The sequence below is a fragment of the Cydia fagiglandana genome, chromosome 17 (genome assembly GCF_963556715.1).
Source record: "Cydia fagiglandana chromosome 17, ilCydFagi1.1, whole genome shotgun sequence".
In the NCBI taxonomy this organism is placed as follows: domain Eukaryota; kingdom Metazoa; phylum Arthropoda; class Insecta; order Lepidoptera; family Tortricidae; genus Cydia; species Cydia fagiglandana.
Window position 1 is genome coordinate 15,772,248 of NC_085948.1, and position 130,565 is coordinate 15,902,812.

A 130,565-nucleotide genomic window follows, 5' to 3' on the forward strand; every position below is an offset into this window, starting at 1 on the left:
GATATTCGAAGAATCACTTTATCATCTTTCCATTCATACAGATGTCCAATAACGAAGTTGTTAATATTTTATGCAAATACATTATAGTTTTTTTTGATACTACGTTGTTTGATCCTAAAAATAAAAAATCATTTACATACACGTAGGTACACTCAAACCTATAATAGATATCAGTATTAACACTTTATATAAAACTTTACTAACCTAAGTACCTACCCAAGTAAGTTCATTTGGCCGATGGCCGAAAGGAGGGGGGGAAGAGGCATTTAGTTGTTATCTAAGCCCCCCCCCCCCCCTTAGATAACAAAATTTCTACCCCCGTATAGAAATTATGGAAGAATGACAAAGAGTAGGTAACAAGAATTGAACCAAAAATCCAAAAAATAAATGTGAAAAAATTGTTACAGTTAAAATAAAACAAAATGGGGACAAAGAAGGACAAAGCAGCCGAGAAGAATAAGGTGTACGACATCTCAGAGGTGACGGAGTTCTTCGGGAGGTTCCAGAAGATGCAGTTCCTGTACTGCTGTCTCCCCGCCATATTCGTCACCATGATTAATATTAACTATGTGTTCGCTGTCGGGGATGTCAACTACAGGCAAGTACTAATCTATTTTTCGGTGTCCCATTGCTGGGCAAACTTCCTTGGGTCTCCTCAACTCCCGATGTTGAACTTTTTCCGGCCAACTGATGAAGGCGTCTAAGTCGTCCCGCCATCTCCGTCTGGGCCTGCCACGTCAGCGCTTCTCTTGCGGCATCCACTTGGTGGCTATACTAGCCTTCCTATCCGCTGCTGGGCAAAGGTCTCTGCCTTTGATCTCCACAACTCCCGCTTTTCTTTTCCGGCCAACTGATGAAGGCGCCTAAGTCGTCCCGCCATCTCCTTCTGGGCTTGCCACGTCCGCTCTCCTTTTGCGGCATCCACTTGGTGGCTATTACTACCCCACCTATCCGGGTGCATGCGGCAGCAGCGGCGGCTTTAAGATTGTATTTAAATGATTTGATCTGATTTCTCCTCTAGTCAAGGGGTCAAATGATTTTATATCATATTGTTAATAATCTTTTTCCAGATGTCGCATCCCAGAATGCGACGGCAACCAGCCAGAATACTCTCAACCCTGGTGGCCTGGCTCCGTAGATAGATGCTCACGACCTGTCCTGGAAGATCATTGGAATGGAACCTGTTCCAACACCAGCTTCACTGGCGCTGTGGAGAAATGCAGTTCTTGGGTGTATGAGAGCAACAACACAGTGGTGGCTGAGGTGGGTGTCTATCTGTCCAAAATTTCCCCAATCTTAGATACATGGCACACTAACAAGCCGTCATCTTGCTTGTTTCTCCCTAGAACACGTAAAATGTGAAGCCATCATATACCTACCTCCTGATTCCCTCGAGGACTTTTAACGTTGCTTTGTCTATGGACGATGACCGCTTCTCATCAGGCAGCTCGTTTGCAACAACACAGTATTCGATGTGGGTAATTAGATGTCCTCGACGCCTAAAAATGCGATGGCTACAAGTAACTTTACTGAAAAATGCGTATGTGTGTCAATGGCAATCATCATCATGATTTATACCTTGCCCTTAATTCTAATAATGTAGTAATAATTAGAAGTATTAATTAATAAATGTTTCCAATTATGTAATTTCTAATGGAAAATTTCCTTCTATGGAGGCTATTTTATCAATTATTTTAAGAACCGAACAATTTTTTTCTGTTATTCCAATACCCATTTTGTTTAGCATTCACGATGACATATTCTAGAATTTGAAATATTCCACTACCTACATTCCCAAAATCTAATCATTTCACACAAGTTACGAATATTTATTGATTGTACTTATAATACGCCACTGTTTACGAATATAAATGACAATCATAAAATAAATGAGATCATACACATCACAACTACACGTTAATTCATCTCCGTTCACCTCGCGTGATAACTGATAAGTGATAACAAGATCTATATGGAATGGGACACATAATCTGTGACCAAACATTGCTAACTCGTATTAGAATTTAGAATACCTATCCTACTATCAAATATTTACACTAGCGGGCGCAGCACGGTTCCATTTTTATCGACTATCACTATGCGCGTCCCTTCCGCACTTACATACTTGTTAGAACGTGACAGATATGGTGACAAGGGATAAAAACGCGACCGTGCTACGCCGCTAGGAGTAGGTATGTCGGTAAAAATAATCATATACATATTTGTAAGATTATTTCGATGACAGGGAAATACCCCGGAGGCAATCTGTTTGTGACGTTACTAGATGTGATATATTTGCGGAAGTACCTTAAATTTAATTGCTTATGACCCCTTTGGTGTGAAGGCGGTAAATAAACTGTTTTAGGTAATTGGGCAAGTACCATAAAACCACCCTACTATAGTCTAGTACTACAACTATGGGCCAGTTCGACTCTTAGTTAAGTACCAATAGGTACCAATGTTATTTTTAGTATTTTACGGACGTTTTCCGTTATTTATGAAACTATGTTAATACATATATAGTTACATCTAAAGCAAGAACATCGAGTTCGTTTTGGACCGTAGTTGGCAGATTTTGGACTATAGTCGGCCAACACAAGACCAACCCTATGGAACTGTGTGAGGTTACCTCACTGAGGATACCGATATTGCATTCCCTTTTTTTCTAAACCAACTCAAGATGCAGTCTACGTAGGTTCTAAAGTTTTCTAATCTGCGTGTTATGTTACCACATGTTAATACTAGCGACCCGCCCCGGCTTCGCGCGGGTTACACAAAACCTTATCAAATTATACACCGAAACCTTCATCAAGAATCACTCTATTGATAGGTGAAAACCGCATGAAAATTCGTTCGTTATTTGTGACGTCCCACGGATAAAGGTACCTTATGGCGGTTGGCGCTTACGCTATTATTAACGCCGCTCCAATATTATTGCGGCACTAACGGCTGCAACGTAAGCGCCGGCCGGCATAAGGTACCTTTTCCGTGGAACGTCACATTTTTTGAGTTTATCGCGAACATACAAACACACAAACAGTTAGACGCAGCGGGGTACTTTATCTTATAAGGTGTAGTGATGCTAGTTCGAAATACTCAAGGTCTTTACATGGTGTTTTAGCTAGACCTGGCATGCCAGCCGTGGAAGTCCAACCTCGTCGGAACGGTGCACAGCGCGGGCATGGTGTTATCCATGACTATCTCTGGATGGTTGTCTGACAAGTAAGAAAATGAATTTAATTGTTACACAATCAATTTTACAATAATTTTCACATAACTTGAGTACGGTGACAGCAAAGCTAAATTATAACACAGTCATTATAATGAGATGACAGCAAAGTAACCACATTTTACGGTACGGAGACATACTATACATACGTACCCAAGTTATTAGAAAATGAAAATATTATAGTAGAGTTCAATTAAGTAGGTACCTACTGAACATAATATCAGCACACATTTTTGTGCAATAAATTTTGGTTTATCCGTTTTTTGACAAATTATATCTAATATAATCTATAAATTGTACTATTGTGGTACGCCCAACAATAAAAAAGGGTAAATACATTAACATTTAATTCTATCTAATAAGCAAACATCGTAACTTTTACAGCATTTTTGGTGCAGTGGAGTGGTGTTAACGGAATCGGTATAAACAATTTCAACTCTAATGATTAATTAGCATTAGTTACGTTAATATTAACCTTAATTTACCATTTCAGTTGGAATTATCTACACCAATTCCGTTAACAACACTCCGCTGCACCAAAAATGCTGTAAAAGTTACGATGTCTGCTAATAACTTACCACTGCAAACAATCCATTCTGGCTTCAGGTTCGGCCGCAAGCCAACGCTGGTGATCTGCTCCATCGGCGGCATCCTCGGCCACCTGAAGACCTTCGTGACCGCCTACTACCAATACATCATCATCGAGTTCCTCGAAGCTGCCATCACGGGCGGGACGTATTCTGCCGCCATGGTTATCAGTACGTTTCTTATTTTCATACTTATGCCAGTAGTTTATTTAGGACTTCATCAAGAATTGGAAGACTGCATGCTCAAAAGTGGCGGTCCTTCGAGCCATATACAGTAGAAACATCATGTATGCTCGTTCCTTTTTAAGCAATAGGTACTCATATTTTTCATTGTTTTAATGTTTCTTAGCGGAAGTGTGGAATTCATTTTTAGCAGAAGTTAGAACTAATTTTCTAATACGAGTAGCTACTTATAGGGATTAGCTGATATTACTAGTTAGATGTTATGTGTGGTGGGGTAAAATGTGAAAGGCCATTGTAGTGAAAAATAGGTTTTCGAGCCAGATAAGTAACTACTACAAAAATTTACCATCTACCTACACTTGTAACTTTTAGAAGCAGAATACCATGTTGTTTAATAAACAACATGAACAAGGAAGAAGTCTTAAAATAGTAATAATCTCAGCATCTCATAGAAAAAACAAATATTACCACAGTCTCTTGATTACAGTGATTTAACCATTTATCAACGTATAAACAATGAGATTATGTTTACCTATGTAAATAGAATTATAATTATTTTCTAGGCTAGAACTACTTATAGCAGTATTTGTATAATACCTACCTAATGTAATTTGTGTAATTACTGTTAATATAGTTTAAGGAATTACTTCGATTCGGTACTTAGAGCGTTTTCACGTTGTCCGTTCCGATATCGGATGTCGAAAGGAGAAAGACAGCTGCTAGAGAGTCATTTTATTTATGCAATAACGCTTTCTTAAAAAAAATGTTTATAAAATAAACAAATTGATAAATAGGCACTTTTCATCATTTTGCTTCTTTTTGTTCCATTCGACATCTGATATCATGATCAATAATTCAAGCTGATTATGGACAAGAAGTAATAACTTTTAATTTTGCTTTCAGTGATAGAAAGCAGCGGCAAAGACCACAGAGTCTTAGCTGGCGTGATCTTCGCCTACGCCATTTATGTCGGCGAAGTCATATTCGCCTGCATCGCCATGGTCAGCTCCTACTGGAAGACCCTCATTCGGATCATCTGCAGCCCGCCCATCCTCTTCCTCTCTTACACCTTCCTCATTAAAGAGAGCCCGCGATGGCAGATTTTAAATAACAAAATCGAACAAGCCAAAGAAACCTTACTAGTAATAGCTGATACGAACAAGCTGAACATAGACCGCCACGACTTTATCAATATAGACGAGGCAAAGCTAAAGAATAAGTTTAACTTAGGGTCGTATGAAAAGAAGGAATCTTGGAAAAGGGTGTTCACGTCTAAAGAGATATGGAAGAGGTTACTAGTTTTGATGGTGTGTAGATTCACGGCGTCGTTTGTGTACTATGGGCTGATGGTGAACTCTGTATGGCTGCCTGGGGATAAGTATACGAACTTCTTGCTGGCGACGGTCATGTCGTTTCCCGGGGAGTTGGTGGCGCTGGTGCTGATGAATAAGTGTGGGAGGCGGTTGCCGTTGTTGTATGGGTATATTTTATGTGGCGCGCTATGCATCGGTTCTGCGTGCGTGCCTGAAGGTTAGTATAATTTATGATGTTGAATTATATAACGACCACATACGGTGGTAGACATCACGTAAGCCTCATGCTCTTTGTTACTTATTATCGCGAGCGATTGCTATAAATCCTTCTAGATAATGAACTCTTTTTCTGCACAAAAAACTAGCAAACAAAGGCAAAATCGCTTAACTCTGACCACGCTAACTCCGCACAAACTTGCCAATAAGAATGCATACAAACCCTATAAGCTCTATAAGTAGGGACTTGGCGTACCACTTGGCAGTCTGACTGTAGCTTTTGACAATTCTTGACAATGCATAATTTATTATACTTACAATTTCCTATATGTATATGTATGTATGATGATGATGATGATGATGATGACAATTTCCTATATGTATTCCTGTTAAAATAATCGTAAACTGTATTTCTAGACGCTGTCTGGGCCAAGATAACCCTGTTCCTGCTGGGTAAGATGTTCATTGCCGCCTGCTTCACGGGTGCCATCACCTACACCATGGAGCTGTTCCCGACCAGCGCCCGTGGCACCCTGATGGGGCTGTGCTCGTTCATGTCCAGGATTGGAGGGATGCTGGCACCTATCACGCCTATCTTGGTAAGTTAATGTTGGTCATACCCTTTTTTTTTGACGCAGATTAATGCATTTACGCTTCTCACCCTCGGGCTGGGAAAACCCATTGGAGGGTGGTATGTGGTAGTCGCTCCTCCCGTGACATCCTCTGCTAGCCAGAGGGAGAGGTGGAGAATACCCACGTAGATAAAAATACCCACTAACATCTGCGGCGTCACCCTCTATGCCATCAGGGGAGCGGCGTGGGATCGCTTGCGGCATTCTATCCGCGACGCCCCCCGGATGTTGGTCATACCCAGACACACCAAAGTTAACTTCTGAGGTACATATTTTCCTATGCGCTGTGACATGGAGTTCTTCAAGATTCTCAAGGTTTGCAGTTGCAATTACAGCAGCTTATGTCCAGCCACGGACCGCTGTCCACCAGGCGGCTCATCTGCTCGATTGCTGAAATAACACCGTTTGCAAACTTTCCAAGAAGAGCGAAAGATTTATTCTGTAGCCTACTCTGTAGTCTAGTAGGTGATGTCACCATGATCATACCATCAGACTCAAGGAGTCTGTTTACACCAACAGCAATGAAAAAATACGTAGATAAAAAAAAAGCAATGAAGCGGATTGGTTAATTGATTATCGGAACTCAGTAGAGCTATGAAACACAATTAAACTTACAAATAGTGCAGTGTATTAACCCTTAACAATGTATCTTAGGGACACGAATGGAACCATATTCCTGACCCGAGCAACGATACGACGCCAATGCAAATTGAGGAATGAGGACTAAAATATAATATGAAGTTCGGACGTAGGCAACAATAGATGTTGCTCTGTTGCTCATTTGCTCAACCTAATCATTTTTTTTACAGACACCTATACACCCCGCGCTACCAGCCTGCTTTTTCGGCGCTTCAGCTGTCCTGTCCGGAATCTGCCTACTTTTCACCCCGGAAACCCGCAATCTGCCGCTGATGGACACCGTTGACCAAGTTGAGATTAGCGTCAAACAAGCAAAACGAGAGAAGAAAGGACTAGGTAGCGAGAACCCAGGGTTTGAGGATACTGCTGTAACAAGCCTTTGAGCCCCTTGGATTCCTTCTAGAGTTATCTACCGACTGATGTGAAAGTTCTACCAAAAACAAAATCGTAGATATTAATTACTTCATGCAACTAAATTGTTCTTGCCGAAGCACATTGAATAACTACCTAAGCGGATTGGGCCCAGAGGGGCTACCGCGAAAACCAAAATTCGCAAATTGCGGGGATCTTTCTCTTTTACTCCAATGAAGGTGTAATTAGAGTGACAGAGAAAAATGCCCGCAATTTGCGAACTTCTATTTTCGCGGTTATATATAGCCCAGATTTGGCAACTGTTGGTGTACTTTTTCTGAATTAAGGCCTTTGGAATTTGGAACCGGCTGGTACCTATACCTACTTACAGCCAAGTCAGCCTGCTCTGAAGTCTTCTATCATCATCATCTATATCATCTATCATGCAAATTTTCAAACTTGCTCAATTAACTGCTTAGAGTAAGTTTTATTATATAGGAATATAAGACAAAATAAATGTTTCTCACTAGTATTAATTCGTTTGATTTAATGTGTCCCTCACACTGAAAGTTCAGTAAGAAATTAATACTAGATAACATCAAGATTCAAACTTCTTGTTCAAACAGCAAGAAGGTTACTGAAAATTAAACTACAATCCCGTCTGGATAGACTTTAACTCCCCGGCCACGACTTTGCGTGACTGGCGGCGGCGGCAACCATAGGTAAGAACGAAATGTCCGATCGCTGTGTCTCGCTCTAACCTATGGCCGCCGCTTGCCGCTGACGCCGCCGCGCCATTGAGTGGCCGGGCCGTTAAGGACGATAACGTCGATAACGCTCGGTCCAATAATAGCAATAATACGCGTACATTGGTCTAAATTGGTTTGCCAGACTATAATATTAGGTACATGTAGTAAAGTCTGTTCGGAAAGAGAAGAGTCGGGACAAGCATTACTTTGGCTGCGCATTATGAGCTCCCCTCAGTCCTGTCATTGTCACTTCTTGACATTGTCACGTCAAACGTCACGAGTGTCATGTTATGTTAGTAATTAGTTGAATAATTTTATTGTAAAATTTGTATATTTGTGTAGGTTTTATTGATAAATAGAGCTAAAATACTATGCCGTAAAGATTTTAAGTAATTCGTCACGAAATTATCTAAAACATGGTGGAAGAAACGAATGCAAACTCCAACAAGCCGAAGGTAAAGTGTCAATGGTTTATTTTTATTGTTTAACCTCAATATTATTTATCAAGTAACATTTTCGTATGTTTGAGCCCCCATTCGCACGACAGCTTTATCAACGCGCGTTAAAAAAGCGTTCGAATGGCACAAATGGATACATGTGTATTTATTCACGCGATGGCGGTGGCGCTTTTTATTAAGCGTTGTTGGATTTTCTACTTTAAGTCTTGGTCGTTTAATCGAATTTAGAGTGCGGACAGATTCAAGCGCTTTTTTAACGCGCGTTGAAAAAAATGTGTCCTTATTTATCAAATATCATTTTCGTATGTTTTAGACGCGGGCTACTCGCCCCAAAGCTGTGTATCTATGGACCGAAGCGGATGTGCAGAAATGGTTGAGCAGACACTGCAGTGACTATTATAATATGTATTGGCAAAGGTTTCATGAGGTACATAATTTATGTTATTTAAAGCTAGCGAAAAGTCTTTTTGACCGTTTGAGGTATTTATCATTTATTAGTATTGATAATGTATAACACAGTTTATAATAAAATTATAACACAGTTTATAATAAATCATTATTGTAAATACACTGTAAATCAGAAGTAATGCTCCTCAGATAAGATGTTGTAACATCACATTATGTGTCATAATTACATTCTGTGATGTACACTAATGTCCATAATATAAAATAAAGAGCATTGTTCTCCTGATAAACTTTATGCTTAATTCTCATAAAATTTTAAATATAACCTTACTTAATTTCTTCTTCTTCCTACAATATTTATTTTATATTGGAAATGTTCTTACTTAATGCCAAAGCAAAAAACTAAACTGAACTATAGACTATACTATAGTCCCTCAAGAAAACCTCAGCAGAAATTAATTCCAATTTTATTAAGTAAGGGATAAATTTAACGCTTTTTTCTTTCAAGAACCTTCTTGCAAAACAAACATTGCAAAACTCCCTCAAAAAAATATTTTTTTTGTTTCCAGCATGACATAACGGGCAGAGCATTAATCCGAATCAATGATACCACACTCCTCCGAATGGGCATCACCAACAAGGAGCACCGAGACACCATCTGGCGGGAGATCCTCAAACTCCGACTAAAGACCGACATAGTGGACATCATTGACTTGGCTCGCCACTCCTACTTCGACTATGATATGTGACAAAGAAGATTGTGGGTCAACTTGGCCTACATTATAGTATTCTTTATACTACTCATACGACATGCTATGGACAAATATTTCTACCATATTGAAAATACTAGGTACAGTATTGTATTTTGTATGTTATTTCTACACTATTGTATGGCCAAATATTTTAATCTGAATATAAAAATAAGTGATCTGTTTGACCGTAAAGGTTTAAGATTATGTATCTGCTAGTTATATTATTTACGAATGTACCATCGGCCATGGCCCACACTTTTAAAGTGTCTATCGGTGAACCTTATGCCTTTTGTAATAAGGTCCACCAATGGACAGTTAAGAGTGTTGCGGTTTGTATAGAGGAGGAGTTTACAACTATGTTGGTTATATAAGGGCCATACATATTAAAGAATTTGTTAGAAAATCTACATACTCGTACTGAAGTACTTTTTGCCAGAAGTCACTTTGGACAGCTTGTGTAAAGTTTAGCCAATGAGATTCTAATGCTGTCTTTCCACTGAGGAATATATGAGCAGAGATGAGAGGAGTTGTGTGGGATTCAAATCAAGCATTTGTTGTCTTCTCATTAGTATTGGTACCTATTCCAGCAAAGCGGAAAAGGCAACAAATGCTATAGGTTGTAGATGTAGTGTAGGGACGCCCGGCTGGAAGCAGGCAGGCTGTCGATCACATGTCGCGTTCATTCAGCCCTGTTCCCTAAAGTTGGAGCTGCAGGTAACTGTCCCGGCGGCATTCCCATACTATTCTCCTCAAATCTTCTTGTTTTCCTACAGAACAGAAGGACAAGGACTAATGCTATAGGTAATGATTCCCGCATGTCTCTCACCTCCGCTCATCTGTGGTAAGGCAGCCAAATATAATGAAAGTGTCTGAAAGAGTTTCTTTACTGGTCTGCATTGTGTTATACAGACTTAAACAAAAACATATCTGTAAAATGAATAAGTTAAACAGCAACCATTAAATATTCAAGTATCATGCATTAGCCTCCTAAGGCCCAGCCATACAAATGAAAAACCCATAATTCGCCACAGGAATTTGAACCTTTAGTGCAGGGAATAGAGTTGATTTTGGTTTTGTTTGAGAATTGAATGAAACAAAACAAATGCGACTCTGTTCCAATTGAATATGATTTAAATTTCAGCGAACTGAATAAGTACTTTATGTAGGACCTTGGGCCTTACGAGGTTAGTACGATTCAAGAAAAATAATTTGAATTTTTCCGTAAGTTGTATAGATGGCAGCACAGTCTCTCGCTATATCGTAATCTCGTAAGTACAGGTACAGATGGACTGCAACCCGACTGCCACTTGTATGGGAGCTGCACGCCGACGTTGCAGTTGGCGTGCAGTTCCCACACAGATTGCAGTCTGTCTGTATCGGCCCTAAGTGATTCGTATAAGAGATGCAAACACTTTGCTGGCCCAATATTACAGGGTTCTATGTTACTTTACTTATTTTTGTATTTCACGAGACACATTTCACACATCATATATCTTTGTATAATTTCACACATCAGACTTTGTATATTACTTGTCTAGCTAGAATTTCTGAAATGTAAAATAAAAACATTAGATAAGTAACTACCCATTCCTTTAGCTGTGAGACAGTTAAACACTATACAATAGGTATTTTAAATATGTATATAACGAAATTTATATGAAAACATGAAATCTATTTCAATATATGAAAAGAAATCAAAATTATCTTTAATGTAAATAAATGTATGACAATATTGTTAGATATTTTTTTAATTCTAGTTATGCGATGAATGCCCAATATTACTGACGTCCACACTTCGGTCACGCAAAAAAAATAACTTTCCTATAGAAAATATCAACATGAGATCAGACCAGCCAAAATGTATGAAACCGCAATTTTGTTTTGGGATTTTGTGGTAAAAAATGCTCAGTATGACCTACATATACAGTTAGGTATACAGTACCGGTCAAAAGTTTAAGTTCACTCTGCGAAATAAGGTTATCATATTTAATTATGTTCAAATATAGAATATGTTTTGAATTTCAAACGTTTAATTGTTTCCACGACTACCAAATAACAATAAAAATACCTCTTGGAGGAATCGTTTTATGTTATTCGGAAAATTTGATCCATTTAATATTTTTGTTCCGTATTTCCTATGAGATTTCGTGAAGTTAGAAATCATTTAAAATGGGTCGCAAAGCCGATTTTAGTGTCGAAACTCGTGCTGTTATTGTAACTCTGTCAAATGAGGGCTACACGACGCGGAAAATCGCTGAAAAAATGAAGGTTTCTCAAACCGCTGTCGTGAGTACTTTGAAACGAAAACAAAAAACCGGTCTTAATTGCAGTCGATCTCGATCAGGTAGGCCAAAAGTCACGTCTAAAAGCGAAGACCAATTTATTTGCGTGCAGAGCAAACGCCAACGTACTCTAACTGCTCCAGAAATTTGCGAAGAACTCAACGCCACCCGAGAACAGCGAGTATCGGTTTCGGCGAGTAGTGCAACGGCGTCTGCGAAACTATGGTCTAAAAGGTCGTATTGCTGCCAAAAAACCCTTGTTACGTAGTCAGAATAAAGTTAAGAGGTTGAAATGGGCCCAGAAACACAAAAATTGGACGTCTGAACAGTGGTCTAAAGTTTTATTTTCTGACGAATCGAAGTTTGAAATTTTTGGAGGGAGACGTCGTCAATATGTTCGACGACAAGTAGGCGAACGAATGATAAAGCAATGCGTGATGCCAACAGTGAAGCACGGTGGAGGATCAGTTATGGTCTGGGGATGCTTTGCGGGTGATAAAGTTGGTGATCTCGTGAGAGTCAATGGCATAATGGATAAGAAAATGTATCATAACATTTTGCAACGTCACGCTTTTCCATCTGGAAAACGGATTGTAGGCAGAGGTTTTGTTTTCCAACAAGACAACGATCCCAAGCATACGTCGAAGTTGTGCAAAAACTACATTTCATCCAAAGAGAACCAAAAAGAATTAAAATATATGGATTGGCCTCCTCAATCGCCCGACCTCAATCCGATTGAGTTGTTATGGGATGAATTGGACAGGAGTGTGAGAAAAATGCGGCCAACTAATAAAGAACAGCTTTGGGAATACCTATACATTTGTTGGAATAAAATTTCGACATCAACACTGCAAAAACTAATTACGCGAATGCCGAAAGTGTGTATGGCAGCATTGAAAGCAAAAGGCGGATATTTTGAAGAGTCTAAAGTTGGCAAAAACTGATCTTTTTTATTTAATTGTGGTTTTAAATTAGAGAATTACCTTTAATTTATTATGTAATAAAAGATTATTAAATACTTTTATTAGTACATTGTGTTATAGCTTCATTTAACCGAATTTACAGAGTGAACTTAAACTTTTGACCGGTACTGTACACGTCGTAAAATATTGCAGGTTATTAAAAACACCCTGTATACAGGATGTTACTGACCATGGGGCTTTAAATGGGCTCGATTCTACTCGCTAAACTGAGCTACTTTTATTATGGCATCAACCCCGAAATCCCGATTTTTTTTTTACTTTTTGATACATTTTGTCTGATGTCGACGTTTTCTATGGAAAAGCCAAAAATTTTTCCTCGATTTTAGGGTTGGTCCCATAGTAAAAGTAGCTCAGTTTAGCGAGTAAAATCAAGCCCTGGAATTAAAGCCCCATGGTCAGACACAATGTATAGTTCATGAAACAGAATAATCTACATTGTAATAGTTAATTTATCGTGTTGGGCCGCTAAATCAGCGGTAACGCGTGTATGAAACGCGTAACATACTGCCTACATTCATCCTACATTCCCTACACAAATACACCGTATGCATTGATCTCATTGTCGTGCCAGATCGGGCTTGGTGCAAGTTAAAGACTTTTTCATTGCTATTAAAAAATGTCCTTGCCGTGACCAATGCGCGCAGTGGCGTAGGTGACGCTTTTGATCACAGCACAGAATAAATAATAGTACTAGGTACAGAAGACTCACTCTCTAACAAAACGCGTCTGTTACGATCAGGACAGATATGGCCACTAGGGGCACTAGGTGGCGACAGCGCCACGCGCGGCTTGTGGCTAGCCACCAAAACCGGTGTGGAACGGATGTACTTGTAGCTACCTGTAGCAAAGTGACGAAATCGCGGAGTGAGCCACGCCTGGTGTAAGTACAAAGAGTTCTTGCCCTGTGACGCTCTTCCCAACCATTGTATATGCCGGGCTATTAGAGCGGCACGGCCGCCCCTAGCTAATCGCCTGTCCCTTGCGCCTCATCCATTTGGTACGGGCCGTTACTTACGCCCCAGACGACCCGAAATAGCCCATTTTAATGACTCTCCTTTGTTTATTATTTTTCGTACACATCGCAAAGACAGCGAGCTTAATGACGACAGCCCGGATTAAACGATAATAGATGGAGTCTGGTGAGCTGTTATGCTGGTAGAGATTTTGATGCTGTACATTCTATGTACAGCGGTGTTAGCCGGTACCCTATTAATGGCTCCTCTACACGATGGGCCAACGCCGGCCACTCTAAGGGACGCAGCCATGCGGTAGAATGAGATAGCAATATCACTTGCTCCCTCTAACGCATAAATGCGTCCCTTGGAGCGGCCGGCGTTGGCCCATCGTGTAGAGGAGCCATAAGGTTAGGTACCATTCGGATTCAGGCTACAGGGCTACACTAGCATTGGGTACCTTTTTTTATTGGGAGAAAAATCCGTTGTGGTTACCTCCGCACCGCAGGGACAGCGCGGTGGTTATGTCGGACTTTCACCGACTAAAACCCTCCCACAGTTGTCCTCCTCGGCGTATTTCGGACGGCTCTGAGGTGCTACCGCCAAAACTGAAATTCGCAAATTGCGGGGATCTTTCACTTTTACTCCAATGAAGGCGTAATTAGAGTGACAGAGAAAAATGCCCGCAATTTGCGAACTTCGATTTTCGCGGTTATATTTAGCCCTGGGAACTCCAATGAACGCGCCAGTGCGACAGGCAGGGAATACCGTTGCCGTATTCTTAAGCCCGGGCTACAGGGCGAGCATTGGGTATCTACTGCTGCAGTACGAGTATTCATCATCATCATCATCATTTCAGCCTATATACGTCCCACTGCTGAGCACGGGCCTCCTCTCATGCGCGAGAGGGCTTGGGCTATATAGTCCCCACGCTAGCCCACTGCGGATTGGGGACTTCACATACACCTTTGAATTTCTTCGCAGATGTATGCAGGTTTCCTCACGATGTTTTCCTTCACCGAAAAGCTAGTGGTAAATATCAAATGATATTTCGTACATAAGTTCCGAAAAACTCATTGGTAAGAGCCAGGATTTGAACCCCTGACCTCCGGATTGAAAGTCAGACGTCATATCCACTCGGCCACCACTGCTTCACGAGTACGAGTATTGCAGCGCGACATTACTGTAGACTACTGTTAGTTTGCTGCCCGGATTTTTTACGCGTAATTTCGCGCTGTAATACTGCAGCAACAATGCTGAGTTCAGTCTGAATCCGAATGGCACCTTTATTTTCTTCTATGAACAGTGCTAGTCGGTGAGTTGTTCAGTAGGCGTCCGACTTAATTCATCCTTCAGGATTCATCCTTGAGGTTTTTATACCTTTTAGGTGCAGAAGAAAGGGGTTCTTCAATAATCTGGTATTCAGGATTCTCAAGTGTTGCTTATGTCCATGGGCGACGGTGTCCGCTTCCGATCAGACGGCTTGTCTGCTCGTTTGTTGGCACACAAAAACAAAACATACGTAGATACACGTGTCTTAGATCATCATCTAAACAGAACAGTTAGTTGACATTGCCAGCGATCTCCAGCGTGTCAACGCGCGCCCACACCCTTCCGCACCTCGTCGAGGTATGCACGTCCACAATATTTTGTTGTCCTATCCGACGCAAGATCGGGCTTGCTTGCAACGCAAAATTGGGTTTTTGAGTCCGCACGGCCTGATTTGATCGGACAATTTAATCAAATTAGCGACAAATTATCCCCGTCTGGACAGGCCTGTTTCAGTCATCTTTATGTCTTTTTTTCGAGAATGATCTTTTCAGCTCTACACAGCAGAATCAAGGTTAGAACCCACGATTTTTAACCACTACGCACATAAATGAAATGTTAAAGAAGGCGGGTTAAAATTTTCCAAACGCTTTTAATTATAATTAAGACTGTACCTCCGGAAATTTATCTCCTCACTAATGCGTTCCACTTTCAAAGCGTCAACCGTTCCAAGAAGCTTTTAAATGCAACAGATTAATTAATTGAGTTTTGTTTTATGGCGAGCACTAATTAGATACTTAACTGAAATCTAAATTATACCTCACGCCTGCGGCTGGCACCCGAGAGGGTCTACCGCGAACCACGTTCGACGTGTTGGCTCCCTGTCACACTTACGAACGAATTTACAAGTGCGACAAAGAGGTAACACGTCCAACGTGGATCGCGGTAGTCCCTCAGAGTCACCGGACGCGTGGGAGAACGTTACGGCTCGGCTGCGTTACAGTGAAGTATAGGTTCAAAGGAGTACCGCAAGAAGGGCGACTTCAAGGTATACTAGTTGTCACCCGCGGCGACTTCATATTCGTACAAACAGCAACACTCCTAACGCTACGTCTTACGTAGGCGAACAACGCGCGAACGCGGCGCGGCGCGGCGCGGCGAAATCAATCCTTTGATTCCCATAGAAGTGTCCTACGTAAGCGATCTCGTTGCGAACGCGGTGCGGCGCGATTTGCACGCGAATGTCAGGCGGCGCGGCGCGGCGCGGCGCGGCGGCGGCCGCTTTCGCCGCGCCGCGCCGCGCCGCGTTCGCGCGTTGTTCGCCTACGTAAGACGTAGCGTAACTACATCGGTGGACCTAATTACAAAAGGCATAAGGTCCACCGATGTACAGTTAACAGTGTGGGTGATGGTACGCGTGGATTCGAGAAGTAATACGTAATGAATTTTCAAAAATGCTAAATTCTCTTTTCTCATGTCTCAAAGCTAGCCCCTCTGGGCTGGGCTACGGTAATTAGCTAGTCGTCTAGTAACACCTTGGCAATGCAGCGTCCCAGTCATAACTCAGTCCAAAAACAAACCAAATCATTGGCACCATTACGAAATACGTCTCATACAACGGACCTCGCGCCATTAAGCACATTTGGCAAACTGCGCTAGCCAAATTATTCCAAGAAATGGTGCGGATCTCTATGGTTATCAAGAAATTTATTACCACGGCCCTCTGGACTGAGGTTTTACTTCATTCGCCAAAAAAGTGCACCGAAAGAGAAGTCTAACTAGAGGATCGTTTCGTTTGCCAAAAACGTCAACTGATGCGCGCTGCTGCAGCCCAATATCTATCTTCGTACAAGGTTCACAATGACGCGCAATATAATACAGGCATAGTTTAAAGGGTTGACAGCAATTAATGACGTCACTATATACTTAGACAAATGCCTGTATAGTGCTCCGAAATATTTGTGTTGAACAAAATCTCCAATCCGTTTATATCCTTCTTGGTTATTATATACATGTATGTATTACGAAAACGCGGCGAGTCAGCCTCAAATCTGAATGCTTAATTTTGGTTCTCTTATTTATCGCCGAAAATGGTATGGCCGATTATAACTTCCCAACTCACGTTTGGCGGAATTTCATTTCGCCGAATTTTCATTTCCCAACTTATCAAATGGTTTTTTTTTATTTGCCAACCGCACAGTTACCAACTAAACGTTTGGTCTGTGTTTTATAATGCCTATTTTCAAAATGCCAACTTTCATGTCGTAGAATGTTTTAGTTGGCATAATATACACTTAGTTGTTTATTGTCTACCATTTGTTTCATTTGGTCAGACTGTGCCAAAGGGGGGCCTTTTGTAGGAATAACTTTACTCTAAAATCAAAAATGGCCGAGATATTTGACACGAAAGTTGGGATATTTGACCCGAAAGTTGCTGTGATGTAATTACGTTTTTTAGGTTGTTGAAAAAAAAAATAACCTCGAAGACTAAGGCGGGAGCAAAGCTCCCGCCTTAGTCTTCTAACCTAACCATATCCAAGTCGGTTCTGCCCAGGAAGGTCTTGCTCGCTCGCTTCGCTCGCTCGCTGCCACTGGCTTCAAATATTAAAATATACATTATAAAAAGTCGAACAACTCGGCCATTTTTGATTTTTTGGTATGTATCTTTTTCCTATTTGTAACTTGCCTAATGTATGAAAAGCGAACTGTAGCTTCAACGAAACGTTACTCGTCCAAGAGTTGTTCGACCAAGTGAAAGATTTGAGAAATGATAAGTCTCCCAAATGTTTAGAGGCGTTATAATAATCTGCTTTATAATAATTCTACCAATTGAAACGTTGTCACACAAAAATTTGCTAATCGTTAGTTGTCAAAGTGAAACGTCGGCGAAATGTTGGTTGGCAAATGAAATTCCGCCAAAAATAGTTCTGCGAAAAGGCAGAACACCCTTAATTTTATTGTGTCAAGCGGCCGCGGCATAGTTAGGCGCGCTGGGCGGGAAACGGTCGCGCCCGTGCGGCCATTTTTGTGATTTCGGCGGGAAATCTGACGTTCCGTTTTGTGAAAAGTGAATTGTGATTTTTTTTTATTAATGGATGTTTTGGGACGGATGCTGTGGTCAGTATTATAACTAAGTTTTTTTTAAATCTTAATGAGCTCATAAGTTCATTGTTATTGTAAAAGAGACCCTAAAAATATCACGTTTTAGTATGTAGCCATGGTCTTTATATATGTGACGGACCGGAAACTGGACTTTAATGATTTTGATCGTAAACATAAAAAGACATGAGATTTGAGAATAAAGGTGTTTACCGATGTTTTATGTCTATAAAATATATTTTGAAATTAACAATTAACTTCCTTAATTTCCAAGTTTTTATTTAAATTAAAATCATTAAATGACTCGTCGTGTTGATGTTAATTATATTTAGGCTTACTGGAAAAACAAAGAACAATAAAAATATTAATTAGGTACCTAATATACCGATAAGAACAGAAAAAGTACGAGTATGACACATAAAAAACAGATTTGTCCTTTACTACTTTATTTTTTAACAATAAAATTAAAATAAAATTTAATTTTCCAAAACCTACTCACAAACTACATAATATCTGCTTGTAATTTCAGACTTAAATGCACTTTACTAAAATTAGTTTAATAGCACACTCAAAGTTTATGGATGAGATCAGACCATCAAGTGGATATCTATACTGGGGATATCGCACTCGTATTGGGGCAGATTTTTATTTTTTGCTGTAGATTTTTTTTTCGTTACCTACATTACGATTGGTTAGTTTGAAGTGTTCCTAATTCTGGGCGAACTAATATGAAATCAAAACCGGTCCCCAAAAAAGTGTGTACTTTTATTTTAAATTATGTTACTTTCTACGTTTTCGTAACTCGGGGGAAGATTTTGTATGATAAGTATCACAATACTCGTAAACTTAGTTTCCCTAAATTCTACAACTTGTACAAAATCCCTCAGTGCGATTGAGACGAAAACCGATAATTTCAATAGCTGTAACACCGAGTGCTTATAATAAATTATTTTTAGAACAGCCTCATATAAAACCGATTATTTGAACACAAATAACGTTCAAAATAGAAAACCGCAATCCCTAATGATCCGATTCTAAATAATATATACAACGTTTATTGAAGAATTCAGGGTTGCCAGGTGAACGGAAGTGAATTATCCTAAGTGTCATAATTATCGTACCGATAAGAAAAACATAAAACATAAATAGCTTTGAAAAACTACATAATTTACATTTAAATGTTTTGTTTAGAAGAAATTTGTCGTTTTTAACGCATTGGACTGAACTTTAATCTCCATTTCCGATTTGTCACATCTTCAAAGATATCATTTCGGTGAATGATCGATATTCCCCGCTCCACCGAAGCAAAGCTACCTGCCAACGTTTATTATGACATTTATGACATGCGAGAAACAAATGACGGGAGAATATCATTGGATGTTTAATGATAATGATTATAGTGCAACATAAAATAGAAACAATTTAATTACATGGAACTAAAAGAAATCCATACAAAATTTTTGCCATGTTTAGGTAAGCATTTTCCGACAAAAATGTGACAGTTACGTTGGAAGTGGCGCCCTCAAAATTTTCTAAAAGTTCTTGTCGGACTATAGAACGTGCCGCTATAATGTTTCCAGTGGATTGGTCATGATAGTAGGGTGTTGAAGATTTTGTAAATATCAATATCGCGATTTTTTTATTTAAATAAAATTAAGTTCACCGCCTCAAGGTTAACCCTCAAGCGAGATCCTAATCTCGACTCACAGCTTTGAGACGCTAGCTAGTCCAACGATCTCGCACTGCACTCGCTTTTAGCTCATATCATAAAGTCACACTCGTATTTATATACCTTTCATTATGTAGCATTCACATTCTACTATTGTTATTTTTTGTTTTTAGCACAATGTTTTGCCAGATAAATGTTCTATTTTTCTATTCTATTTCTATATTGTGTGCACATTTTATTTATTTTGGCTTGCAATTCAGCACGAGGCAAGTGATTGAACCGTCGGCCTCATATTGTATAAGCTGTCAGTTGAATACGCCCCACAGTGTTTCGTCTAGAACAAGCTAGGTGGACAAAAGTCGTTATCAAATTATCTCTAATGAGTCATTAGATATGATAAACAACATGTTGAAACCCCCAAACCCATTAATAGATTATGTCTAACTTTCTAATTTTATGAGCCATAGGGTGCAGAAGTCAGCTAATGAGGTAAGTGCAATTGCACAATTAAATCAGTTGCAATTTTGTGATGCGTTCAACAACATCTCTTACAAGTAAAACGTTATTTTATGAAAAGTTTTGGTAATAGATCTTATAACTGAAGGTAAGCACTTTATATTTTTCATAAAAACATGTTCATATCAGTTGTAATAATGCTCGTATAGAGCAATAAATATGCACTTAAAAACGTGGTGTTTTTTTCTTCATTTTAGAACTTTGATAGACTAGCAAATACTTGACACCGCTTGACACCGGTCTAGATTTTTGATATTATTTACTTGCATAATTCTAGTTTATGATGGTGTATATTTCATTTTGCATAAATTTGCATAACATTTTTTTTTCTTTTTTTTTGCAGAACACGTTTTCTCTATTTTAAGGAAGGGGTTTTTGAAGAATGGATAAATAAGGGGAAAAACGACGAAAATTTCCACCTTTATCAGTTTATATTGGTAAAATATGAGTTACGAGATTTCAAAGAAGAGTCTGAGAGACGGTTGAAAAATATTTTAAGCAGTTATTCATCAAAACTGAATACCAAGTGGAATAGTGCGTCAAGATTTAAAGAAGCAATTTGTGGAAAAGTTCAAAAGTGTTATGGATGGCCAAACAAGTATACATAACTAGACCAAGTGCATCAACGTCGTCTGAAAATGTTAATCCTGCAGGAAGACCCAAATTAAACTTCATAAGTTCCCCTTTTAAAACGAAAAAAACGCGGAGTTAAAGATCTGGTACAATTACGTACCTACCTATGTTTTAACTGCTGCCGAAATTCCGATTGATTCGTGATCGGCAGAAAATAGACACGGCAAAAATGTTTAAAAAAAATTAGAGAAAGTCCATATAAGCCAACGTAGTCTTGTTCTTACGACAGCAGTAGGTACTTCAATGAATTCTAGGCAGCTAAGTGTTAATGAGGCATTAGCATATTATATTGAGTCAAAATCGACAAATAAAAACTTACAAGCAGACTAAAATGTGATCAATGAAGGCTGATTATCATAAATATTCATCATATCATTATTTGTCCAATGCAAAAGGTACAAGCGTGTTATATCCTTTAGAAGAACTTTAAAAAACTTACGCAAAACAAGGAAAACAATTATTATTCTGATATAATACATGAGTTAGAACAGATTATTAGGTTATTAATAATTAACAGATTAATTATTAATAATAAGTTAAGTTTTAATTAATTTTCTATATTATATTTCTATTTTTTTGTATATTTTTAAGTAAATAGTATGAAAATAATGTATCTAAAGAACTGTAAAATTTTGTTTATTATTTTGTTAATAAATTATTTGCAAAAAAATATATAATTAATTTAAATATATATTTTATTTTAATTTTTTTACGTTTTTTTCATGGTATTTTAAAATTTTTAGTAAATTATATTTAATTGAACAATACTAACCATAATACTACCCAAAAACACAAAAAAATAATTTTGTCCACCTAGCTTGTTCTAGACGAAACACTGTGCGCCCCTTGGCAGTGCATCGCATCCAACTGCTCGGACGTTCATAATTAAATTAAAAACAATAAGAAAGTTCATGGTTTTTATCTTATTTTGATACAACATTAAAGAGCGTTCATGCTGATTGGTGTATACAATTATACATACATACATATAATCATGCCTATTTCCCGGAGGGGTAGGCAGAGACCACGGATTTCCACCTGCTACGATCCTGCCATATCTCTTTTGCTTCCTTCACTTTCTTAACATTCCTCATACACGCTTATGTTTAGGGTGCTCGTAACCTGGCCTTTCTTCAGGATTTCCCCGATCCGATCAGAGAAAGTCCGCCGAGGTCTACCCCTTCCAACTCCCACTTCTACTTCTCCCTTATACACTCTCTTTGTTAGCCTTCTTTCACTCATTCTTTGTCTGTGTCCAAACCATCTCAACATACCTTTCCCAATTTGATTAGTGCATGCGAAATACCAACGAACGAACGACGAATACGAATGGTACGAATGGAGGTCCAAGGGGGAGGCCTATGTTCAGCAGTGGACGTCTTATGGCTGAGATGATGATGATGATGATGATGCGAAATAAAGTGAAATTTACGCCAATCACCAAGACGATCGTCTACGTATCAAAACCAGCTCAAAAGCATTATAAATTAATAAATTAGAATCGGTTTTCCGGAGATGTCCAGAGATTCTTTGTACACAACAATTTTTGAAAAAAAAATAACCCTGATTTTTATTTATGAAATGGATTTTAGATTCATTTATATAGTTATATTTTATTAAAATAAATAATTTAACACATTTGCTACTTGCGTTTAGTGGTAAATGTATGAACTCGCAACAAACAGCTCCAATGTGAAGGCCAGCCACACTTACCCCGCAGCCTCACTATCTACACACTAATCCTTGTTGTGCTTACTTTATACATTGTCTACATACCGTAAAAGTATAAAACTTTGCCCAACATAACTTTGCCCACCGCGTCACAGTTCAGTAAAAGCAAAATAACTTAAAAGCACCTATACTTCTTCAGAAAGTGTAGGTATCTGTAACTTTCGGTGGGCAAAGTTATATTAAAGTGCAAAATTTTATACTTTTACGGTATATCTTTGGTGGGATTTACTTGCAGCAATACTCCGCCTGAACGTTTTACGGCGTATCTAATACAAAGATATCCGTCTGCTGGTCTGATTTATACTGACGTTAGCTGCTGACCTGATTGATGGTTCTTTAGTTTATAGTCTGGCGAGGATTTGTTCAATTACTGGATAGCAAATACATATACATATATAAATAATGTATTTATTATGTAATCTAACCAGGCCGCGTAGCCAAGACGCCGATCGCTTACGCTCCGTAGCGATCCAAAACGCAACTGTCACTGTCGCACTAATATGGAAGTGTGATAGAGAGACAATGGTTTTCGTTGGCGAAGCGATAGCGATTGTAACCTTGGCTAGGCCGGCTGTTAGGTCAAGTCGACATGAAATATATCTTTACACTTTTGCACCTTACTCCTCTGTAATAAGGCGAAAAATGTAAATATATTTTTGACGTCGACTGTACGATACTTGTTACTTAGATACTGCCAGGAACGTACTAGTAGGTAGGTGCTTGAAGTTAGAAAATAATATTATATTTTTAAAAGATATATTAGAGGGTTATTGTTAAATATCAAACGGTGTATCAACGCCATCTAGCCGAGTTTAAGGCAAAGGTGTGGCGCCATCTATTAGAGAATGACTTTTTCTTGATTTCCGATGCACGTTTTTGCCTTATTAGTGTTTCGTACAAAACTTTGTTTACGGAACACTTATGGGATCACTTCGGTCTTGCAAATCAGTTAAATACGTTTTTATCAGAGACCGTTTGACATAGATACCTAAAATTTGGAACAGTTATAGCAATTACCACCACTCATATTGTAAATAAGTCAAAACTGCTTATTTCTTATTAAAGGGGGAAATTTAGGAGGTTGAGAGGGGTAGGCTGAAACTTTTTTCATTTGTAAGAATCGTGTGGGGTACCATTAGAAAGCTTGCAAAAAATTGAGTCGATGGACTGATTTTGACTTCATTTTAGACTGCAATAGTTTCGTCAAAAAATGCACTTAAAGTTGCAAGTTTTCATACATAAATTTTCACCTCTGTCCTGGCGATTTTCGCGAAAACTATAGCTAACAGGCAGCTGACCAGTCAATACCCAACTTAAAGAAGCATGGAGACGGCGGGAAAATTATCAGCTTAACTTTATCTTTATTAGTTTTTCAACTGCAGCTTGACCTTTGGTTGCTTAGGGCTAGCTAACTGATGCTTACACTGGTCAATTCATATTTAGCGAGAAACATCCTTAGTTAAAACTTTGGCATTGAAATTTATGACTTATGTCTTTGACACTAAGTTTAATCCTGCTTGCTTATTTTTGTGGGATATTTAATTTTATCTCAATAGCCTACTATAAGTATGAGAGACATCTACAAAATACGACCTTATTATATTGCAAATAAGTTTCAATTTCGAACGGGCTTTCCAACCAATGGACTAGGCATCTCAAAAATCTGAAAAATTCAAATTAAGAATTCCGTTCTTGACTGTCGTTTTTTTTCCACAAGAGGACACATAGAGTTAGTAAGGCGTATAGAGATAATAAAGTCATTTAATACTTATGAACAGCTTTGGCCTCATGTATAGATTTTATTGAGAGTATCTGATTCGTCGAAACAATATACACAATATTCCTTTTCATTAAGTACCATTACATTTCTGTATTAATTGTATAATTATAATATCTATTAAATATTCAGTACTTATGTATATTTTTGAACGGATCGGTGAGCAACAAGATTCAGGGCTATAACCGCGAAAATAGAAGTTCGCAAATTGTCACTCTAATTACGCCTTCATTGGAGTAAAAGAGAAAGATCCCCGCAAAATGCGAATTTCGGTTTTCGCGGTAGCCCCTCAGTCCTGTTACGATAAAATAATTTTGGAAGACATTAATAGTATGTATATGACAGTTAAATATCACAGTTTTTAGAAACAAAGGTAAAATTGACGAAATATTTAAAGTTATCCGATCTTGTTTTTTAGCAGTTCTAAATAATATTAAAGTCTATATATATATGGCATAAAAAAATAATGAATTCTAAATTCAAATTGAAGGAGTATACATTTAAGGTAATGAGTTCTAAATTTAAATTGAAGGAGTATACATGTAAGGTATTATAGGCCAAGCGCGCACCACGATTTTAATTTTTGCGACACGATTTTAGAATCGCACTGTAATATATCGCAGAAAATTCACAGCGCGCACTGCGATGAAAAACTCGACGATTTGTTCATTCTCAACATGGATTTCGTACCCGTCGCTTGTCATGAAACGTGTCTTTAATATGCGATTGCTGTATGACTTTGAGCATTTATAAAACAAAGGCGATCCGTCCGTCCGTCAATTTCCATAATTAAATGGTCAACATCTAGCGTCTCATTTTGAGACTCCATTGGAGAAGCAGGTGCCGAGATGTTGGGGTTTGGAGAACGAAATGCCGACTGAGGTCCGGCCGGGGTGCGATTTTATTATCATAGTGCGCGCGGGGCCATACAGCTCCGCATGCTGCAATTCACTTTGCGACAATCGCGTCGCGAACAATCGCGGAAAAATGTGACAAATCACAATTTTAAAATCGCAGCGATTTTTTTGTCGCATATGCGTGCACTAACATATAAACACATAGGTACGTTGCATTTCTGCGACAAAATTATCGCAGGACAAAAAATCGTGGTGCGCGCTTGGCCTTACTCTAAATTATTATAATACATCAAGCATTCGCGAGATGCTCGACTTCGGTATTCAAACACAAAGCAATAGTACAAGAATCTAACTAAATGCAAAGGCCGAAGGAGCGATTCGAAGATCCGAAGCGTCCGACAGACGCGCGCCTCCCGTAACTTTTCCAAGTATTTTTAAGTACAAGTGTCTAAGTCGCAAGATCCAAAGGCTGAAGTCGCATTGGGCCGAAAGCCCGAAGCATCCAGGAGGTCAGTTCTAAACACAGGTAATTAATACAAGTGTCTAATAGTGAAGGCCGGAGTGGTGGTCAGTGGTTAAATACAGAACTGACAGCCTGGACGCTTCGGGCCTTCGGCCCTACGCGGAGCTCGGGCTTCGGCCTTCGCATTTAGATACTTATACTATTGTTCTGTGTTTAAGTACTAACATCCTGGACGCTTCGGGCCTTCGGCCCTACGCGGAGCTCGGCCTTCGGCTTTCGCATATAGACACTTGTACTATTGCTCTGTGCTAAAGCGATGACATTTTGCTAAAGCTCGGCCTTCGGCCTTCGCACTTAGACACTTTGTACTATTATTCTTTGTGTGTAGTTGAATACGGTATCCTAAAAACAGGCAAAAAACCTCTGTAAAATGTAACGATGCGAGCGGTACGGCTACCATCAGTTTGGCATTGACATAAACGCTACCGTGGGCGTGAACGTAATTTACTTTCTATGCATCTCGCTCGTACTGACATATTAGTGCGAAAGAGATATACCTATAGGAAGTAAGTTACGTTCACGATATCGTTTATGTCAATGCCAAACTGATGGTAGCCGTACGGAACACTAAATGCCTCGAGCTATCTCGGGCTTGGCCAAATTATCTTTTTTTTTTGAAATACGTTATCCATATATCTTTGGTTTGGTTTGAGCTACGGTGGGAGCTGCGTTGCCAAAGATAATCAAACCAGGGATGTTGCGAATATTCGCATCCTTATCCGCATCCGCGGAACATCCGCATTATTTTTAACACCCGCATCCGCATAAAATCGATGCGGAGCATCCGCATGATGCGAATGTCGACCAAGTAGGTAACAGGAACGTATTAGAGACGGCACCGCTGGCATAAGTGCTAGGTAATTTCGTCATTATATATAACGCAATCGTCTAGATTCCGAAAAAGCGGCCAAGTTATTGTTTATTAAATAAAACACAACCTATATTCTTGTTCAAATACTAAACGTTTCGTTTTTATTCATAAAAAAATACTAAAAATGTAACATTTGACGTTTTTTGAGTATACCAAATCTTGACATCCGCATCCGCGGATGTGAGGCTTTAAATATCCACATCCGCATCCGCAACATCGAAAAATGCAGACGCAGATGTCAAAAAATCTGCATCCGCAACATCCCTGAATCAAACATACACATGAATAACTTATGACACCCTTCTTTTTTCGTCCGTGGCTAAAACACGTGTTTAAAAACAAATAAATGTAACATACGCCAGCTTTTACTCAGTCTTGTTGATTTAAAAGCCAAGGATATTAAACAAACGCCAATTTCACAAATAAAACGAAGGTTTAAACGTCAAAACAATCATAATATTTCACGTACGTTTGGCAGTCAGCTTTAACGAAAAATAAACATTTTATTGTTTTTGTTGAAACGTGGTAGAGGAAAAGCGGAACACATTGGCGGTGTAATGGGTTACACATTACACATTTAAATGTTTCAGCATCGATCCACGAGACTGGATTAAAAATAATAGATAACACAGACTAAGACAAACTAGTAACAAACATACATACATAATAATGTTACTACAATTTCAAGTCAAGTTTTATATAATGTTACCCACAGATATAGTACATAATTTTTTTCCATCGTACTTTCACGGAAACCTACGGACGTGTCTTGCTATTTCAGTCGGCTTCGGTACAAAAACTACTGAGGTTGACTGAAGTAGCATGACAAATAAGTACGAACGTTTCCGACAAATTACGATGGAAAACAATTTGAGCACTACATCTGTATTTGATTTTGTCGTTTTAAGAGAGTTTTAAAAGAACGGAATTTCGGTTGAATGGCGGGGGCTATAGTCTGTCCCCATCTTTAGGTATTTAAAAAAAGAGTAAACAATATCTACCCTCAAATAGCTTCTTAAGCCAGTTATAGATGGAAACATTACATGATCAAATAATGTAGGTTGAAGTCAGTCGTCAGTCAGGTCGTTCAGTGACAGTCCAGTTGGTTTTGTATTTGGTTGGTTAATCAATATATGTTATAACTTGTTTTGTTTTCTTTTATTTAAGTACCTAAAGAAACGGTATAGGTTCGTGTGATCATAATTCGTATTTTATTGTTTTCAACTGAAGATTCCTCAGACAGTGCCATTTGTTATACATTCCCGGTTTATCCGACACGATCTATCTCTTGCGCAACGAACAGCTGATGCCATATTTTCGTCTGTCTGTCATGTCCAATTAAAAGCACATTCCGCGGCTGCTTCTCAATTGTTTAAGCTTTGGATAAAGAATTTGGGTCTTAGAAGTGAATGGGCTTAAGTCAAGTTGTTTACACGCGATTATAACGCTTATTGCGTGAAACTTTCTAGGGATGCGTGAAACATGCCTGATCGCATGGTGTAATAATATACTCCGCCTGGTACTCTCTTCCCGTCTTTTCGTGGTCACGTGACTGACACAAGCCTACGTCATCGTGCGACAGCGCTATATGATAACATGCGATAGCGCTATATATAGCGGCCATGTTATTTGATGATCAAACGAACTTCTTGAAGTGAAGTTCGATCGAAATTATATGAGTCACTTCATTTGAAGATATAAATGTATATTAACCATGTAGTTTCCCTATTGTACAGGTAGCATCGCACACATTTAAGAGTAAGTATTTTGACTTAAAACTGAGAAATAGCAAATTCCGCCCACTTCCGGTTACCGCTCCCCTGCGTGGGGGCCGCTCCGCTCTTCATTATTTTTAGAGAAGGCAGGAACCAAAACTTATATCAGGGTTCTAGGGCGGGGGGGACCTTATATTATATCTTCAAATGAAGTGACTCATATAATTTCGATCGAACTTCACTTCAAGAAGTTCGTTTGATCATAAATTATATTTCGTCACTTCATTTTTCAGATATAAATGTATATTAACCATGTAGATGTTTAGAGATATAAGTTTTGGTTGAAATAAGATAAAAGTTATAATTGTCTTTTTCTTTTATCTTTTTATTTATTTACTAATTACTTTTTTTTTTGTGTTTGGTCCAAGTTAGGATATTTCTCTTAACTATCGCATGAACGACGCCCGGGCGTCACGAAGCATTTTGTTTTTCTCAATTTATATGCCAATAACCGCAGTATTTTTAAATAGGTACTATACGTTACGTACACAACGCACTGACATCAGCAATATATTGTAAAAAAAGCAATATAGTGAAACACTAAAGACAAATTATATCTATCTTGGTCCGAAGTAGAATAAGTCATTCAGTTGAATTTGTTTATGTTAACCGTGGTGCTAAACCGGAATGCATATTTTTATTTGGCCTTTCGTATATGCAAAATATTTAGGCCGCTACTCATCAAAGTAGTACGAGCTAATTATAAAAACGTTAAATATTGCAAAACAATAGACTATACATTAATCGCCATCGTCGTATATTTATGTATAATATATTATATATAGATATAAGTATATGGACGTTATTTTTTATTTTATTTTTTCCTTTGGAATTTATTTTGTTCAGTTGTATTTGGGTTTTAACTTAGTGTCCCAAATGTACCATATTTTGGTGTAATAACTAAGTGATACGATTCAAAACCGGAATTTAGCAGTCCTTTAACTTAACCAATTCTGTTTTAAAATAATACGATCTTCTGATCATTTTTCATGAAAAAACAATGATAGTATTTTTTCTGATTTTTTGACTGCTGTCCTAAAGGAATCCAGAAGTATGGTAAACTAAACTGACCCAAAATAAATCAATGATTTAGCAAACAGCTGTGTTAATGGGTTGCGTTTTTAACCGTTTAGGCGATCAACTAGTAAAATAGTCATCACTATATATCGAACGCAGTGTAGCCCACCTGCGTAGTTTGCACACCAAGTTTAATATTGTGTATGTAATATTCTACATAAGTGTATTGTGTGAATTGAACTATAAAGCATTTAAAAGCACGAAGGTAATTTATTGATGCAAGTTCATCAAATGTTACATGTACATATTAGGTACAGCTAGGTTCTTTTTTTTTATACGTATAGAATGTTAAAACAAAATCTAATAATCCCGTTCCAATTTGTTGTTCATAATCATAATAGACTAAAATTGTATACAATTCGTGGTCAACTTTATTAACTTTAATTCGATTTGAAAAAGTTTTATAAACTCATAAAGTGTCCTTTTGTGAAAGTACACAAAAGTTCTCTTTTGTATTAAAGTTCAATAGCGGTCCTTATCCGCGGTACCGACTTATATTAGTATTGATATGAAATATGAAAATACAGGCTCGTCTACGAGCAATAACGAAAAAGGACGTAATTTAGGCTAATGATACAACCCAGCGTTACCTCCTCCAGACATCAGGACAAGATACGCTGTGGCTGTGATATCGTTCCCCGCGTCTTGGCGCTTGTGACGCGTTGGCCGCGTGATGTCCGTCTTCACGACTCATCCTGTTAACGATGTTCTCTGAGCAGACGGCGACAATGAGAAAATTCAGTTATTAGGCGCATGCCCACATCTCGACTTACAGCAGCTCCTGCTGACCGAATAGTACAACGGGAAGAGACTCACGCGGCCTAGCGCGTTACAAGATTTTCAACTTGTTGTTGTTGAGTTATTTTCTTTTTTCTTTTATGTATATACATAATATATATTATAGTATGTATATGCTAATAACCTGTCTAACGTCTTTAAGTCCTCTGATCTATCCGAGAAAAAAAAATTTTTTTGATATTTATCAAATCAAATTTTATTTTATTTATCAAAATTAAAAATCCATCATGTTCGTGGAATATAGAAAATATGTATATGAACTTGCATAATAAAATTATGCTTTCGGTTCAGTCACGAACTATGCTGAGTGGCATCGCCAAAGGTATATTAAAAAAATAATAATAATAATTTATAGGATTACTGTTACTCAACTTTCGTACTAATCTTTTCAACAAGATCATATTTTACCCAAACTCAAATGTTTAGTATTGCGCTCATATTACATGCCTATAAAGATGAATGTATATGTATATTCCTCTTACTAGTATTCGAGCTATTGAAGTGTATAATAATAATCATTTAAACCTGATTAGGTAAAGTCAGCGTACAATAAACATCATGTATGTATGTATGTATGTAACTTTATTGCACATAAACATGTCATCATTATTTTGTAATTAGTTTAGGTACTGTATCTGACTCCATGTGAGGAGTCTTTACATTTAAATAAAGATACCTGAGATGAATCTTTTTATTATATTTTAAGAATATTGACAGCAAGACACGATTGGATTATTGCACAAATATTGGTGTTGCAGCGTCTATTCCCGCAGGGCCAACGAAACAGGTACAGCAATCAACCACGATAACAATTCAATTCACAGAATTTCAGGTATTAAGCATCTAGCCTCAAAACTTATGATTTGTATCCAAATATTCGCTCCGTTGGGAACGAATTAATATTGTGAGACGCACTTTACTTGTATCTTTTTAAAATGTGTTAAAAACACACTTAATTTCATAATAATTATATTGCTTTTGCTGTATCGCTACTGGCTGTGGTTGTATTGCGAGTTTAGAAAATAAATATTCTATTTATAGTCCGTATCTTTAGGTATTTAAATAAAAGTAAACACACAATTTGTACATTTTCGGGTACTTTATTACATTAATTAGTCAACCGACCAATTATAAAACCGCCTAGATCAGTCACTGAACGATCTGACTTGAACCTACATTATTTGATCGTGTAATGTTTCCATCTACTCTCAACTGGCTTAAGGAGACATTTGAGGGTAGATTTTGTTTACTTTTATTTAAATACCTAAAGATACAGACTATAGTGATTTCATCTTAACGCCATGATTTATATTATGAATGTGATGCCTAATTAATAACATGTGCTATGTGACACAGTGGTATGGTTACATAGAAAAATAAGTGCAATTAGTGGGTTCCCACCAACTACCCACGGATACTAAATTTATGATATGTAGGTAGGTACCTATATTTTAAACTTTGCAAAAACGTATTGCATAGTAGGTTCCCTCGTATTGAAGATGGCTGAAAGACTACCATGACCATGACCATGACCATGTCGGTCATGACAGTTGAACCATACCATACATACATTTATTTTTTACGGTTTCTATTACACATACTTAGTTAAAAATAATATTTTAAGTGTATGATCTGAGGGTAGGTAATCCTTTATAGGATAATCAGAGGGTAATCGTTTTGTTGTTTACATAAAATCAAATGAATGTATGAATAGGTATTAACCTAATAGTTACCCATTATTTACAACCATAAACAATAAATATCTGTGAGATATCTTCATATATGTAACACGCCAAAATGTAGGTACAGAAAACTGCTTTATCATTAAATTTATTAACTCAAGTGGATGATACTCTAATGGTGCTTGACACTTTGTCAGCTTCGACATAATTTCTTGTATTCATGAAGAAAAGGCGTAGTGTTTCGTATTCAGTACTCACCGATTGTTTTAGTGGGTTTATTAGATAAATAATGATGAATACTCATCTTCTTCTAATTCAATTGAATTAGGTAAAGATACTTATTATAATTGGATGATTAAAAATTCAATTATAAAAACTAATTTTCAAACAGATAAAAAGTGCCTATTTACTGACTTCGCCTATAAGCGTTCTCGATAAGCATATTTTTATGAAGGTACTCATTTTTATACCATTTAATATAAGGGTAAACCGAAGTTGTTAAAGTTTCATCGCCCATAACAATATTGACTAATAATATTATCTGTCTCTGTATCTGTATAAATTAAAAAATCGTCACCAAAATGTATGCACTGCCAGGGCACCACTTCATTTGTTTAATTTCATACATCAAATATTATACGTCAGCAAAATTAAACTTACAATAGTAATCTGACGTGATATACCTAGGTACATACTCCATACCTAGGTACACCTAGCGATTCCCACTTTTAGAGACAAGTTATATCTACCCACTGTATTAATATTATTTATGTGGGGTAGTATAAAAACAATGTACTATTGTGTTAATTATAGAATTTGAGAGATATAATCTCGTGTGGATTCACATTCGACCTCTGGGCGCATTTGGATTCTTTTTCTTATACTTTTTTAAGTACTTACCGTACTATGGGTTAGGTGTGAGTAAAATTTATTCAGACAATTGGATAGTAGAAATTCAATTATATTTCATATGTTGGGCCATCTAAAACCAAATAAAAAGAAAGCCTCCCTCGGCTCTGTAGTACAATTATAATTTCCATTTTAATGGCAATACATTTCTCACAAAATATAATTACTATTAAAAATGCGCTAATATGAATATCTAGGCCCTTTCTTTCGTTGTGTGTTGTTCGATCTTAAGCCTTCGTGTTGGTTCACGACCAACCCCAAGGCGCAACGATCGGTGTTCGAAATACGAACAGACTTTCCTTCGTGTTGGTTCACGACCAACCCCCAGGATGATTTGTTCCTTCGTGTTGGTTCACGACCAACCCCCAGGATGATTTATTCCTTCGTGTTAGTTCTCGACTAACCTCCAGGATGTATGGATGTCCTTCAAGTTAAAGGATTGCACAACGAATTTAATAACAAAATATCATATTGCGCAACGAATAAAATGTAATCTCACATCTAACACCATAGCACGAAACGAAGATCGTTATTAAAAAGCAATGTAGAGCGGAGCGGCCCCCACGCCGGGGAGCGGTAACCGGAAGTGGGCGGAATTTGCTATTTCTCAGTTTTAAGTCAAAATACTTACTCTTAAATGTGTGCGATGCTACCTGTACAATAGGGAAACTACATGGTTAATATACATTTATATCTGAAAAATGAAGTGACGAAATATAATGTGACGTAGGCTTGTGTCACTCTGGGAAGAGAAGACCAATGTTTTATTAGACTATGCCTGATCCTTTACGTTCCGTAGTGAACGAAACCACGAAACGCAAAGGAAGAGTAATAGAGAGACAGAAAGCGTTTCGCTGTTGTAATAGTACAAGCGATTGTCACCTCGGCTAGGCACCCTATACTGCCTCGCACAGCTAAACTGTAGAACGAACTATCGCCCGCGGTATTTGCGGACCGATACTCCTTTCAAGCCTTCAAGAAAACAGCGTACTACCATCGTAAAATGGCGGTATAACGCACCCTAATAGTGGCAGGACACACTAACAGAAGACTATTATGAAATGCAGGGGAGCCCATGGGGAGCCCATACATATCATACAACTCTTTCCGCACAGACCCTAAAAATATTTTTTCTTGCTTCCTGCCAAAAAAATGAATCAAACAAATTGCCAAAACCTTGATGATTTTTTGTATAGATAAGAACATCGGACAAGCCGTCTGTGAGACACTTTTCATTCAACAAGTGCCAAAACTATTTATACCGGATGTGGCCTGTAACATGAGCAAATAATTAAAACATAGATTGTACTCCTCAAACGGTGACACTTTTGTTCAACAACTTTTAAAAATTATGAAGTATTTAGACTCCCTATTTTTCATACAAAATAAATATTATATTCAATGGACGCCAGCGCCACGCCATAATATATCATTGTAATTGACGTTGCGTGTCAAGCCTTAAACATAAAAAAATTCGCAATACATTGCGACTTTGAATAACCTTTAAAGTGTATTAAAAATCAAACTACAAGTTATTTTCAAAAGTCGCTGAACAAATGTTGATTAGTATGAGGAATACAGCCTACAGTTAATTTTTTTGCTCATATTACAGGCCACACCCGGTATAATATACAACAGTAGGTACCTATCCTTTATTAATTTTTAATACAGATTAAGTACTAACATATTTTGGTTTTATAATTAGGTATATGTAGGTAAGTAAGCGCAGTCCCGCTCATGATGCCAGTTGTCAATGTCACTGTGCGAGTTTGACAACAATATAATTATGCGCGTGCAATAGAGATAGCAACAGCCGGGTCAATGTACGAAAGTCTATATGAAAAGCGTCTCTGCTTTAGGCACTGCCCATATAACCATTCCAGTCGCAGAATCATCAAAGTGGTAACTAAATGTCAGATGTGTCGTAACAGAGTCCACACAATGTGTCTAGAATTGTTTCGAAACAAAGTGTCGTCGCCGTGTCTACACTTTTCCGTAACAAGGTGTCGACACATTTGTGTGCACTTTGCGTGCGGTTTGCGACTAAATCTGACAGCAAATTTGTGACAGCAAATGTCAATATAAAATACCTCTTGAAAACCAAGGTTTGTCAAACTACTATTAGTGTCTCGTGTGCTCGTAATTCTAGTAAGTCATCATGGGCGATGCGAATGATAAAAATCGACCAAAACCATATAAACACCCAACACCCGTCAACCTTTTACAGAAAAGTTTTTAAAGAAATGCAATACGCTACTAGGTCAGGCAACGAATGCTCAATAAAGTTGTAGAGGGAAATGCTCAGAACACAATTTTTGGCTCCTTAACTTGGTTTGGACAAGTTAGGAGGTGAACATATCAAAAGTCCTCGGCCGTAGCCTTTGAGCGGGGGGGAGAGAGGGGGCTTTGAAGGTCCCATTTTCCGGTTTTTCGATTATATCTCGGAAACTATGCATCGTAGCGACATGGCCACTTATAGAAAATGAAAGTTAATTTAATTTGTTACAAGTTTATTTAGTCAATTTTTTCCATATATTGAATAGTTTTTAAAATATCCGCTCTTGAAACTTTATTTAGGGCTCTCAATTTTATCTTGATCTCTACATCAGTGAAGGTGCTAGGCCGTGTTCCACAAAATTTAAAAACAATTTTTTTAGGGTTCCCTACCTCAAAAGGAAAAAATTGAACCCTTATAGGATCACTCGTGCGTCTGTATGTCTGTCCGTCTGTCACAGCCTATTTTCTCGGAAACTACTGGACCAATTAAGTTGAAATTTGGTACATATATGTAAATTAGAGACCCAAAGACGGACATATAACGTAAACAAATTGATTTTATACCCAAAAAATGACCATTGCCCCCCCCCCCCTTTATCTCCGAAACTACTAGGTCATAAATTTTGAAAAAAATACACAAAATAGTCCTTTACCTATCACGATTATTAAGATGACAGGAAAACCTATTAGAAATGTGCAGCCAAGCGCGAGGCGGACTTAGTGTACGGAACCCTTAATACGCGAGTCCGGCTCGCACTTGGCCGGTATTTTTTAAACTCCTCTTGACGCTTAACCGCTGAACCGATTTCGTTGATATTTGGTATAGAAATAGTTTGCGTCCCGGAACAGGACATAGGATAGATCTTATAACCAAAATCATCTTTTGAAGGTGTGAAAAGTGGCGTGAAAATTTGTACGGACAATCAATAACCGCTGAACCGATTTATATGAAATTTGGGATGGTCTACAATTCTACATCTTTGATTTAGTTGAAAATGATAAAAAACATGACTTCAAACCTAAACTTAAACAGTAAGTATTAACTTCAAGAATTCAATTCTGAATTCCGCCCTGCACCACATTTCACACCTTTAAAGGATGATTTTTGACATAACTTATCATGTCCTGTCTCGGGACTCAAAATATATGTGTACCTTTAAATTAAAACTGTTCAGCAGTTTAAGCGTGAAGAGGAGTTTAAAAGAAAGTATTTTAATAAGTTTATATGTTTTTACTTCGGAATGGTGTCAATGTGATACCATAACTAAATTTGGTACTGTGAATTTATACGAAAACGATACCAAACATGGCCTCGTAGCTTTACTGATGTAGAAGTCAAGATAAAATTGAGAGCCCTAAATTCTTATTACTTGGCCTAACTTGTGTAGAAGGAAAAGGAAAAATAAAAGTCTTCGGCAGGAATATAAGACACAAATATAATTTTTAGAGTTACTATTTCAACCATCAAACATAAACATACCTTGATTATATTATTCTAGTGAGATACGCATATATAAACAAAAACATTAAAAAAATTACAAGGTCGAAATGTCACGGAGCTTGTGTGAGTTATATGTGAAAAATAAAAACTTTTATGACAAGAAAATCTGGACACAATTTAAGAATCATCCAATTGCGTCGAGGAATCATCAGTATTTTTGCATGTTTCATTACCTCCTTGCTTCTTTTTTTGTCCTTTGTATTCTGTAGCAATTGGTTAGATCTGAAAATAAAGATAACTTGCGTCGTCACGGATGTCGATTTATAGGTTTTAGGGAGTGCAGAATTCGAAAATGACGACCATTTTATAATCCAAGATGGCGGCTACGCATGTTGTCATAAAAGTCGTCATGAATATTGTTTTATAGGTTTTAGGACGTGACAGGTCCAACAATAGGGTATATTACTGCAATGTTCTGCCGCCAGAGTGCAGCACTACCGACTCAGTAAATTCATAGACTAACTTATACATACTGTGCCTTAAACTGTTTTTTGACAAGTTTTTAAAGACAATAAAATATGACATTGATGCATCAAGGCGGTTTGTTAACAAGTGCCTACCGGTAAACGCGAAAATCGAAATTTAGTTATCCGCCTCTTTATCGCTCGAATATGCGAGAGTGATAGAGAGGCAGAAACCGAACCCTCGATTGTCGTGTTTCACGATAGGCGATATGTGAGTGACGTAGTGACGCATGTTTGTTTACTGTATGTGTACTACTAGTGCCACCTACGCAGAGCTTTGCCTAATATTCCCTATTGTCTACATCACTGTAATTGAAGTCACAGGCCTCCATGGGCTACGGTAAACGCTTACCATCAGACGGGCGGTGTGGTTGTTTGCTACCAACATGTTAATTTAAAAAAACTCCACCATATCGCCCGTTAATAAGTACTTATTTTGCGAAGCTAATGACATTTGTCACAAGAAATACGACAATTGTCACGAAATTCCGACACAGAACTCAAGAATTACCAAAAGTTCTTTGAAATCTTGTGACAATTTCCATCATTATCATCATAAACATCGCAAAAGAAATACATGTTTTTGCCGATATAATAAAGTTTTTAAAAATAATACAATGATGGTGACAAACAGGAATACGGCCCGCCCGATGGTAAGCGATAACCGTAACCCATGGATGCCTGTGACGTCAGCAACAATGAGACTTGTCGAAATGTCGCACCTGTCACGTTACGTCACATTGTCACGCCAGGGAGTACATCTGAAAATTGTGTGTTCCCATTTGTCCCCATACCGATAAGGTGGGAAAAAATAGGAAATATTTACATGCAAATCCTATTCCATCTGTTCCCTACGGAGATAAATGGGAATACATCCGAAAATTGTGTGTTCCCATTTGTCCCCACCCCGATAAGGTGGAAAAAATGGGAAATATTTACATGCAAATCCTATTCCATCTGTTCCCTGCGAGGATAAATGGGATTACATCCGAAAATTGTGTGTTCCCATTTGTCCCCACCCCGATAAGGTGGGAAAAAATGGGAAAATTTACATGAAAATACTATTCCATCTGTTCCCTGCGGGGATAAATGGGATTACATCTGAAAATTGTGTGTTCCCATTTGTCCCCACCCCGAAAAGGTGGGAAAATTGGGAAATATTTACATGCAAATCCTATTCCAACTGTTCCCTACGGGGATAAATGGGAATACATCTGAAAATTGTGTGTTCCCATTTATCCCCACCCCGATAAGGTGGAAAAAATGGGAAATATTTACATGCAAATCTTATTCCATCTGTTCCCTGCGAGGATAAATGATAAATGGGATTACATCCGAAAATTGTGTGTTCCCATTTGTCCCCACCCCGATAAGGGGGGGAAAAATGGGAAATATTTACATGAAAATACTATTCCATCTGTTCCCTGCGAGGATAAATGATAAATGGGATTACATCCGAAAATTGTGTGTTCCCATTTGTCCCCACCCCGATAAGGGGGGGAAAAATGGGAAATATTTACATGCAAATACTATTCCATCTGTTCCCTGCGGGGATAAATGGGATTACATCTGAAAATTGTGTGTTCCCATTTGTCCCCACCCCGATAAGGTGGGAAAAAATGGGAAATATTTACATGCAAATACTATTCCATCTGTTCCCTGCGGGGATAAATGGGATTACATCTGAAAATTGTGTGTTCCCATTTGTCCCCACCCCGAAAAGGTGGGAAAATTGGGAAATATTTACATGCAAATCCTATTCCATCTGTTCCCTACGGGGATAAATGGGAATAAATCCGAAAATTGTGTGTTCCCATTTGTCCCCACCCCGATAAGGTGGAAAAAATGGGAAATATTTACATGCAAATCCTATTCCATCTGTTCCCTACGGAGATAAATGGGAATACATCCGAAAATTATTTAGATAAAATAAAGCTACTCCAGATAAGATTAATTAAATATTTGGTCGGTTATAAAACCAGGAAAAAGCACAGACATAATTATGATACACTTTTCTCAACTTGTAAGATACTTCCTGTGCATTGTAAGGTTGTATATTTAAATGTGTTACATAGTTACTACACTGATGATTGTAAAATACCAAGAATAAGTAAGCGTGACACTAGGTCTGCTAAGAGAATAAGATGTGTGTTATCCGGACTTAAACGAGGAACTTCTTAACAAGTTGGACCGTCTCCTTAATAATTGTATCCGCTTCATTTTCTGTCTTCGGAAATATGATCACGTGTCCTCATTTCGCACACAGCTCGGCTGGCTCCCTATTCGTCAACGGCGTAATATTCGCATGCTCTGTACTCTCTACTCTATTATCAATGACCCACACTCCCCTGAATATCTCAAATCCTTCTTTCACTTTTTGGGTGACTCTCGTGACCGTAAGCTTCGCTCTACCGGCAACAGAGCTCTGTCTATCCCTCTTCATCGGACGGGTTTTATGTCCGATTCATTCTCCATTCAAGTGGCCCGCCTCTGGAATGGTCTTCCCCCTAACATTAGGAAAGCACCTAACAAGTATGCTTTTAAAAAATCTGTGCGTGATTTCTTTGCTGGCAGTTCAAAGAAGAATTAAGTATCTGTCTGACAAGTCGTATAATATCTATATATTTTATATGTATGTATATATATATATATATATATATATATATATATATATGTATGTATTATTAATCTATATTTATGTATTAATGCCATATTTATTAAAGAATCGTGTGATATATGTATGTATGTACATTGTATATATTTTGTTTCTAGATAAGTTCTCTTTTGGTTTTCTAATGCACCGCCTACAATATTTTCTGCTTGGCCTTAAGGTTGACTGGTAGAGAATGCCTCATGGCATTAAGTTCGCCTTTTGTACATTAAGTTATTCTTTTGTGCAATAAAGTTTTAAATAAATAAATAAATAAAATAAATAAGATTGACACAACCGTCAGCAAAAAACTATTATGGTCGAAGAACAAAAGAATACTTGATCCCCAAAATTTATAACGAGTACCCTCTTTTACTTGAAACACCTAAATTGAACATAGGTAGATTGAAGTCGAAATTTAAACAGATTTTACTACACAAATATGAAAATTTAACCTAGCTACCTACTTTCTTGTGTTAACAAAGCGTTTGTGCCGCTATAATATTATAAGAATTCTTCCTGTTATGTTCGTGTTATGAAATGTCACTATTAGTACTATGTTAGATTATCGCAAGATAGATTTAGGATACATACATATAGGTAAATTTATATGTTCTTAATGATAACTTAACTTGTCACTTAATAATTAGTGTACCTATTTAGCTTAAGATTAGTTTAGAGCGCACCGCCAACAAACTGTCTCACAGTTTGGCGAAACATTAGATTAAGGTACTAAATATTGTATTTTTTCTGTTAAATTTTCAATAAAAAAAAAAAAAAAAAAAATTGTGTGTTCCCATTTGTCCCCACCCTGATAAGGTGGAAAAAATGGGAAATATTTACATGCAAATCCTATTCCATCTGTTCCCTGCGGGGATAAATGGGATTACATCTGAAAATTGTGTGTTCCCATTTGTCCCCACCCCGAAAAGGTGGGAAAATTGGGAAATATTTACATGCAAAGCCTATTCCATCTGTTCCCTGCGGGGATAAATGGGATTACATCTGAAAATTGTGTGTTCCCATTTGTCCCCACCCCGATAAGGTGGGAAAAAATGGGAAATATTTACATGCAAAGCCTATTCCATCTGTTCCCTACGGGGATAAATGGGAATACATCCGAAAATTGTGTGTTCCCATTTGTCCCCACCCCGATAAGGTGGAAAAAATGGGAAATATTTACATGCAAATCCTATTCCATCTGTTCCCTACGGAGATAAATGGGAATACATCCGAAAATTGTGTGTTCCCATTTGTCCCCACCCTGATAAGGTGGAAAAAATGGGAAATATTTACATGCAAATCCTATTCCATCTGTTCCCTGCGAGGATAAATGGGATTACGTCCGAAAATTGTGTGTTCCCATTTGTCCCCACCCCGATAAGGTGGGAAAAAATGGGAAATATTTACATGCAAATACTATTCCATTTGTTCCCTGTGTGGATAAATGGGATTACATCTGAAAATTGTATGTTCCCATTTGTCCCCACCCCGAAAAGGTGGGAAAATTGGGAAATATTTACATGCAAATTCTATTCCATCTGTTCCCTACGGGGATAAATGGGAATACATCTGAAAATTGTGTGTTCCCATTTGTCCCCACCCCGATAAGGTGGAATAAATGGGAAATATTTACATGCAAATCTTATTCCATCTGTTCCCTGCGAGGATAAATGATAAATGGGATTACATCCGAAAATTGTGTGTTCCCATTTGTCCCCAGCCCGATAAGGCGGGAAAAATGGGAAATATTTACTTTCAAATCCTATTCCATCTGTTCCCTGCGGGAATAAATGGGAATACATCCAAAAATTGTGTGTTCCCATTTGTCCCCGCCCCGAAAAGGTGGGAAATATTTACATGCAAATCCTATTCCATTTACGTACAAAAATGTCCCCCTGTCAACTTTCAATCGAGATTTAATCGATAATTTATTCGATTAATATTCAGATTAATGCAATTTCAATCTATGTTAGGTCGACTAAATTAATCGCGATTAAAATATGAGGATTAACTTTTTTTTATTCCATGGCATGGCTCTTACACTTTGAGAATATCTGAAAACGAATGAACACAAGGAGCCATTTTGCAAATCCAGTAACTTTGTTATTACTTTTGACAGCGCGTGTCATGTGTCAACACAGAGTCGACACAAAGTCGAAACATTTGCGACTACTTTGTGACTGCAATATTTCTCAGCCTTAAACCATATTTATACATCATAATTAACAAGTTTCGTAGTATGTAAAGCGTTATTTCTGTTATTTAAGTATAGTATACGCATCGAAGTACTAAAAATGCATCAAATAATATAGTTATGAACACAGGCACTGAGAAGTAAACAATTTCATTTCCGGCTAAACTAAAACAATGTGGTGGCGCGTTGATTATATTACACTTAGTTTATCAAATCACTCGAGCAGTTTAATTCCCCATAATAATTTAAGTCCTATTGTAATATAAATGCAAACAATATATAATTACGTCTTGTAATCCGTTTTAGAGATGGCGTATTAATGTCACTTATTTTTATTTAAGCATTTTTCCATCTGACAGTTTCCATTTGACAGGAACGAAATGAACGAATGAACGAATGATTTTGGCATAAAGTAGTCGCAAACCCGAAACAATGTGTGCACACGGCGACCACACTTTATGTCACTTTGTGTCATGTGTCGACCCTTCCCCATTTCTGGTAACTGTGTCGACACGGCGACGACTCTGCGACTGGAATTGTGACCGAAACAGACGGTGTCGACACAAGATGTGTCAACACCGCGTCGTAACGGCGACTAGAAATGGTTGTATGGGTGGTCCCACCGCGAGCTAGTAAGCTATGAGATGAGCTATCGGCTATAAACACGAACAAAAGATAAGCACTCCCGTGTAAATAAAAGAGACACGGCGATATTTATAGTTACTCGCCCAGCGGTGAGCTATAAATATCGCCGTGTCTCTTTTGTTTACACGGGAGTGCTTATCTTTTGTTCGTGTTTATAGCCGATAGCTCATAGCTTACTAGCTCGCGGTGGGACCAGTGCCTAAATTCCAAATTCGGGCTGATTTTCGAATAGCTTTTAAACGGCAGTAGATATCGCTTTGCGTCGTAACATACTTAGGGCCACTTGCACAACCCCACTAACCCGGGGTTAATCGGTTAAACCGTTAACCCAGTGTCAAATTGTATTGGTACCCATGGTAACTCCAGGTTTAACCGGTTAACCCCGGGTTATTGGAATAGTGCAAGTGGGCCTTATTGTTTTAAAGCAAATTTTTCAAATCAGAAAAAAAGTGCGTTTATATCAAGCAACAATAACCTTTATCTCCTCACCATATGGTTCCTTTCACATATGTTTGATTTATAATTCTATTTTTAAATCCGGTTACAATAGCAACAGCTGTTAGCGATTATAATGACGTGACTTTGATGTCGTTTTTATTCTTACCTCGTTTGTTTCAGATTTTTTGACGACGAGATGAATAAGAAATCGCATAAAAAGAAGGTAAATATTTGATCTGCAGTAGTAAAGGACAAATTAAACCCAAAATTGTTTGGAGCTAGCTATGGTCATAATTTAATGACTAAAATATAATACCCTCAACTAAACCCCTTAGGGCCACCCCACATCTGGCGTCTTTCGAGCGTCGGCGTCTACAATTCTATGGTCGCTGCTCGACGCAACGTCGACGGCACCGACACGACGACGACATCGGCGACGTCATTTTCCATAGCGCTGACCAGACGCCGACGCTCGAGGGACGCTAGATGTGGGGTGGCCCTTAAATTAGAATACATTTACTTAAGCTATTGCGTATCAAACTATCCTCTGATAGCTTAAAAACATCGAAATGCCGGGGCGTGCCCCTAGCCAGCCGAATATTTCAAGTCGAATTTAAGAACTTCGCTTCGCTCGCTCGTTCGATAATGTGGAAAAATCGTGAGAGTTTAAATCAGTATTTTAAGCTATCAAAATCGACCAACATACGCCCTTTCACTAGCAACACAGCTGATTAGTACATGCTTCTAATATCCCCGGCACGATATCAATCAAGTTTGGCAAGGTTGCGGCGCGCGCCAAATGGCGACGAGTCCGTGCGAGCCACGCGTGTTTTGCTTGGATGGTTGGCCGCGGTTGGCAACCGTGCGACGTTGGTGGTGCGAGGAAATGCGATGATGAGAGGTGCTTGAATTGTATAGATCGAATCGAGGGATGGACGGACAAACCCGATAAGTAGTGCAAATGAGTTTTTGAAATTAGAACTATATGTGGCGTGCGTAGAGTTCTTATTTAAGTGATAAAATATCTTGACTTATCGGGTTTGACCACCCGTCCCTCGGAATGTGCATGTCTTTGCTGTAAGCAGTCACTGACATTCGTAAGAATATGGGAAAGCGCGTGGGTATATTGTGCTTGACAACGCAGTAGCAATTTGGGTCTTTTTTTAGTATGAGGTATGCGGCTTTCCTGTGGACATTATAAAATGAAGGGATCTTAAAGTCAAATTTTTGTACTTTATCCATCAGCAAGTTGAAACCTTTGCATTTGTAATAAGAAATTCTTAGAAAAATGTAACAAAATCGTAAAAATTTAACCTCACGGGAACCTGCAACCAAGCAGGTGCGGCGGCTAAAGCGGCCGAAAACCTCAAGTTGCAGAAGTACAGTGGCCTATTTAATAAAGCTACAACTTACAATTTACAAGCGGAAGTCTCGCTCTATCACATAGGGTTAGAAAGAGACTTCCGCTTGTAAATTGTAACTTGTAGCTTTATAAAATAGGCCACAGGGGTCTCGGCCCCGAGTATATTTTTATGCCATTTGGGGTTGAGACCCTTGGCCCGTGGGGTCCTAATGCTGTAAAACTTTTTAAGGAGCTTTCGAAAAGGATTGTAGACTTCACTGGTGACCGAAGAGCTGGCAGCTTTCTCGCTCAACGTATTGGCTTAGCAATACAGCGGGGAAATGCTGCCAGCGTCCTCGGCACCATGCCAAAGGGGCCCAATTTCTTAGATATATTTTATTTTATTTAGTATTCGTTTTTAGTTTTAATTTAGTTTTATTTTACAGATAAGTTAGCTTATTTTCATTTTTAATATTTGTATCTACCTTATAAATAAATATTTTCTAGTACAAAATCGTTAATTTTTGTAGGTCTACGGTTATCCGTGGATTGGGTTAAAAGGCCTTATTACATACAATCTACTCTATAAGTCGGTAACACCGGTATCAGTCAACTGTCGTAATATTTTTTTTAAGTTCGTAGTGTAGTAGTAACGTGTAAAACCGCCCTTAAGGCTATGTTTGCAGGTGATTCTTTAGACAGTTTTTTTTATATCCCATGTGCAAGGAACAACCCATTTCTTTCAGATCTACTTGCTCTTCATTATCAGTTTAAGACATGTAGATATCGAATGTTCGTCCTAATTATGTCGGTAGCCGTCAGATAGCAATTAGGGGCGCGCGTCACAACACGACGCGCTGACAAGTGACGGGCGCCGAGCGCGGGCGCACCGCCAGGAAACCCAAGTCAGACAGGGGCACCTTTCCTTTTAAAGGACATTTTCTGCTAATTTTAGTTTCCTACGCTATTCGCTTAAGTCATTGATATGACTTAAGCACTACTTTATATCCTCAGAGGACCTCCCGTAAACCGTTTACAGTCGCTGTCAAAGATATGTTTACATTTTTCACCTTATCACAAAGGAGTAAGGTGCAAAAGTGTAAACATATCTTTGACGTCGACTGTACAAACCGTGTAAACGTGCTGCAACTTTTTAGTTTTACCACAGAATAATTTTATTAATAGTACTAGGTACAGAACACTCACTCTCTAACAAAACGCGTCTGTCACGAATTCACGATCAGCACAGATATGGCCGCTAGGTGGCGACAGCGCTACGCGCGGCTTATGGCAAACCCCAAAATTGGGGTCGAACGGATGTACTTTTAGCTACCTGTAGCAAAGCGACGAAATCGCGGAGTGAGACACGCCTGGTTTTACTTTGTAATTTCTGCGAATTAGCCAGACACACGGCCTATCTAGAACTCATAATGCGTTGAATAATGTTTCTTGAAACCATAGATTTTCCAAATGTTTCCGGTCGTAATGGACGGCTTTGACAGGCCGCCATATTTTACTTCGCAATGCGAATATAAACTCGCGCGTCACACTAATTGACAACAAGTTTTGATACAGAAAAATAAACGTATGTCCCACACAATGTCCCTCGTTATGTACACCTTTTTATTTCCCATGAGAGAGAAATATTTTTAGCATGACATGAGTATCCTCTAGCCGCCCAGAGACCTATAAAAAGGTCTCCTTTTCCATTCTAATTTGAACTTTGTGTTGACAAAATAAAATTTCATTTTGCTTGGCAAGGTTTGACGTATGGGCGGCTAGAGGGTATAGCTAAATAAAACAAAAATTTGGCTAAGCACATTTTTACTGGTGAATTCTCGATATATTTGTTTGGGACTCCGGTGATTTTAAGATAGATCTTGCTCTTAATACCTACCACGATGCGCCTCTCCAGGCGTGGCTCACTCTGCGATTTCGTCGCTTTGCTACAGGTAGCTAAAAGTACATCCGTTCCACCCCAATTTAGGGGAAAGCCATAAGCCACGCGTGGCGCTGTCGCCACCTAGTGGCCACATCTGTGCTGATCGTAACAGACGCGTTTCGTTAGAGAGTGAGTCTGGAGTAAGGAACGCGGCTAAAGTACAATAATGAATACCCTTTTTTGCAGGTAAGTAGCACGCGCGGTTTTACTTAACAATATTACTTCAAATCAATATTTACTTGACAATAGGATTAGCCGTCGAGCTCTATTTGAAAGCTACACACTATACCTTAGCCAGCAGCTATACTTAAAGTCGCAAACCTCGTAACTCCTCCGGAGAGTCCGGAGGAATTTCGAGGTTTGCGACTTTAGCCGACGCGGATAGATTCACACCCTAACTAACTTAGCTCAGCCGTAATTAAATTAAGAATTCGCTGATTTTTTAATTATTTAATAGAAATCCAGAAAGGACCCCGCAGCAAACATAGGGAAAAAGTGGTTTCAGTTAAATCTCACGAATTAATTTGGCTCTCCTGATTATTTTTTTGTATGGGCACAGCACTGCCATATAAACACATACGTTACATTTCTGCGACTAAATTATCGCGCGACAAAAAGTCGTGGTGCGCGCTTGGCCTAGAAAACATGTCGCGTAAATAGAAAATTATATACTTGATTATTTCTGAAAGTATACTTCTGAGAGAGTTGTGCCCATACAAAAAAAAAATCAGGAGAGCCAAATTTACATCATACTTACTTAAATTTCGTGAGATTTAACTGAAACCACTTTTTCCCTATATTTGCTGCGGGGTCGTTTACCTGAACTTTTCCAAATAAATAAAAAAATACTTGGATATATGTCTGTGACTCGATCTGACACAGCTGCACTGAATAAACATGTGTTGCATTCTAAGAACCACCGAAACATTTAGATGTCGCCGTCATATAAATAGACATCAAAAAACGCGTATTTACGTAAAATGCACTTGTGACATGCATTGCCAGAAAACTTTGGCAATGTAACGTCTCTACAAAATATCTTACATAAATTATTCCAAAAACTATCTTAATGTAAGGGAATAAGGATCAAATTAGGTAAGTATAAGACGGTAGTTTGGTGAAGGTTTTGTATCAAAATAGACGTTATTTTGAAGAACTCAAGGGCTGAGATGATCATTAAGGATGACTCAGGTCAGACCGCGGGCCGTGTCTGGACCGGAGCTTCCGGCGCATCGTTTTCTATGGAAAGCATCACGTGATCGCCTGTCACGTAAATGTAGGCGCCCGGAAGCTCCCGGCCCGGTCTAATGGCTCCTCTACACGATGGGCCAGCGCCGGCCACTCCAAGGGACGCATTTATGCGTTAGACTCTAACGCATAAATGCGTCCCTCTAACGGTTAGAGGAAGCAAGTGATATTGCTATCTCATTCTACCGCATGGCTGCGTCCCTTGGAGTGGCCGGCGCTGGCCCATCGTGTAGAGGAGCCATAACGTGAGTCATCCTTTAGTCAGATCTGTCAGAAGTTGGTCAGAAGTGTTGGTTATTACATTACTAGCTGCTGCTGCCCACGACTTCGTCCGTGTCGATTCCGAAACACACTTTCAACCCCTTTTTAACCCTATTAGGGGCTGAATTTTTTCAAAAGCATCAACATTATTTTTGCTAATTCTGAAAACGCGACTTAAGACTGCATCGACCGTCCAGTGGCGCCCTCATTGGAGAAATAGTTTTTTCTAATAAACCAATCAATTCAGAGCGCCATCTTTTCCCCAGAAATGCAAATTGCATGTAATTATCGGTGAGTATAGAGGCCCTAAGACCTATCAACATGCGAAAGTCGTTAAGTCATCGTCGCACTACTCGCACTGACACGCCGAGTGACGACTTGTCATTTCATTGCCCTTTATCGCGCGACGCCGACGATCTGTCAACGGTAAATCTTGGTGAGAGAGGTCAGAGAGGGTACGGACACTAGCGAGTCGTGGACTCACACTAACCAGTGTAACGTGGCCCCTAGTGTAAGTCGTTAAATTATCAACGTCGCACTGACATGACGAGTGACGAGTTATCATTTCGTTGCCCTTTATTGCGCGATGCCAACGATCTGTCGATGTGAAGAACTGCAGAGCTTGCTTCAACGGGTAGATGTCGTTAGCTCTAATTTTGGACTAAATATTAACTTAAAAAAGACCAAAATTATGACAGTAAGTAAGCTACAAAAGTCAGGAACATCTGTAACAGCTGATATAGTTGTAAGAAATCAGGTAGTTCAAAGAGTCCAGTCTTACAAGTACTTAGGATGCATTGTAAACGACCAGAGTGATCACAGCGTCGAAATTAAGTGTCGAATTGAACAGGCGCGTAATGCGTTCATGAAGCTCGGACATCTTCTCTGCAACCGTTCGTTGAGGATTTCTACTAGGGTGCGGCTAGCACGGTGCTATGTTTTCTCGGTTCTTCTGTACGGAGTAGAATCGTGGACACTGACCAAGAATATGTGTAAACGCTTGGAGGCTTTCGAAATGTGGGTGTACAGAAGAATCCTGAAAATATCATGGACGGATAGAATAACTAACGAGAGAGTGCTGCAGTTAGTAAATAAAGAGGTCGAGGTTTTAAAGACCGTCAAAACACGCAAGCTACAGTACCTCGGTCATATCATGCGAAACGAGAAGTATGAACTCCTTCAACTTATTATACAAGGAAAGATCCAAGGGAAAAGATCATCCGGAAGAAGACGTAACTCATGGCTCCAAAATCTCCGAACATGGTTCAAGCAGAGCACACGCTCATTATTCCGCGCAGCTGTGTCTAAAGTTCGTATAGCCCTCATGATAGCCGACCTCCGGTAGGAGATGGCACTGGAAGAAGAAGAAGAACGATCTGTCAACAGTAAATCTTGGTAAGAGAGGTCAGAGAGGGTACGGACACTAGCGAGTCGTGGGCTCACACTAACCAGTGTAGTGTGGCCCTTAGTGTACGTCGTTAAATTATCAACGTCGCACTGACATGACGAGTGACGAGTTATCATTTCGTTGCCCTTATCGCGCGACGCCGATAATCTATCAACGATATGATATTAGTCCGGGAGCCGGCTGCATGAAACAAACCTCATCAAAAAATAGAATATACCTACCCTGTAGAGGTACCTGACATTTAGTAGATTCCAACGCACTTGGTCGGCCTAGGCTTAACCTGGCAGATTTTGTACAAATGGCAAAAACGTTGGACAAAAATTCATCAAAAAAAACCTCATCGAAAAATAGAATGAAACTTGTATGGTAGGATACCTGACCTTGAGGACAGTAAAAAAAAAGTGGTCGGCCTCACCTTAGCCTGGCAGTTTTTGCAGTCCGACCAGATTTATTGGGTCACGTGAGAGCTACAATTTACCTCATCGAAAAATAGAATGAAACAAACGGATTATAATAGCTAAAATAAGCCTGTTGACGTATGTCTTGGTCGGCCTCACCTTAACCTGGCAGTTTTTGCAGTCCGACCAGATTTATAAAAAAATCATCAAAAAATTTTTATCGATAAATCGTATGAAACTTGTATGGTACGATAGCTGCCTTTGAGGACAGTAAAAAAAAATGGTCGGCCAAATCCTGTGTTTGCAGGTTCCTGTGTCCGACCAATTTTGTGGTACCACGTAAGAGCTACAATTTACCTCATCGAAAAATAGAATGAAACAAACGGATTATAATAGCTTAAATAAGCCTGTTGACGTATGTCTTGGTCGGCCTCACCTTAACCTGGCAGTTTTTGCAGTCCGACCAAATTTATGAAAAAATCATCAAAATTTTTTTATCGAAAAATCGTATGAAACTTGTATGGTACGATAGCTGCCTTTGAGGACAGTAATAAAAAAATAGTCGGCCAAATCCTGTATTTGCAGGTTCCTGTGTCCGACCAATTTTGTGGTACCACGTGAGCGCTACAATTTACCTCATCGAAAAATAGAATGAAACAAACGGATTATAATAGCTTAAATAAGCCTGTTGACGTATGTCTTGGTCGGCCTCACCTTAACCTGGCAGTTTTTGCAGTCCGACCAAATTTATGAAAAAATCATCAAAATTTTTTTATCGAAAAATCGTATGAAACTTGTATGGTACGATAGCTGCCTTTGAGGACAGTAAAAAAAAAGTGGTCGGCCAAATCCTGTGTTGGCAGGTTCCTGTGTCCGACCAATTTTGTGGTACCACGTAAGAGCTACAATTTACCTCATCGAAAAATAGAATGAAACAAACGGATTATAATAGCTTAAATAAGCCTGTTGACGTATGTCTTGGTCGGCCTCACCTTAACCTGGCAGTTTTTGCAGTCCGACCAAATTTATGAAAAAATCATCAAAATTTTTTTATCGAAAAATCGTATGAAACTTGTATGGTACGATAGCTGCCTTTGAGGACAGTAATAAAAAAATAGTCGGCCAAATCCTGTGTTTGCAGGTTCCTGTGTCCGACCAATTTTGTGGTACCACGTGAGAGCTACAATTTACCTCATCGAAAAATAGAATGAAACAAACGGATTATAATAGCTTAAATAAGCCTGTTGACGTATGTCTTGGTCGGCCTCACCTTAACCTGGCAGTTTTTGCAGTCCGACCAAATTTATGAAAAAATCATCAAATTTTTTTTATCGAAAAATCGTATGAAACTTGTATGGTACGATAGCTGCCTTTGAGGACAGTAAAAAAAAAGTGGTCGGCCAAATCCTGTGTTGGCAGGTTCCTGTGTCCGACCAATTTTGTGGTACCACGTAAGAGCTACAATTTACCTCATCGAAAAATAGAATGAAACAAACGGATTATAATAGCTAAAATAAGCCTGTTGACGTATGTCTTGGTCGGCCTCACCTTAACCTGGCAGTTTTTGCAGTCCGACCAAATTTATAAAAAAATCATCAAATTTTTTTTATCGAAAAATCGTATGAAACTTGTATGGTACGATAGCTGCCTTTGAGGACAGTAAAAAAAAAGTGGTCGGCCAAATCCTGTGTTGGCAGGTTCCTCTGTCCGACCAATTTTGTGGTACCACGTGAGAGCTACAATTTACCTCATCGAAAAATAGAATGAAACAAACGGATTATAATAGCTAAAATAAGCCTGTTGACGTATGTCTTGGTCGGCCTTACCTTAACCTGGCAGTTTTTGCAGTCCGACCAAATTTATGAAAAAATCATCAAAAAATTTATATCGAAAAATCGTATGAAACTTGTATGGTACGATAGCTGCTTTTGAGGACAGTAAAAAAAAATGGTCGGCCAAATCCTGTGTTGTCAGGTTCCTGTCTCCGACCAATTTTGTGGTACCACGTGAGAGTTACAATTTACCACATCGAAAAATAGAATGAAACAAACGGATTATAATAGCTAAAATAACCCTGTTGACGTATGGCTTGTTACGGGCGGCTTTCATAAATTCAATGTGGCAGTGTGCGGCAGAATCCACTTGCATCAAATTTGATGCAACACATTGTGGCTGGACATTAAGAGATGAAATGTATAAGATCAAATGGTTTGAAGGACACATAACGCCTTTGCGAGTCGAAGAAATAACAATAAGATAATCACTTAATATATGTGAGGTTATATATAAAATACACAATATTTTTATTTATTTTTATTTATTGAGAAGTTCAACAGCGTTTACATTAAATAATATACAAAAAACATGAGAACTTATAGCATAGCCAATAACAGAACTTCCTGTAATTTATACATAATAAAAAATCATCTGTGGGTAGACTTGTAACTTGTGCTGTACAAGAATCGTAAATATAACTTAATTTGTAAGTCTTTAAGGTACAAGGAAAAAGAGAAAAAATTAATAATAACTGTAAACTGGAAAAAAAAAATCCTAAAATAGTAGGTATAGCTCTAATTTTGCGTAAACAATAAATAAAAAATAGTAAAATAAAAATACATACAGTACTCGATATTAAACTTTCGTGAGACATATTTTAAATTGTTTATACGACAACGGTTTCACTCACTTGAATTTTTAGTCGCTATTGGCGACATGTTTCGGGCCCGTCGGGGGTCGGGATTAGGCGGGATGTGCGTTGTGACGATCGCGTGGACATAGTGAGTGCAGTGTGCTTGATGCCAGTCGATGCAGCCGCCCTACCAGACCTTGACCTGACAACTCCGGCTGCGGAGTGCACCGCGCCCCCCGCCCCCGCTCTGTCAGCGCGCGCGCAACGAGCGACGAGGCGAGCGGCGCGATCAGTGCACGAGTTGCAGCCGCCGCGAGCACTCGAGCCTGAGGAAGGACCCCCGACGGGCCCGAAACATGTCGCCAATAGCGACTAAAAATTCAAGTGAGTGAAACCGTTGTCGTATAAACAATTTACATACAGTACCTACATAAACGAGCGAATCTATTAGTTTGTATGCATTTATTGGAATTTATGTGTTCGTGTGTGTGTGTGTGTGTGTGTGTGTGGGTGGGTGTGATAGTGCGTGACTACCAGGACAGTTGCTTTGCAATTTGTGATTTGAAAACACGTCTGGAGGAGAAGAAAGGGTCAATGTTTTGGAACGATTTATTATAGATACGTGCGATTCTACTCAGAATTTAATAGAATAGAATTTTGGCCATAATTGGTACGATGACAGGGAATATGGAATAGTGTGGTGTGACGAGTTCGGCGCGTGGGAGCGCGGAGCCCTAACTGTGACAGCAATCCAACGCAGTCTAGATGCCCGTTGAGAACATCGTGGAGGAACATTTTACCATTTATTTAAATTTTGGAAGGATCACGTGCAGTTTTTCCTCTTATATTACAAGTGTTCGATTGAAAACTAAGCTTTGGTGTATACCTGGATCACCTGCACGTACAAGAAGGCGTTTCATATACGCCCGCCCATCAGATAGGTACACAAAGTCATGATGCGTATGGAATACAGCATGTGTGGTCCTATTCTAGCTGTCACGTGGTATCACAAATTTGGTCGGACTGCAAAAACTGCCAGGCTACGGTGAGGCCGACCAAGCCATACGTCAACAGGTTTATTTTAGGTATTATAATCCGTTTGTTTCATTCTATTTTTCGATGAGGTAAATTGTAGCTCTCACGTGGTACCACAAAATTGGTCGGACACAGGAACCTGCCAACACAGGATTTGGCCAACCACTTTTTTATTACTGTCCTCAAAGGCAGCTATCGTACCATACAAGTTTCATACGATTTTTCGATAAAAAAAATTTGATGATTTTTTCATAAATTTGGTCGGACTGCAAAAACTGCCAGGTTAAGGTGAGGCCGACCAAGACATACGTCAACAGGCTTATTTTAGCTATTATAATCCGTTTGTTTCATTCTATTTTTCGATGAGGTAAATTGTAGCCCTCACGTGGTACCACAAAATTGGTCGGACAGAGGAACCTGTCAACACAGGATTTGGCCGACCACTTTTTTTTTACTGTCCTCAAAGGCAGCTATCGTACCATACAAGTTTCATACGATTTTTCGATAGAAAAAATTTGATGATTTTTTCATAAATTTGGTCGGACTGCAAAAACTGCCAGGTTAAGGTGAGGCCGACCAAGACATACGTCAACAGGCTTATTTTAGCTATTATAATCCGTTTGTTTCATTCTATTTTTCGATGAGGTAAATTGTAGCCCTCACGTGGTACCACAAAATTGGTCGGACAGAGGAACCTGTCAACACAGGATTTGGCCGACCACTTTTTTTTTACTGTCCTCAAAGGCAGCTATCGTACCATACAAGTTTCATACGATTTTTCGATAGAAAAATTTTGATGATTTTTTTATAAATTTGGTCGGACTGCAAAAACTGCCAGGTTAAGGTGAGGCCGACCAAGACATACGTCAACAGGCTTATTTTAGCTATTATAATCCGTTTGTTTCATTCTATTTTTCGATGAGGTAAATTGTAGCTCTTACGTGGTACCACAAAATTGGTCGGACACAGGAACCTGCCAACACAGGATTTGGCCGACCACTTTTTTTTTTACTGTTCTCAAAGGCAGCTATCGTACCATACAAGTTTCATACGATTTTTCGATAAAAAATTTTTGATGTTTTTTTTATAAATCTGGTCGGACTGCAAAAACTGCCAGGTTAAGGTGAGGCCGACCAAGACATACGTCAACAGGCTTATTTTAGCTATTATAATCCGTTTGTTTCATTCTATTTTTCGATGAGGTAAATTGTAGCTCTCACGTGACCCAATAAATCTGGTCGGACTGCAAAAACTGCCAGGCTAAGGTGAGGCCGACCACTTTTTTTTTACTGTCCTCAAGGTCAGGTATCCTACCATACAAGTTTCATTCTATTTTTCGATGAGGTTTTTTTTGATGAATTTTTGTCCAACGTTTTTGCCATTTGTACAAAATCTGCCAGGTTAAGCCCAGGCCGACCAAGTGCGTTGGAATCTACTAAATGTCAGGTACCTCTACAGGGTAGGTATATTCTATTTTTTGATGAGGTTTGTTTCATGCAGCCGGCTCCCGGACTATAAACCTCTGATGTTCCACTGCTGTATCATGATAGGATTTTTATCGCCTGTCACTATGCCTGTCACTTTAGCACTTACATACTTGATAGAACGTAACAGGCATGGTCAGGTAGACAATGTAGACATGCGATAAAAATGTGACAACGCTACAACCGCAGAACTCGAGAAGATCTCTCGGAGTATTTCAGCTTTCACTGTATTCAAGCATCACATGATAGCGCAGATCAATACATAAGAGGCTGTCTCGTCTATCTTCGTAATTTTTTCCACTTTTCGTTTGTTTTTAAGCATCATAATTAGTATATCGCGCGACATGCGACTTATCACTTACGCTGACCAAAAATACGAGTTCTGAGGGCCTACTGCGAACCACGTTCGACGTGTTGCCTCTGTGTCGCACTTGTCAATTCGTACGTAAGTGTGACAGGGAGGCAACACGTTGAACGCCCTCTGAAATTCTATAAATGGGTGCCACACGGTTGTCTTGTAGCCAGTCACACGCGTCCAAGGTGAATCGTATCGGAATCGTATGGACAGTTGGTGCAGCCAACTCGAATGCCAACACAGCTGGGCCATACAATCACTTTTACTTTTATTTCAAGACCTAAATATACATGGGTGAATCATTTTTTTGCGTGTTACTCGTTGCTATGGTTACGATCGCTTGGGTCAATCTTAAAACGCTGGTTTGATGGTATTTTAACGAAATATACATTTTTATGGAAGCTATAAATAATAATTTCCATCAATGTCATCTAGGCCACTTACACCATCCAGGGTTAGCTAGGTTAGCCAATAAATCGAAGTTAACCATTAACACTGGGTTAAATTGTACTGGTAATAACTACGAGTTAAGGATGACTCACGTTAGACCGGGCCGTGTCCGGGCCGGAGCTTCCGGCGCATCGTTTTCTATGGAAAGCATCACCTGTCATGTCATAGAAAAGTAAGCGCCGGAAGCTCCAGCCCGGACACGGCCCGGTCTAACGTGAGTCACCCTTTAGTGGCTAAACCCCCGCTAACCGTTGTAGTTTCTATAATAATGTCTATCGATTTTCAAAAACACTTTATTGTGAAACAAACTGCACTACCATAAACACTTCAGCAAAATATCAGCACTTCAAAGCGCATTAGCATATTAAACGCATAAACATTTCGCAAGATTCTAAATCAATCGCCGATCCATTTTTACGAGAGAAACATAAAAACCTCCTTTATACACGAGCATAAACCCGAATTGATGGCGGCTGTCCATGACTAGATTCTATTACATTGGTTATTTTCGTATGAAACTATCATGTTCTTTGCCAGCTAAAGCAATGGCTGTCTTACTTTTATGACGTATTGCCTATGTGAGACGTGATGGGGGAAATATTTACATTTATTTGTGGGACAGCATCTTGATACTTGCCTATATTGCGTCCATAAGCCTATACGTAATAGTGGTATCATAAAAACAAATGAATTAATGTAGGTTCTTACACAATTTATGTTTCCATTCAATTTTAATTTGATATAGCTGCCGCTAATTGGTACTCATCCTTTACTTGGTACATTTGTGTCGGTTACGACAAAACAGAACCCTTGGCTTCATCATCTTGACAGATGATTTATGCAGCGTCTCTAAGCGAAGGATAGTCTCTCGTGGCTGTATAAGCCAATGCGGGACCGGCATTTGCGACCGCATTTATGGCAGCTGAAGCAGAGTGCCATGTCGGCATCATCAGGTGGATTGTGCCTCTTTGCGCGTTTTTGCATAATAATAAATATGCGACTTAAATTTTAATGAAAATTTACATCTTATTCGCCAATAGAAAACTGACGGAAAATTCTTACCCGCAATTTGGAATACTTATATAAATTGATGAAGACATGCTGCGCCGACCCCAAATGAATGGGATAAGGGCAAGCGAATGATGATATAAATTGATGAAATCAGCTCCAATCTGTTAACTGATGGGCAAAGATACAGAGATTCAGTTATTTCAGAACCTACGTAATTTCTTCGAATCACTGAGGAAGTGGAGATGAATCATGAAATATTATGGGTGACTCGTCAGACCTTTAAGCTCTTATTTTCTTAAATTTATTACAGTAGCATACGATTACGAGTAAGGTACAGGCCAATACTCATATTATATTATAGGGACATTCTTTCACAAATTGACCCTTGAAATTGACAAAAGTCCCACGGTAAGCTCAAGAAACCTTGTGAGTACTCAGACAACGATAAATGTATATAATATACAAATACATAGAAAACATCCATGACTCAGGAACAAATATCTGTGCTCATCACACAAATAAATGCCCTTACCGGGATTCGAATCCAGGACCATCGTGGGCACTAGGCAGTAGGCATCAGGGTCACTACTTATGCTACCTCACACAAGCGTCCCATATCTCTACTCGGACTACACGCATGCATAATACTCCACCGCAAGTACCAACGCCCGTGTAGTAAAGTCGATAGATACCGTAAAATGGGGTGAGTAGGGACACAACTGACATTCAAACCTCGATAACATTTTATTTTTACATTTTATGTAAGCTTAATTTTATTAATAAATGTTCCGGCTGTTTGTATTTTTTTTATGATTTTAGGTAGTTCCATTTCATAACTTTAACGATAAACACAAAATCCCTCCTCACCCCGTAGTCTCTCGTAGTTGGGGTGAGATGGGATTTCATACAAAAGGTCATTTTGAAACGTTGTTGAATCGATTTTTTTAATTATGAATATTACTATAGCTCCATTTGTAATAGGAATACATTATTTAAGTAGCAGTGGCCTTTAAAAACCATCTCACCTCCTGGCATCCCTTCTCTCCACATTCAGAATCCGACTCTCCACGCAATCCCTACTCACCTCATTTTACGGTATTATCAGATCTTGATTCACTTATCCCAGAACCTATAAAACGTATAACCCTTGAATATCCGCAACTACCAAAATAGCTTGGATATCTACGAAGAATCGATGCATCAGACGTTTCCAATGAGCCAAGGAAAATATCAAAACAAACATTTACTTCTAATAAGCATATCTTACTCATTTACAAGGTGCATCGTCTGTGAACTGCCAATTTAAACCTTATTGGAAAGGGATAAGGTACAAAAATGATAGCCAGTTAAGAGTGTTGCTTATACGAAGGTTTACTACTGTTATGATTGTATGTTTATTTGTACAAGTTCGTTTAGCGCTAAGGAAAAAGGTTGAAAAAACTGAAGATGCTTTTAGTAGAAAATCGTCGAGAAAATGGTAAGGGCCACTTGCGCCATTCCACTAACCCGGGGTTAACCGGTTAAGCCTGAAGTTATCATGGTTACCAGTACAATTTGACACTAGGTTAACGGTGTAACCGCTTAATCCCGGGTTAGTGGGATGGTGCAAGTGGGCCTAAGCGTGATTAAATTTCTGCTTAAACGTTTTTGTAAAAGTAAACTTATTTTTATCAAGCAGATGCATACCTACGTATGCAACTGATAGGTAGTAAGTACTTACAAAATTTTTCATTACATAAAGCATTAAAAAAAAATTAAATTTAGTTTGTAGTTACTTAGTTTTTTTTGGTGTAAGTGTATGGACCAAGGTCTGAAATAAATGATTTTTATTTTTATTTTATTTTATTTTATTTTTATTATTTTCACCGCTTCGGGGAAGACTCGAACTTGCGACCTTTCAGAGGGCCTATACCGCGCTCTGTAGGGCTACCGCCAATACCGAAAATCGTCAATTGCGGGGATTTTTCTCTGTCACTCTAATTACGCCTTCATTGGAGTAAAAGAGAAAGATCCCCGCAATTTGCGAATTTCGGTTTTCGCGGTAGCCGTTCTGATCCAACTGAGCTACCGAAACTTACCAGAATCTTTCCATTGCACCGATCGAACTAGTGTTCCAAAAATTCGTACTCATTATAGAAAACGAAGTGTTGGACACCTCGGCCCGGATCCGGACCGTTCTAGCGTGACATTAAGATGTGCATACAACTGTTACTTTAGCTAAATATAACTCTTGCAATACTATATTATTCGTTGCTCCTATTATTTCTCTACTATATTATTAAGGCAATTTGAACCGACTCCAAGTGCTAAACAATGAGGGCCTACCGCGAACGTTCGACGTATTGCCTCCCTGTCACACTTACGTACGAATATATAAGTGCGACGGAGAGGCAACACGTCGAACGCTCGCGGTAGGCCTGTAAGTAGTCGAGTACTGCCAAGAATAATGTGATAATAATAATTAACAGGACAGGAATAAAACCTAACACCTTGAGCGAACAAGGGCGTATGTGTGTACAATGTTTGTGAAAGATGGAACCTTGTCTGACCAAGCTTGGATGTCCTTTCGCGATCTTAATATAGGTTATTGTTGGTTGTTGCTGAGCGTTATTTTTCGAGAGAAATTTAAATCCCGAGGTATGTATTACGCGATTTCGTCTCTTTGCTACAAGTAGCTAAAAGTACATCCGTTCCGCCCCAATTTTGGGGTTTGCCATAAGCCGCGCGTGGCGCCTGTCGCCACCTAGCGGCCATATCTGCGCTGATCGTAACAGGCCGCCTAGCCAAGGTTACAATCGCTATCGCTTCGACAACGAAAAGCATTATGTATCTCTATCACTCTTCCCCATGAGTGTGACAGTGACAGTTGCGTTTCGATCGCTACGGAGCGTTAGCGATTGGCATCTTGGCTACGCGGCCAGATGCGTTTTGTTAGGGAGTGAGTCTTCTGTACCTAGTACTATTATTTATTCTGTGACCATAGTAGGTAACTCGCGAGGGGGAAAGCGGGGTTAATTGTTCCCATAAGATGTTTCATATGAGCCTAAATTCGGATGTGGTTGCGGTTTGAAGCGAGAAGTGAAGGTTTTTAAAATTAGGCGGATAACTTCAAGTACCTAATACTTTAAGTACCTACTATTAATTGGGTATAGTTTTAAATGATACTCAAAGTACGACTAGTTGTTTATTCTTCGACAAGTGAACAGCAAAAGCGAGTAATCCTAAGTGACCGCTGCTTATATAACTTTACAGAATGAATAACTGGTTTGAATGAATGATTGAATGATGTCACTTGAAATATCAATCACACTACTAATTATTTAAAATACAAGTTTTATAAAATGAAAATAATATTTAATGTCATCTGAATTATTTAATTCTGACAACACTAACGGCAAGTGACATCATACGACATAATTACAATAAACTTAATAATAGTTTTCTTATAATTAACACTCGGCTTTTCCTGACATACAAATTACGCCCTCGTAATTATAAAAAAAAATCAACAATAACAGAATATTACACATCTGAGTAACTCGTAGGTAAACCTTACAATATAAAGAAGAAACAAAACAAACTTAATAATCAGGGTAGTTCTCAGATTTACAATTTTTTTTTTATGATGGTAGTTGTGAAGTGTGCATGCCTGTACAGGATACTTAATTTTACACCTTACTTATCGTTAAGTGATTTTAAAATCACCAGTTATTTGTGAAAGATATCTTCGTCATCATTAAACAAGGAACTACAATTGTGTTTACAAAGGGACGAAGTGAGGATGCATATAATTAAAGCGGAATAGTTTACGTATAACTGATTGAAACTGTATGTGACCAAGACATGGTTACACGGATTTTGGCAAGACGTATCCTGCCCGGCCTTTCCTGACCTGACTTTACGGCCTCGTAATGTTATTATAGATTGATTTTTACGTAAGCATTACAGGACACACGCAGTTAATGTTTACGTAATGGGACACACCCGACTGTGATATATCTAATAGGTAATCGAGAATCTGGCTCGACCTATGCCATTAGATATAATATTATTTATACTCTTTTTTTTACCAACGGACACACCAGGATGGTAACATGTACACTGTAAATTTAATTAAATATGTAACAGAATTCATTAATTAAATAAAATAGTATCAGCTGTAAAATACGATACTACTATCATTCTAGTATATTCTCTGGAATGTGTTGTTTGCTTTAATTATAGGTAATTACTTTATAAACATCTTTATTCAATAATCCTAATACTGCATGCACATAAACACCTAAAACATCATTATTTATAATAATAGATGTAGAATAGAAATTTACTTTATTAATATTAAACTTAATAAATGAAAATAGATATTGTGTTGTTTTTATTCTATCACCTGTTTACCCTTATTATACTAGACTTATCTACCCGCATTTAGAGTTCATCTTCATCTTCGCTCATAGACTGTACAACAAACTTTTTCATTTTATCTGCTGCAATGACATTGTTGTATTTTCTACCACGCGTATTCAAAGATGTAACTCTGTAGCGATCGTTATCATATACTTTTATTACTTTATAAGGTCCTGCATATTTATCAACAAGTTTGCCACTAGTAAGGCCTTTTTTTATTATCTTACGTTGTATTTGAACTAAATCTCCTACCTTGTAGTTAATACTAGGCAATCTATTCCTATCATACCTAGCCTTACTTTTCTTAGAAGCCTTTATAGTGCTATTTTGGGCATGAGCTCGTAGTTCAGGTAAGTTAACAATCGCCTGCTCTTTATTTGGTAAATCAATTTCAAATCTAGGTTTAAAGCCGTAAACTAATTCAAAGGGACTCTTTTGCGTGGTACTATTAATAGTAGTGTTAATTCCCCTTTCTACTTGTGGTATATACTGCTCCCAATCATCATCATCCTTTTCGCCAGTATAAGCTATCAGCGACTGTAATATTGTGCGATTAAAACGTTCGACTTGCCCATTCGCTCGTGGGCATGCTACCGCATTAAGAATGTGTCGTATGTGTTTTACGGTGCAGTAACTTTCAAATTCGTGGCTAGTAAACGCTTTGCCGCGATCAGTAATAATACGAGTTGGATATCCAAATGCCCTAGAGAGTAGATTTATAGTAGCTGTCACATGCATCGTGCACGTATTTGGTACTGGTTGCAACCAGGTAAACTTGGTGAATCCATCCACAATGACTAACAGGTAGCTGTTTTTATTTTTTGATAAACAAAATGGGCCCAAATGGTCGATGTGCCACGTGTGCCATGGAACGTTGCCCTTATCAATTGGATTTAAGTATCCCCGTTGTTTACCTGGTGGCTTTTTTGCAAATTGACACGATATGCACGCCCGAACGTATTTAGTCACAAATTTTCGTAACTTTTCAAACCAATATTCTCGTTGAATAAGTTCTATGACTTTGTTCTCATTTAGGTGACCATTATCATCGTGAAACATTTTTGTTACTCTCCAGCGAACCGATTTAGGTATTACAATTTTATGTTCTGTACCAACTTTTTTATATAAAATACTATCTTTTACCATGTAATTGTCTTTATAATCGGGGTTTTTTATATTTTTAACAATGTTTTGTATTTTCGGGTCGTCCCATTGCACAGCTGTAACCCAATTTTCCTCAGTGATATGTTGTATCTGGAAGGGGCAGCGACTGAGTGCGTCTACGTGCTGCATTTGCACTCCCGGCCTATAACGTACCGAAAAATCAAAGCATTGTAATTCTAGCCACCAGCGTCCTATCCTAGGCAACATATCTTTTTTAGTCCATGTAGTACTAAGTGCTTGACAATCTGTGTATACAATAAAGGGCCGTCCTAACAAATACACCCTAAACTTCCTGATACTTAGCACTACCGCCATGGCCTCTAATTCATACGAATGATATTTTTTTTCAGTATCAGAAGTTTGTTTGCTAAAATAAGCTACGGGTTTTATTGAATTATCTGGCTGTTTCTGAAATAAGATGCCACCTACTCCATGACATGATGCATCAGTGTGCAATTGAGTTTCATATGTCGGGTTATAGATAGCTAGCACAGGTTCACGAGTTAATGAGGTTTTAATATCTGTGAATGCGTTTTGTTGTTGATCGCTCCATTGCCATTGCTGATTTTTAGTGTTCCGTACAAAACTTTGTTTACGGAACACTTATGGGATCACTTCGGTCTTGCAAATCAGTTAAATACGTTTTTCTCAGAGACCGTTTGACATAGATACCTAAAATTTGGAACAGTTATAGCAATTACCACCACTCATATTGTAAATAAGTCAAAACTGCTTATTTCTTATTAAAGGGGGAAATTTAGGGGGTTGAGAGGGGTAGGCTGAAACTTTTTTCATTTGTAAGAATCGTGTGGGGTACCATTAGAAAGCTTGCAAAAAATTGAGTCGATGGACTGATTTTGACTTCATTTTAGACTGCAATAGTTTCGTCAAAAAATGCATTTAAAGTTGCAAGTTTTCATACAAAAATTTTCACCTCTGTCCTGGCGATTTTCGCGAAAACTATAGCTAACAGGCAACTGACCAGTCAATACCCAACTTAAAGAAGCATGGAGACGGCGGGAAAATTATCAGCTTAACTTTATCTTTATTAGTTTTTCAACTGCAGCTTGACCTTTGGTTGCTTAGGGCTAGCTAACTGATGCTTACACTGGTCAATTCATATTAGGCGAGAAACATCCTTAGTTAAAACTTTGGCATTGAAATTTATGACTTATGTCTTTGACACAAAGTTTAATTCTGCTTGCTTATTTTTGTGGGATATTTAATTTTATCTCAATAGCCTACTATAAGTATGAGAGAGATCTACAAAATACGACCTTATTATATTGCAAATAAGTTTCAATTTCGAACGGGCTTTCCAACCAATGGACTAGGCATCTCAAAAAATCAGAAAAATTCAAATTAAGAATTCCGTTCTTGACTGTCGTTGTGTTTTTTTTTCCACAATAGGACACATAGAGTTAGTAAGGCGTATAGAGATAATAAAGTCATTTAATATTTATTCAGCTTTGGCCTCATGTATAGATTTTATTGAGAGTATCTGATTCGTCGAAACAATATACACAATATTCCTTTTCATTAAGTACCATTACATTTCTGTATTAATTGTATAATTATAATATCTATTAATTATATTCAGTACTTATGTATATTTTTGAACGCATCGGTGAGCAACAAGATTCAGGGCTATAACCGCGAAAATAAAAGTTCGCAAATTGCGAGCATTCTTCTCTGTCACTCTAATTACGCCTTCATTGGAGTAAAAGAGGAAGATCCCCGCAAATTGCGAATTTCGGTTTTCGCGGTAGCCCCTCAGTCCTGTTACGAGAAAATAATTTTGGAAGACATTAATAGTATATGACAGTTAAATATCACAGTTTTTAGAAACAAAGGTAAAATTGACGAAATATTTAAAGTAAGCCGATCTTGTTTTTTAGCAGTTCTAAATAATATTAAAGTCTATATATATGGCATAGAACTAGAAACAAAATCAAATAAAAAATAATAATGAGTTCTAAATTCAAATTGAAGGAGTATACATTTAAGGTATTATAGGCCAAGCGCGCACCACGATATTAATTTTTGCGACACGATATTAGAATCGCGCTGTAATATATCGCAGAAAATTCACTGCGCGCACTGCGATGAAAAAGTCGACGATTTGTTCATTCTCAACATGGATTTCGTACCAGTCGCTTGTCATGAAACGTGTCTTTAATATGCGATTGCTGTATGACTTTGAGCATTTATAACACAAAGGTGATCCCCGTCTATTTCCATAATTAAATGGTCAACATCTAGCGTCTCATTTTGAGACTCCATTGGAGATGCAGGTGCCGAGATGTTGGGGTGGGGCGAGCGAAATGCCGACTGAGGTCCGGCCGGTTTGCGATTTTATTTATTTATTTATTTATTTATTTATTTATGTTATGGAGATCCAACAGCTATCTATACAGAGTATGCCACATTAATAAGAGATGGAAAGCCAATTACAGGATCACACATGTAGCTACAGATTGTACATTCAAATTTACTTGAATAAAAAGTGTCGACGCTCGGACACAGCAACACACAACATAAGAGTTTTTTCTTTTTTTTTACAGTAATTATATTAAGTACAATCCAAAAATGACAATATTTAAAAAAAACACCTACAATCAGAAATACAATAGAAAAGTAGCAAACAAATACTTATTACACATGCTCAATCAAAACATTTTAGCGTCAAATAATGTTTAACCAAAGGTATCTTACAATTAAATATATCTATATCTAATTGGTTTGCCAGGTTGTTTAAAGCTCTACTCGCACGCGACAAGAAACTATTTTGTCTGTATTTAGACGATGAAAATTTAACGGAAATAGGAGGATAATACCTTTTACAACGAGTGGGAGTATTAAAAGAGATATTGGAAAGTAACTCAGGACTATCCACCAAACCAGTAGTGATACTAAGTAAATAAGTTATGTCAGCTATTTCCCGCCGTTTTTGAAGTGGAACTAAGTGATGTCTTTTACAAATAGATAGATAGTTAGATGAGCTATAAGCTATAAGGAGAAGGAGAGCCCGGTACCGCTAGTGCAAAGCAGTCACGTTATTGCTACTTCTGTTATTTTAAATCCATAAATGCCCGAAAAAACAAGTGACTATAATTGTGTGTAATATCGTTTTGAAGATAGTGAAACGAAGAATATAGTGAAAAAAACCGCTTCCTAAAATACGCAATACTTTAAAAGTAATGACAAAAACATTTTATAAATTATCACCCAACGGTTAATATTTCTAATACGCGAGCGGTGAGCGGTGAGTCACACGTCACACGTAACCTGTTCCCGACGTGCGCTGCAGCGCTGCAGCGCTGCATAGTACGACCGCTGCAGCGCGCGGACACTGGCGCACGAGCAAAAAGGACATGATATGCATAGGAGTAAACGGACATCACAGGTATATTAATAATACGAAATTATAATGATCTGCTTAGGGTGTGACAGGAAGATTGAGAGAGGAGAATTACTCAACTGCCCACAATGCAATGGATCTTATCACTATGGCTGTGTAAACATGAACGCAGCGTATTATAAAGAGCATGGCAATGAGCTGCGAAAAACTTGGAAATGCCCTCGGTGTGACAATAACACGCGTCGGCGCCGGGATGACAATACACCAGCGACGTCACCGTCGGTCCTGCGACAAAAGGAGCATCATTTTGAAGATACAAATATGTCATTAGATGATAGTAACGTCACAAGTTTTGAAGACATTGTCGTGGGAAGCACATCAACACAGGTGCTTAACCGTGGTGGACCGTCGTATCACGACATCCAACAAACGAAGATTCAATATTCGAAGACCCAGCAACGCCCTACCAGCGACCACCCACCAACTACTCCCTCGAGATCTCAGACTGAGCTGACTTTAGAAAATGTGGCAGAGATAGTCTCTGCACAGTTAAAAAATAATAACACGTGGATGCTTGCAGAATTCCGTAATACACTTCAAACTGAAATAAGTAACGCAATAATGAGCTTTAAAGAAGAAATAAAACAAGAAACTCAAACTCTATTCAATGAAAATAACCTTAGGAAAGCAGAAATTAATAAAGTACAAAATGAGCTCTTAGGCCTACAACAAGCGAACCAAGCACTAAAGAAAGACGTTCAACATTTGCAGCATAAAATAAATGAAGCAGCGGACCATAATACTATTTTGTCAACGAACGTCCTAAATGAAAAATATGATGCACTCAAAATAGAAATAAACAACCTCACTAGTACCGTGGAGGAGACGACTGATGAATATCAAACACTACACCTGGAGTTTGAGGACCATAATAAGCGCATCTTAGCGGCGGAATCGGAAGTATCAATAATAAAACAAGATTTAGCAACAGCAGTTGGTCGGTTTACATCCTCGGTAAAATCAAACCCGCCGCACAGTGTAAACTGCTTAAGTGAAACGATATCCCAGACCAATAAGCAATCCGATTTGTCTAACTCTTTTTTGTCAACCATACCGCACGATATTCAACCGGAGCTCCCCGCACAACCTATGATGCCATCGAGGCAGACGGCGTCTGATACACACACGCCCACAAGAATGCCAAGGTTATCTACGTGCACAAAGGAGGATGGGGTAATCGGGGAAAATGCAATCAATAACCGTGGCACCTCGCCGCGACGGACAACTAAACCGCGGTTTCGCCGAACTGTCATAAGAGCGACCGGCGAAGATGACTCCGATTTAAAGGTGACGGAACCACGTAAATATATCCATGCTTGGAATTTTCACGGAGACACTACAGAGGATAATATTATATCGTATATGAAGAAAAAAATGCATAGCGATAACTATACTGTTAAGAAACCCAGCCCAGTACACAGTCGACATACCTGTTTCATAATAGGCGTCTCAGCGCGAGAATTTGAGTTCTTCATGTCACCAGCAGTCTGGCCGCGGAACACGGCTTTGCAGGAATGGTATACAAATGTTAAAAAGCGAAACCAGGGAAAAACGTTTTTTCGTACCAATAACCAAATCCAAGCATAGAACTAAAAAATATAGCCTATTCTATCAAAATGTTCGAGGGTTGAAAGGTAAAGTGACCTCTGTAAAAAATGAACTTCATTCGTTCAACGCTGACGTAATTGCACTGACAGAGACACGTCTTGACGACTCTGTTTTCGATTCCGAACTCTTTCCAAGCAACTGGCAAGTGCTGCGCGGAGATCGACGGGGACGCGGCGGCGGTGGCGTACTATTGGCTGCGCGTGCACCGCTAGTCCTCCGCCGGTTAGAGTGTGGAGCCAATAAAGAGGATGAAATAGTCTGTGCTCATATTACAGCTGGTTCAACGCGCTTCATCTGCTGTGTGGTGTATCTACCCCCACGTATTTCGGACTCCAGGTATCACTCTATATTTCAATGCATCGAAAAAATTGTTAATTCATACTCTTCACCAATAATTATACTAGGTGACTTTAATTTATATTCGACAAATGCTTCTATACGCAAAGATTATGAAATGTTTGTATCTGCATGTAATTTATCCCAAGAGAATTATATTGTTAATGGCAATCAGCGTATACTTGATCTGGTACTTGCAACCCCGGCAGTCGCTTCAATCTCGGTATCAGAGAGCATGAGTGGCCTAGTGTCCGAAGAGCTGCATCACAGGCCCCTTGATATATCTATACAAATAAGGTCACTCTTCGCTACTCAAATAAAGCATACTTCGGAAACCAATAATACCGAAGCAGTGAGAAATTTTCGTAAAGCCAACTATCCACTTCTATATTCACTACTATCACAGGTAGACTGGTCAAGGCTATATCTTATAGATAAGTTAGATGAGGCAGTAGATTTTCTATACAATAAGATAAATGATATAATTGAGATAGCAGTTCCGCTTAAGAGAAAATATACAAGTGCCACAAAGTACCCCAAATGGTTTTCGGCTGATTTAATTTATTACATCAACTTGAAAAATAGTTACCATAAGTTATACAAAATGACTAGAAATCAACAATATTATGCATTTTTCTATTATTATAGAAAACTTGTTAAAACAATGTCTGAGGAAGCTATGAGTAATTATCGAGATATTATACAATCAAACATCACACGCGACCCGAGTTCCTTTTGGTCGTACGTAAAAATGAATCGCGAGGGTCACGAGCCAGCTGTATTCGGCGACTTGTCCCCGCGACAAGTGGCGGACTCATTTGCTAAGTTTTTTCAGAGCGTCTTCCTCGATAAGCCGCCTCCCCTAGACGCTAAAGAAGCGATGGAGTCCTCTAACAAAGCTACCGTGGGCTCAACCCATGTGCATATTGAGCATATCCATTTAAGTGAAGTCCGCACGGTTTTGAAGAAACTCGCGTCTAAATTCACTCAGGGACCAGACGGTGTCCCGCAGGTTGTTGTCAAGGATTGCCACGAGATCTTTGCAGCACCCCTTCATTATATCTTCAATCTCTCAATCAAACAAGGGCAATACCCTTCCCTTTGGAAAACCTCAAAAGTGATACCCATTCATAAGAGCGGTTCTAAATCCGAAATAAAAAACTATAGACCAGTGGCAGTCTTGTGTGTATTTGGAAAGGTTTTCGAAGCGATAATATATGAAAGGCTATTCAATCAGCTAAAGGGGGAATTTTGTGATGAACAACACGGTTTTTTGCCACAAAGGTCAACCACGTCCAACCTAATGAATATCACTACATTTATAGCAAATAATCTGGAAGTTCACAAGCAGGTCGACGTAGCGTACTTTGATTTTCAAAAGGCGTTTGATCGGGTTGATAACGGAATACTATTGCACAAGCTGGCTCAATGTGGTCTGTCGTTGAAGCTCCTTGATTTCATGGCTGACTACATGTCAAAACGGATGCAATTTGTGCAATATCAAGGATGCAAGTCTAAACATTATCAAGTAACATCTGGCATAGGTCAAGGAAGCAATCTCGGACCTTTATTATTTTTAATATTAATAAATGATCTTCCGGCACAAATATCTCATTCCTTTTGTCTAATCTTTGCCGATGATGTAAAACTGGCTTATCCTGTTGACGACTTGCGGGATACGGCCGTACTTCAGGTTGATATAAATCAAGTACACCAATGGGGCATAAAAAATAGTCTCTCGCTTAACATTCCAAAGTGTTCTATAATCTCATATACACGATCAAAATCTCCATACCATAATGACTATCACATAGCGGGTGAAAAGATAAGGCGAGCTGCCTTAGTGAAAGACTTAGGCACTTGGTTTGATCCACAGATGACATTTCATCACCAGGTTCTTCAAACCTGCAAAGAGGCCCAAAAACGTATGGGTTTTGTTAAGCGGCAGACCAAGCACTTTTCAAATAGACGAACTCTGAATCTGTTGTACTATTCATATGTCAGAAGCAAACTAGATTGTAACGCCATTGTATGGAATCCTCATGAAGACAAATATGTCCTAACAGTCGAAAAAGTGCAAAAATCCTTCGCGAGATACTTGTTTAAGAAAATGTATTTTTACTATCCGTATCTGTATCCAACCCCGTACGTATTGGGTATGGTGGGATACCAGACACTCGAAGCTCGAAGAAATGTAGCCTTGGTACGGTTCTTGCTTCGTTTACTACGAGGCCAGACAAAGAACAGCTACCTCTTAGCGCAGGTATCTTTCAACGTTCCACCTGTTTCAAGGCACAATCTCCGTCCTCGTAAACTACCCTTACTCAACCTCCCAAACACCAGTAAGTCGAATTCGCACTCCCCTCTCTACCGAGCTCTAAAGCTTATTAACGCCATATTGACCCAAGACGATTCATTGGACTTATTTTCGACTCCTGAACCGAGATTCTTAGCCACAGCCGGGCGCTACCTCGAGGCTATAGTCGCCCCGAGCACCATTAGTACTGACTAGATAATAATATTATTTAAGTTTTTGACTTACTGTTTGTTTTAGTTAATAATTTATTATAGTTATGTATAATTCAATTTCATGCTTATATTCCTATGTGTCATGTTTAGTGTATACTGTAAGTGACATTATAATAAATAAATAAAAAAAAAAAAAAAAAAAAATTTAGTTTTGAAACACAGGAATTTAATGAATTTACGTTGAATACGTTCTATTCTTTCAGTATATGTAGAATAGCAGGGGTTCCATATTTGAGATGCGTACTCCAGCTTGCTTCTGACTAATGAGCAGTATAGCACTTTCAATGTTTTTGCTTGCTTAAAGTGAGTGGAATTACGCATTATGAAGCCTAATGACCTATATGCACTGCTTACCATACTATCAATATGCTTATCAAATAGCAGTTTGGAGTCTTGGACGACTCCAAGATCCTTCATAAAGGGTATTTTGACAAGAAGTTGACCCTTAAGCCTGTAAGAAGTAACAATTGGGTTATATTTGCGCGAAAATGACATTGAGAAACATTTGGAAGGATTCAGGTCAAGCCCATTAGCTAGGCAGTACTCATCTAGACGTAACAAATCAGACTGTAAGAGACTTGAATCATGGGGATACTTTACTTTTATAAAAATTTTCATATCATCGGCAAAGCAGAGTAGGTTAGAGTAGGTGAAACAGTTCCCAATGTCATTAATAAAGATATTAAAAAGTAACGGACCCAGTAAAGATCCTTGGGGGACTCCACTTGGAACCGTTACCCACCCTGACATGTAATTGTTGACAACTACGGCCTGAGATCTATTATCAATATAGGATGTGAACCATCTCAGTAGATCTCCATTGATTCCTATATTTTCAAGTTTAGAAATTAATAACCGGTGGTCAATTTTATCGAAGGCCTTACTGTAGTCTGTGTAGACTACGTCAACTTGAAAGCCGTCATCCATTGCCTTAGATACATATTCATTAAATAACACAAGATTTGAAATAGTAGACCTACGTTGTAAGAAACCGTGTTGATTTAAGATAAATGAGTGTTTAAGTGAATTATATACTTGTTCATAAACAATTTTCTCAAAAACCTTGGCCAAAATACATAACTTAGAGATAGGTCTATAATTAGTTATATCCGCTTTAGATCCTTTTTTATAAACAGGGGTGATAAAGGCTGATTTCCAAATATCAGGAACTGTGCATTCTTTTAAAGAGCGTCTAAATAATAGAACAATAGGTGTGACAAGTGCCTTGGCACAGTTCTTTAAAAACAGAGCTGGTAACTCATCTGGGCCAGCAGATTTAGCTGTATCCAAGTTGAGTAGTATTCTAGTGACCATATTCGGGTTCACTTCAACACCACTCAAGCCGGATACACAACCCGTACTATGATTTACCTGAGGTGGAACATTTAGCGAGGAGAAAGTAGAGGTAAAATATTCAGAAAAAGCGTTACAAATGTCTGGCCCATTGTTAACCGACCTATTATTATATTTCAAGCAACTAGGAATTTTGTTTGAAGTCGAACGAGATTTAACAAATGCCCAAAACTGCTTAGGGGACTTCTCTATATTCGATTCCACACGTTCCATGTATATATCAAAGCAGTGCTGCTCCAATCTATGCGCCCTGTCTCTCAGAACATTAAATGAAAGTAAATCGGATATATTACCATATCTCAAAGCAATAGTACAAGAATCTAACTAAATGCAAAGGCCGAAGGAGCGATTCGAAGATCCGAAGCGTCCGACAGACGCGCGCCTCCCGTAACTTTTCCAAGTATTTTTATGTACAAGTGTCTAAGTCGCAAGATCCAAACGCTGAAGTCGCATTGGGCCGAAAGCCCGAAGCATCCAGGAGGTCAGTTCTAAACACAGGTAATTAATACATTTGACTTGTTTTTGTACCATATATATGAATAAAGTCACTTACAATATTAATACAAGTGTCTAAATGCGAAGGCCGGAGGCCGAGCTCCGCGTAGGGCCGAAGGCCCGAAGCCTGCAAGATGTCAGTGGTTAAACACAGAACTGACAGCCTGAACGCTTCGGGCCATTTAGACACTTGTATTATTGTTCTGTGCTAAAACACTTAGGGGTCATCCATTAATTACCTCACACGTTTAGGGGGAGGGAGGGGGTCAAGAAAATGTGACATATTGTGACATGGGGGAGGGGGGAGACACAAACTTTGTGACGTCTCTTTAACTTCATCAGTAACCGAAAATTTATTTAAATTATTTAGTTCGCTGTACATTTAAATAACAAGTTTTTAAAACGAAAATAGTTTTTAATCGTTTAATTTTCTTTCCTAAGCAGTTTTGGGTTATAAAATTAGTAATATTTATATCGTCAAAAATATTTTGATAAAATATTAATAATACTTAGGTACTTACTTAATTCGATTTGGCGATTTCGTAGAAAAAATGTGACGTCGCACTAGGGGAGGAGGGGTTTGCCAAATGTGACCAAGTGTGACAAGGGGTGGGGAGGGGTCAAAAAACCTAGAAATTGGTGTGACGTAATTAATGGATGACCGCTTATGTCCTGGACGCTTCAGGCCTTCGGCCCTACGCGGAGCTCGCCCTTCGGCCTTCGCATTTAGATACTTATACTATTGTTCTGTGTTTAAGTGCTAACATCCTGGACGCTTCGGGCCTTCGGCCCTACGCGGAGCTCGGCCTTCGGCTTTCGCATTTAGACACTTGTACTATTGTTCTGTGTTAAAGCACTGACATCCTGGACGCTTCGGGCCTTCGGGCTAGGCGGAGGTCGGCCTTTGGCCTTCACATTTAGACACTTGTACTATTGCTCTGTGCTAAAGCGATGACATTTTGCTAAAGCTCGGCCTTCGGCCTTCGCACTTAGACACTTTGTACTATAGTTGTGTGTGTGTAGTTGAATACGGTATCCTAAAAACAGGCAAACAACCTCTGTAAAATGTAACGATGCGAGCGGTACGGCTACCATCAGTTTGGCATTGACATAAACGCTACCGTGGGCGTGAACGTAATTTACTTTCTATGCATCTCGCTCGTACTGACATATAACGAAGGAGTTATACCTATAGGAAGTAAATTACGTTCACGATATCGTTTATGTCAATGCCAAACTGATGGTAGCCGTACGGAACACTAAATGCCTCGAGCTATCGTGGACTTGGCCAAATTATTTTTTAATAAAATGGTAAGTGGTGCAATTCGATTCGCAAATGACATTATAAATTTTCGGAAATAACTGGCAAGGCCAATAAACCTCCTTAAGTCGTGAACGTTCGTAGGTTCTTTAAAGTTGTTTAGTGCCTCTACTTTATCCGAGGAGGGCCTGATTTCACCTTGAGATATTATATGCCCTAGGTACTCTATATTGGGTCTGAGAAACGAACACTTATCACGTCGCAATACTAATCCAAATTGACTTATCAGCTCTAAAGTTTTTTCAAGATGAACAAACGCGTCCGAAACTGATTTTGAAGCCAGCAAAATGTCATCAATATATGCTGTTGCAAATTCAAATCTTGATTGATCTAACATCATATTCATTGCCCTCTGAAATACCGCGGGCCCGTTAGCTAAACCAAATGGCATTTTTTTGTACTGAAACTGTCCGAATGGGGTCACGAAACTAGTGTATTGTTTACTGTCCGGATGCATTTTGATTTGATGGTACCCTGCCGCCAAATCTAACTTCGTAAATACTTTGTCACCACTTAACCTATCCAACTGATCCTGAATAACCGGTAATGGGTAACGATCCTTTTTCGTGATTTTGTTTAACTGACGGTAATCCACACACATTCTGTATTCTCCTGACTTTTTCGCAACTAATATGACTGGGCTGGCGTATGGTGAGTTACTGGGTTCAATCACATCTTTATCAATAAGATCTTGTACTATGTTGCGAACAACTTCTTGTTCCTTAAGAGACATTCTGTACGGCCTATGATAGAAAGGCACTTCTGTTGTTAGTTCAATCTTCATTTCTACGTTACATTCACTAGAATTTGGGCCGGAATAATCATCAAAACAATGGTTATATTTTTGTAATATACTCTCTAGGCGAGAAATATTTTGACTATCTAAATCCAAGTTGATTTGTTTACTTTCACTTGATTCATTTATTTGTGCTCGAGCTATGCAACGTTGTGAATACATTGTAAGTGGTTCGGATTGCAAATTAAGTACGTTAAGAAAACCTACATTGCAGCAAATTTCCGTTGTTTGTTCTGGAATGTCTAGTTCCTTACCTAGCTCCCTATGTTCAGAACGGTGCACTTGTATACTACTAGTATCTGTATCAACATCTTCGTCTGTGTAAACAATGATTCGATTAAGGCCTTGAACTATTACGGTGTCATAAGGGATCTTAAGCTCAATTTTTGAAAGAGGAACTTCTGACGCCTCCTCGCAAGCAAATGGAAGTTCCTGGTCAAAGTCGTTTCTCATCGTGAATGTTAACGTATGAGTGGTTTTTGTCGCACAAACCCCTGGCATCTCACTGAATTTCCGACCAACAATCATATCCGTATCTTGCATGTCATCCCGAACTACCAGAACTGGAGTGTTAATACAGATACCATCTACACTTAGGTTAAGCACAGCTTCGCCTTCCGGGTTTGTGATTTTATTACCATATCCTATTATGGTAGAACGCGACTGTGTTTTGAACGACAAAGAAATTTTATTAGCTGCTGATAAAGTGATTGTGTTACAAGCACTGCCGAAATCAATAAACGCTGTCAAGTCATGTCCATTGGCAACTACTGTTTTATAATATTTACGATCAGCCTGATCTACTGCCTTAATGTTAAACAGTTTGGACTTTTTATCGCGGTTATCTTCAGGTTTCGAGCTACTGGCGGGGGGAACAGGGGGGGCTACAGACTTCTTAAGACTATAACATTCCTCTCGAGTATGGCCTGCTTTACTACAATGAGAACACTTTTTAGACATCCTACAGTTTTCTGTTTTATGTCCTAGCTTACTACAAGTACCACATCGCAAATTGTCCCTACATTGCGAGGACGTATGACCCCTCCGACTGCACGTGTAACATTTAGGTCTATTATCACTAACCGGTTCAGTGTTTTTGGCGGGGGTTGGTAAATCAACAGCGGAGTCCGTTAAATATGTCAATAAACTTCGCGTATCCCTACATCCTGTACCACGAGCTCCTGCCTTTAACAGTGGGTCGCCTAGGGTAAAGATTATTACATCACATATCATATCGTCATTTAGTTGGCATAATTTACCCTGAGATAGTTTTTTATAATAAAAGTCGATTACCTTCTCGTCCTTGCGTTTGGTGACAGTTACGAAGTCGTGTAACTTGGCTGCAAGTCCTCGTCCAGCCGGGAAGTATTCCTCCAGTTTTTTCTTCCATTCCGTCCAGGAAAGCGTGATGTCTTGCAGATGCCCGAACCACAAAAGAGCATTGCCTTCTAAACTCGCAGTCATATGGTAGATGAGGGTCTTTTCATTCCAGCCGTAGATGTTTGCGAGTGACTCCAACCGATGTATCCATGCATTAACAGAAAAAGTGTTGGAATTACCATCAAATTTGGGTACATTATCGGGTTTCCCGATAAACCTAACATTGTTTCCAAAGTCCAACACGGAAGGTCGACTTTCAGTGGTTTTAAAAGCATTTTCTTGAATAATGACTGTTTCAGATAGGTGGGTAGTCCTAGGTGGCTCTAAAGTACTCGTGCGATTCATAGAGATATCTAAATCGTTGTGTTGGGGTGGCGTATGTGTGACACGCGTGGTCGATGCTACAGCATTGTTTGGGCTTGCACTTGGTTGGGAAGTGGGTATTTCAATATTTTGGCACGGTACAGTTCCAATAACAGGTGGATGGTTTAAATTGACACCACTTGACGTACCTGCAGTTACGGTTTCCGGTGCGTTGCTTCTTCCTTGTTCCAGTAATTGCTCTAGCATATGCTCCAACCGATCCAATCGTTCTTTGTTGTTAGGTGCACGAGGTTTTCGAGGCTTTTTAGCAGGTGGGACTGTGACTTCTTCCGCATCTCCATCACTATCGAAACTTCGTCGCCGTCCGGACCGTAATCGCTCAGATCGATCACTCATTATCACTAACTACGTCAATATTAGACACGAAGCGGCAATAACGCGTGAGCTAAGTTTCATTAACGAGCACTTCTGAATTATTAATTGGGTATAGTTTTAAATGATACTCAAAGTACGACTAGTTGTTTATTCTTCGACAAGTGAACAGCAAAAGCGAGTAATCCTAAGTGACCGCTGCTTATATAACTTTACAGAATGAATAACTGGTTTGAATGAATGATTGAATGATGTCACTTGAAATATCAATCACACTACTAATTATTTAAAATACAAGTTTTATAAAATGAAAATAATATTTAATGTCATCTGAATTATTTAATTCTGACAACACTAACGGCAAGTGACATCATACGACATAATTACAATAAACTTAATAATAGTTTTCTTATAATTAACACTACCTATCTAATAAATAAATATTTCGTATTTGAATGAAAACATTAAGACCACAGGGTAACTGGGTACAATCACAGTCACCTATTTCGGATAAAAACGATAGGTACTAATTTTGTAAATCATTTTTGCATTTAGTATTCTGACCATATACAGTCATTAACCTTTTAACCGCCAGGAATTTTGGATCGAACGTGCTCGTGTCGCCACCGGCAGTAATTGTACGATGCAGCGCAGAGTAAGATTGGCATAGTTACGGGAGTTATAAATGTGCTGTAAAAACCAAATCAGATCTTTGTCTTATTTATCAGACTGTGGCGAAATGAGCTGGATATGTAATGTCTTATATATCACCCTAATAGCATTTTCTTGTAGGGATTTTGTTGGGCCTTTGTTTACGTATTAGTTGGGCAACCGTTATATTTGGCCGTACGATTTGCTGGAAGGCCCTCGACAAAGGCCCTCCCGAAGATTCCCAACAGAGGGCCATAAGAGTAATTTTTCGTTGGGCCTATTTAAATTAATCATACATATCATCAATCAGTCTGCAGACTCTGGCGGTTAAAGGGTTAATAACATTTGCTATTCCACTCTGTATCAATCCCACCAATCAAACTACGAAAACTATTTCCGGGCCGTTAAAAGCCCTGCGCCCTTGATCTTTCTTCCCTAATCTCCAAATGGGCCATTTGCACGGTATTTTTCAAGTGCTAAGGGCTATAAATACCTATCAGGCCATTTGGAATCTCGGACGTTGACTTATGATTTACAGTATTGCTAATGGGTCTGCATTAGTTGTTTAAATTAATACAACAGTTATAGTTCGTAGGTTTCTAATAGAGCCCGAGCTAATCCTATTGTCTATTGTTAAGTAAAACCGCTGGTGCCACGTGCCACAACCACCTGCATAAAAAGTACTTCGGTTACTGAGTGCGGGCGAGTCGAACACTACAGAACCAGTCTAAAATGTGTCATCGAGATGCGTAACAAAGGCGCGTTATCGGAGAGCGCACCTACACTGGTTTTTTGAGCGTTGGACTAGCCCGCGCTCAGGTGCCAAAGAGAATAATTATGACCCTTTTTTGCAGATAAGTAGCACGTGCGGTTTTACCTAACAATAGACAATAGGATTAGCCGCCGGGCTCTATTACAAAGCTACGAACTATACACCAGTTTAAGTATAAAAATAGCTGGTAATTGGTTAATAATAATCTTATTACTGTAATTAGCAAAGCATAGTCCTAATCTAATATGATGGGTATACATGGTGACGGTGGCTAAAAAATAACTGCATTCCTGTTACCAGGGAGGTTTTGGGACTATTCTGAGCAACGTTTACTACGGGACCAACCCCGAAATCGCAAAAAAAAAAATACCCTCCCCTCCCGTAGAAAATGGACCAGCCAAAATGTATGAAACAGTCAATTTTTTTTTCACGTTTTCGTGGTTTGTCCCATAATAAAAGTTACTCAGTATAATCCTCAAAACCTCCCTGGCAACGGGAATGCAGTTATTTTTTAGCCACCCTGTATATTATCCATGGCGATAGATAAGCGATAAAAACGCGACAGTATACCCTAATTCCTGTACAGGGTAGGAGTTAGAAACTCTTCTACTTTGTTCAATAAAATATTGTGATTTGAATCCAGAGAGAAAGGGACACTAGCTTTGCATGCGGAATCATCAATCATCTCAGCAGGAAGTAAGCGGCCGCGACGGCAAAACAATAAAAAAAAATATACAAAAAAACTTTCTATTTCTATTTAAGGAAGTTTAAACCTATTGAAAGTAATTCAAATTCAAATTCAATTCAATGTTAATGACCGATACCTTATCTCCATCTATCTTTAAAATGTTTGCTCCTCTTAACTGAACCTTACCATCCTGCCCTTAAAAGGTTTCCGTTTTTCCGTCCGCAAACCGGAACCTTAACCTATCCTGCCAAATATATTATGAAACGGATTTTTACTCTGACTATTGGCACGGTCAAGTGGCTCCCAGAATACATCTAGACAACGCCTACCATTGATAATACGTCACATTACTCTTCAGTTTTGCGTCCATGTCTGCGATTCCTGCCATTTGGTCGGGATCCGCTTGGATGTTTCGCCGTATATTCAGAGTGAGTTGTCGTTTGTTAGTTTTTCGTGCCATCGCTCTTGTGACGTCATCATACAGTTACCCTAGTACCGCGACGACGGGACATATCGTCACTACTTTGAAAAAATCTCGTCTCGCACTGCTACTCAAAGTTGAAAGGCAGTAACTCTGTATGCATCCCATACATAGATACCATTTTTTTTAATTGACAGAACAAGGTACGATCGAGTTTTTTTCAAAGTAGAACCGATATGCATTTTTGTAAACTGTGCTACCCCTTTATCAGGGGTCGGAAACCGGTATTTGCTCCATACAAAAATATCGGTATTTTTTCGTTCTTTGGTTTATTATTTTACTTTTAAGGGGAGAATCTAATAAAACAAATCCGTTACCTAAATACTTGATTAAGTCCTACGTAAAGAGCATAAAATAATTAAAAATATTGGGCTATTTCGGAGTTTTTTTTTAATACTGGTTCCGAGCTAGCCCTTTATAACCGTTTAGAATTATTACGTTTAATAAATTAATAGTTTAAGTAACTTTTGATAACAAAACTTCCGTGAGACACAGACATATTAAATATATTAAGAACGGGTCACTCACGTATTTTAAGTCGACGCAAACCCCTGCCCGTAAACGCAAGCTCCTGATGACACTCCTCGGTACGGAGTGAAACATGTCGAGCGTTTTTCGACTTAAAATACGTGAGTGACCCGTTCTTAATATATTTATTAAGTAACTTTTGTTTTATCAAAACATAGGTAATAATATAATTCAAATAAGAGCATCTCAATAGGAAAAATTTGATATTGACTAATTGTTTGTGTAATTTTCTTTCATTTTATTTTAAAGATGCAACGAATATTTTGTTTGTACGTGACTTGACTCAAGAACCTAAGGTTATTTTGATATAAAATTGATATACTTGGTACCTAAATAAATAAGTGTCACCATCTTGAGATCCGTACGTAACGGAAATAATTTATCATTCAGCAGGAATGCGCCGCGAAGACGCGTTGCTTAATTTTAAACCGGCATTTTGTTTATTAACTCTGACAATCAAATTTTTATCCGAATTATTTTTGGGTGATGGCGAAACGTTTGTTGGTTGTGCGATAAATCATTTTTGTTCGTTTGGTTCTAAGTAACTGGGACGAACTTTACGAGTACGTTTTACTGCATTTCATGATTTATTTTGATAGACGTACAGGACCTATGTCTTAGTTCTTTTAGTGGGTTAAAAATAACCCATTTTAAGAGATAAGGGTTAACGTCGAGTTCTAGAAACATGGTAATGCATTAATAATCACACGCTACCACGGTGCCTTTTTAGGGTTCCGTACCCAAAGGGTAAAACGGGACCCTATTACTAAGACTTCGCTGTCCGTCCGTCCGTCCGTCTGTCACCAGGCTGTATCTCACGAACCGTGATAGCTAGACAGTTGAAATTTTGACAGATGATGTATTTCTGTTGCCGCTATAACAACAAATACTTAAAAACAGAATAAAATAAAGATTTAAATGGGGTTCCCATACAACAAACGTGATTTTTGACCAAAGTTAAGCAACGTCGGGAGTGGTCAGTACTTGGATGGGTGACCGTTTTTTTTTGCTTTTTTTTGTTTTTTTTTAAATTATGGTACAGAACCCTTCGTGCGCGAGTCCGACTCGCACTTGCCCGGTTTTATTCAAGTCAGCCATGGTCAGCGAAATAAACATAGGTACTCGTATATATCAGATTAATATAAGCCAAGAGCTACATATATTTACGAAACAGCAAAATTGAGTCCTGGCTAGTATTTTAATGTTTACACTGTTTAATAAAGAGTACCTACGGCTACATATTAAAAATAAAACACTCTAATATACGTACTTATACGAGTCTATACTTTAATTTGTTGCTCGTGTTATGGGAAGCACCCTGTATATCCATACAGTCGTATAATAGGTACGCATATATACATGCACATACTAGGTACATATTTATTGCGCATAAAAAAAACAGTACAAAAAGGCAGACTTAATGCTATGAGGCATCCTCTACCAGTCAACCTAGGCAAAGCAGAAAGATGTGTGTAGCTATATTGTACCTACTTTTAAGCTCGAATGAATACAGTTGTTTCAAAACATGTTGTCTTGTTTCAGCAAAAGAAACGGGGGAAAGGCGATGGAAGGAACAAGGAGAACATTCCCGAGGCCGAAGTCGAGGCCGAGGAGGTACAGGAGGCCCAGGAGGCCCAGGAGGTCCTACCGACACATGACCTGTGCTATGAGGTCAAACACTCGGATGTTATGGGACGGTATGGCCATGTTACGATACAGTTACCAGTTGTTAAAAGTCCAATGTTTTTAGTCTACTAGGTTAGTTCCTGTAACAATTAAGTGGACGCCATCTTGAATTAAGGTGACAGTCCATTTCCAACGACAGCTGCACTACTGTTCATTTTACTATGGAAATTGACAATGACAGCGACGCGTTCAGTACCGGTAGTGCAGCTGCGGTTCAAAATGGAATTTTACCATTACTATATTTTTGGTCCAATCGTGTTGAAAGTCAATATCTGCTTTAGTACCTATCTGACGCCTGCAGACGTATGATAGAAAAGGTTACCTGTGATCAAACTTCACTTTTTAACATCGCTCGATTAAAAGAGACACATACTATTTTGGATTTCACGGGCCTATAAATCCCGGTCTGTGGATAGACTTGCGTGGAGACATAGATCCAATACGTAGAGGCCCCTTAGAGAGCTTTAAACTATTACGTATTATAAAGTAGACAGTCTATTTCCAACGACAGCTGCACTACTGTTCATTTTACTATGGAAATTAACAATAACACCGACGCATTCAATACCAGTGGTCCAGCTGCGGTCAGAAATGGAATGTTACCATTACGCTGTCACGCATACATGAGACCATGATATTCCATCCTCGAATTACTTTAAGCTCAAATTGTAAAAATGTGATCATACTTTCCAGATACTTAGTGGCTCGTCGCGACATCGGCGCGGGGGAGATAATCCTGGAAGCCCCCGCGTTGGCTGTGGGCCCGTGCGCCGGCTGTCCCGTCGTGTGCCTCGGATGTTACCGCGAGCTCCAAGACGTGGCTTTATACAAGTGAGTTCAGAGGACCTACCGCGACGTGTTGCCTCTCTGTCGCACTTGAAAATTCGTACTTAAGTGTGACAGGGAGGCGACACGTGGAACGTCGTTCGCGGTAGGCCCTCTGTATGGGTTTAGTAGACTTGAATGTAGCTATAGTTCGTAAGGAAGGACCGAGGATTTTGTAGCTGTGGAAACGGGCGGGTGTGCAGGCAGCAGCTCTGCAGCACTGCATGCGCGCTGTACAATGTATGGATATATATATATATACTCGAAAGGCTCAAAACACACTACATACATACGCGCGAGATCTAGCAATCTTTTCGTAAAAGGTGGATAAATTTGGTTTTAAATCAGATGTCAAATAATATTAAGGTACCAAGGAAAGGGTGGATCCTGGACGGTGTGAGAGATGATATGAAAAGTAAGCAGGTGAATGATGAGGTGACGAACGACGGAGACATGATGCGCCGATCCCAAGCGATGGAAAAAGGGCAAGCGAATGCTACCCTGTTTTTCTCTAAACAAAATCATAACATAATGAATGTTCTTACCATCTCCTTTTTAATCTACCTCTGCCTCGCCTACCCTTATGTTCTTAAACGTATAATGAAGATATATTATGTAAACCTTTTCCAGATGTGACGGCTGCAAATGGCCTCTCTGCAGCAAGACGTGCTTCGGCCGAGGACGGTACACGGGGCACTCCACGTACGAATGCGAGGCATTGAAGAAGTGCCCTCCCAACTACAACGATATGAAGGACTTGAAGGAATCGTACCACGCGTTGATGCCTTTAAGGTACCTCATATACTTCGCATACGATTTAGGGCCACCCCACATTTAGCGTCTTTCGAGCGTCGGCGTCTACAACTCTATGGCCGCTGCTCGACGCAACGTCGACGCAACTGCGCAGCGACGTCATTTTCCATAGCGCTGAGCAGACGCCGACGCTCGAAAGACGCTAGATGTGGGGGGGCCCTAAATGTGGGGTGGCCCTTAAGGATGACCCTAGCGAAACCGGGCCGTGCCCGGGCCGAGGCGTCCGATATGTCATTTTCTATGACGGCTCATCTGTGATCACGTGGTACTTTCCATAAAAAACGTAGCGCCGGAAGCTCAGGCCCGCTAGCCGGTTTCTATGTTTCGATTTGATTATGTTCTAAAGACTAAATACGGTGGTCGCTCGTAACGTACCATTAACCTTGTTTAAATTAAATATTTACTCATATTTGTATAAGGCCACATTCCTGTAGACTACATTGCCATCAAACCGATCCCTCCTAATTAATCACAAATTAGCTAGAAATAAATTAGCCTAAATAGTTTAACATTTTATTTCTGCCTTAACATTTCAGATGCCTACTTCTGAAAAAGGCGGACCCATCCAAATGGGCAGCAGTGTCAGCCATGGAAGCCCATAATGCTCTTCGGAAGGAAAGACCTGATATCTGGCCTAGCAACGAGACCCATGTGCTGAGCCGGCTGAGGGCGTGGAAAATGGGGTTTGATGATGAAGAGGTGCACAATATCTGTGGGATTCTTGAGGTTAGTATAAAAGTTTTTGTTTGTTTTGTCGATTCACTGAAGTCGAAAAACATACACATGGAAGCCTACAGCGCCCTTCGTCGAGAAAGACTTGACTTCTGGTCAACCAATGAAACCCATTTACTAAGCCGATTGAAGGCTTGAAGAATCGAGTTTGATGAGAAGAAGAAATGTACTTGAGTAACTTGAGGTTGGTAGAATCTTTTTTTGTCAAAGCCCTCCTGATACAATGTCGTCAAAAAAAACGAGAAGCATTCCAAATTAGCTATAGACATTGGGAGCCCACAACACTTGGGAAAGGCTTGACATTTTGGCCTAATGATGAAACCCGTATTCTCAGCCGGATGAAGGCATGGAGAATCGAATTCGACGATGAGGAGGTGGTAGGTACATGGGATACTTAAGGTAGGTATTGATGATGTTTTGACATCCTTTTCCAGTCTATAATATATGGAAGTTGACAATGCCATTCTCTGTGGGATACTTGAGAGTCTATTATTTTTCCCTGTAGGGCCTGTTTACTAGATTAACGTAAAGCGTTAACGTTTGACAATCCAGTTATCTACCCTACAAGGTACTTATGGCTTATGGCATCGTACATCGCCAGCTTCAGCTTGTATTTCTTCATGTCTAAAATTTCTTTATTGTTTTGTTTTTAGTAAAAGTAAAGCTGAATGTTTTCCTTCTGGTTTCCAGGTGAACGCCTTTGAAGTCGGTGGAGGTGGGGCTAACGCGCGCGCGCTCTACGACCAAGCGTATCTCCTGGCCCACGACTGCACTCCGAGTACAACCCACACAGACGCCGAGACGAAGCCAAACAGACCTCTCACCATACGAGCAGCCGTGCCGCATAAGGCAGGCGACTTATTATCGCTGTGCTATGCGTATACGTTACAGGTACAGTAGCCTAGCCTAGAAGATGACTGTAGGCCCCTTATTACTTAGACTGTAGGACAGCAATCGCCGGGGAAAATCGAAAGCCCCCTACACAGTGGTCAAAGATGGTCCATGACAAGCCATCGCCATTGTGTACAGGGGGCAATGGGTGGCAGACGACTATTAGCCATCAGTAGTCTCGTGGTGCGCAATTGGAAAGTTGACGGTTTTTTTTTAACTCTTCAAAGGAATCGTGGCGTATTGTGGCCTGTGGTGTTCACACAGTCGGCCATGGCAGTGGCTTGGCATGGCTCATTGTCAACCAGTGTGTACTGAAAAAGCTGATAAAGCTGATTTATTAAAACGCGTGTGTGGAGGCATAGAGAAAAAAATACATAGAGTGCTCACTCCATATACATCAGAACCAAAGACTAAAAGACTATTATTTTCATAGTCGACATCTAGCAGCGAGTAGGTAACGGAATTATCAGTACCGCTGCTTGACTTGACTGCTCGAATTGTACAACCATTTACTTGTTCCAGGGCACGTTAAAACGTCGCGAGCACATCAAACACAGCAAGTTCTTCGACTGCTGCTGCCGCCGCTGCGCCGACCCCACCGAGCTCGGCACCTTCGCCAGCGCCTTCCGCTGTCCCAAGTGCGCTGGCCGCGTGCTGCCCACGGCGCCGCTGGACTCCGAAGCACCTTGGAGCTGTATAGATGGATGTAGCTACTGTATGTCGGCGGCTGCTGTTCAACTGCTGCTAAAAAGGTTAGATACCATCGTTTAATTAACCTCTAGCCGCTCATACGTCAAACCTTGCCAAGCAAAATGAAATTGTATTCTGTCACCACAAAGTTCAAATTAGAATGGAACAGGAGACCTTTTTATAGGTCTCTGGGCGGCTAGAGGTTATTGAAATAAAATCTTTATTTCTGGCAATTTTAGGCCCATAGATAAAACTAGCAGGCCTAGTCAAACTCCAAAACACATTATGGCTGCGATGGAATACGCAACCCCGCAGTGTCAGGCCTCGGAACCGCCAGAAATTGACACTATTCGGTCCAAACTCCGTGAGATTTAACTACAAACGTAACCGGTGACCGAAGAGCTGGCGGCTGCCAGCATCCTTGGTACAATTCCTTAGTGAACTATTTTAAATTTAAGCTATTTATTAATTTCGTTTAGTAGTACCTACCACTGTTATATGTTATATATCTTCAAACTCCGTCACATCTATGAAGCACAATGACAATGTCAATTTTATTACAAAATCTATCGCAACTCTCCAGGCTAACAGACGAGTTTGAACAAATCGACGCCAACGACGTTCCCGGCTTCGAAACCTTCCTCCACAAGTACCGCAACGTCATACACGGGGGGCACTACCTGCGTCTGTCTGCGCTTCACTCGTTGTCGCAGCTCTACGGGAAAGCGGCGAGCTACCTCATCCATGAGATGCCGGAGCCCGAGCTGCATAGGAAGATTGAGGTGTGCCGTGAGCTGATGAAGGCCTTTGATGTTATTGAGCCGGGATATTCAAGGTTACGAGGTGAGGACTGGGCTTAAGTAAATTCGCGATAGCAAGCAACTACCAACTCTTTGCATGAATATGATGTTTGATGTTCTCCAACAATTCGTTCCGGAGATACCCCTATAAAAAAAACTAGCTTAATAAAATAATTTACTTTACGCTTGAGCATTTGCAGATCTGCGAGTCGTAATTTAATCAAGACTTTGCAAAACTGTTGCAACTACAAAGACCGGGTCCGTTTCTCCAAAGCTTGTAACTTGTAATACAAGTGGAAGTCCCTTTCTAACGAATGCTGTCAAAAAGGGACTTCCGCTTGTATTACAAACTAAGTCAGTTACAAGCTTTTGAGGAACGGGCCGCATCTTCTTCTTCAGACCTGACAAAATCTTTATAATGCATTTTTTATCAGAAGGTTGTGTGGTCTTTAAATTTTCTCTACATTCATCACCAGATGCCATATTTCTTGTCTCAAATTAAGTTACGTCACATGAAATTTTTGTGATTCTAGGTGTGACGCTGTACGAACTGCACGCACCACTGATGATTCTGACCACACGCAAGTTTGAGACCAAATCCATCTCTAAGGACGAACTGCGTACAAGGCTGAAAGAGGTACCTATTTTCTGCACATTCTCTTTAGAGCACTGATGACCTAGAGGCATGGCGTGAGACTTCCAAACCGGTTCCAAAACTAGGCCCTTAGGTACCAGTTGGTCTTTTGAATATCAATAAGACGTTTATTCTCTGTCCTAGAAGGACATTACAGACGATTTTGTATCAACGATTTTTTGCGCCAATTCTTTGGAAGTGGTTGCCAAACGCCTCTGGATCCCTTGTAAGATCAGGAGGATGAAATGAGACGATTGCCACAAAAATTTAGAAAACAAATGTCTGGTTGCTGATACGGAAGCGCCGGCGTCGAGCGGATTTGCTCAGAGATTTTTTCGTGGCTAATGCCTGTAAAACTCGATGAATTTCGGAATCCAATTACAAGCATTCAGCGAAATAAATTAGTATACTCAAAATAAATTGACAACATATTTAAACATATATTTCCTTTCCAGATCGTAGGTTACCTCTCCGAAGCTGCTCTGATCCTCGGCTTCGAGCCTTCCCAGTCCTCCGAAGGTCTGATGGCTTCCGCCGCCAAGGATGCCCTCAAGAAGATCAAGACTTGGGAGCAAATCATCGGCAAGATCTCATGAACGTAGAAGCGGACCAACTTTACTCTGCATCTGTAATGAAGATGACCGAAGTGTGGTATTGTCATCATTCAATTCAAGTTTCGATGAAAATATGTAGTTTTAATGACGCCACCTAACTATTCAAGTTACGCAAAGTTAACTTAAGGCTTCGTCACACAGGCGCGTTTTCTGGGCGGGGCGTGAGCGGGGCGCGCCGTTTTTACATATAAAACGCTCACGCCCCGCTCGGAAAACGCGCCTGTGTGACGGAACCTTTAGACGGACTCTAATTGTGTTCTAGTTGAATTGAAAACGCACCTGGGCCCAGTTTTATAAAGTTACAAGTTACAAGTTTACAGGCGTTTACTGGCAACACTTGCTCCGTTTTTTACAATTTGCGTTTTATAAAAGTACTGTGTTACAATTTTACAGGTTACAGGTACAAGTGCCTGTAGCTCAACCATAGACGAAAATACGGGAGTTTTATAGTTTTAAACTCATAATCGAACAGGCGTTTTATAAAAAAATTGTAAATTACAAGTGTAGATTGGTACACTTGTAACAAAAACTTACATACGTCTTGAGTCTTGTAACAGCACAACAGCAGTTACTTGTAGACTCGTTTTCTGAGAGATTTTACTCTTTATTGTTAAGCACCAACGCCAACGATTGTGCCAGGGCATGCATACTTTTCCATGCACTGACCTTATCAGTTTTTGTTAATGTATCTGAAATATATAGTAAATAGGAAATAAAGTGACAATATGTTTGATATTGATTTTATTGACGATTCGTTTTATTTTATCTACTATACTAGGAAATGGAAAGAGATTATTGCCGATATTTGTCATTGATTTATTAGCATTCTCTCTCTATAAGTATAGTGCATTCACATTATGTAGTGTAGTCTCTTTATATAAGTATAGTGCATTCACATTATGGTAAAGTGTACTACTATTCATAATTTTCGATACACACCGTATTTATCTTTGAGCCGCTACCGAAACGATACATTTTGATGTAAGAATGTGAAAGAGTACCTACTTATTTACATGTTATTTACTTATTACGTAAATATTTCATTAAATCTAACTTAATCTGAATCTGAAAACGGCCCAAAAAGTATATCCTTGGCATGGAACGCCGCTCTCAACCACTCGATTTTTCCTTCATTTCTGGCCATTTTTCCAGTAATTAATATTTTACAGCAAACAAAAACACATAATTTAGTAGAGAACCGAGTATCTATGACACACGTTTTTTTTAAAATAGTGATGTCCTTCACACCTGTAGATTTCACATGTAATCGAGATTGACCGTGGTTCTTTACAACTGTAATTATTTATGTGTATTTATAAAACACCTGTAGCCGTTCACAGTGCATTACAGGTGCCTGTAGCCTGTACTCTTGTAACCTGTAACTTGTAACTTTATAAAACTGGGCCCTGGTCGTTTTTTTGGAACTTGTGTCTCTTTCACTCTCTAATGGTTAGAAAGAGATTCTTTGTCACGGTATCTGGTTTAGCAGCTATGTAAAATTGTATTATACATAAAGGATAATTTTGATATAAAAGGTATAAAATTGTTGTGTTCTGTAGCTGAGAGCTGAAGAGCATAAATTTATTTAGATTTATTGGGATTTATTTGATTTAAGATTGCTTTTGGTCCGCTAGAGACGCTAGCATTTGAGAAGTATTTATTTAAAATTTTAGCTCTATGTTGTTCTAGAAATGTTCTTCGTCTTCAATCATATTTTCTGTCATATTTTGGAACGAAACCATCCATACTTAGGTACTTACATTAAAATAATAAGTACCTACTGGTATAGGTACCTACTCATACAAATCGGTTACCTACCTACTCAAAGTAACTTTAGATTTAAGTAAATAATTTCTGTGAAATTTAAATGTGATCTTCTTATTAACTTGTAAAGTGTACGACTGTACGAAATATAAAGTGAGCCGCTCTTGTTGAAACTTGTTCGAGAGATCGGCTAACTTTATATTTCGTCAACCTTACCTAATATAGAGTCAGCTTCAGTCAGCAGAGATTTAAGGTGAGAATGAAAATAGAAACGAAGAGATAGACTGGGCAGTCTCAGATTCGAACTTTAAGATACGTCAATTAAATAGATCTAAAAATGATATGGACTAGATAGGTCAGTGTCAAATGAGACGTTCCTTCAAATAAAAACCGGGCAAGTGCGAGTCGGACTCGCGCACGAAGGGTTCCGTACCATAATGCAAAAAAAAAAACAAAAAAAAGCAAAAAAAAAACGGTCACCCATCCAAGTACTGACCACGCCCGACGTTGCTTAACTTTGGTCAAAAATCACGTTTGTTGTATGGGAGCCCCATTTAAATCTTTATTTTATTCTGTTTTTAGTATTTGTTGTTATAGCGGCAACAGAAATACATCATCTGTGAAAGTTTCAACCGTCTAGCTATCACGGTTCGTGAGATACAGCCTGGTGACAGACAGACGGACGGACGGACGGACGGACGGACGGACGGACGGACGGACAGCGAAGTCTTAGTAATAGGGTCCCGTTTTACCCTTTGGGTACGGAACCCTAAAAATGATATGGATTAGATAGGTCAGTGTCAAATGAGACGTTCCTTCAAATAAAAACGTCACTTTTGACACTGACCCATCTAATCTATATCGTTTCTAGATCTATTAATTGACGTATCTTAAAGTTCGAATCGGGCCGACAGTCAAAGAATTTAATTTCCGACCCATTTCGTACCTTGTCACAGTTCCAATCTATATGAAAATCTCTAGAAAGCTCATACTGTTGTACACAACGAAGGCCGCAAAAATATCTGACACGATCTTTTTTGTGGAGCCATAAGAGCGTGTTACATATTTTTGTGGCCTTCGAAAAGTAACATATTATTGCAGCCTTGCAGGTGACTGTACACACATTTAAGGTGATAGTCCATTTCCAATGACAGCTGCATTACTGTTCATTATACTATAGAAATTGACAATGACAGCGACGCGTTCAGTACTAGGAGTGCAGCTGCGGTTAAAAATGGAATGTTACCATTAAATTAATTTATCATGTTAGGCAACGGGTAAAATGTCAAAGTTCTAATATATTTTAGTGACTCAGAAGCTGACTATACAAACTTATATTAACAATTAATAGGTAAATAGGTACCTACTTTTTTATTTTATGTATGCTAACTTATAAAAGCTTATTATTAAATATATTAAAATATCTATTTTATGAATCTCTACCTATATTATACAATTTTCGAAATTATATTCATTCCTTCCACTAATAAAAGACAAATTAATAATGATCGTGTGAATTGTATACAAAGAAAATTTATGTTTTAGATACTAATTTAATGTTATTATTAAAATATACTTTTTAAATAAAATAATGTTCTGAGTTTTATTTTTTATGTCTTTATAGAATCATTTTATTCAAACTACAAAAAAATAATTGTCAAATATCAAGTTTTGACAACTAAGTAGGTAAGTTACCACTTGATAAACCGAGTATATAGTATACCTACGCGCCCTATCGTAACTCGTTTAGCTGTCAAATTCTAAGTATGAAATTTTCTTACAGCCGTATTCATAAACAGTTAGAGCATTGATCATCAGTTGCTGATAACCGGATGTCACAAAACGTGATTCATAAACGTTTATTATCTGTGCTATGAGGTCAAACACTCGGATGTTATGGGACGGTATGGCCATGTTACGATACAGTTACCAGTTGTTAAAAGTCCAATGTTTTTAGTCTACTAGGTTAGTTCCTGTAACAATTAAGTGGACGCCATCTTGAATTAAGGTGACAGTCCATTTCCAACGACAGCTGCACTACTGTTCATTTTACTATGGAAATTGACAATGACAGCGACGCGTTCAGTACCGGTAGTGCAGCTGCGGTTCAAAATGGAATTTTACCATTACTATATTTTTGGTCCAATCGTGTTGAAAGTCAATATCTGCTTTAGTACCTATCTGACGCCTGCAGACGTATGATAGAAAAGGTTACCTGTGATCAAACTTCACTTTTTAACATCGCTCGATTAAAAGAGACACATACTATTTTGGATTTCACGGGCCTATAAATCCCGGTCTGTGGATAGACTTGCGTGGAGACATAGATCCAATACGTAGAGGCCCCTTAGAGAGCTTTAAACTATTACGTATTATAAAGTAGACAGTCTATTTCCAACGACAGCTGCACTACTGTTCATTTTACTATGGAAATTAACAATAACACCGACGCATTCAATACCAGTGGTCCAGCTGCGGTCAGAAATGGAATGTTACCATTACGCTGTCACGCATACATGAGACCATGATATTCCATCCTCGAATTACTTTAAGCTCAAATTGTAAAAATGTGATCATACTTTCCAGATACTTAGTGGCTCGTCGCGACATCGGCGCGGGGGAGATAATCCTGGAAGCCCCCGCGTTGGCTGTGGGCCCGTGCGCCGGCTGTCCCGTCGTGTGCCTCGGATGTTACCGCGAGCTCCAAGACGTGGCTTTATACAAGTGAGTTCAGAGGACCTACCGCGACGTGTTGCCTCTCTGTCGCACTTGAAAATTCGTACTTAAGTGTGACAGGGAGGCGACACGTGGAACGTCGTTCGCGGTAGGCCCTCTGTATGGGTTTAGTAGACTTGAATGTAGCTATAGTTCGTAAGGAAGGACCGAGGATTTTGTAGCTGTGGAAACGGGCGGGTGTGCAGGCAGCAGCTCTGCAGCACTGCATGCGCGCTGTACAATGTATGGATATATATATATATACTCGAAAGGCTCAAAACACACTACATACATACGCGCGAGATCTAGCAATCTTTTCGTAAAAGGTGGATAAATTTGGTTTTAAATCAGATGTCAAATAATATTAAGGTACCAAGGAAAGGGTGGATCCTGGACGGTGTGAGAGATGATATGAAAAGTAAGCAGGTGAATGATGAGGTGACGAACGACGGAGACATGATGCGCCGATCCCAAGCGATGGAAAAAGGGCAAGCGAATGCTACCCTGTTTTTCTCTAAACAAAATCATAACATAATGAATGTTCTTACCATCTCCTTTTTAATCTACCTCTGCCTCGCCTACCCTTATGTTCTTAAACGTATAATGAAGATATATTATGTAAACCTTTTCCAGATGTGACGGCTGCAAATGGCCTCTCTGCAGCAAGACGTGCTTCGGCCGAGGACGGTACACGGGGCACTCCACGTACGAATGCGAGGCATTGAAGAAGTGCCCTCCCAACTACAACGATATGAAGGACTTGAAGGAATCGTACCACGCGTTGATGCCTTTAAGGTACCTCATATACTTCGCATACGATTTAGGGCCACCCCACATTTAGCGTCTTTCGAGCGTCGGCGTCTACAACTCTATGGCCGCTGCTCGACGCAACGTCGACGCAACTGCGCAGCGACGTCATTTTCCATAGCGCTGAGCAGACGCCGACGCTCGAAAGACGCTAGATGTGGGGGGGCCCTAAATGTGGGGTGGCCCTTAAGGATGACCCTAGCGAAACCGGGCCGTGCCCGGGCCGAGGCGTCCGATATGTCATTTTCTATGACGGCTCATCTGTGATCACGTGGTACTTTCCATAAAAAACGTAGCGCCGGAAGCTCAGGCCCGCTAGCCGGTTTCTATGTTTCGATTTGATTATGTTCTAAAGACTAAATACGGTGGTCGCTCGTAACGTACCATTAACCTTGTTTAAATTAAATATTTACTCATATTTGTATAAGGCCACATTCCTGTAGACTACATTGCCATCAAACCGATCCCTCCTAATTAATCACAAATTAGCTAGAAATAAATTAGCCTAAATAGTTTAACATTTTATTTCTGCCTTAACATTTCAGATGCCTACTTCTGAAAAAGGCGGACCCATCCAAATGGGCAGCAGTGTCAGCCATGGAAGCCCATAATGCTCTTCGGAAGGAAAGACCTGATATCTGGCCTAGCAACGAGACCCATGTGCTGAGCCGGCTGAGGGCGTGGAAAATGGGGTTTGATGATGAAGAGGTGCACAATATCTGTGGGATTCTTGAGGTTAGTATAAAAGTTTTTGTTTGTTTTGTCGATTCACTGAAGTCGAAAAACATACACATGGAAGCCTACAGCGCCCTTCGTCGAGAAAGACTTGACTTCTGGTCAACCAATGAAACCCATTTACTAAGCCGATTGAAGGCTTGAAGAATCGAGTTTGATGAGAAGAAGAAATGTACTTGAGTAACTTGAGGTTGGTAGAATCTTTTTTTGTCAAAGCCCTCCTGATACAATGTCGTCAAAAAAAACGAGAAGCATTCCAAATTAGCTATAGACATTGGGAGCCCACAACACTTGGGAAAGGCTTGACATTTTGGCCTAATGATGAAACCCGTATTCTCAGCCGGATGAAGGCATGGAGAATCGAATTCGACGATGAGGAGGTGGTAGGTACATGGGATACTTAAGGTAGGTATTGATGATGTTTTGACATCCTTTTCCAGTCTATAATATATGGAAGTTGACAATGCCATTCTCTGTGGGATACTTGAGAGTCTATTATTTTTCCCTGTAGGGCCTGTTTACTAGATTAACGTAAAGCGTTAACGTTTGACAATCCAGTTATCTACCCTACAAGGTACTTATGGCTTATGGCATCGTACATCGCCAGCTTCAGCTTGTATTTCTTCATGTCTAAAATTTCTTTATTGTTTTGTTTTTAGTAAAAGTAAAGCTGAATGTTTTCCTTCTGGTTTCCAGGTGAACGCCTTTGAAGTCGGTGGAGGTGGGGCTAACGCGCGCGCGCTCTACGACCAAGCGTATCTCCTGGCCCACGACTGCACTCCGAGTACAACCCACACAGACGCCGAGACGAAGCCAAACAGACCTCTCACCATACGAGCAGCCGTGCCGCATAAGGCAGGCGACTTATTATCGCTGTGCTATGCGTATACGTTACAGGTACAGTAGCCTAGCCTAGAAGATGACTGTAGGCCCCTTATTACTTAGACTGTAGGACAGCAATCGCCGGGGAAAATCGAAAGCCCCCTACACAGTGGTCAAAGATGGTCCATGACAAGCCATCGCCATTGTGTACAGGGGGCAATGGGTGGCAGACGACTATTAGCCATCAGTAGTCTCGTGGTGCGCAATTGGAAAGTTGACGGTTTTTTTTTAACTCTTCAAAGGAATCGTGGCGTATTGTGGCCTGTGGTGTTCACACAGTCGGCCATGGCAGTGGCTTGGCATGGCTCATTGTCAACCAGTGTGTACTGAAAAAGCTGATAAAGCTGATTTATTAAAACGCGTGTGTGGAGGCATAGAGAAAAAAATACATAGAGTGCTCACTCCATATACATCAGAACCAAAGACTAAAAGACTATTATTTTCATAGTCGACATCTAGCAGCGAGTAGGTAACGGAATTATCAGTACCGCTGCTTGACTTGACTGCTCGAATTGTACAACCATTTACTTGTTCCAGGGCACGTTAAAACGTCGCGAGCACATCAAACACAGCAAGTTCTTCGACTGCTGCTGCCGCCGCTGCGCCGACCCCACCGAGCTCGGCACCTTCGCCAGCGCCTTCCGCTGTCCCAAGTGCGCTGGCCGCGTGCTGCCCACGGCGCCGCTGGATCCCGAAGCACCTTGGAGCTGTATAGATGGATGTAGCTACTGTATGTCGGCGGCTGCTGTTCAACTGCTGCTTAAAAGGTTAGATAAGTTTGAATGAATGAAATGAAAAATCTTTATTTCCGGCTTTAGGCCCATAGATAAAATAAAACTAGCATGCCTTTAAACCACAAACTAGAAAACACATTATGGCTGCGATGCAATACGCAACCCCGCAGTGTCAAGCCTCAGAGCCGCCAGAAATTGACACCATTCGGACAAAACTCCGTGGGGTCCCAGCGCGCACAAGTTGTTCGCAGAAATTACGAAGCGTCTGGTTGACGTATAACTGTGACCGAAGAGCTGGCAGCTGCCAGCATCCTTGGTACAATGCCTCAGAGGCCTATTTTAGATTTAAGCTAGTTATTAATTTCGTTTAGTAGTATCACTGTATATATCTTGTATGTACTTAAATAAATGATTTATTCTTCAAACTCCGTCACATCTATGAAGCTCAATGTCAAATTTATTACAAAACCTATCACAACTTTCCAGGCTAACAGACGAGTTTGAACAAATCGACGCCAACGACGTTCCTGCCTTCGAAACCTTCCTCCATAAGTACCGCAACGTCATACACGGGGGGCACTACCTGCGTCTGTCTGCGCTTCACTCGTTGTCGCAGCTCTACGGGAAAGCGGCGAGCTACCTCATCCATGAGATGCCGGAGCCCGAGCTGCATAGAAAGATTGAGGTGTGCCGTGAGCTGATGAAGGCCTTTGATGTTATTGAGCCGGGATATTCTAGGTTACGAGGTAAGGAGTGAAATTAAGTAATTTCGCGATAGCAAGCAATTACCAACTCTTTGCATGAATATGATGTTTGATGTCCTCCAACAATTCGTTCCGGAGATACCCCTATAAATAAACTAATTTAATAAAGTAATTTACGTATGAGCATTAGCAGATCTGGGAGTCGTAATCTAATTAAGACTTTGCAAAACTGTTGTAACTACAAATACCGGGTCCGTTTCTCCAAAGCTTGTAACTTGTATTACAAGTGGAAGTCCCTTTCTAACAAAAGCTGTCAAAAAGGGACTTCCGCTTGTATTACAAGCTAAGTAAGTTACAAACTTTTGAGAAACGGGCCCATCTTCTTCTTCAGACCTTTATAATGCATTTTTTTATTAGAAGGTTGTGGTCTTTAAATTTTCTCTACATACATCACCAGATGCCATATTTCTTGTCTCAAATTAAGTTACGTCACATGAATGTTTTGTGATTCTAGGTGTGACGTTGTACGAACTGCACGCACCACTGATGATCCTGACCACACGCAAGTTTGAGACCAAATCCATCTCTAAGGACGAGCTGCGTACAAGGCTGAAAGAGGTACCTATCTTCTGCACATTCTCTTTAGAGCACTGTTGACCTAGAAGCATGGCGTGAGACTTCCAAACCGACCGGCCGACGTCGAGCGGATTTGCTCGCGAGATTTTTTCGTGGCTAATGCCTGTAAAATTCGATGAAGTTCGGATTCCAATAACAAGAATTCTGTGAAATTAGTATACTTAAAATAAATTGACAACATATTTTTTTAAACATATTATTTCCTTTCCAGATCGTAGGCTACCTCTCCGAAGCTGCTCTGATCCTCGGCTTCGAGCCTTCCCAGTCCTCCGAAGGTCTGATGGCTTCCGCCGCCAAGGATGCCCTCAAGAAGATCAAGACTTGGGAGCAAATCATCGGCAAGATCTCATGAACGTAGAAGCGGACCAACTTTACTCTGCATCTGTAATGAAGATGACCGAAGTGTGGTATTGTCATCATTCAATTCAAGTTTCGATGAAAATATGTAGTTTTAATGACGCCACCTAACTATTCAAGTTACGCAAAGTTAACTTAAGGCTTCGTCACACAGGCGCGTTTTCTGGGCGGGGCGTGAGCGGGGCGCGCCGTTTTTACATATAAAACGCTCACGCCCCGCTCGGAAAACGCGCCTGTGTGACGGAACCTTTAGACGGACTCTAATTGTGTTCTAGTTGAATTGAAAACGCACCTGGTCGTTTTTTTGGAACTTGTGTCTCTTTCACTCTCTAATGGTTAGAAAGAGATTCTTTGTCACGGTATCTGGTTTAGCAGCTATGTAAAATTGTATTATACATAAAGGATAATTTTGATATAAAAGGTAGAAAATTGTTGTGTTCTGTAGCTGAGAGCTGAAGAGCATAAATTTATTTAGATTTATTGGGATTTGTGATTTAAGATTGCTTTTGGTCCGCTAGAGACGCTAGCATTTGAGAAGTATTTATTTAAAATTTTAGCTCTATGTTGTTCTAGAAATGTTCTTCGTCTTCAATCATATTTTCTGTCATATTTTGGAACGAAACCATCCATACTTAGGTACTTACATTAAAATAATAAGTACCTACTGGTATAGGTACCTACTCATACAAATCGGTTACCTACCTACTCAAAGTAACTTTAGATTTAAGTAAATACTTTCTGTGAAATTTAAATGTGATCTTCTTATTAACTTGTAAAGTGTACTACTGTACGAAATATAAAGTGAGCCGTTCTTGTTCAAACTTGTTCGAGAGATCGGCTAACTTTATATTTCGTCAACCTTACCTAATATAGAGTCAGCTTCAGTCAGCAGAGATTTAAGGTGAGAATGAAAATAGAGACGAAGAGATAGACTGGGCAGTCTCAGATTCGAACTTTAAGATACGTCAATTAAATAGATCTAATAATGAATGAATGAATGAATGAATGAATGAATGAATGAAATCTTTATTTCAGGCAACTAGTGGCCCATACATAAATACCTTAAAACTAGCATACATATTATAAAAATATATTTTAAAACTAAACACTACAAATCACATTATGGCTGCGATGCATTACGCAACCCAATTATAATGATATGGATTAGATAGGTCAGTGTCAAATGAGACGTTCCTTCAAATAAAAACCGGGCAAGTGCGAGTCGGACTCGCGCACGAAGGGTTCCGTACCATAATGCAAAAAAAAAACAAAAAAAGCAAAAAAAAACGGTCACCCATCCAAGTACTGACCACGCCCGACGTTGCTTAACTTTGGTCAAAAATCACGTTTGTTGTATGGGAGCCCCATTTAAATCTTTATTTTATTCTGTTTTTAGTATTTGTTGCTATACGTCATATATATAAACGTCATAAACGTCACTTTTGACACTAACCCATCTAATCTATACCGTTTCTAGATCTATTAATTGACGTATCTTAATGTTCGAATCGGGCCGACAGTCAAAGAATTTAATTTCCGACCCATTTCGTACCTTGTCACAGTTCCAATCTATATGAAAATCTCTAGAAAGCTCATACTGTTGTACACAACGAAGGCCGCAAAAATATCTGACACGATCTTTTTTGTAGAGCCATAAGAGCGTGTCACATATTTTTGCGGCCTTCGAAAAGTAACATATTATTGCAGCCTTGCAGGTGACTGTACACACATTTAAGGTGATAGTCCATTTCCAATGACAGCTGCATTACTGTTCATTATACTATAGAAATTGACAATGACAGCGACGCGTTCAGTACTAGGAGTGCAGCTGCGGTTAAAAATGGAATGTTACCATTAAATTAATTTATCATGTTAGGCAACGGGTAAAATGTCAAAGTTCTAATATATTTTAGTGACTCAGAAGCTGACTATACAAACTTATATTAACAATTAATAGGTAAATAGGTACCTACTTTTATATTTTATGTATGCTAACTTATAAAAGCTTATTATTAAATATATTAAAATATCTATTTTATGAATCTCTACCTATATTATACAATTTTCGAAATTATATTCATTCCTTCCACTAATAAAAGACAAATTAATAATGATCGTGTGAATTGTATACAAAGAAAATTTATGTTTTAGATACTAATTTAATGTTATTATTAAAATATACTTTTTAAATAAAATAATGTTCTGAGTTTTATTTTTTATGTCTTTATAGAATCATTTTATTCAAACTACAAAAAAATAATTGTCAAATATCAAGTTTTGACAACTAAGTAGGTAAGTTACCACTTGATAAACCGAGTATATAGTATACCTACGCGCCCTATCGTAACTCGTTTAGCTGTCAAATTCTAATTCTAATTGTTAGACTTTCCACATCTTACCAAATCAATGAGTTTTTCATACCACTAACGACATCTAGTAAGTAGGTTTGGAAGCCGTCCGGCTTCTCTGATATATATCTGCTGGTTATGGAATAGGCTGTGATCCATACTGATCGAGAACTGTCAAGAACTGTGCTCGCTGATGTAAGACAAAAATAAACCATAATATCTAAAAATAGCAACTAAACACTGCTTTAGTCAGATAAAGGGTAGGTTATATACTAATCTACAGTGCTCTGGAACATTCTCGTAGCATATTTTTTGGCCTGTAAGGAATAAGTTAGTAAGCAATTCGAAATAGGTAGGCGTTATACTAGTACCAGCTAGTACTAAGTAAGGTAAGTTAATGTAATAATCAAAACAGTATATTTTTAATAGCAACTAACAAGTCAGGAAAAATAAAAACCGGGCAAGTGCGAGTCGGACTCGCACAGGAAGGGTTCCGTACCATAATGCAAAAAAAACGGAAAAAAATACAAAAAGAAAACCGGTCACCCATCCAAGTACTGACCACGCCCGACGTTGCTTAACTTTGGTCAAAAATCACGTTTGTTGTATGGTAGCCCCACTTAAATCTCTATTTTATTCTGTTTTTAGTATTTGTTGTTATAGCGGCAACAGATACATCATCTGTGAAAATTTCAACTGTCTAGCTATCACGGTTCGTGAGATACAGCCTGGTGACAGACAGACGGGCGGACGGACGGACAGCGAAGTCTTAGTAATAGGGTCCCGTTTTACCCTTTGGGTACGGAACCATAAAAACCGCTCTGCGTGAAATAGCGACATCTTACGGATAACTGCGCAAACCAATTCCGTTACGCGGTGTACACATTTCCCGACCCATTTTAGTTTACGGGCGGGCGCCCAGCTACTTTTCTTTGTGCCTCTATCACTGTCCTGAAATTAAAATTGGTTTCTAAATATTGGTCCCAATCCCAACTGTCAGAGAGACCCAATAAGTATATATACAGTATGTATCAGAACGAAAGGCAAAGAAAGAGACCCATTAATGTTTAAGTCATACTGAGCAACTTTTACTATGGGACCGCAGGGTAGGAGCGCAGGGAAATCGTCCATACCCTCCCGATTCCTCACGACAAATCGCGTCGTGTAACATACCCTTAACGCCGGCCTCAAATTTCTTCGAGTAGCTTCAGTAGTTTCAGCACTGTGCTATTTTTGCCATCGCATGCAGTCTCCCGGCGCGCACGCACGTGGCGCGTAGCTTTTGTTGTGAAGTGGATTCTTAAACTAAGGTATGCACGGACACATTTGAATTATAATTTTTGTACCCAAAAGCTAAAACAGTATAAAAAGTATTTACAATTTTGGTGTCAACTGATTTTGGTGATCAGTGGGTGATATAAAAATTATAACGAGAAATTGAACTGTTTCACTTTCGGAAATTGTAAAACGATTTTAAATTAAATACTTGGTTCTCGTGATGTCGCGCGAATTTTGCTTTAGTAGGACCTTAAGTGCATTCATGAACAATATTATAGGTTCTATAGACAATAACGCTGGCAGATTTTTTTGGATTACATATACCTACATATTACCTACATACTTACAATTTATTAAAAGCCTGATAAAGTTTTTTCTGTACCTACGGAAAATGTCAACTGAGCCAATAACGCCTTGTAATTTTTAATAGCAATGTTAGTCGCATATTAAATGTTCAACAGTGGCTTTGAACAACAGAGGGGCTACTGCGAACCACGTTCGACATGTTGCCTCTCTGTCGCACGTGTAAATTCGTACGTAAGTATGACAGGGAGGCATTAGTCGAACGTGGTACGCGGTAGGCCCTCAGATACCTTTACGTTTCAGCTGATGAAATCCCTCGGCTCCTGCTACGTCTGCCTCTCCCCGTCCTCGCAAAAATGCTCCGGCTGCCAAGAAGTCCACTACTGCTCTCGAGAGCATCAGAAGCAGCACTGGAAACAGCACAAGCACCAATGTACACCAGTCAGGGTGAAGGAGGATGAGAAGGTCGGAAGGTTCCTGGAGGCCACTAGGGATATCAAGCCTGGTGATATTGTGGTGAAGGAAAAGCCTCTGATAACTGGACCTTCGCAAGTAAGTTCCTTCATCATTTACAAAACGTATGACAGGTTACATCAGTTAGTATTAGAAGCTATAGAAGCACAAGCACCGATGTACCCCAGTCAGGGTCAGGGTCAGGGAGATGAGAAGTTTAGCAGGTTCCTTGAAGCGACCAGGGCATCGTGTCTGGGTGACGATGACGTGGTGGTGAAGTAAAAACTTCCTTTTACTAGACAGTAAGTACCTAAGTAATCTTTACATCCTTCGATAGAATTAACGATGGTGAAAAAATGCTCAGTAAATGTAAGAAACTATCACACCCAAGAAAGCATTACAAGCAGAAAATGTATCAGTATACACTGATTAAGAACTTTCCGCATACTTATTAAGCCTTTTAGTGTTCCATATCCTGTACAAGTGTAGTGCATGATTGTTTTCCATCGTAATTTCTCGGAAACGTTTGTATTTATCATGCTACTTCAGTCAACGTTAGTAAGTTTTGTAGCGTGACTGGCTGAAATAGCAAGACACGTTCGTACGTTTCCGTGAAAATACGATGGAAAATAATTATGCACTGCAGCTGTACAACTTTTCCAGTTAGATGACTGGAGAATACCAATCTATGAATCTAACTACATATTAGTAACGATAAACTGTTGCAGGTGACTCCACCAGTATGTCTCGGTTGCTACAAGCTGTTGGAAGCTGGTAAAACGGTGGACTGCGAGCTGTGCGGTTGGCCTTTCTGCTCTCAAGATTGCACTATGCGAGACGAGCATACACCAGAGTGCCACTACACCGAGAAAAGGGGGGAGAAGGTAAAGATAAAAATTAACTGCAAAGAGAAAAGTTTTTTTGTCCTCCCTTCTTCAATATGTTTCTTATTCTATGTCCAATTCCGCTATCTATGACTTTCTTTCTTCAAAATGTTTGTTACTAGCTTTTGCCCGTGACTTCGTCTGCGTGGAATTAGTAACAGCAGCTATAGTAGGTATAGCGCCTGGAATCCTATTCCTAACAGCAATCATTAAATTCGCGCATTGCTTACTTCAATTATTAGGCAATTCAATTCCACCCCCCTTTGCACTCTCTTCAGAGATGATTTCCGACATGAAAATTATCCTGTGTCCTTCCCCGGGAGTCAAACTATCTCTAGGTATACCAAATTTCAACTAAATCGTTTCAGCGGCTTAAGCGTGAAAAGGTAACAGACAGCCAGACAGACAGACAGACAGACACACTTTCGCCTTTATAATATTATTATTAGTACGGATGTCTCACCCATCTCCAACTTTTATTCCAGGTATCCATACCATCATCATCATTCGGCGTGCCGCACCCAAACTACCAGTGTATCACTGTTCTCCGCTGTCTCTACCAGCGCGACCACGACGTCAAACTCTGGGAGAAACTCCAAGCCCTGGAGTCACACTGCGAAGACCGCCGTGGGACTGACAAATGGCAGAATGATAGGAAGATGATCGCGGAGTTTATCTGGAAGTTCTTCAAGTTGGAGGGGGTGTTCAGTGAGGAGGAGATTATGAAGTGTTGCGGGATTTTACAGGTAGGTACCCAGTACCCAAACCTTACACGCTCTACTATTAATTCCTGGAAAATACGTCTTTGACATCGAAGCCAAGGAGTGGGCTCTGGTCTGATCACCGAAATCTTTTCAAGTAAGTGCAACACACTCCAGCACTTGCTTGCTTTTATACCTCCCTGAATTCTGCTCCTGGTGTCATTCCAAGTGTTCCAAGAGTATTTTTATAATCGTGAAGCTATCTTTTGCATCTGAACATTTAAAGTCTGGGATTTTTGAGGCCCACAAGCGAAATCCCTTTAATTGTTACTACATACGGCTATAAAAATGTATTCAATATTTACTTAAATTCTTAACCTCAATAAAACTTAAATCCTCCCTCCGCACCCGACCAAGATATTAAGCGAGGCCGGAAGCTGTCAGCTTTTCATCTTATTCTCAGTGTCATCTTATTTCAGATAAACGGCCACGAAGTCCCATTACTGGAGCCGGAGTATGTGTCAGTCTTCGATCGCATCTCCATGGTGGAGCACAACTGCCGCGCCAATTGCAATAAGAGCTTCACGTCTGATGGGCAGATTGTAAGTCTTATAACTTAGAGGCGAATGGAACTTATGAAAAATAAAGGGAGATGACAATTCTCAATTACTATGTCAGTTATACCTATACAATGTACATACACACACGAAAGACATTACACGTAAACACCTGTCATAGAAACATGAACTTATAAATATTACTTACATAGAATAACCGGCTCGGTGATGACAGGTATTTACTTGCATTGGCGCTGTCGTTTACATCTTAGCCCGGGCACTATCCACGTAATCCCAAAAATTGCGCCGGCATTGGTTTTTGCGGAAACGTCTGCCAGCTGACCATTCAACCCAGAGGTAAAACTAGACTTAGGCGTGATCCGAAATTTAAACCGTCGACTTTTAGTGCGGAAGGAAGGAAGTTTATTCTTCTTCTTAGTCGTCTTTGCAGAGTGTCGTGGTCAACTGCTGACATCAGGCACAGATGTCGCTTGCCGTACGATTACTCGCCATTCTCCTATATATTCAGTCTATTCACTTGGCCATTTTTAAACCACTGCATGGTCTCCAGGTCCTCTGCGCCGGCCAGGACATCCCCTCAGGCAGCCACATCACCGTGTGCTACACAGACCCTCTCTGGGGCACCGAAGCTCGACGCCATCATCTCGCGGACTCCAAGTTCTTTGAATGTGCGTGCGCGCGTTGCGCTGACCCTACGGAACTCGGAACTAATTACAGCGCTATTAAATGTAAAAAGAAGTAAGTGAAGTTTACTTTGAGAAATAAATCATAGGGCTGTTCAAAAACGGAGCTAGTACATGTTGTTAATGGTTTGGAATTGTCGTCCTTGGAATTTCAAGAGTTCAGTCGGTGCGGAAAACCTTCTAGTACCTACGTGAGGCTATTTTTGTACACTTCTAATAAAGCTAAAAAGTTATCGTTAGATAACTCAACTTTAAATTCAACTGTATATAAGAAACACAGATTTTTGCTCCGACAAAGTATGTAGAATGTATGTAGACCTTTTTGTGGCATCCCCTGCTACAGTAGTTCTGAAGATCCAAGCTAGGGGAAAACCTAAATTTCTTTTCTTTCCGGAACATACATTTTAATCAGTGAATGACTGATAACTTTTACTCATTCAAAGGACCGACATACTATGCAATATTATTACCCCACTGTTAGGTATACTCGTCTCACTCGTGTTTCGACTTTTCACAAAACTGTTTGCTTTAAGATAAAAACGAACTGTCTCCTTTTTTTGCGACTTTATTACTTTATTTTAGGATTAATTTCGTATTTACTTCAAGTAATTGATAATTGTAACTGTCTCCTTAATTTGCTTTCACATCCATCACGATAATTATATTTAACAGATAACAGTACTCTAAAGAAAGTCTGATTTGCGCTGCATTTAATTTTTGATTCTACGCATGACTTGGCACAACAGTTTACTGTCTTTGGGGTTGTGCACAAATCACGCGAGGTGTTTTCGGCTACTTTTTGACCCCCCACCCTCCTGGTGATATTTGGTGAGGGTTTTCGCTACCCTCCCCCCCCTCTCCCTACACAACCTCACGTGTATTTTTTTTTTAATTTTATCATTCGACCTAATTTAATTGTATATAGAAAATTTTGTTTATTTTTCTATTTTCGTTAAATAGACTCGCTATTTTGAAGTGCAGAGTGAAGATTTATGTTTAACGAAACCGAGAAAAAGTATCTACTCATGTGGTAGGTGTTTTATTTTTCATAGTTTCGTTCACTGTCGAAAAATTCACGTGAGGTTTCCTTATACCCCCCTCCCCCAACGTGATCTATCGTGATTTTTTCGTGACCCGGCCCCCCACCCCCTATCGAACCGCGCGTGATTTGTGCACAAGCGATTCTACACACACTGTGCAACATACTGTGCAAGTGTTAGACGTTTGAAATAATACTTACACAGTCTGTTCTATAGTATCATAATCGCAGTTAGCTTGGTTTGAGTGTATCTACAATATAAATTATGATCTATAACCATACTTCCTTTTTACCCGAGTAATGAAAAACCAAAAGGAAAAGCTGAGTCACGCTAGAACGGTCTGGGTCCGAGCCAAGGTATCCGACACTTCATTTTGTATAGAAAGCGTGATCAACTTTCATAGAAAACGAAGTGTCGGAGTCTTCTACCCGGTTCCGGACCGTTCTAGAGTGAATGAATGAATAGGAATGAATGAATGAATGTATGAATGAATGAATGATTTTTTATTTGCGGAATATGGGTTACAATAAGATGTTACAGTATTAGTTATATAGTCCATACTCTACTTAAATTAAGCATGCAAATATAAAATCTAGATTTCGTGGCTGGAAGTCACACAAAATAAAGATGCATTATAACTAAAATAAATGTAAATTCTTACATTAAACTATAACTAGCTCTTATTGCTAAACTTAGCATTTAAAAACTCGCTTATAGAGTAAATACATAATTCACATAGCCACAATATATGCAATTTTTTCTTGAATTGCGTTAAAGGAAGATTTTTTACGTCACTAGGAACCATCCTTTAAGGATGACTCACGTTAGACCGGGTCCGAACCGGAGCTTCCGGCGCATCGTTTTCTATGGAAAGCATCACGTGATCACCTGTCATGTCATAGAAAAGTAGCCCTGGAAGCTCCGGCCTGGACACGGCCCGGTCTAACGTGAGTCATCCTTTATGTTATGGTTTGGTCACGGTCACGGTTTGGTGAAACACATAACTATATGCACATATCAAAAAATACTTCTAAAAGAAGGAATTTGAAAATATAGGGGTCAGAGTTTTCCATTAGGTACACTTTACCTGTCCCTAAAATCTATAATTTAGGCTTTATTCCGCCATATTTAGTTTAGAATAAGTATACCTAATTATAATTAAAATGTTGGTCTCACAAAATAAATCCATTTGTCTAAAAAACACATATTATTGTGTATTCTGTATTACATTTTAAAACAATCCATCTCCACAGGGACTGCAAAGGCTACCTCCTCCCGGAGACCTTCCTCGTCCCAATCCTGCACAAGACCAAATCCCCAGACCCGTCGACCCGCAACCTGGACCTGAAGATGTGGGTCTGTCGGGTCTGCAAGGACGCCGTCTCTGACGCCATTATGCAACAGCTGCTCCAGGATATCGGGAGGGAGCTCAGCATCATGCCGAAGGGAGACGCTGATGCTTGTGAAAGGTATTCTTTCTCCTGAAGATGTGGGTCTGCCGGGTCTGCAAGGACGCCGTCTCTGACGCCATTATGCAACAGCTGCGCCAAGATATCGGGAGGGAGCTCAGCATCATGCCGAAGGGAGATGCTGATGCTTGTGAAAGGTACTCTTTCTCCTAAAGATGTGGGTCTGCCGGGTCTGCAAGGACGCCGTCTCTGACACCATTATGCAACAGCTGCTCCGGGATATCGGGAGGGAGCTCAGCATCATGCCGAAGGGAGATGCTGATGCTTGTGAAAGGTACTCTTTCTCTTGAAGATGTGGGTCTGCCGGGTCTGCAAGGACGCCGTCTCTGACGCCATTATGCAAAAGTTGCTCCAGGATATTGGAAGGGAGCTCAGCATCATGCCGAAGGAAGATGCTGATGCTTGTGAAAGGTATTCTTTCTGTTTTTTTTTCGGACAGGCTAAGATCATAAACTTACTAGGTAGTAGGTATCTACCTCGTCTTTGGTAAGATAAAATTTAATTTGAAGTCATTTTTAGTCCTAAAGGATGACTCACGCTAGACCGGGCTCTGCCCGGGCCGAGGCGTCCAACATGTCATTTTCTATGACGGCTGATCGGTAATCACATGTTGCTTTCTATAGAAAATGAAGCTCCGGCCCGGCCCCGGCTCGGTCTAGCGTGTCATCCTTTAAACAGTGCCAGTGTTACACTTCTAGCAACCTTATCTCAAGAATACTTTTGTAAAGTTGTTTTTTTTTTCTCCGCTGCTTAGCTAAGACCATACGTCCTTAGCACAAAACTGTTTTTGTTCAGAGAACTAATCTGGCTTGTATGCGCCATGTTTTTGTTACATTATTACTTGGCATTTTCTTTCCCAGGTTCATAAACCACTGCAGCGCCTACCTATACCCTCGGCACTACTACCTAACAGACGTCTCCCTAGCTCTAGCCCAGCTGATTGGTCAGGAGAGTGAGCTGGGATTGGCTTCAGTGAGCGATGACAGGCTTCTACTGAAGACTCAGCTCTGTCGCGGCATTGCTGATCTACTTGAGACCTTGGCACCTGGTAATAAAAGCGTTTTTGAAAGCAGCACCTAATACCTCTTGCCTTTCTACTTGACTGTATCACTAGCTCTAGCTCAGCAGGAGAGCGAGCTGGGTTTGGCTTCAGTGAGCGATGGCAGGCTTCTACTGAAGACAGCTCTGTCGTGGCATTGCTGATCTACTTGAGACCTTGGCACCTGGTAATAAAAGCGTTTTTGAAAGCAGCACCTAATACCTCTTGTCTCACTACTTGACTGTATCACTAGCTCTAGCTCAGCTGATTGGTCAGGAGAGCGAGCTGGGTTTGGCTTCAGTGAGCGATGGCAGGCTTCTACTAAAGACTCAGCTCTGTCGTGGCATTGCTGATCTACTTGAGACCTTGGCACCTGGTAATAAAAGCGTTTTTGAAAGCAGCACCTAATACCTCTTGTCTCACTACTTGACTGTATCACTAGCTCTAGCTCAGCAGGAGAGCGAGCTGGGTTTGGCTTCAGTGAGCGATGGCAGGCTTCTACTAAAGACTCAGCTCTGTCGTGGCATTGCTGATCTACTTGAGACCTTGGCACCTGGTAATAAAAGCGTTTTTGAAAGCAGCACCTAATACCTCTTGTCTCACTACTTGACTGTATCACTAGCTCTAGCTCAGCTGATTGGTCAGGAGAGCGAGCTGGGTTTGGCTTCAGTGAGCGATGGCAGGCTTCTACTAAAGACTCAGCTCTGTCGTGGCATTGCTGATCTACTTGAGACCTTGGCACCTGGTAATAAAAGCGTTTTTGAAAGCAGCACCTAATACCTCTTGTCTCACTACTTGACTGTATCACTAGCTCTAGCTCAGCTGATTGGTCAGGAGAGCGAGCTGGGTTTGGCTTCAGTGAGCGATGGCAGGCTTCTACTAAAGACTCAGCTCTGTCGTGGCATTGCTGATCTACTTGAGACCTTGGCACCTGGTAATAAAAGCGTTTTTGAAAGCAGCACCTAATACCTCTTGTCTCACTACTTGACTGTATCACTAGCTCTAGCTCAGCAGGAGAGCGAGCTGGGTTTGGCTTCAGTGAGCGATGGCAGGCTTCTACTAAAGACTCAGCTCTGTCGTGGCATTGCTGATCTACTTGAGACCTTGGCACCTGGTAATAAAAGCGTTTTTGAAAGCAGCACCTAATACCTCTTGTCTCACTACTTGACTGTATCACTAGCTCTAGCTCAGCTGATTGGTCAGGAGAGCGAGCTGGGTTTGGCTTCAGTGAGCGATGGCAGGCTTCTACTAAAGACTCAGCTCTGTCGTGGCATTGCTGATCTACTTGAGACCTTGGCACCTGGTAATAAAAGCGTTTTTGAAAGCAGCACCTAATACCTCTTGTCTCACTACTTGACTGTATCACTAGCTCTAGCTCAGCTGATTGGTCAGGAGAGCGAGCTGGGTTTGGCTTCAGTGAGCGATGGCAGGCTTCTACTAAAGACTCAGCTCTGTCGTGGCATTGCTGATCTACTTGAGACCTTGGCACCTGGTAATAAAAGCGTTTTTGAAAGCAGCACCTAATACCTCTTGTCTCACTACTTGACTGTATCACTAGCTCTAGCTCAGCTGATTGGTCAGGAGAGCGAGCTGGGTTTGGCTTCAGTGAGCGATGGCAGGCTTCTACTAAAGACTCAGCTCTGTCGTGGCATTGCTGATCTACTTGAGACCTTGGCACCTGGTAATAAAAGCGTTTTTGAAAGCAGCACCTAATACCTCTTGTCTCACTACTTGACTGTATCACTAGCTCTAGCTCAGCTGATTGGTCAGGAGAGCGAGCTGGGTTTGGCTTCAGTGAGCGATGGCAGGCTTCTACTAAAGACTCAGCTCTGTCGTGGCATTGCTGATCTACTTGAGACCTTGGCACCTGGTAATAAAAGCGTTTTTGAAAGCAGCACCTAATACCTCTTGTCTCACTACTTGACTGTATCACTAGCTCTAGCTCAGCAGGAGAGCGAGCTGGGTTTGGCTTCAGTGAGCGATGGCAGGCTTCTACTAAAGACTCAGCTCTGTCGTGGCATTGCTGATCTACTTGAGACCTTGGCACCTGGTAATAAAAGCGTTTTTGAAAGCAGCACCTAATACCTCTTGTCTCACTACTTGACTGTATCACTAGCTCTAGCTCAGCTGATTGGTCAGGAGAGCGAGCTGGGTTTGGCTTCAGTGAGCGATGGCAGGCTTCTACTAAAGACTCAGCTCTGTCGTGGCATTGCTGATCTACTTGAGACCTTGGCACCTGGTAATAAAAGCGTTTTTGAAAGCAGCACCTAATACCTCTTGTCTCACTACTTGACTGTATCACTAGCTCTAGCTCAGCTGATTGGTCAGGAGAGCGAGCTGGGTTTGGCTTCAGTGAGCGATGGCAGGCTTCTACTAAAGACTCAGCTCTGTCGTGGCATTGCTGATCTACTTGAGACCTTGGCACCTGGTAATAAAAGCGTTTTTGAAAGCAGCACCTAATACCTCTTGTCTCACTACTTGACTGTATCACTAGCTCTAGCTCAGCAGGAGAGCGAGCTGGGTTTGGCTTCAGTGAGCGATGGCAGGCTTCTACTGAAGACAGCTCTGTCGTGGCATTGCTGATCTACTTGAGACCTTGGCCCCTGGTAATAAAAGCGTTTTTACAAGATTACCTGCCTCTACCCTCACTACTAACTGTACCTATAACTAGCTCTAGCCCAGCTGATTGGCAAGAACTCCAGGCCGCCTAGCCAAGGTTACAATCGCTATCGCTTCGACAACGAAAAGCGTTATGTATCTCTATCACTCTTCCACATTAGTGTGACAGTGACAGTTGCGTTTCGATCGCTACGGAGCGTTAGCGATTGGCATCTTGGCTACGCGGCCAGGAGAATGTGCATCTGTACCGTTTCCAGTTTAGTACCACATTTTATACAGGATGTTACTGACCATCGGGCTTTAAATCCGGGGCTCGATTCTACTCGCTAAACGGAGCTACTTTTATCCGCAACCCCGAAATCCCGAATTTTTTTTTAACTTTGCATACATTTTGGCTGATCAGCTGTCGACGTTTTCTATGGAAAAGCCAAAAAATTTTCCCCGATTTTAGGGTTGGTCCCATAGTAAAAGTAGCTCAGTTTAGCGAGTAAAATCAAGCCCTGGAATTAAAGCCCCATGGTCAGACACATACTGTATTCGTTGATAACTCAGATGTTTAGAATGTGTAGGTATGTGGGGCATTCCAGAAAAATATGACGCTATTAACACCTCTGATAAGGCTAAGAAGGCAATATTTGGTGTAATAACGTTTATTAGCTTAGCTTTAAATTCAGCTGTATATAATACTTTATTAAAAGATAGCTGTCATACGCGTCACATCCCCGAGAAAGTAGACCATTTTGTAGAGTGACTCATGTTTCTTTTTCAAATAAAAATGTTGATTAAATCAAATAGAAAGGGGGCGTGTAAATCATTCCATTCATGGTGGGTATAATAAAAGGGCAGTTTGTTAGAAGAAATATTGTAGGTATTACGTTCCGCTTATAGATATCATGCTTAGCAGATGACCCATTATGGAAACCACAGATGTGCATGTTTAACTACCTTAGATACTACTATATATACCTGATAATGACCGAATGGTCTTATGGAACTTTTAGTAGGAATACAAGATAAGGCGCTATTATTGTTTGTCCTTTTCATAGCGTCACTTTCATTTATGCTTACCTACTTTTAAAAAGTCTTAAGTGCCCCGTCAAAACGGTAGCCGTTATTAAATGCCCACCAGGCGCTTCGTGAGCAAATGAACCCAACTAAAATATTTACACTCTAAAAAAAATTTGGTTGGCCCTATCAATATTTTGATAGTCGTAATCAAGCATCTTGATTCCATACGAGCCTAACAAGGACTTCGACATTTCAAATAAGGTAATTCTGATTGATCTTACTATTGCTATGTAACTGAGCCAACTAAGATCTTGTTCAATATATACATGAAAAAGAATTATGGTAACTAATTGACCCTAGTAAGATCAACTAAGCTTGATATTTATTGAATCAACCTACGTTACATAATTATGTCAACAAGTTAATAATAGATGCAAGGTATACAATTGTTAGGATTAATCAATACCTACTTTATTGGTTTAATCACAGATACACTTATTGTTTTAAGTAATCAGCTTTCATTGATTTATATAAGATCGTAATTGTTGTAATTAACTTAACGTCAACTAAGAAGAAACTGCTCTTAGTTGGTCTTCATTTTTTAGAGTGTACCTACGTTGTTTTTGATTTGTTGACAGGAAAGTTAAAACGTTATTTTAATTTCGTTACATTGGGTATGTTCGGTACCTAACAAGTACAGCATGTTTCAACTCTGTAGTGGTATACTTTTGACTCCAATTTTCATCTTTAAATTGAATTTTAGTACCAAGGGGTGGTGGCCGAGTGAATATTCTTCATAGAAGTTTCGCAACTTAAGAAACTTCTCCTCTGCCCGACTTTCAATCCGGAGGTCGCGGGTTCAAATCCTGGCTCGTACCAATGAGTTTCTCGGAACTTATGTACGAAATATCATTTGATATTTACCACTAGCTTTTCGGTGAAGGAAAACATCCTGAGGAAACCTGCATACATCTGCGAAGAAATTCAAAGGTGTATGTGAAGTCCCAAATCCGCATTGGGCTAGCGTGGCGACTATAGGCCAAGCCCTCTCGCGCATGTGAGGAGGCCCAGCAGTGGGACGTATATAGGCTGAATTATTATTAAATTGCATTTTTCCAGCGGAGGTCCGCCTGCGGGGCACCCTGCTCTTCGAGCTACATGCTGCAGTGGCAGAGACTGGACGGAGGAAGTCCATGACTGATGGTCCTGGGGTCATGCTTGGATATGTCTCGGTAGGCCTGAACTCTTTTAAACTCTGAAGTCTGAATTATTTTTAGCGCGTTAAAATGTTAAAAATGTTTGTGTCACGTCAAGTACCTATCGCGCTCTAGGGTCTATTGCACAGATTTAGAGAGTGTACAAGCTTAGCAATGTGCCAAAAATAGTTATTTACGATACAAGTGCGGAAAAGAGGAAATCGACACAAGTTGCGAATTACCTATTCGCACGTGTATCGTACAACTTTTTTTAATACAGTTGCTCAAAAAGTGCTACTTTACGTAGCTGTTTAGCGTGCGGAGAGTTGGTTATCTCGAACTAGTGCTTTTTACTTTTCCAATTTTTTTAAATTTATATTTGTTCCAATTCACGACTACTTATTGATGAGTGTTAATATTAGTTTCCTTTAAACGTCGTAATCAGCATAAAAACCTACCGTTAATGTAAGAATACGAAAAATATTACATATTTCATATTTAATTAGGTACTTACCTACCTCTTCATCATTATAACACGTTTATTTTTTAATATTCAATACTGAAAATTCCGTTCTTAATAAGTTGACTGAATGGAACGGAATAGCTGCCAAACGCCCATAGATATAATATACTTAAAGACGACGTCTAACCGAGCTGTCACTGTTACCACTTTTGTTTAGTGTACGATTAACAATGTTTTTCTTATTTTTTCGCAACTGTATTAAAAAACGTCGTTCGATACACGTGCGGAAATGTCATTCTTCACTCGTCCCGAGTCTTGCCACTCGCCTGCGGCTCGTGGCAAGATATCTCGGTACTCGTGAAGTAATGACATACCTTCCGCACTAGCATCGAAATGTACTATTACAGTACATATGGCCCTTAAAAGTGCTATTTGAAATGAAATGAAATGAAATTTATTAATGTATGTTGAGAATGGGTTACATAAGCTTAAATTAATTGCTACTCCATTAGTCTCACCAGACTCTACCTTTCAGGCGTACAATACATTTTATTTTACGCACAAGTGCGGGAAAATAGCACCATATGTACTGTAAAAAATATTTTTATATGTATGAGACATGTCTCGTTGAATAGTGTCATGTCTCGTTGAGTGTGCCCGCTGCACACAATGGCGATGGCTTGTCATGGACCATCCTTGACCACTGTGTACTGGCTCCCAAAATGGCTGTAATAAAATGTTATAGGTACAGTGCCGGATTAAGATATTTTGATGCCCTAAGCATTTCTAGACCATTTTTCGATATAAAAACGCAATATGATAGACAGTTGTACATTTTTACTTTTAGTATGGAAATAAATCACATCATTTTATCACGGAAATTGACAGTACTGCAGCAGTAACGTTGCAACAGAGTAATGTTGCTGCAGTCGGCACCCAAATGTCATCTTTATCATACCTTAGAAAGAAATTGAAAACGCGAGCGAAGCGAGCGCGAAAATTTTTCGATATAAAAAACGCAATTTTACTTTTAGTCCCAACCAGGCGGGAATCCAGGATTCCATACAGAGAAGGGATGTGACAGTTTTCTATCAGCCTAGCTTCGCAAAGGGCTCGATATTTAAGGGTCTCAGCAAGGTTGTTTTCATGCATAAGTAAAAGATGCAAGAAAGCAGAGCTTGGAATTGACCAAGTGAATTGAATTGGCGAAGTGTGAGCAAGGCAGTAGGTCCAGCTGCGAAAAAGGAAAGTTTGGATTTGGATCCACGCCAAAGTGTAATTAAGGCAGAAGATCAACTTTGCCGTAAAGCAGAAGGCCTCGCATAAGACCTAACGCCGAACCGCAAAAGAGTGGGTTGAAATCGAATCTATGCATGTAATCACGTCTCTTCTACTGCTACCGATTGTTTCCCAAAGAATTACGCGCCATTATTTTTGCTAATTAGCTTTTGGACAGCTAAAAAAAATCGTGTGGTGAAAACGATGTGTCTGTGACAAATTTTAAAATTTGTTCACCTTTTTCAACCTGGCATTTTGGTGCCCCCCCTGAACGTGGTGCCCTAAGCACGTGCTTGTTTTGCTTATTGGTTAATCCGGCACTGTATAGGTATAACATTGTGTGACACTGTACTGGGGCCTATACATAATAAATATATGTATTGCAGGAATCCCGGCGAATCCTCCTGGAATCCGTACAACTGCTGAAGCACGAGCCCCCGGAACTGCCCGAAGGCCGCATCGCTCAGCAGGCGCGCTCCAACATCATACATATGGACGAGCTCATCAAGAACTTGGCTGCCAATCTGCCCGCGCCTCTTTAAACATACCAGCAAGCGTATTATGGAAGCGGTTATTGCCAAGCCAAGTTTGACAATCGCCAAAAGAAAAAAAATGTATCGGGGTTAAGGTGACAGTCCATTTCCAACGACAGCTGCACTACTGTTCATTTTACTATGGAAATTGACAATGACAGCGACGCGTTCAGTACCGGTAGCAGCTGCGATTAGGAATGGAATGTTACCATTATACCTACTGCATGATGACAGACGCTACGAAAACACAACACTATTACCGTACAGTCACCTGCATAGGTACCCTTCGAAGGCCGCAAAAATATGTGACGCGCCGCTCTTACGGCTCTACAAATATTAAGATCGTGTCAGATATTTTTGCGGCCTTCGTTTGTGTAACATATTATTGCAGATGACTGTACATTATATAAGTTCCAATGTTTTCTATCAACGATTGTTATGTTGGCTAGGTTCCCAGATATATGTAGAGCTCGCTCCGTACAATAAATATTAAACTTTCATATTATCCCTATATACCGAACTAGTCAAATAAATTGAGTTAATTTATCTAGTTGTTTCTTATTCCTTCGCATCGCATAGGAATCCGTTCTACTATTCTGTCACTGGTTATCAATTTTTACAGGCGATTTATTAAGTATTTTCGCCAGGGTCACAGAATAAATAATAGTTAGTACTAGGTACAGAGCACTCACTCTCTAACAAAACGCGTCTGTTACGATCAGCACAGATATGGCCGAGCGCCACGCGCGGCTTATGTAATGGCAAACCCCAAAATTGGGGTCGAACGGATGTACTTTTAGCTACCTGTAGCATTAGGGGTCATCAATTAATTACGTCACACGAATTTCTAGGTTTTTTGACCCCTCCCCCCTTCTTGTCACACTTGGTCACATTTGGCAAACCCCTCCTCCCTAGTGTGACGTCGCATTTTTTCACGAAATCGCCAAATCGAATTAAGTAAGTACCTAAGTATTATTAATATTTTATCAAAATATTTTTGACGATATAAATATTAGTAATTTTATAACCCAAAAGTGCTTAGGAAAGAAAATTAAACGAATAAAAACGATTATCGTTTTAAAAACTTGTTATTTAAATGTATAGCGAATATAATAATTTAAATAAATTTTCGGTTACTGATGAAGTTAAAGTAACGTCACAAAGTTTGTGTCACCTCCCTCCCCCATGTCACAATATGTCACATTTTCTTGACCCCCTCCCTCCCCCTAAACGTGTGATGTAATTAATGGATGACCCCTTATTGTTCAAAATTACGATTTTAGCGTTGAACACGTAACACAAGCCCTACAGTACATTGATAAAATGATCGCTCGATACTTCTAGATAGGAACGCGTTTTTTCTATTCTCGGGACCTGGCCCGCTTTCCCTGCTCTATTAGCACTGCTTTTAATTAATAAAAGTGTCACCACAAAGTTGGACAAGCTATTCAAGCTTCCGAGAACGGGAGTAGATGGCGGAACGTATCGTAAAATGGGCCTACTTTGCTTCAATATTAATAAGTAGACTATCACTGTTGTAACATTTAAATAAGGTTTGTCTCGAAGCGTAGAGAAGCGGTGAAATTTCCATTTTTCCTTTAATTTAAAATTAATAAGTGTAAATTATTAGCAAGCCAAGGCAATATTTTTTGGCCTACACCGCACCAACTCCGAGTGGTACGGGAGTCTCACTTGCCCCCCTCACTTTGCCTATCAAAAAACTGGACAAGTGCCAGTCGGACTCGCGCACGAAGGATTCCGTACCACTACGCAAAAAACGGTAAAATAATTACTTTTGTTGTATTGTAGCCCCACGTAAATATTTATTTAATTTATTTCATTCAGTTTTTAGTATTTGTTGTTATAGCGGCAACAAAAAATTTATTTACCAGAAATGATACATACATATGGTTTACTTAACCTAATATGACCGCCACACTAGGCCAGGCCTTATCCTGTCTCGTGGAGTCAGTTTAAACAATTCCAATTTTCAATAGCTTAAATATCTTCCTACGCTGAAGTTTTGGATTTATACCTACATAGTAATACATATAGGTATGGCCTAAAAATGCAGGTTATCATTTTTCAAACATGTCGTCCGCCAAAACATTAAGAATATGTCTGAGGTAGTTAGTTATGCAACTGTTTTCTGCGGAATCTAAGTAAATGTATCAACAAGAAGAGTCAACAGATGTTAAGGCTCCGTGGCGTTCTCACAACAAATACTAAGTCCAAAAATTATACCTATAATAATAACAATAGCTTCCAATGCCTGCTGAAACCGGTTCACGGGTATCTATTGATGTACCCGTGAATGGGTTCCAGCAGGCGTTCTACATGACATCAAGTCTCTCCAAACGGCCTCTGCGTGTTGGATCCATATCCCCACGCACGCTTCATAAATGACCGGGCTCGAAGAACCCGAGAGTTTTAAAACGGAGATACAAATAAATGATGTGTTAACATTATCATGGCAGGTGTTCGAATCTCTTTACAATAGCCAAGTCTTAAGCTCCAACCAAACTTCATCCATTTAACCCTGAACTCTTTCCACCTATATTACAATAGCCCCAATATGCCTGCTGAGACCGGTTTACGGGTATCTATTGCTGTACCCGTGAATGGGTTCCAGCAGGCGTTCTACATGACATCAAACTTGATGTCTTATAGGGCCTCTGCGATCTTCGCTTCGGCCCCACGCACGCCACCCAGAGACCCCATGGTCCCGAGATATGGTTAGACATACAAATATTAAATGACCGGGCTTGAAAACCCGAGGGTTTGTAACGAACAAACAAATAATACAACCGATACAACCTTCAACCATACAAAGAGAAGAGCTTACTCCCATCTCAAAGGCTGGTAACGCACTTGCAACCCTGGTGTTGCAGGTTTCCGTGAGCAACGGTAATTGCTTACCATCAAGTGATGCGTATCGTCGGTGCGAATAAAAAAATCGCTGTGTTTTTTTACGATTTTTTGATTTTTGCATATTTGAATTCCTTTTTAAATTTCCCGTCGACCCACATAAATATTTTTGTTATATCTTTATTAGTTTTGAAAATAAAACAGAACAGAAACAAAAAAATAGCTATGTGATTTTTTAGCACATAACGATATTAAATGCCTTGTTTTCCGTCGAGGGTGATGGCGATAATGTTGCACATGGCGATTTATTGTAGAATGGATTACCCGACATAGACCCTAAAATCCGCTATGTATCATCTATTGTAGAATGGATTACCCGACATAGACCCTAAAATCCGCCATGTATCATCTCTCGTACTATGTTACTTTGGCAACAAATCGCTATGTGTACAAATTTCACACATGACGATTTTAATGATCCAAATTTAAGTCGCTATGTAGCAAAATTTGGTTAAAATAATTATATTGTAAAAAATTACATATAAATCTGTTTATTTTCTTCATGAGTATCATGTAAAAATCATTGATCTATCAGAAAAAAAATACAGGCGCAACAAATGTAATATATTACAAACAGGAAAATAAACAGTTATTTTTGTCTCCTGAAAAGTAGCTTAAAAATACATGGCGATTTTTTTATTCGCACCGACGGTATGCTTGTTTGCCTCCCATATCATAAAAAATGATTTGCTTAGTTACAAAGAATGTTACCGTCGCCTTAACACCTTCGTCTATGCGTCCAATCATGGCGTTCCTTGCGTCACTCAGTTATCTCCTAATACCCAACAAACAACGCACAGGTACAACTGTTTTGTACAAAACATTCGCGAATCGCGAGAAAAAACAAAAGAAAGTAAGCCTGGTTGTAATGAGTTGGTTTCTACTGGAGTTATCGTGGGTAATTTTGTATATCGTGGTTTTTGAAGAGTGAGTGTGATGGGTTAAGCGCTGGCTAGGAATAGCAGTGATTTGTGGAGGTGTACTTTTGGGATCGATTGAAAAGTAAGTATACCTAAGCTTAAGTAACTACCTAAAAAAGAGAGTACCTACTCCCATTTTAAGGGCGCCCTTCATCTAGGTATTTGACGAATGTAAACCTAATATCAGAACGTCAAATACTTGTTTTATTTTATGATGGCTCTAATGTAGGAACTGTATTTATTAAGTGATACGTTAATTGTCTTATCCTCGTGCCGCCCACCATACAAAATTATAGCCAAGGAAATTAGAATCTTGTTGTATTTTCAATTGGGTTCATTTTCATTTGTTCGTAAATTTTACAAGACAAATGAAATGCTACCTACTTTCTTTTTAATTAAGGTTGACATTCCATCGAAACTGAGTGTACATCCTAATGTACATTGGGCGGCACGAGGGTAAAAGTGGTTATAAAGAATAAAATGAGACAAGTACCGATGGCTATAGCAGTCTCTACGAAAAAAACTCTCTTTCCGGAGTTTAAAATACATACAAAAACCCCAGAACACATAGTTGCACACACATATAATATTGTAGTACATAATCAAGAATATATGACACTCAATCTAGTATGTAGGTATATAGTTAGCTCTGCTATTTACACTAATAAATACAAAAAATATTTCTTCGGCTAGTTCAAACAGCAAACAGTTACAGTACTGCCCACGATAACCCCACACGGATCGACGTCATCATATCATTAATAGCGGATGACACTATACCCGTCAAAAGTATCTATCTAGTCAAACCAAGCTAACTCGTTAGCGATTTTGATAGCACAGACTTAGTGAAGTTTAAAATAACACTTGCAAAATCTGTGCTATCCAAATTGCTGCCGAGTTAGCTTGGTTTACTTTTTTTTGCCTATTTGAGTGTCCCATTTTGCTGAGCAAAGGCTTCTCGACATCTCCACATGGGCCTACCCCACCCACGCGTCTCTACCGGCATCCACTTGTAGTAGCTACGTTAGTCCACCTATCCGGATGCATTATATGGATAGGTGCGGGGTATATAGGCCCAGTGTCAGTCATATAAACCGTTTTTTGAAGTCAAAAATGTACTAAGAGCTTCGTCTATCTTATCGTCGTCTGTATCGCTGTTCTAGGTTAGCTCTTAGTCTATTAATAACTAAAAATAACAGTCGCGTTGTTTTGACAGGGATTGCGATTGACAAACATGGGATCTAGTTCACGTCTTGCAAATATTCGCTTCCTGCGTTAACATCGTCAAAGATATCTTTACATTTTTCGCCTTATTCCAAAGGAGTAAGGTGCAAAAGTGTAAACATATCTTTGACGTCGACTGTACATGCGTTTTATTGCATTGTTTTGACATGGAAAAGTAACGAAGTAACTATTATTTAGCGATACGGTAAGTGCAGGGTTTTCCCTTTTATTCTATTCCGTATTTGTTCTACGTATTGATACACAGATAGTAATAGGTGCATACTATTATCAAAGAGAATAGATAGTATAGAGGGCTATTGCCAAAGTAAATTTTGTAGTTACGGTACATTTACTGCCATCTATCGACACACGATTAAAACTTAAAATAAAATTGAAAATGTATAAATTAATCAAAATATGTTTACGGATAAATGATTTTTAATTTTTATTGTTCCATACTTAACCCATGTTCTTTCACTGATATGTTTTAAAATTGTTAAATATCAAACGGTGTCGTCAACGCCATCTAGCCGAGAATAGGCCAAAGGTAATGACTTTTTCTTGATTTCCGAGGCACGTTTTTTTCTTAGACTTTATTTATCTTATACGGAGTTATATATATCTCTACTATTATTGTGACAGTAAGCAGAAACAAAGTAGAAAACACTTGCAAAGCTTTAATCAACAGGGATCGTGCGCGTTGGAGGGTCTGCCATCTTGTGGCCTAAATCGGAAACATATGTGCACATTGCCAAACCAAGTGCTACCATCTACCGTTCTCGACGGTACTTTTCCTTGTGCATAGTAGGTTCTGCCATCTTGTGGGCTACATCGGAAGCATAAACGACATATTTACGCCTCGCGCCAAAAATCTGACGGCTATGGTGCCCCCTAGTTCATGCACGGGGCTTATACCCTACACGACTTTTCATGTGAGCTTGGTACCTACTTAAACTTATACAGAAACATTCATCATCAGACTTTTCAATCCATAGGAATAAATACCTAGACCTTGTTGGAATTAGTCCGGTTATCTCGCTCAGTTTTCGTACGCAGAAGATCGTTTAGTAGGGTGTTTCATTTTTCCGAATTTTCGACTTTCATCTGAATTTGCGCGAATTCTTGTTCTAATTGATAAAAAAATACTATACGTAAAAAAAAATTAAAATCGGTCAACATTTAGAGGTTGTACAACATCAACAAAGATTTTTCAAATAACCAACGACTCTACATCGGAGGGTAGAAAATGCTTTAAGCGGCTACCATCAAAGCGGAGAGTAGTGTGATACTGAACCTTCTACATATAAATAAATTTAAAATTAGTAGTAAACTTGGATTTTGGTTACTCGACAAATGTTCTAATTAAGATTTTTCAGTTTTTCCACCTGTTTCCAAAGGAAAAGTGCTTTTATCGTGTTCTAGACGCAAAATTCAGTTTCCTCGTCCGATTTTAGTATTAGTTAGGTCATTATAGAACATAGTTCATTTTCACGCAATGTACCTATGGGGGTTCTCACTCTACCTTTTCAACTTGTGCAACCTCTAAACGTTATTCGATTCTTTTGAAAATTGAAATAGATAGTTTTTTTTAGTGTGGGGAGACTCCATTGGGGAGCGAAGTCAGGAAAAATATTACAACTTTTTTTTCTCCATACAAAAGTGAATCACCCTATCGTTTAGGTACTTACCTATCAAATGATATTTCGTAGATACCAATACGATCATTCGATTCGATCTAAGAAAATATCAGGTGGGTGTCGAGGAGCGAACTTAAGACTAGTAGAAAAGTCGCCTACCTTGCCATTTTAGTTATTACATATAGTTCTTTTTAGGGTTCCATACCCCAAAAGGAATAAAACGGAACCCTTATAGGATCACTCGTGCGTCTGTCTGTTCGTCTGTCACAGCCTATTTTCTCGGAATCTACTGGACAAATCAAGTTTTTTCGTTAATTAAAATTATGTTTTTACCCGCAGAGTCGACGCGAGATGTTCGGCGCTCGATGCCTGTGGCTGCTGTTATGTTACGCGCAGTGTGCAAGAACTAATCTCGACACTGACTACGAAGGGATCGCTACCATCCTCTCCCAGGTAAGGTTTATGTTAGACCGCCAGCATACGCTGACTAATACGATCTTGGTCTATTCAAAGCTAATTAACCACCAAGAAAAGCTTTTTACCACTAACTTCACCTATTGTTAAATAGTGTCAACTGTAAAAATATGGGTGCGCAAATAGTCTCAAAAATATGCCCGCTCTTACGTCAGCGTATTAAGAACTATGGGACATATTTTTGAATAAGTTGGCTACACCCATATTTTTACAGTTGACTGTACCACTAGGTGGTAAAAAATCATGGGTTCTAACCTCAGTTGTACTCTTGTACTGTATAAAGCAGAAAAAATCGCTCTCGAAAACTGCAAAAAGGTGCCATAAAATTCGGTCAGAGGTTGATACTACCAGCGACATCCAGTAACAAGTAGTGTCACTAATTATTGTGACATAAACTAAGTACTACTAGCGACATCCATCGCCAGCTAGAAATATTAAATTACTTAGTTCGCTTCTGAATAACGAAACGAGACCTTCACGGGTTATTTAGAGAACCCGACGCTCTCAAAGAAAATTGATAGCCTTTTGTCTTTAAAAATTTGGTCAGGTCGGTGGTGCAATTTCCCCAATTCTTAGAGCCATTATTGCAGATTTGGTTTCGGAACCTTATTTTATCTCATAATAGTTAAAATTTTTATTTAATTTTGTGCTTTCCAATGGACACCGGGACTTTGGAGGATATGGTGCCAAAAAGCACATCTTGTTATACTCAGTCAAGCCATTTCCGTCAGTAGAAAAGAGGGGCAAATAAAAAAATGTAGGCGCGAAAGGTTATCGTCCCATAGAAAATTTGAAATTCGCGCCTTTTTCTACTGACAAACATGTTTGATGGGGTATAGATGGTTGAGCGCTGCTTGGATATTAGAAATGTCTCAAAGATTTTTAATGTAATACACTGGTAAATTAAAATGTTCTCTTCAGAATGAAGACCGCAGCGTGGACCTGCCGGTAGAGCTGGGCACGGACGCTGCCTCCGGCTGCATCTGCCGCGCCAGCAAGCACCGACACGTCATCGTGTGCTTCGGCAACTACGAGTGCAGGACGTTTCCCAAGGTACGTGTCCCTATAATAAAACGCTCTCTTCAGAATGAAGCGTGGACCTACCGGTAGAGCTGGGCACGGACACTGCCTCCGGCTGCATCTGCCGCGCCAGCAAGCACCGACACGTCATCGTGTGCTTCGGCAACTACGAGTGCAGGACGTTTCCCAAGGTACGTGTCCCAGTGATAAAACGTTATCTTCAGAATGAAGCAGCGTGGACTTGCCGGTAGAGCTGGGCACGGCCGCTGCTGAAGATTTGTGGTATTTGTGACAACATGACTGGATCAAAAACTTTTGAGAATATACAACCTGTGAGCATTCCAGAAGGTAACAATTTGGATACAAAAGCCTTTCATAAAAACTACAACTACTTAAGTATAAAATAATAAAACTTTTAAGATTTACCATGCCATAAGAATAATTCAAATCAAGAGTGAACAGGCACCTTCTGGGTGAGCTCGCTCCATCGTAGGCCACGTCTACGCCTCGGCTAGTCTGTGGCCATGAGTAAGCCCATTCATAATAAAAAAATATATAATAAAGTAGGTATCTAAAAAGTGTGTAAAAGCGGTTCATTTTAAAATGTTCTAAAAAAGATGTATAAACTTATGATGAAAAAGTTTTTGACTCGAAAAATATGAATATTTCACTTAGTTAAGTTCTTAGCACTTACCACTTACCCAATTTAAAGCCTAAGTAATTTATTTATGCAGTAAAATCGTATTTTTAGTTTTTTTACGGCAACTATCAATGTTTAAAACGTCACAACAGGTTTTCAGAGAAACTTTCTCGACGATTCCCTTATATTTAAAATTACGTATTACACATGTGAACGAACCGTTTTAATTCTGTTTGTCTATAAATCTAGAACCTTATTTTTATTGCATATGATAAGATAAGTACCAGATAAAAATAAGCCGCAAAAACGAGTCAAACTAGAGTAATAAACTAATCGGATAATAAACTTAGTGGAAGAACGTAATTTATTTTCGTCACATTTGTTTACGTGTTACAGTTGTTACCAAATGGAATGTTTATTTATTTTTAGGGTTCCGTACCTCAAAAGGAAAAAACGGAATCCTTATAGGATCACTCGTGCGTCTGTCTGTCCGTCTGTCACAGCCGATTTTCTCCGGAACTACTGGACCAATTAAGTTGAAATTTGGTACACATATGTAAGTTTGTGACCCAAATACGGACATGTAACGTAAACAAATGAATTTTAAACATGGGGGCCACTTTAAATGAGAAAATTAAGAATTTTTTTTTCAAATTATATATTGTTACATATCAAATAAAAGAGCTTATTGTAAGGATCTCATATATATATGTAACGCGAACTTTCCCAAATATATCAATAAACTATGGTTAGTTCACATGGAGCCTACTAGATGGCGCTAGTAGTCCTCGATTTCGATGTAAACATTGGCGATATTTTATTTTTCCCGTAGTTTTAAAAAATCCAAAACCTTGCGTAACTTGTGTTATGTGCTGCCTAGTTTTTTTATGTAAACATAACGAATGTGCAAACTAAGATTAATGTAAATTTGATAGCTTCCAGTTCCTAGGCAATGTTTAGTTCCTTGCGCCTCACAGGATGGCTCTACTAGTACCCAATGTTTTGTTCTTAAACCCAATGTTCCTGGAGTCTTAAAATTATGATTTCAAGCATTCCATAACACTTGTATTTTTACTAAAACGTAGCAAATGTATAGATTTGGATTAACGTAATCTTGAACATTCATACATATATAGTTCACGTATCTGCATAAAGATGGCGTTAATAGGCCTAGCATATCTCGTTTCTGAAACCTGTAAAAAATACAGAACATCATGTAACATGTTCCTAAAAATATATAGAATGTATCTAAATAGTTTAACATACATAACAACAACGCGCATGTTCGTACAATTTAACTGTTTACCAACTTGTCACTAGATGTCACTGTACAGCGCGCATACTAATCCTACATGGCGGTGTTAAGATTTTTCCTAGAATAAGGACCCGATGCACCGAATATTGTTAATGTTGAGAATTAGCTAGGCGATAGATTTGTACGGCCTGTGTACCCCCTGGGACCTTGACGGTGTTGTAAACAGAACCTTCAGGGCACCGAATTAAGGTTTATTTTTCAATGGCCATACTAGCAGTGAACTCGACTCGGGATGGCGAATCAAGCGGCAGTTGTTGTAAAAAGAACCTTCGGGCTATCGAATTAAGGTTTATTTTTGAATGGCCTTAGCGTAGCGCTGACTCGGCTCGGAGAGTTGGTGAATTGGCGATTCATTCGCCGAGTCAGCGGATCGGATACCAAGTTACCAGTCAGTTTAGTGGCCGAGTTGATTCGGATTGCCAATAGTCTTGATTCGAATCAACTCATCTGTAGGTTGATTCGGATTATTCGAATCAGATAACTCGACTCGCCCATCGCTACTTGACGGACTATCTTATCAGAAATTAGGAGTTTTCCCGGTTCCGCTTGCGCACGACAGCTGTACGTCTTGGACGCTGTTCGGCCGTAGGAGATTCGTTAATTTAGGTCAGTTTGTACATATTTGTATATTTATTAGTGTTAGCGCCGACTGTTGTTAATTAATATACGGGCTATCTGCCATCACTCCGTGTTTCTCTTCGTTCCTCATCGCACGCCCCAGTCGCCCCACCCCTCGAAGAAAACTATTCTACATATATATATATATATATTTATAATTTTCGAATAAACAGTTTAGAAGTAATTCAAGAAAATAGGCAAAAAATGACCACCCCCCCCCCCCCCTTATGTCCGAAACTATCAGGTATAAAATTTTGAAAAAAAATACATAAAATAGGTCTTTACCTATAGATGACAGGAAAACCTATTAGAAATGTACAGTCAAGTATGAGTCGGACTTAATTACTTAGTTTTTGATCCGACCCCTACGGATTTTTTAAAGAGATTTCACTCACGTTTCACATAAAAAATACATTGTTAAAAATTGTGTAATATACGGAACCCTTGGAACGCGAGTCCGACTCGCACTTGGCCGGTTTTCTAAATCCATCTTATCACCATGCATATAAAGGGCTCATTTAGAGTTTTAGACAGCGCGCAAACTCGCATGCGGTTTTAGGTTTTAGTTATACATTGCGGATGCGGACTATGATACATCCAAAACAGCCGACCGACCAAATACCGCAATGCAATGAAACTCGCATGCGAGTTCTTACAGGTCATCTAAATGAGTCCTCATCATCATCATCATCTCAGCCATAAGACGTCCACTGCTGAACATAGGCCTCCCCCTTGGACCTCCATACGTGCCGGTTGGAAGCGACCCGCATCCAGCGTCTTCCGGCGACCTTAACAAGATCGTCTGTCCATCTTGTGGGTGGACGTCCTACGCTGCGCTTGCTAGTCCGTGGTCTCCACTCGAGCACTTTTCGACCCCATCGGCCATCTTCTCTGCGTGCAATGTGGCCTGCCAATGAGTCCTAACGGTTAAAAAATTACAAAACTTTCCTAATTGTCTCATTTAATTTGTCCGAATTAAATCATATGATTTATATGCCATTAAAAAGGTATTATGAATTATTTTCATTTCGCCGTGCACGTAACATAACCAAACTAAGAGCGTTTTATTTCAAGTTTTTGTGTGGCAAGAAAAATTGTCCGGTACCTTGCCAATACCGGTTCCTGAATAGCTACGGACCTCCCTGGGTGGCACGGGAAGTCTAACTAGCTACTTCAGTGGGGGTGAGACTTGCGTCTCGGAAAATCAGATATATAATAAAGTTTCCTCAAATGTTATATAGAAGTCACGGGAAACAAACGATAGCGACATCTAAAGTACAGGCTGCGCCATCTACCATGAAATTAGATAACTGAACGTGAACCTGAAATGAATGGTGATAAGAATGTGTTTAGTATGTGCACACAGTTTTGAATACTTTGACCTAGTTTGTCAAACCAATTTGTCAGTCAGTAAGAACCAGGAAAACTATACTCATCCTTTCCTTTTGGATTATATAATCTGTGGTGCTAGTACTAGTGTAAGACAAAGATAGTATGATCTATCTGTCTATGATTGAAATGAGACAGTCCTTGTTGAATGTGAAATGTAAAGTTTCCTTAAATTATTAAGTTTCCCCAATATCTTTTTTCAGATTCGATATATAAGCAAGTCCCTCCGCGTACGGACCACAGCCATCAAAAGTTTACGAAAAGGCGACCTCGACACCCTGCATCACCTGAAAATCCTAGAAGTTGAAGCCAACCACTTGCTCAGACACATTGAATCGGGCGTCTTCCGCAACATGAGCAACCTTCAGCAGCTCTCCATCTCCTATAACACTCGCCTACAAACCCTGGCTCAAGACACATTCGAAGGCCTGACGAATCTCCACAACCTTACCTTAGTTAATAACGGGTTCAAGAATGTACTTGATCTGACTCCCGCGTTCAAAGTCAGCATCCTACCCTCTTTAAGAGGCCTGGACTTATCAGAGAACTGTTTCGAGCAAATACCCGAAGAAGCCTTCATTCCAATGGTAGTAACTTCACTAAAACACCTCGAAATACACTTGTGTTCTCTTGACTTCATACATCCCAATAGTTTCCTACCGTTGAGGAATTTAAAAGAGCTGCATGTTGGAGAAAATGATCTGAACTCTAGTTTGATTGGCAATTTCTTACTGAAAATGATGGAAGAAGGCATCAATTTGACAAGCCTAGACTTATCTGGTATGGGCTTCAGAAAACAGCCGCCGCAAAAACTGATCAACATCATAGCACAAACAACTATAAAGAGTCTCAATTTGGCCCAAAACCAGTTCGAAGTGATCACCGATGACGCCTTTCCTCGCATGGTAAATATAGAAGTGCTGGATTTGAGAAGAGTCTCCGCAATCGCAATAGGACCAAACACGTTTGATGACACCAGGTTTCCTAACCTAAAAGTCTTATTGCTGGGAGGAAATAACTTGCCCGGAGATCATCAAACTCACCTATCCAACCAACTCATTCTACTAGACGTGTCCAGTAACAAGGGCAGCGCAGCAAACCCTTTGTATTATGAAATAGGCAAAGACACATTCAGCCAAAGTAAGAAACTGAGAGTTCTTAACCTTTCCTATAACCGAATAAAAACTATATTTGGATATACATTTAGAGGACTGGCGAAGTTACGGATTTTGAACCTTGAAAATGGCACAATATATTTTATAGGGCAAGATACATTCAGGCCGCTAAAACAGCTTGCAATGCTAAACCTAGCAAACAACCCTTTAGTAGCCAATGAAAATCTAACTAGTGCACAATTTAACGGCCTCAATGAACTGAAAATACTTATATTGATGAACTGTGGCATTAAACGGTTCTACGACAATGACAATATCTTTGAAATGATGCCAAATCTGACACATTTAAACTTGAAGAACAATCAACTGTACTATATCACAGCAGAAACCATCAAACCATTAAAGTTTCTAGAGGTATTAGACTTAAGTGAAAACCTTATTATATCTTGGTGGAAACCTCTGTTTTTGGCTGCAGGAGTCGCACCTAAGCGATTATATTTAATGAACAACAAGATATCACACTTTTCAGTCAGCATGATGCAAGATATCAGCTATCTTTTGGAAGATGGGAGAAACTCGACTACTGAAGTGGATCTCATGGACAACATCTTCGTTTGTGACTGCAGCAGCATGTACGACACTTACTTATGGCTCGACAAAAACGGATCTACCGTACTTAAGGACTATTTTGCTCAATCACAGTTCCAATGTAGCAGTCCTGACGTTTGGGAGGACAGAAAAGTCTCGGAATACTTATCATCGGTGAAGAAATTACACTGTTTAGTTTACCAAAAGATTTCAAACATCATGGTCCTCGTTTGGACAGCGCCATCTCTCGTTACGATTCTATTAATTGTGTCTTCTGTAACGATTATCTACAGATACAGGATATATATTAGATATTGGATATTCTTGGCTAAATTAGCTCTAGGACGAACGTTGATAGCCAAAAGTCCCAAAACAGAAAACATGGTTGAAAAGGCTTATAAATATGATTCCTTCGTGTCATATTGCGCTGACGATAGGGATTTTGTTATGGAGATGGTATCACAGTTAGAATCGTCGCCTCCATATTTAAAGCTGTGCGTTTATGAGAGGGACTTCGAAATAGGTACGTTTATCTCAGAATCCATAGTGACGAGCATAAATGAGAGCAGATACATAATTTTAGTTATAAGCAACAGTTTTGTCAGATCACAATGGTGTCGATGGGAGACACAGCTAGCTGAATATCATAGACTGTTTCTAGAAGATGGATCTGCGTATGATCCGTTAGTGTTGATAAAAATAGGTGAAATAGATAACAAATATTTAACAACAACTTTAAAGTATCTCCTCAAGACAAAGATTTACCATTCCTGGGACGAAAATAATCCAGAGGAGTTTTGGAAGAAATTAAAAAATGTTTTATCAAAGAAGTAATTTTTTTTTCATCATAAAATTGTATTATTATACATTTTTTTAAGTTTATAATTTGTTTTATTTCACATTCCTTCCGAAACAGTATACTAAATCAATAATGATCTATTTAAGGGTTCTGGGATAAAAAGCATTATATGTCGGTATGTCCATCCTCGGAACTCAAACTATCTGTATGCCAAATTTCAACTAAATCGGTTCAGTGGTTAAGGTGTGAATAGGTATCAGACATATTACTTTCTCATTAATCCATGGACTGAAGTATAGGTAGGTATTATGTTGAATATAATAAAGTTCGGTTACATTATCCTCGAGAAAGTTCGCAAAGGAAAGTGCAATAAAGCCAATATTGACAGAAGCACAGGCAGGTTTCACCAGACCATAGACTAGGAATCCTCTAGACCGAGTTTAGAGCAATTATTTCATGCAACCAATGATGCCAAAAATGCGGGGGTGCGCGGGGCGAGGTGAGCAAAGTTCCGTGCCGTGATTGGTCCATTCAAAGACACGGACGTCACACAAAGACACTTTCGACTCGAACATGGAGTAAAATTACCGTATGCGTGGCAGAGGGGGTAGCGTGACTATATGCTCAGTCTTGGTCCGTTCAAATACACACGGACGTCACACAAAGACACTTTCGACTCGAGCATGGAGTAAAATTACCGTATGCGTAGCAGAGGGGGTAGCGTGACTATATACTCAGTCTTGGTCCGTTCAAAGACACGGCCGTCACACAAAGACACTTTCGATTCGAACATGGAGTAAAATTACCGTATGCGTGGCAGAGGGGGTAGCGCGACTATGCTCAGTCTGGTGGATGTCTTGTCTGTGCACCGGACTTTCTACTGACGTCTCATGAGTGACGTTACGATTCAAAAGATCCTGCGAACATAAGATTAAGTTCATTGTCACTCACTTATCAGTAGACATCGTAAATTTTATAGCATTTTCGGTGCAGCGGAGTGGTGTTAACGGAATTAGTAGAGATAATTCCAACTGAAATGGTAAATTAAGGTTAATATTAATAACGCATTTAACGCTAATTAATCATTAGGGTTGAAATTGTTTATATTAATTCCGTTAACACCACTCCGCTGCACTGAAAATGGTATAATATTTACGATGTCTGCTTATCAGCAAATATACACACACATCAGTTAGGGGAACTGACAATAGACAAAGGAAATATTCCTTAATTATATGAACGTTACAGGAATGTACTTTTTAGGGTTCCGTAGCTAAATGCCAAAAAACGGAACCCTTATGGATTCGTCAGGTCTGTCTCTCCGTGTATGTCACAGCCACTTTTTTTCGAAACTATAAGAACCATACTGTTGAAACTTGGTAAGTAGATGTATCCTGGGAACCGTATTAAAATTTTCACACAAAAATAGAAAAGAAAAACAATAAATTTTGGGGGTTCCCCATACTTAGAACTGCAACTCAATTTTTTTTTTCATCAAACCCATACGTGTGGGGTATCTATAGATAGGTCTTCAAAAATGATATAGAGGTTTCTAATATATTTTTTTTCTAAACTAAATAGTTTGCGCGAGAGACACTTCCAAAGTGGTAAAATGTGTCCCCCCCCCCTCTAACTTCTAAAATAAGAGAATGATAAAACTAAAAAAATAATTTTTTTGATGTAGGCACATTTACCATGCAAACTTCCACCGAAAATTGGTTTCAACGAGA

At 39.5% G+C, this 130,565-nt stretch overlaps 6 protein-coding genes across 7 annotated transcripts; all 6 read left to right on the plus strand.

Annotated features, from left to right (window-relative positions):
* Positions 1 to 417: 417 nt before the first annotated feature.
* LOC134672575 (organic cation transporter protein-like) lies at positions 418 to 7,680 on the plus strand. Its single transcript, XM_063530519.1, has 7 exons — positions 418 to 598; positions 1,071 to 1,263; positions 3,122 to 3,222; positions 3,836 to 3,987; positions 4,903 to 5,529; positions 5,946 to 6,127; positions 6,970 to 7,680. Exons 1-7 carry the CDS (start codon positions 423 to 425, stop codon positions 7,180 to 7,182), a joined length of 1,644 nt encoding a protein of 547 aa, XP_063386589.1. The 5' UTR covers positions 418 to 422; the 3' UTR covers positions 7,183 to 7,680.
* A 509-nt stretch (positions 7,681 to 8,189) lies between these two features.
* On the plus strand, positions 8,190 to 11,252 carry LOC134672758 (protein aveugle). The gene is made up of 3 exons (XM_063530700.1): positions 8,190 to 8,354; positions 8,671 to 8,784; positions 9,332 to 11,252. Exons 1-3 carry the CDS (start codon positions 8,316 to 8,318, stop codon positions 9,509 to 9,511), a joined length of 333 nt encoding a protein of 110 aa, XP_063386770.1. The 5' UTR covers positions 8,190 to 8,315; the 3' UTR covers positions 9,512 to 11,252.
* Positions 11,253 to 17,954: 6,702 nt separating this feature from the next.
* Positions 17,955 to 87,054, plus strand: LOC134672576 (SET domain-containing protein SmydA-8-like). The gene is made up of 11 exons (XM_063530520.1): positions 17,955 to 18,118; positions 43,271 to 43,313; positions 80,819 to 80,973; positions 81,656 to 81,793; positions 82,418 to 82,579; positions 83,137 to 83,326; positions 84,023 to 84,223; positions 84,746 to 84,975; positions 85,497 to 85,756; positions 86,247 to 86,350; positions 86,803 to 87,054. Exons 2-11 carry the CDS (start codon positions 43,287 to 43,289, stop codon positions 86,941 to 86,943), a joined length of 1,608 nt encoding a protein of 535 aa, XP_063386590.1. The 5' UTR covers positions 17,955 to 18,118; positions 43,271 to 43,286; the 3' UTR covers positions 86,944 to 87,054.
* Positions 87,055 to 90,588: 3,534 nt separating this feature from the next.
* LOC134672899 (SET domain-containing protein SmydA-8-like) lies at positions 90,589 to 96,393 on the plus strand (the record flags this gene model as incomplete). The annotated part of the gene is made up of 9 exons (XM_063530849.1): positions 90,589 to 90,629; positions 91,312 to 91,449; positions 92,074 to 92,235; positions 92,793 to 92,982; positions 93,679 to 93,879; positions 94,402 to 94,631; positions 95,085 to 95,344; positions 95,817 to 95,920; positions 96,150 to 96,393. Coding segments are annotated over 9 exons (1,467 nt in total), but the record flags the coding sequence as incomplete, so codon positions are not given.
* Positions 96,394 to 100,530: 4,137 nt separating this feature from the next.
* On the plus strand, positions 100,531 to 114,233 carry LOC134672586 (SET domain-containing protein SmydA-8). Its single transcript, XM_063530532.1, has 9 exons — positions 100,531 to 100,776; positions 101,406 to 101,561; positions 102,047 to 102,307; positions 102,742 to 102,864; positions 103,391 to 103,578; positions 105,817 to 106,032; positions 106,893 to 107,080; positions 111,818 to 111,930; positions 114,022 to 114,233. Exons 1-9 carry the CDS (start codon positions 100,531 to 100,533, stop codon positions 114,175 to 114,177), a joined length of 1,647 nt encoding a protein of 548 aa, XP_063386602.1. The 3' UTR covers positions 114,178 to 114,233.
* A 3,655-nt stretch (positions 114,234 to 117,888) lies between these two features.
* Positions 117,889 to 128,870, plus strand: LOC134672577 (toll-like receptor 2). 2 transcript variants are annotated; one of them, XR_010099354.1, is made up of 4 exons: positions 117,889 to 118,098; positions 121,217 to 121,330; positions 122,273 to 122,562; positions 126,537 to 126,677. XR_010099354.1 is itself a non-coding variant. In XM_063530521.1 (4 exons), exons 2-4 carry the CDS (start codon positions 121,229 to 121,231, stop codon positions 128,868 to 128,870), a joined length of 2,574 nt encoding a protein of 857 aa, XP_063386591.1. In that variant the 5' UTR covers positions 117,889 to 118,098; positions 121,217 to 121,228. The 2 variants fall into 2 exon arrangements, 1 of the variants encoding a protein (XP_063386591.1); XM_063530521.1 differs by having other exon boundaries at positions 122,273 to 122,410; positions 126,537 to 128,870.
* The last annotated feature ends 1,695 nt before the right edge of the window (positions 128,871 to 130,565 follow it).

Bases quoted from the DNA above. Each gene is read 5' to 3' on its own strand.
- LOC134672575 (XM_063530519.1), top strand. From the start codon at position 423: ATGGGGACAAAGAAGGACAAAGCAGCCGAGAAGAATAAGGTGTACGAC. The intron at 599-1,070 runs GCAAGTACTAAT...ATCTTTTTCCAG, and splicing joins GTCGGGGATGTCAACTACAG to ATGTCGCATCCCAGAATGCG. The intron at 1,264-3,121 runs GTGGGTGTCTAT...ATGGTGTTTTAG, and splicing joins ACAACACAGTGGTGGCTGAG to CTAGACCTGGCATGCCAGCC.
- LOC134672758 (XM_063530700.1), top strand. From the start codon at position 8,316: ATGGTGGAAGAAACGAATGCAAACTCCAACAAGCCGAAG. The intron at 8,355-8,670 runs GTAAAGTGTCAA...CGTATGTTTTAG, and splicing joins CAAACTCCAACAAGCCGAAG to ACGCGGGCTACTCGCCCCAA. The intron at 8,785-9,331 runs GTACATAATTTA...TTTTGTTTCCAG, and splicing joins ATTGGCAAAGGTTTCATGAG to CATGACATAACGGGCAGAGC.
- LOC134672576 (XM_063530520.1), top strand. From the start codon at position 43,287: ATGAATAAGAAATCGCATAAAAAGAAG. The intron at 81,794-82,417 runs GTGAGTTCAGAG...AACCTTTTCCAG, and splicing joins CAAGACGTGGCTTTATACAA to ATGTGACGGCTGCAAATGGC. The intron at 84,976-85,496 runs GTTAGATACCAT...GCAACTCTCCAG, and splicing joins GTTCAACTGCTGCTAAAAAG to GCTAACAGACGAGTTTGAAC.
- LOC134672586 (XM_063530532.1), top strand. From the start codon at position 100,531: ATGAAATCCCTCGGCTCCTGCTACGTCTGCCTCTCCCCGTCCTCGCAA. The intron at 100,777-101,405 runs GTAAGTTCCTTC...AAACTGTTGCAG, and splicing joins TGATAACTGGACCTTCGCAA to GTGACTCCACCAGTATGTCT. The intron at 102,865-103,390 runs GTAAGTCTTATA...CATGGTCTCCAG, and splicing joins TCACGTCTGATGGGCAGATT to GTCCTCTGCGCCGGCCAGGA.
- LOC134672577 (XM_063530521.1), top strand. From the start codon at position 121,229: ATGTTCGGCGCTCGATGCCTGTGGCTGCTGTTATGTTACGCGCAGTGT. The intron at 121,331-122,272 runs GTAAGGTTTATG...TGTTCTCTTCAG, and splicing joins TCGCTACCATCCTCTCCCAG to AATGAAGACCGCAGCGTGGA. The intron at 122,411-126,536 runs GTCCCTATAATA...ATCTTTTTTCAG, and splicing joins GGACGTTTCCCAAGGTACGT to ATTCGATATATAAGCAAGTC.